The sequence below is a fragment of the Nomascus leucogenys genome, chromosome 14 (genome assembly GCF_006542625.1).
Source record: "Nomascus leucogenys isolate Asia chromosome 14, Asia_NLE_v1, whole genome shotgun sequence".
Taxonomy (NCBI): Eukaryota; Metazoa; Chordata; class Mammalia; order Primates; family Hylobatidae; genus Nomascus; species Nomascus leucogenys.
The window spans coordinates 42303897-42425656 of NC_044394.1; the positions used below are offsets into that span (position 1 = coordinate 42303897).

Here is a 121760-nt window from a genome sequence, read left to right on the forward strand (position 1 = left end):
AGCTCTTCCATGGTGGATGAGGAGAGGAGCCCACTGTCATCAGAAGACCCACACTTCTATCATGTTGTTGCCTGGCTTCCAAGTCTAAAATGGCTGCTTCAGCTCCAGCCATCATTCCCACCGTCCAGCCAACAGGAAGGAGGAAGGGAAGGAGAAGGACATGTGCTATGGTTTGAGTGTTTGTCCCCTTTAAAACTCATGCTGAAACTCATGTTAAAACTTAATCCTCCATGGAACAGTATTAAGAGGTGGGGCCTTTAAGAGGTGATTGAGTCACAAGGGATGGGTTAATGAGTTATCCTGGGAATGAGTTAGTTATCACAAGAGGCCTGTTACAAAAGTTAGTTTGGCTGTTTTTTCTTGTCCTCTCACCCTGTGATGCCCTGTGCTGCCTCGGGACTCTACATAGAGTCCAAACGAGCAAGAAGGCCCTCACCAGATGCAGCCCCTTGACCTTGGATCTTTCAGCCTCCAGAACTGTAAGAAATAAATTTGTTTTCTTTACAAATTACCCAGTTTCAGATATTCCACTACAGCAACAGAGAATAGATGCCAGCTCCCTTTACACATCTCCTTACACCCCATTGGTCATAAGTTAGTCACATGGTCACAAATGACTGCAAAGAGTGCTGGGATATGTAGTTTTATTATGAACAGCCCTGTACGATGGGAGGATGGAGGAGTGGATGTGGAGATTTCTGGAAATCTCTGTTCTAACTTCCCTCTGCCTGGCTTCTGTATGCCTAAGGGATGGGATGTTTCTTTTGATTCCAGATCCTTACCTACCCCTTCAATAGCCTGGCCTATGGTTCCATTGCTATTGATGGTTTCATCAAACCCATTATTCATGCATTCTTTCCTTCACTCCTCTACCTACTGATTTGTTCACTAGTTCATTCATTTAGTCTCAGAAATTCTCTTCCTATGTCTTTTATGATACCGGGCATGTGGTCAACATTCCAGACATGGAGAGAATGGCACAGACTCTGCACTCAAGTTAATCAGAAGCTAGCAGGGAAAACAGCCAAGGAAATGTACCATTTTAGCACCATGGCCTAGGCACTATGAGAATGTGCAGAAGTCATGTAAACACTGTGGCCCTCATCCATCTGGGGCTGTGTGCAAGGTTTGCAGGGGAAAGTGACACCCCATCTGAGTCTTGGTCAAACAAACTGGCTGGGAGCAGAAAGGAAAAGGCATTCCAGCCCACAGGACTTTGAAGAACAGTGCTGGCCCTGTCCGTGGTGCTGACCCACAGGCCCAGCCTGGAGCCCAGTTTCGAGCTGAGATCAAGCCAGTCCCTGTTTCTCCCACCAAACTACTCACTCTAGGCTGGCACACAGGAGTGGGCTGGTGGGATGGAAGTGAGGTGATATTTAGCTACACACTTCATTTTCATAACGACCTTCCCATTTCTCCTCGCTTGTCAGTCTGTGACCATTAAATTCCTCATTAGCAAACGAGATTTGGATGAGCCCATTAAGATGAGGGATAGCCTCACAGTGCAGCTGCCTGGGGTGAGCTACAACCCTCCTTCTCCCTCCCTATTAGAAAACAATGCACCTCACATTCTGTGCACGCCTCTCCAGGTCTACTACCTAGTCCACACAGGCCCCTTGGGGTTATTAAGAGGACCAGCTTAAGGGACGGCCAGAGCACAACAGAAAAGCAAACAGCAGGACAGCTGCTAGCTCACACATATACCCAGAGCCACCCAATCAGGGTCTGGGCATTTGCTGCTTCATGTTAAAGCTCAAATTCCCAAATGTGACGTTCAAACCCTTCCCAATCCTCTCTCAGTCCACCTCTCCAGCTTCTTCTCCTATCCTCCCCACCTACCTCTGCATTTTGGCAATGACAGGTGACCTGATGATGCTGGCATGCTGGAAGTGGCTCATACCAGCACCCAGCTCATGAGAGCTGCTTTTTACATATTCAAAAGCTTTGCAAGACAATTGGCAGCTTGAAATCAGCCACGGTGAGAGTATTTACACCACAGGAATCAGCAAATGCCACCAGCTAAGGTTTTCTGGCTTTTTTTTTTTTTGTCAGAAATCTGGATTTTAGGCCAGGCACGGTGGCTCACACCTGCACTTTGGGAGGCCTAGGCAGGTGGACCACTTGGGGTCAGGAGTTCCAGACCAGCCTGGCCAACATGGTGAAACCTATCTCTATTAAAAATACAAAAAATTAGCCAGGCGTGGTGGCAGGTACCCGTAATCCCAGCTACTCAGGAGACCGAGGCAGGAGAATTGCCTGAACCCAGGAGGCAGAGGTTGCTGTGAGCCGAGATCGCGCCACTGCACTCCAGCCTGGGTGACAAGAGTGAGACTCCGTCACAAAAAAAAGAAAAAGAATGAAAGAAATCTGGATTTTAAACATTTGCCAGCACACCCCTGTCTGCAGGCCTCTGAGCGTGTCATGCTCTTGCATAGCCCCCTCGACCTTTAATGCTGTTCCCTCTGCCAGGTTCCACTCCTTCTTCCTGGAATGCCTCCCCAGTCCCTCTTCCCTGCCTGGTGAAGACCCAGGCATTTGTTCAGGCCCCAGGGAGTCATCCAGCTCCGCATTCGGTGTTCCCAGTGAAAGGGTCTTATGCCCTAGGCAGGACTTCTTGTCTTCTCTTCCACCTTAACCAGGACTTCTCATTCACTTTCCATTTTGGGGACCACAGGTGAGCACCACCATGCCTGGGAAGGGAGCTAAAGGAAAAAGCAGAAATACGTGGGAAGGGAAGTTAGGGGGCAGGATAGTTCACAATACCCAGGGGCAGAAAGTACAGCTGGTTTCATTGGGACAAAGAATATGTCCAGCAAGCAGCTGCCCTTTTTATTATTATTATTTATTATTATTATTATTATTATTATTATTATTATTATTATTATTATTTTGAGACGGAGTCTCACTCTGTCGCCCGGGCTGGGTTCAAGCGATTCTCCTGCCTCAGCTTCCCAAGTAGCTGGGATTACAGGCATATACCACCACGCCTGGCTAGTTTTTGTATTTTTAGTAGAGACGGGGTTTCACCTTGTTGGCCAGGCTGGTCTCGAACTCCTGGCCTCAGGTGATCGGCCCACCTCGGCTTCCCAAGTGCTGGGATTACAGGCGTGAGCCACCGTGCCCAGCTACAGCTGCTCTTTTTCTCGGGCCACTGGTCTCTGGATTCTGCATACAACACCCCTTGTGGCTTCCCCCAAATAAATGCCCTTTGCCCCTGGCTTGCATGAAATCTCAGGCCAATCAACCACAAACCAGAGAGTCTCTGAGTCTCAGTCCCAACCCCAGGATTGTCCCAGGATACTCGAATCATCTGAGGCCATCAGGCAGGATGCGGAGCTGGGAAAATGGCCCATCTCCCAGGCTGGAGGGCAAACTCCATCAGGATAGGGAACATGTTTCTTCATCTCTAAGAGAAGATCATCTTCTAGCTAAGAGAAGGTACTCAGTAAATATTTGTAGAATAAATGAGTCATCTCACAGTTTGGGTCCTGCTCCGAGTGACACATGACGCAGCTAGTCCCTGGAGAAGGAGGCAAAGGCTTTGAGGCATTCAATAAGGTAACACTGCACACTCAAGTCACGAGGCTTCCTTGCCCTCCAGTTACTAGCTGTGTGACCTTGGGTGAGTCACTTAACCTCTTTGTGCCTCAGAGACCTCATCTATAAAATGAGGGTTTCAATTTTGCCTAACTTAGAGCCATGACGAGGATTACAGATGATCTTCGTGGAACAGCTGGTGTGGCTCCCGGCGCATAGTAGACACTCGACAGAGCGGAGGCTGTTGTTCCCTGTTCTATGCTGAAACCACAGGACAGGGTCCCTCTCTGCTCTACCAGCAGGCTTCCTCCCCAGGTCTGATGTGACTCCAGCCAGCCACACACACTGACCCTCTGCCAACCCAGCCAGACCTCTGTTCTCAGGGCGTTAAATGCAAGGAGAAGGCCATGTTGACAACCAACTGCAGCCACGCCTCCTCTGCCCTCCCCAGGAGCCTGGGCTGAAGACTTCATCTGCTGTAATTAACAAGCCAACTGCAGCTGTCTTGCTCCATTAATAGCAGATCAGCCTGTCAGGCAAGGGCTGACAGGGAGGTTGTGAACAGAAAGGTAAGAAGGAAGTGGGCTGGGCACGGTGGCTCACGCCTGTAATCCCAAAACTTTGGGAGGCCAAGGCAGGCAGATCACTTGAGGCCAGGAGTTAGAGACCAGCCTGGTCCACATGGTGAAACCCCATCTCTACTAAAAATACAAAAATTAGCCAGGCATGGTGGTGAGCGCCTGTCATCCCAGCTACTCAGGAGGCTGAGGCAGGAGGATGGCTTGAACCTAGAAGGTGGAGGTTGCAGTGAGTTGAGATTGTGCCACTGCACTCCAGCCTGGGTGACAGACCAAGACTCTGTCAAAAAAAGAAAGAAAGAAGGAAGGAAGGAAGGAAGGAAGGAAGGAAGGAAGGAAGGAAAGAAGGAAGGAAGGAAGGAAGGAAGGAAGGAAGGAAGGAAGGAAGGAAGGAAGGAAAGTGAGAGAGAGAGAGAGAAAGAGAGAGAGAGAGAGAGAGAGAGAAAGAAAGAAAGAAAGAAAGAAAGAAAGAAAGAAAGAAAGAAAGAAAGAAAGTGGACAGGACCAGGGACATGATGGAGTGGCATCCAGCCTGCCCTTCCACCTCCACCCCCCTCTTACCCCTTCTCCTCCCTCTACCCCTGAGGCTGACTTTCCAGAAGCCACAGGCTACAGGGAAGGGGAGAGATGACTGAGTGACCGGAACAGCCCAGGCCCACCTCCAAGGTGCTCCTGACAGCAGGTGGGGGTTAGGGACAGAGCCATGGCTTAGAGGCCCAGACTGTGGAGAGTAGCCATGCCCTCTCTAGAAACCCTTCCTCCCCAAGACTCAGCCAGGCAGGAGACTGGTTAGGGGTTAGGGCCACTTCTGCCTCCATCCCTCTTTTTCCAAAGATTTTGCGATTCCTGCGACATGGGAACACACAGCTGCTGGTGAGGAAGAGGTGGCTTCTTAACACTTAGGTCAATGGCAGCCACTTCCTCCCTTTTTAACAAGGAGGTACATCTCCTCCCTATCCCCCAGCATCGAGTCTAGATTCGCACAGATTGTTTTGTTGTTGTTGCTTGCACACACCAGAAAAGAAAACAGAAGAAAGAAGGAACACAGTGACCCAGGCCCCACCTGTGCTGAGGGGCTGCTGGCCTCTGCAGGTGCATTCCTGGTGCGTCTCCTTCCCCCAAATCCCTCCCAGGTCTGGCTGCTCTAAACACGCATGTGCTCACAGGCAGGTACTTGTGGGCTTGTCTCTGATGTATGCAGCACACAGACCCCTCGAGTCCCTGCTTCTAGCCAGGAGCCGTATCTTTAATCTCCTCACCTTGGGAGGCATTGCAGCACTCTGGTAATTGCTTTTGGAAACATGGTCACCAGTTTAATTGGTGGAACTTGTCCTGGGCAGTGCAATACCACCAAGCGACCTCAGGCCTGTTTCTCCAGATGCCTTGGCAGGCACGTGACTGTGCATGCATGCGAGCTCACCTGTGCATTGGAAAGTATGTCTGGACTCAGCTGTGCACTGGAGAGATGTGTCTGGATTCAGCTGTGCACTGGAGAGATGGGTCTGGACTCAGCTGTGCATTGGAGAGGAGTGTCTGGACTCAGCTATGCATTGGAGAGGAGTGTCTGGGCTCATCTGTGTGTTGTGCAGGCTAGCCAGAGTGTGTCTCCAACCTCAGCTAAAGGCATGGCCAAGATTTAGGGGATAAGGGAGTGAAGGGCTCCTGAGAGCTAGTGGGACAGGATGGAAGAGCGCCAGCCCAAGCCCTGGGGGACTTCTCTGCCTTGTGACCAGAAAGGGGAGAGAAGATCTCTCACAAAGCCATCCAGATGCCACCTTTGATGGGCTCCTCGCACTGTGCTGGGGAGGTGGTGGGCTGGATATCTTGCTCCGTGCCCAAGGAGGACTGCCTTGAACCTGTTGGTCTCAGCCAATGAGGTGCCCAGGCAGGACACTGAAAGAAGGAAGGGAAGATTGTGAGCTCGACGCATTCATTCCCCTGAGAGGCGGCCAGGGGCTGAGGGCATTGCTTGGCTGAAAGTCCCAGCCCCGTCAAGCAGACCCCTCCTCACAGCAGCGCTGTCTTGGGTCTGGTGACCCCCTCCCCTCCTCCATGGTAGTAACAGTCCCCGCTGACACTCACTGGAGCTCCACACTCTCCTCTCTGGTGTCCTGCACCTGCCCACGCCTGCACTTGCCCACACCTGCAAACAGACCTTTTATGAAAATTACCCTCAAAGCACACAGTCTGGCTGTGCCTCCGCTTCCTGTTAGGACCTTGAAGGATTCCTCAGGTGGGGGGCGAACAGCATTTGGGGGAAGCAGCCCCTCCTCTCCCGGCTGTTTCTTCTCTGGTTTTCTTCTCTGTTGGGCCCCCGTGGACAGATGAGCCCAGGGTGAGGGCGGCACAAAGTTATCTCGGGGGGACAGGGACAGTTACTCAGCCCTTCTCCCCCTCGAATATTTCCCTCCCGAGCCTCTGCACCAGCTCTCCCATACCCCAAACCAGGCTGGCCAGCCCTGGGCAGGACACAGAGGGGACCCATGATCACTCAGGCCTCCTCAAAAGGGCCACTGGCCCACGGCTGGAAGGAGGGAGCAAAGTAGGAGGTCAGGCGCGTTGGCTCATGCCTGTAATCCCAGCACTTTGAGAGGCTGAGGTGGGCAGATCACCTGAGGTCAGGAGTTCCAGACCAGCCTGGCCAACATGGCAAAACCCCGTCTCTATTAAAAATACAAAATTATCTGGGCATGGTGGCGAGTGCCTGTAATCCCAGCTGATTAGGAGGCTGTGGCAGGAGAACCGCTTGAACCCAGGAGGCAGAGCTTGCAGTGAGCCGAGATCATGCCATTGCACTCTAGACTGGGCAATGAGACTGAAACTCCAGCAAAAAAAAGAAAAGAAAAAAGAAATAAGGGAACAAAGCAGCACCTGGGGGCTCCACTGCAAAATAAGAGGGGCAGAAGGCAAGAGCTTCTGTGGCAGAGGGAAGAGCAGGTGCCCAGCGGGCAGGACGGGCTCATAGACAGGGAGAGCGGGAGGAGCAGACAGGCAGCAGCGGGAGGCAGAGGAGAGGCAGGCAGGGCTGACTGAGCGCAGGCTGCGGGGCTCTCCATGGGGTCCACTCTTGCAGCCCAGGGAGCGGGTCAGGGACACGGCTTCAGCCTTCAGACACCAGAGCTTCCCAGGAGCAGTTACCAGGGAGCAAAGTGCTAAACCCCCCACCTGCGCCCACCCAAAGGACACTCCACCCACACAACCCGGGTAATGAGATCACCTCCATTTCACCCTGTGCCCCCACGCCATGCCCCAGCCCAGCCCACACCCACACCCTCCATCCCAGCACTAACATCAGCAAGGCCAGAGGTCTGCCCCGCCTTCCCCTCTCTCCTGCAGGGGGTCCGAGCCTGGGGGAGAGAAGCCCACCCACTGGGTCACCAGCCTTCCCCTGGGGGACTCTGCCTGGCAGAAGGACCTACAACCCGTCCAGCACTACTGCTAAGACGCTTGTGTCATTCACGCCCGGAACGCTCGTGATTTATGGACTTTAATTTCCCCAGATCCTCAGTGGCTTCCCTCCTTTCCCTCTGGCCTGTCAGGGTGTTTGTCTCCCAGCACCCCCAGCAGCCCTCTCCCTGGTTTTTAATTTGAAGCATCTGTCTGGAGCATCCCGAGGAGGAGACGTCTGCGAGGCTGAATGCATGAAGCAGCTGACAGCTCTGTTGATTTCCTCTCTCCCACCGCATAATGCAAGATATATACAAGCCGATAGGCCAGCCCTCTTTGAAGGGTCTGTGCCCTTTTTTCTCACTCTGATGTCCCCTCACCCTGGCACATGTTGATCTGTAGGAAGGGTGCCTGTCCCTCATGCTGAAAATGCATTCTCCTCTGCCTCAGTGTTATTTTCCTCGCTGTTGGTAGATGAGGCCTCATCTGTCCTTTCTGTGCTAGCAGATTGGACACCCAGGAAGCAGCTCTTGGAGTGAAAGGGGCCAGTAGGGAAAAGCAGGGGAGCTGGGGAGGTGTCATCTGTCAAAACTGACTCTGCCACCCGTGGAGGAGATGGTGCGGGGCTTTCGGGGTGGCCTTCCCCTGCCTCACAGGTCTGGGCAAGGAGGGCTCCTCGCCGCTCCAGCCCACGCTTCCTCCAGGTTACAGGTTTTTTCCTCCAAATCCATTGGCAACCCTTGTATGGGACTCATATTCAATTAACAGCCACAGAGCCGGCTGCTAGGCTAAGCATTTTTCTGTTCTTGGTGCCTTCTGGTTTCTCATAAGCAGGGCAGCTGCAGACAGTTGTGCAGGCTGCACACAACTGGCCGCAGTGGCCTGGATCCTAGCAGGAATTAATACTCAACAGAAACTGAGGCTCAGAGCTCTCAGAAGACTCATTCGAATTCTCCCAGCCAGACACTGAATTTGAATCTAAGACTACCTGCTTCCAGGAAGAGTTTTCCTCCCACCCTATCATACTGCCTCCTCCAGGAAGACCACCTGGATTGATACCACTCAATCTGATGGTTCTTTCATTCTTGTCACCCTGGAACTTATTTGCTACGAGGGTTTGCACGTTCTAGCAGGCTCCTCTGGATGTGTTGGGTTTTCAGGACAAAGCAATATTCTACTCTTCTTTGTGAATCACCATCGATGTTACTCCTGGAGGACTTTCCTGGCCTGTATCACCCCTTCCCCAGCCTGTATCAGACCCCCATGGCCTCCATCTGGTCCCACAATTCCAAACACTTCCTACATCTAGGGCCCAACCGCATCACTGCCTCCCTTACTAGTCTGTGTGTCCCTTGAGATGAGAACAGGGACAGGATCTTATTTCTACATCTTCACCACTTAGGTACCTAGAGACACCTTAAAGACGGGCCCCATGCCTCTCCTCCCTTCTCCCATCCCTCTCCTCCCTTCTCCCATCCCAGCTCCCCACCCCATCCCGAGGCTTCCCACTGGAAAAGGTGTCCCCACCCGCTCTGGGCTGACATCAGCTGCCTTGCCTCCCAGAGTAGGGACGAGGCTCCTGGTAACTAGAGCCGACTGCACCCCGCCTTGCCACCCGCAGAGCCCAGGCAGAGGCAGCACCCAGGGTGGTCCTCCTCAGAGCATCCACAGAAAAGCTTTGAAATCCTAGGCTAGGTGCAAATAAGACAGTAGCCTGAGCCCATGAGTTACCTGGCCATAGGCACAGAACAGAGATATCCATTATGACAAAGAATGTCCTCGTGGTTTTGGCCTTCTAGTCAAGCGGCTCTCAACCACAAGTGGCATTGCCCTGCTTTTCCCCGGGGATATTTGGCAATGTCTAGAGACATTTTCATTTCTCACAATTGTGAGGGTCCAGCATTAACCAGATAAGGGCCTGGGATCCTCACAAGGCTCAGAAGAGCCCCAGCCCCTAAACAGAAAGTGAAAGTGACCCTTCCACAAAGGTCAACCATGTGGGGCGTGAGAACCCCTGTTCCAGTCTGCCTGGCCTTGCTTCGTGGCTTCTAGCTCAGCAGCAGGGAGAATGTTAAACCTGTCTACCTCTCAGGGACTCACAGACTCTTTGGGGGCCGGGGGAGAGTGAGTAACCAGCATCCCTTTAAACTCACCATCTTCGGTTTCCAAAAGAACACCAGTGGGCCAGGTAGAGTGGTGCATGCCTGTAATCCCAGTACTTTGGGAGGCCAAGGCAGGAGGATCGTTTGAGGCCAGGTCTTAGAGACCAGCCTGGGCAACATAGGGGACCCCATTTCTAAAAAAAAGAGTGAAAGAAAAGAAAGAAAGAAGGAAAGAAAGAAAGAAGGAAGGAAGGAAAGAAAGAAAGAAGGAAGGAAAGAAAGAAAGAAAGAAAGAAAGAAAGAAAGAAAGAAAGAAAGAAAGAAAGAAAGAAAGAAAATAAGACCACTTGCCTGTGGTCCCAGCTACTTGGGAGGCTGAGGCAGGAGGATCACTTGGGCCCAAGAGGTCGAGGCTGCAGTGAGCAGCGATTGCACCTCTGCACTCCAGCCTGGGCAAGAGAGCAAGGCTCTGCCTCAAAAAAATAAACAAATAAAGCACCAACTCACCCCCCCACCCCACTCCCCATCCTTTCCCAGGTAAATGAGTTCAGTGCCAGGGACCAGAGTCCCGGGCCTGCTGACAACCTTTAAGGTTTAATAAACAACTCCCTTCCCAGATGGTTTAAAAGCCAGCCCTGCCGGCAGCCAAAGGCAGGGGCCTCTTGGGGGCCTCTTGGAGATTAAATGAGATGGTGGATATGAAAGCACTCCACCAGGTATGAAATCGTATACAAATATTCCCGATAATTTATGTACATGTCTCTCCGCCTGAGCTCCCAGGAGTCGCGCAGAAGGGGCTATTCCGTTTCCAGCCGCGGCCTCAGCGCCCCCGTGCGGCCGCCAGTGGACACAGCACCCAGGGCGGACCTTGCCTGAGAGGTGCGGGTTGGAGCTTTGCGAATTACCCCATCCAAGGTTCGCTGCAACCCTGCGAGGCGGGAGAGAGGCGACAGCACACACACTCCCACCCCCAAAACATACACACACGTGCACGCACACACACACAGAGCTTTAGAAACCAGGAAACCAAGGCTCGGAAGATCACCGCTGGGCAGTGAAGGAGGTGCTGTGGACCCCAAGGATGGGCCCTTCGGTGACGATGACCACAGAGGGCATAAGTGAGGCTGGAAGGGGAACTCCTGAAGGCCCTGGACTCCAGCCCAACTCCCCCTCCAGCCTCTTCTCCCCGACCCCCTGCCCCAGACCCTCCTTACCTCTGCCACACTGAACTTCCCACTCATTCTCAGAAACACCCCGCATTCTCCTGACCCTGGGCTGACGTCAGCTCCCTCCCTCCTTCTGTCTGGAAGTCCTTCTCCTGGCAAGCTGCTGCGCACCCCTCTCGGAGGCAGCACACTGTGTCCCCTCCTCCGTGAAGCCTTCCAGGACTCCCTCAGGAGGAATTAGACCCCTAGCCTCTGGGCATCCTCCACAGCTTGTTATGGGATCCCAGCAGTGATGAGTGTTTGGAGCAGGAACCGCATTCTGCTTATTCCCAAGCCAAGCCCAGTGCCTGCTTTAGAGTAGAAGCTCAGTCGACGTTCACCAAGTGAATGGAATGGATTGAATGGGAGAAAATCCTGGAGGTTGGGAGGTCTTCCCAGCCATGTGCCGTGCCAGCCCTCTGCCCACCTACAAGCTGGGGCATTGGGGTTTTTTTGACCGATCCTGGTCCTCTTTCCAATTGTCCCTGAAAACTGAAGAGAGAACTCTAAATCATTTGGCCTTCAGAGGTGGCCAGAGTGGGGCTGCTGGAGGCAGGAGGGGAGGCCCTGTGCCTTCTGAGGCCCTCTCTGCCCAGAGCCAGCAGAGTGAGGGAAGGGAAGGAGGGAAAAGGGTTGGATTGTGTCGTGTAGCTCCGGACATGCCCTCTGTGCCTCTCCAGCCTCCAGCCATGCTGCAACACACTGCTTGAGACCCTCCCCACCACCTCTTGACAACAGCAATAGCCCTCACCATCCCGCAGCTGCCAGCATTGGACATTCCAGCTTACCAATGGCCAGAGTGACCATAACAGGCAGCCTGGGCCATCCTGCCCTCGAGTCCGGGGCTTTCCTCTCCTGCAGGATCCACCCCGGGCCCTGGAGAGTTTCGTTTCATGTGTATATGGGAGTCACCAGGGAGGCTCATGTCCAGGTCAGCATCCGCTCAAGGTCTCAGGCTGCGGCACTCAGGGCCAGGACTCTGCCCTCCTTGGTCTCTGACAGTCCCCGGCCACTCCAGGACATTTGGGGCTCATCTTCCCATGGAGCAGGGAAGCATGCCCTCTGGGCGCCTTGCCTCACTTTTAGTAGCTGCAGCTTATTTTGCTATTTCTCCCCCTTGGGGAGCTGGAGGTCTTTGGTACTTGAACAAATTTGCCATTGTGTTTTGCTACTACACATCTATGGTCCCTTAAATTATACAACTCAAGAGGGTGAACATCTGTCTCCCTGGGATCGCTGACAAAAGGGTGGTGCAGCTCCTCCTTCTATCCCTGTCCTTGTCCTGTCGGGCCCGCAGGGAGGCGAGAAGCACCATTCATTCATTCAACAAATAGTTTTTGGACCTACTACATGCCAGGCACTGCTTCAGGCACATCAGTGTCTCCTTCTAGCTCTCCCTGAATTCCTCCCTCCATCCACCACCCCTTCATATGATGAGTGATCTCAGATGCCGCATCCAGCCGGATCATCCTGCAATGTTAGCATTGAGCACTTACTGTGCAGATGGGTACTGCACTTCGTGAGTTATAGACAGAATGCTGAGCCCTGTCCTTGCCTTCAAGGAAAAGTGGTAAGGTGGGGCGTAGTGGCTCACACCTGTAATCCTAGCACTTTGGGAGGCCGAGGCAGGAGGATCCCTTGAGCCCAGGAGTTCGAGACCAGCCTGGGCAACCTAGGGAGACCGTGTCTCTAAAAAAGTTTTTAAAAATTAAAAATAAAAAGAGTGGTACGCATGTATGAAAAGTTAAACACCTCCACGCAGCCTACGGAGAAGTGATTGCGAGGAACCACTGCATGAGTGGCAAGCGACATAAGTCAAGGGTGAAGGGTCCTGCCTGAAAAAGGGGAGGCAGGAGCTGAGCTCGGAAGGACCAGTGGCACTTGGCATCAGAGTGGACAGCAGAGCAAATACCTGGAGGGCGGAAAGTGCCCGAAAGTGCCCCTCGGCTTGGCTGAAAGGGTGGTTGCTTATGGAGGAGCAGTGGAGTAGAAAAGACCAGAAAGGCATCGCCTGAGATGGGAAGGGCTGGCAAAGCTGGGCTCTGAGGTATGGGAAAGTCCTTCTCAGGTCAGAGCTGAAGCACTCCTGCTTCTCAGATCAGATCCGACCTTCAGACATCTAAAATTAGGCTTCTGCCAATTAACCTTTCCCACTGTTAGAACCCCAACACATTTACAGTTGCAGAGACATCGTTCAGCTTTTTTAAAAGACTCTTCAGTGCTATTACAGGATTTTGTGATCTCTCTGCAGCAAGGTCTATTGGTTCCTGTATCTCCAGCACCCCCAGGAACGTGCTCAGCCTGAGCTTGTTAACGGAAGGGCAGGAGGGAGGAAGAAAGGAAGGGAAGTTAAATAAGTTCTAAGTAAAGCTCGTGGCAAAGTGCTCTTTCCCTTCAGAAGGGCCACTCTGTAATAATAAGCACAAAGCACAAAGCAGTGTGGTTATTAAATTTGGGGGAAACAAATATGATAAAATATAGACATTTGTAGAGAGGTTGGAAATAAAATAAAAGTGGAAGATAAAAATAAAATTGATAACCACAGGTTGCTCAGAGCCTAACCTAAAGGATGTTATGGGGGAGAAAGGAACGCTGCCCTCCCCGGGCTTCCCAAGCCTCCCCAAGAAGTGGCCGGAGCCTGGGCTGGGGGATCTGCCCAGCAGGGGTTCAAGTCCTGAGTCCACCTCTCCCCTGCGGGGCGGTCGTGAGACCTGGCAAGAGCAGGAGCACTCCCGCTGCTACACTGTCAGCCCTAGGGATGAGACACTTAGCCAGGGGCAGCCCTGCGAGAGCTGTTGGAAGCATTATTATTATTATTATTATTATTATTATTGTTATTGCTAGGGATGGCGCGGGCGGGGGGGGGTCTTACTAGGTTGCCCAGGCTGGTCTCGAACTCCTGGCCTCAAGCGATCCGCCCGCCTCGGCCTCCCCCAGTGCTGGGGTTACAGGCGTGAGCCACCGCGCCCGGCCTTAACTTGCTTTCATTGTACACCCATTCCTAAGGGAATTGGAAGCAGCCGGCAGGAACACTCCCTCTTATGGAAAGAAGAGCCCAGGGCCCTGGTCATGATTCAGGTCCCAAAAAAGAGACCGGAAGAAAACGTGAGGCGCCAGAACAAGAGGTTCTACAAGGTGCACATGAGGGTCCCTGCCATTAAATGAAGAATTTTCTGTGTAGATGCCCGTGCGCAGGTTCAATGAAAGCCGTGGAGAATAAGCGTTAGTTCTTCAAACTGAATCTGAGCTAAAACCTAGCAAAGGCAGGTTGGGGTTTGGGGGTTGCGGGGCAAGACAGGAAGGGGTGGATGGGGAAGAGGCGGGGGTCATAGGAGGAAGGGATGGGGAGGAGCAGGAGGAGGGAGGCGGAGGGAGGGCGGCAGCCAGGATGGTCCATTCCATTCTTGGAGCTGCACTGTTGACTTCGACCACAAAGGGGCAGGGCTGCTGAAATTGGAAGTGCGAACGCCTACATGAGTCTTGACCCTCAGCAGGCACCGTATCCAGTTTCCTCCGTTGGGAGGGTTTAACTGCCCGGAAACGGAAGTCTCGTTCTTTTTCGTCCATTTTCCCGGTTGCCGCTTACTGTGAGTATCTCTAGGGTGATACGAGGGTGAGAACGGTAATCTGGGGCAATCCACGGCCAGGTGAAATTTGGGGACTCCAGGTCCGCGTGGAGGGTGTTGGGGAGGAGAAGGGGAGTGCGATGGGGCCGATATTTCGGGGGAGAGCGGGAAAACGGGGTTCGCTGCCAGCCCCCGCGCCGTGTTAACGCCGAGGACTGTTTCCCGCAGGTCCCGGTCCGCGCCAGCGCCCAGCGCGCCTCGTCGCCATGGTGAGTACGGTCCCTGCCTGATGCCTTCCCGGGGTGGGCTCGTGGGGCCCCGGGGCGAGGGCGAGAGAGCCTCCCAAGGATCTCCGGAGGCCGGGAAGAGCTGGTGGACTGGACCATCGCCGAAAGACGTGTTTCTTTGCTGTCTGTTTACCCACTTCCTTTGTGTTGCAGCCTCGGAAAATTGAAGAAATTAAGGACGTCCTGCTCACAGCCCGACGAAAGGATGCCAAATGTAAGTAGTTGCTCCGAAAGCTCAAGATGAGCGGTGCCTACCCTGGCACCGCTCCGGGAGCATCTTACCTGGAATGTCAGACAGGAGACGAGTTAGGCCGTCTGGGTGTGTGCCTGGCCCTCTGGGAGCAGTGGTTCATCCTATTTCCCATGAGAAAGATTTGTGTGGGGCACGTTGAGGCCCTGGAATTTCTAGGACTATCTTTAGCTAATCGCGAGCATTTCAGGGGCTGCCCTGTGTTGTTTTCTTTTGTATAATACAGAAAATTCTCGGAACGGAGTCTCCACTGCGCGAAAGCCTCCAGACACACGTCCCATAAACACTGAGTTTAGGTTCTCTGCAGTTGTGCAAAATCTTAACATAAAACCCATTTTGTAATAAAGTGCCGGATATTTGCATGTAGTGTATTGAGGACGGCACACTGCAGTATAGTCATTTACCTTGTGATCCTGTGGTCGCTGGCCAGTGTCAGAAGGTATACCTATCTAGCCAAGAAAAATATTTAAAAAAAAATTTTTTTTTTTTTTCCTTGAGACAGTCTGACTCTGTCGCCCAGGCTGGATTGCAGTGGTGCGATCTTGGCTCACTGCAATTACCGCCTCCCAGGTTCAAGCGATCCCCCTGCCTCAGAGTAGCTGGGCGCGCCACCATGCCTGGCTAATTTTTGTGTTTTTGGTAGAGACAGAGTTTCACCATGTTGGCCAGGCTGGTCTCAAACTCCTAACCTCAGATGATCCACCTGTCTCCGCCTCCCAAAATGCTGGGATTACAGGCGTGAGCCACTGTGCCCCGCCAAGATCAAAATTTGAAGCAGGGTTTCTACTGAATGTATATTCGCATTACCATCATTGTAAAGTCACAAAGTTTAAGCTGGACTGTCATAGGTATGTTTCCCAGCTTGTACATACAGGGGAAAGAAGGTGATTAATGAAAAACCTTGAACAGCAGGTTTTCGATGGATAGGTACCAATCTCTGCTGCCCAGTTACTTAAATTTTTACACCAAGCGTGAGAGGTAGTTGTGTTACCCCTTTGTGATACTTGAAGGAGATTTGGGGGCTTGTGTTTGATACAAGCTAGGTCTTGAGTTATGTTGTTACTTTAACCCAGAGTCATCTTTTTTCAGCTGCATGAAGTAGAATCAGGTCACATGTGGAAGTGGGATTGCATGGGACAGGTCTGTTAAGGTGGGCTAAGACACCAGCCATCTCTAATGCTCTGTGCCAGCGATGGTGTCAGACGGTGGTTGGTGTACAGGGAGAGTCTTTCAGTGAGTTGGGGGTAGGCAGAGATGGGGGTCATATTTGTGTCCCCATTACCCAAAACAGGCTGTCACCTTTGAGGTAGTGACCACCTGTGGGAACAAATAGCATCTGGTGGGAATGATGTCTGTCTGCCAGGGTTTTGTGTAAAGAGATGAGGTTATCAGGTCAGTTTTATTTCAGACCATATGGGGTCACTGCCTAGTTCGAAGCCCAACTCTACCAGCAGGTAACTTACCCTTCTCAGCAAGTTAAACATGACACCACCCTTTGATTGTGTTTTAAAAGGGTGGTGGTCCGGGTGTGGTGGCTCATGCCTATAATTCCAGCACTTTGGGAGGCCAAAGCGGGCAGATCGCTTGAACCAGGAGTTCAAGACCAACCTGGGTGACATGGCAAAACCCTGTTTCTACTAAAAATAAAAATATTAGCCGGGCATGGTGGCACACACCTGCAGTCCCAGCTACTCAGGAGGCTGAGGCGGGAGAATCAGTTGAACCGAGGAGGCGGAGGTTGCAGTGAGCTGAGATTGTCTCACTGCACTCCAGCCTGGGTGACAGAGCGAGACTGTCTCAAAAATTGGGAATCTTGATTTTAGATGATGTGGCTTTAAAGGTAGCGGTCACAGTCCCCTGGGGATAGTATAATGTCAGTAGCTGTTTGTTGAAAAAGCTTTTTAAAATTGTTGCATTAATTTTTAATGTGTAATAAGCGTAGCATAAAATTTACCATTTACACTGGGTGTGGTCGTTCCCATCTGTAATTCCAGCACTTTGGGAGACTGAGGCAGATGGATGAGACTAGCCTGGGCATCATAGTGAGACCCTGTCTCTACAAAAGAAAAAAGTTAGCTGGGCATGTGCCCGTGGTCCTAGCTACTCAGGAGGCTGAGGTAGGATTGCTTGAACCCAGGAAATTGAGGCTGTGGTGAGCCATGGTTATGCTCCTGCACTCCAGGCTGGGCAACAAAGCATAATTGTACAGTTCAGTGGCATTCAGTAAATTCACATTGTTGAGCAGCTGCCACCATCACCACCCATCTCCAGAACTTTATCTTCCCAAACTGAAACTCCCTCTGTTAAACACCAGCTCCCCATTCTTCCCCAGCCCCTGGCAACCACCTTCCAATTTGTCCCTTAATGTGACTGCTCTGGTTACCCCATACAAGTGGGTCTGCTATTGCATATTTGACCTTTTGTGACTGGCTTCTCTTCAAACGTCCTCAAGCATGTGTCAGAATTGCCTTTTTATTTTTTCTTTTTTTTGAGAGGGAGTGTCACTCTTGCCCAGGCTGGAGTGCAGTGGTGGAATCTCAGCTCACTGTAAGCTCCGCCTCCCAGGTTCATGCCATTCTCCTGCTTCAGCCTCCTGAGTAGCTGGGATTACAGGCACCTGTCACCATGCCGGGCTAATTTTTTTTTTTTTTTTTTTTTTTTTTTAAGTAAAGACGGGGTTTCACCGAGTGAGCCAGGATGGTCTCTATCTCCTGACCTTATGATCCACCTGCCTTGGCATCCCAAAGTGCTGGGATTACAGGCGTGAGCCACGGTGCCCGGCCCGGAATTTGCTTTTTTCAAACAGGGTCTCACTCCTGCCCAGGCTGGAGTGCAGTGGTGTGATCATGGCTCACTACATCCTTGATCTCCTGGGTGCGAGTGATCCTCCCACCTTAGCTTCCAGAGTCTCTGGGACTACGGGCACGCGCCACCACACCTGGCTAATTTTTGTTTTTTTAGAGACGGGATCTATGTTGGCCAGGCTGGTCTCCAGCTCCTGGCCTCAAGCAATCCTCCCACCTTAGCCTTCCAAAGTGCTGAGGTTACAGGCATGAGCCACCACACCCAGACCAGAGTTTTCCATTGTGTGGGTAGGCCACGGTTTGTTTATTCGTCTATTGATGGACATTGTGTTGCTTTTACATTTCCGCTGTTGTGAATAATGCTCTGAACATGGGTGTGCAAATATTTCTGTGGTTGCTATCTGTTCTTTGGGGTATATACCTAGAAATGGAACTGCTGCACATACGGCAATGTTGAGTAAACTTTTTTTTTTTTTTTTGAGATGGAGTTTCGCTCTTACTGCCCAGGCTGGAGTGCAGTGGCAGAATCTTGGCTCACTGCAAACTCTGCCTCCCATGTTTTCCTGCCTCAGCCTCCTGAGTAGCTGGGATTACAGGTGCCCAGCTAATTTTTGTATTTTTAGGAGAGACGGGGTTTCTCCATGTTGGTCAGGCTGGTCTCGAACTCCTGACCTCAGGTGATCGGCCCACCTCAGCCTCCCAAAGTGCTGGGATTACAGGCATGAGCCACCACGCCCAACTGAATAAACATTTTGAAGAGCTCCATATGTCTTTACAAGTGGTGTTCAGCTTAGTTCAGCTGCTAGGGGCAGTGTTACACTGAAATGGGTTAGTTTGGATGAATATCCAGGTGTCTGGATGTATTAAGAACAAGAGTCCAGGCAGCCTGTGCTTTGGGCAGGCTCTGCGTCACAGTGCTGCCTCTGATGTACCCCATTCCTATAGCAGTTACTGGCAGAAATGGAGTTGCGGAATTGTGAGGACAAGATCATCTTGTGCTGCATCTGCCAGGTTAAGTGCTGTGTGCTGCGTCTGGCCAGGTGCTTGCGTTGAAGCCTTAGAGCCCATGTTTAGCCCTCAGCCACCTGCTTCTTGATTGGCACATCACTGCTATTATAACAAATCCTGGGAGTATCTCTGAGCAGTTTTTAAAGAGTTGGAACAAGGCATTCAATGAGTACATGGAGTGGTAACTACTGGGAAGGGGTTATCTCACAGCAGCCAGATGGCAATGCATTGATACTGCTAGTACATAACCAGAGTGGTGCACAATTCAAACTCCACACAGCTGAATTTGAGGTACATGTTAGCTGTGTCTTATCTGAGCTGTGATCCTGAGATAGAACTTGGCAGCAGGAAAGAACCAAGAAAATGGATTCCACATAAATTCAAGGAAAAGCCTGGGTGCATGTTGTGTGCAGTGGCTGGAGGCATCCTGAAGAACGAGCTCTTACTGGCCCAGAATGTCCTCTCACATGCGGAGACGTGATTTCCGAGAGTGGAATGCTGAAAAGCGCTCAGTCCCAGCAGAGAGCCCTTCTCCTTACTTTATCACTTCTTCCATCCCTTTTAAAAAAGATAATAGGCCAGGCGTGGTGGCTCATGCCTGGAATCCCAGCATTTTTGGATCCTGAGGCCAGCGGATCACGAGGTCCAGAGATCAAGACAATCCTAGCCAACATGGTGAAACCCCATCTCTACTAAAAATACAAAAAATTAGCTGATTGTGGTGGTGCGCGCCTGTAATCCCAGCTACTCCAGGAGGTTTAGGCAGGAGAATCGCTTGAACCTGGGAGGCGGAGGTTGCAGGGAGCCAAGATTGCGCCACTACGCTCCAGCCTGGCAACAGACCGAGACTGTCTCAAAAAAGAAAGTAGAAATAAGAAAGATAATAAGGTTGATAGAGGATATTCCTCAATGTTGTGTTCAGTGTACCCAATAAAAGTCACAAGTTAGAGGAACGGGTAATAGTGTTTTCTGTTTGCGCAGAGGGACGGTACTGGAGGTGGGTGCTGACTATCTCCTGCATGCTGCTTACTGCTTGAGTGTATTTGCACATGGACTGTGTCACATCTGTTTTCTGGAATACAATTTAATTCCTGATTCTGGTCTCCGGTAGCTGTCAAGATCAAGAAAAATAAGGACAATGTGAAGTTTAAAGTTCGATGCAGCAGATACCTTTACACCCTGGTCATCACTGACAAAGAGAAGGCAGAGAAACTGAAGCAGTCCCTGCCCCCTGGTGAGTGAGCCTGAAGTCACTTCAGGGGTGGGTGGGGTTTGGAAGGTTGCTGTGTGTGGCCCTGTTGTATCTTGTTTTGAATCTCTGATTTCAGAGCCCGTTTTATGGTCTAAGAATCTGCTCTTGCTGTTGGGAGTGTGAGGAATAGTTGTGATTCTCAGGCTATATACAGTACCAGAAATCATTTCCTTAGCCAGAAGAGAGGTTAGAGCTCATTTATTTATTTATTTATTTTTTTATTATTATACTTTAGGTTTTAGGGTACATGTGCACAATGTGCAGGTTTGTTACATATGTATCCATGTGCCATGTTGATTTCCTGCACCCATTAACTCGTCATTTACCATTAGGTATATCTCCTAATGCTGTCCCTCCCCCCTCCCCCAACCCCACAACAGTCCCCGGAGTGTGATGTTCCCCTTCCTGTGTCCATGAGTTCTCATTGTTCAATTGGTTAGAGCTCTTTTAATCCTGTTCATGACCCTTCAAGTTTGGTGCTAGTACTGATAGTCCCCATTTTTTACAGGGGAACAGATGGAATATAATAGACCAAGTCTTTTTATCGAATATAATAGACCAAGTCTTTTTATCAAACACTAAATATTTTAACCGAAACTTCGCTGGTGGATCTAATTTCTGAACCTTGTGTGCTCTCTTTAGCTTAAGTACAAAATCTAGACAAGCAGTAGCAACTCAGATGTGTCTTCTGGATGGCTTTTGTCTCTTTCCCTCTAGGTTTGGCAGTGAAGGAACTGAAATGAACCAGACACACTGATTGGAACTGTGTTAAAATACTAAAAATCCTAAGTGTCTTTAGTCTTTGCGGATGGGAAAGGGAAAAATGCTACCTGGTAGTGGCTTCTGATGGGAACAGGACGCGGGTCCTGTTGCTTCCTTCCTGCATCTTTGTTTTTTTGTTTGTTGGGTTTTGTTTTTGGTTTTTTTTTTTTTTTGAGACGGAGTCTTGCTCTGCAGCTCAGCCTGCAGCACAGTGGTGCGATCTCAGCTCACTACCACTTCCATCTGCTGGGTTCAAGTGATTCTCCTGCCTCAGCCTCCCGAGTAGCTGGGATTACAGGCACACGTCACCAAGTCTGGCTAATTTTTGTATTTTTAGTAGAGACAGGGTTTCACTGCCTGCCTCAGCCTCCCATAGTGCTGGAATTACAGGCATGAATCTCCGTGCCCAGCGCATCCCTAATCTTGAGCATGGTCTCAGTGGGCGAATGAGGCCATCTGTTTTCAGCCCGAGTTTGAAAATAAGATGTGGGGAGGCCATGGTGGAAGTAGCACGTGGGGTTAAACATAACTGGCAGATGTGGGAGCGGTGGTGGGGCATGCCATTCAAACAGGTCCCAAAATGGGTGCAACAAGGTATAGCACATCTACCACTCGCTAACTTGACTGACTTGGAGAAAAGACTACACTTTTGCCTGTTTCCTCAGTTGGAAAATAGCCATATTAACACCTCTTTCATTGGCTTGCTGTCAGGGTGCTGGGATTGTGGAGGGGGGCGTGCGTGGGTTGGGGTGGCCACCAGGTGGTGCTGTGCCATAGCGGACAGCACCCCTGGAAATGACCGGCATCATAAAACCTGTCTTGGTGCCCAAGGTAGTGTTTCTTGTTTTTGTAAGCTCTCTACCTTTTAAAAGTGTGGTATACAGTGTGCTTGGTATTGTGTTAGGCGTTTAAACGCGCTCAGGTTGTAAGGTTGAAGTGCCAGTCTTTGAATATTCTGTAAGGATTGTGAGGGTGTGAGGTGGTTGTGAGTCTGGTCGTGGGTCTTGTTTCCTCCGGGAGAGGGTAGGTAACGCCAGCCCTCAGGCCCAGGTGCCGCACCGTGAGCGGCTCTCAGCCTTCCCCGTTCTGTAAACATTTGCAGATTCCCAAGGAAGAGCAGCCTTTACCACGTGGGTTTTCTTTGTTCCCAGCACGTCGTCCGGGGGTTTCATCCCAGCTCCTAGGAGACAGGCCCTGCCGGGGTGTGTCCAGCCTTGTCTAGAGAAGGCCGCCTTTCGTGAAGTGCCTCCCAGCCCTGGCTTGTGACTCAGTCATCTGGGGCACTTAGGCAGTTCACTGTGGTGGCCGGGGCTAACTGGAGATTGCGATTGCAGTGGTCTGGGGCATAGGTGTGTTTCCAAGCTCTCAGGTGGGCCACTGTCTTGCAGGGGCTTCAGCAAGCCCCTAAGGGCTGCATACCAGGTGAATGGGGGGGAGGGGGATGGGCTACAGCTGCTGGTTTGCAGACTGTTCTCCAACTCCCTGCTGAGTCTGAGAGGTCTGTCTGTGTTGTGCTTCAGCTTTTTTTGACACCTCTCTGGGCCAGTAGGCCTCCGGGGAAGCAGCTAGACTGGTCGCTGTCTGGCTGGGTGCAGGTGGGCTGACAGGTTTGGATATTGCGGGCTGCATTCCAGTGGCTGTGGGGATAGCCCTGAGGGACAGCCTTTGCAGTTTGTTTCTTCCAGTACCATGTGCAGGCCTCCAGCTTTCTGGGTCTTCCGTTGCCCCGGGTTCAAAGTCAGTCCTCGGTGACCACCCACTGCCTAGGAGGCAGGCCCTTCCCACTTGGGGGGCCTCTGAGGGCAGGGGCTTTAAAGGCGGCTACCAGAGCCCTTCCTGAAGAGTCCCCTTTCCCCAGCAACTGCAGGGACTGAGTCAGAGACCAAGACCTTTTAAAATGAGATTTTCACCCAAAGAAGTTCCTTCCCCTGCCGCAGTCTCCAAGCTGATCACCTGGCTCCTGCAGTTCTCCGGCTCCCCTTTCCTGTTCTGGAACTTGCTTGCTTCCCCTTCCACTGGCCTTAGTCCCTGATCTCACAGGGTCCTGTTCCTTCTGCACAGAGGCTTCCCCCAGCATCCCCCTCTTTGACTCCCCATCATCCTTCACCTCATGTCACTGTGCCCTCCCCCTACAGCAGGACCTCTGACATTTCGCAAGGCCTGCAGTCTCTGTTTGCAGGATACAAGTCCACCTCACCTCGCCTACTAGGCTGTAGACACCATGCAGGCGGGAACGTGTGTTTTATCCATTACTGTATCCTCTAGAACAGAGAACGTGCTCAAGAAAATTTGTTGAAAGACACCCCAATGAGAGAAGAACGGCTGTTTCCAGCCTCTGGGGCCCTTCAGCTCTGGGCTCCCGCGGGGCCCCAGAACTGTGGGATCACGGCCACGAGGAGAGGCCCCGACGCCAGGACTTCCTCTAATGGACACAGGGCCTTTGAGCACTGGGTGAATGGGGCCCCACTCCCCAGCAGCCATGTGTGTTTGCGAGCATTTTCAGTCGGCCCGCATCCACCCGGTCCCTTCAGCCAGAACCCTAGGAGCCCCGCCCCCATCCTCCCGGGGCTCCTTTCTCACCCGGGTCCCTGCCTCAGTGGCTACGCACCCCTCAGGCTGGCTGCCCAGTGCGGTTTCCACGCCCAATCTGCCGCAACCCCATCACTCCACCCTCACCTACCCCTGACTCCTGCTTGTCCTCCAGCCTGGGCTCCTCCCTCCGCTGGCCAAGTCATGCCAAGCAGTTTGCGGTTACAGGACGGGTGGGGGCCTCTGCATATGTGCAGAGTATGGAGGGCCCAGGGACGCGAGGCTGCCCGATGGGCAACCTCCCCTGCCTTTGCTTTTCCCCAGAGCCCCCTCCTGGCCTGCATTCGGCATCTTCTCGGGTCATCATCGCCCTCTGCGGTGCCTGCGCTCGGGGTGAGGGTTTTTGTCGGCTTTTGTTACATCACCAATGTAACAGTGCCTGGCACGTAGTAGGTGCTCAATAAGTTTGTTGTTGCATGCGCTTCAGTCTCCCCTAATGCTTGTCCCTTCCGGGCGCTCTCATCGCTCTCCTACCTTCTCCGCTACACAGCTCCAAGGTCCCTTCCTCTGGGAAGCTCACCCGTCCCACTTGCCAGGAAGAATCAAGCAAATTTTCTGAGTGAGACACCTTGTCCTCACTCAGGCATCTTGTAGGCGGCTTCAGTGAGTTGTTGGGGCAGATGCGCCAGGAGCTCCCGAGGGCAGGGACGGCGTCTTATTTCTCTTTTTAAGTCCACAGGGCTTGCACAATAGATGCCCGAAAAATGAGAGTGAATTTAGAATGAGTGACCGAGTGGCTGAAGATTGCCTCCTTCCTTTCCCAGTCTGTCGGTTACTTACCCTGTGACAAGCCCTTAGGACGTGCAGTCGCCCCTCTCTGGCCTATGACTGCTGGCTGCCCCCACTGACACCTTATACCCTTGATCTGATCATAAATAAGAAGCAGCCCGGGAACCTCGAGACTGAAGCTGATTTAGAGAATTCTGGGAGCTTTTTTCACTTCCCTCCTCCCATCCGGCCAGGACAGATCCCCGCCCAGGAAGGGGCTATTGACCATAGACTGGGATGGGTAGACTGGGATCGCGGTGGGGCGGGGCAGGCACGGGGGGCCCCCGGCCTGGAGGTGAGCGCAGCTGCCCTTCAGCTTGTGGGTAGCACTCGGGCCGAGCCATGCAGGCAGCGCGCGTGGGCTACATTGCTCCCTGGTGGGTCGTGTGGCTGCACAGTGTCCCGCACCTCGGCCTGTGCCTGCAGCCTGTGAACAGCACCTTCAGCCCCAGCGATGAGAGTTACCAGGAGGTGAGTTCACGCCGCCCCAGACCCCAGCCACGCGCGCCCCTGCACTACCCCCTCTCCCCTCGAGAGCCTGCACTTTCCCACGTGCCTCTCAGACCCCTTCTTTCCCCACGCAGCCCTTTCCCGTCTCCCCTCTCCCCTTCTCCCCTACCCTCCCAGGCCCTTGGCCCACGTCCCCTCCTGTCTGGGAACCTGGGGGCCGGGAAAACTGAAGAGATCAGAGTGAAGCGGTCGTGGGGAAGGGGAGGAAGGGCGCGAGACCGCCTGCGGGATGAGGGGCTGAATGCTGAGCGGACAGGGCGGCGCGGGGTAGGGGTAGGGACAGGGGCATTCGTGTCGGGGTAATCCTGGCGCGCCAGGTGCGGGGATGCTGAGGGGTGCCCCAACGTTTTCGACCATCTGAGATTCCAAGATGGGGCGCTCTCTTTCCGGGGCTGAGTGGCCTAGGAAAGTTTGACAGAAACCGAATAGAGTCTCCCGAGTCGGTCTTCGCAGCACCCCTCCTCTCCAGCCCCGGCCTGCAGGGTGGGAGTCCCAGCTGGAAGGCTGCAGGGCTTGGGGAAGCAGCGTGGGTCACTTCTCCTCCAGCGCAGAGAATCCACAGCTGCTTGGGCTTGTTCCAGGGAAGGAAGGTGGCCTCCGTCAGCCCATCTCACACTGTTGTCCTGAGGACCCCCTTGCATTGACAGTCAGCCTCTCTGTGTCCCCTGGTCCTAGACTCGCCCATTCCTGTTCCCCCACGCCCCTCTCTCCACCCCACCCCTTCTAAGCCCTGAATTTCTGGCCTAGGGCAGTCACTCCCGGCTTCCCCGCCCTTTCCCTACTCTGCTGGCCCTTGTCAGGATTCTGCACCCCACAGACAGGGCCAGGGCTCCCCAGACCTCCCTGCCCAGACAAACAAAGCTGCAGAATCTCCCAGCCCGTCTCAGGTCTGGTAACGCCTGCTCTGGCCCCGGGAGCCCACCTGTATCAGTTCCTTGTGTTGGGTCAAAGATTCTGGGGCCAGTGGCCCAGGATAGGGTCCACTTGTTCAGAGCCAGGCGCCCATCTCAGGACTTTGGCCCCCGGCGGCCTCTCCCTGTGTCAAGTTCTCCAGATATGGGACAGGTAAGGGCAAAGCAGGGCCTCTTGGAGGGAATCCTGATCCAGTGTGAGGTGCCCAAGCGCCAGTGACAGGGAGTCTAATAATAACCCCTGGCGACCCGGCTGCCATCAGGCCCAGGCAGATGGTGCCTGCCCTACCAGAGGGAGGGGAGCATCAGGACCCCTTCCTGGGGTTCAGTGGGCACTCAGGAGCAAGACGGCAGTTGGTGGACACACCCCCTCTCCCCCAGAGCCCAGCCTGTGGGAGTCTGTGTTCCCTGAGAATGTGGCTGCCTGGGCATAGCTCCAGGGAATCTTCCTCCTCCAGAGAATGCATGAAAAGAGGCGGATATGATTTCAGAGACAGCTGTGTGTGTGTGTGTGTGTGTGTGTGTGTGTGTGTGTGTCCCCATCCCAAACCCTGTGCCCCAGATCCCACACCTGGGGTCTCCAGCCATAGTTTTCTCCTCTCCACTGGAGGAAATCTAAACTTTTCACTGCATCAAGAAGACCCCTAGGTGGGGGTAGGGATGGTAAGGGGACTCCTTCACCCTGCTGGCCCCAGAGACAGTTCCTATCTGCCCAACAGCTGTGGCTGCTGGAGCCTGGGCCTGCCCACAGCCCCCTCAGTCCCATGGACAGGTGGCAGTTGAGCCAGATGAACCTACCTCCAGCCTCTGCCCCTCCTCCCAGGATTCCGGCCCTGGCTTACTTTGTGCCGGGCATCAAATGGTTCCAGAGGGTGTCCCTTCCCATCGGCCACTGCTCCTGGGCAGCTGACACCAGCCCTGCCCACCGGCTCCTGGTCCCACTCATCTCTCCCGACCACTCAGATGGCTGAGTAGAAGATGAGCCTGGTGGGCCAGGACCGGAAGTCTGGCTCTGGGTGTTATTTAAGGCGGCTCCTGTTTTGGTAAGTTCCCCTGTTGTGACCACAGGTCTCTCCTGGACGTCTTCCTTCCTCCTGAGCACCAGTCACTAATAGAGTCAGATGGACCGTCGGTCATCCCAGTCTTCAGCAAGCTTGACTGGGGCAAGTGCCATGCCAGGCGTGGGCTGACCATGGTATCAAAGGCAGCAGGTCTTCAGGAGAAATTGCTGGGGATTCTCTGCGGCTGGGCTCTGGGCACAGTGCTGTGGCAGACACCAAGAAGTTTGAGGTGGGGGCTCTGCCCTCCAGTTGGCTGGGGTGGATTCCCAGTTCTTTCCATGTGTGACCACGGGTAGGTGTCTTAACCTCTCTGAGCCTTGGTTCCCTTCATCTGCAAGAATTAGATGAAATATTCCACATATCATGCCTAGTAGGGAGGGTCCCATAGCACATAACAGGAGCCAGTGACACAGATCATTCAATGGAATGGCTGTGAGGCTCAGCATTGTGTCTCAGGACAGTACTCTGTTGGGGGTTGGAGAGGAAGGAGATCTCTTCCACAGACTCTGATTGGGGGAGACTGAACAAAATGCCTGCAGAAAGGGATTCAGCTCATGCCCCACATGGTCAAATGCACAGTGCTGGCTGTGTGGGGGGTGGGGGTGGGTACGTGTGCATCAGACATTAAGCAAGGATGGAAACAGGCAGGTGTTGGCCTAGGGATGTGGGTGGTGCGGGGGATCTCAAAGGCAGGAGGGTTCTTGGAAGTGCAGAGATGGTGAAGAGCAGGTCACCTGGTAAGCTGGGATTTCCTGAGCAAATTCAGTGTTCCAGAACCTTCCTGAGGAAGTAGGGGCTCTCACTTTCTGGGGTCTTTGGGAGCCATGGAAGCCCCCAGTCCTCCTGATAGTTGATCCTCGCCCCTCTCTCCCCAGTGAACTTGAGCCCAAGTCCTCACAAAGGCCACTTGGCCTGTGTCACCAGCCTTGTGGGGAGGCTACCCTCCAGTCAGTAGAGGCATGAGAAGTTAGCACCAAGGCAGGGCTATGGATGAGTGCACGCTGGCCCTGGCAGGCACCCAGCTCTGGGCTGCCAGATGTGGCTGTATGTCTGGAAGCAAATCAGCCTAGACCTGCAGCCTGAGTCTTCTCACCTTTGACAGATGAGGAGGATTGAATTTGGAGACGATTCCTACTCTAAAGAGATGGTAAAAGGACTAGAGAGTTCGTGGATTATGAAGCCTGTGGCCAGTGCCTGGCACACTGGAAACTGCTACAATCGCTGCTTGGGAAGGAGAAGACTGCAGCCAGCCAGGTGTCCATTGGGCAGTGTTGGGGAGAAGGGAATGGGCATCTGGCACTGAATCCAGCAGTGTCTCTCTGAGCAAATGAACGAGGCACTTCGGTGTCCCTGCCTGGGCGTGAGTGCCACCGTCACCATCCAGCCAGCCCCTCAGGGGAGACCAGACACTGATGAGCTCAGTTCTTGAAACATCTTAGTAAGCTCCCAAAGGCTGTGCAAGTGTTAGTTATTGCTACTGTCAACAGGCAGGTGGCCACATGTGTGCTTCCTGTTACAGCTTCCCTTGCCCAGGATCAGCCGACCAGCCGCTCTTTCGGGACGTGTGTTAGGAGGCAGAGGATATGTTGTTAATTTTTTTTGTATTTAGGCATGTATTTCCATGTATTCTCTCATTGGCTGATTCGGTTCATAGATTCGCCAAAGTACAAAGTGGAGGGTACACAGTTGGGGACTGGACCGGAACTGCAGGACTTCCTGCTTCTGACCTGGGGGCAGGTCTGAGGAAGAAGGACCAGGCAGCAAGCCCATCCCAGCCGAGATCTGAGAACAGCTGAGGTTGGGATGAGGAAGCCCCATTCATCCAGTGTGAAATTGAGTCATGGTCATCAGACAGTCATGTTGCGCCTGGGAGAGGGCTTAATCTTTCCCAGTGGGCCTGGGAGGGAGCCTCTCCCTCTAGGTGCTCCTAGTTTCCCTCTCCCAGCCTCCCCCTGAGACTGGCACACCTCTCTCTATGTCTTCTGGGCCCAGGGGCTGTTGTCCCCTCCCCTGTCCAGTGCTAAAGACCCTGGGGTCCCGCTGCCATGGTCGCTGCGGCCCCCAACTTGGGTCCCAGCTTGGCGGTCTCCACTCTGGGTTTTTCACGCCACAGTGACAAATCAGAAATCATTGAAGTCCCTTTGATGACGGGAGAGGCAGAGTCTAAGCACCAGTGTAGGAGCTGGGGGACTGGTGTTGCTGTGGGACAAGGAGGTGGCTGCAGGGCACAGTGGGAGGCGTAGGGAGGTGTGGGAAATTGTCTTGGCAAAGCTCTGTCCATCTGAGCAGGGGGGCCTGGAAGCAGAACTCTTGGCTCCCTCTTCATTCCCCTCCACCTCCATGCACACGGGGACATGAAGTGTTAATTAGGAGCAAGAAAATAATTGCCCATTAGGAGCAGCAGGTGCCACCAAACTGGCCCTGGAAGAGGGTGCTGCTGGTTGGGAGGAGGGGGGGGGGGCTCCTACCTGCTCCTCTTTTCCCTCCTCCTTCCTCCTCCCTTGCCCACCTTCCCTCTTCTTTCCTCTTCCCTTCCTAACTCCTTTTCCCCCTATACCCTCTCACCCTGTCCCAACCACCACCCCCAGTTTTTTCCCAGCACCTAGGTAGGGTTCCCAGGAGGGTTTGGGAAGTAACTCCCTAACAAAAGGCTTCCAAAGGCTGGGCAAGGTGGCTCATGCCTGTAATCCCAGCAGTTTGGGAGGCCAAGGAAGGAGGATCACATGAGCCCAGGAGTTGCAGACCAGCCTGGCCAACATAGTGAGAGCCTGTCTGTATTTTTTTTTTAGAAAAAGGAAATTTAAAAAAAAAAAAAGGCCTCCGAGTTTGGGTTTCCCAGGCCTCGCTTTCACTGGAGCTGGACAGCATTATCAGAAACCTAATTGAGGCCAGCTGCCCAGCTTGGAGAGGCCCCAGGCCACAGAGGCTCAGCAGCTGCCGAAGGGGGAGACCGGGAGGCTGGAGGAGGCTTGAGAGAGTGAAACGGGTGAGTGAAACGGAGGAGCCGGCTGCATCACCCACAGCCTGATCCTTCTCGGACGAGCCTTCCTTGCTGGGTGGGGACATTGGTAGATGCAGGAGCTTTTCCCACTGGGGATAAAATGATAGTGGGACTGTTCAGGAGGCAAACTCAAAGGGTAGCTGGGGGCAGGCTGGATGGTGACTGGGCTCCAGGCTACACAGGAGGGTTATCTGGGGCTCCCTTACATTTTTTTGTTATTAGGAATAACTTGGTTGGGCGTGGTGGCTCACGCCCGTAATCCCAGCACTTTGGGGGGCCAAGGCAGGTGGATCACTTGAGGTCAGGAGTTCGAGACCAGCCTGGTCCTTTTGCACTAAAAGTACAAAAAAATTAGCTGAGCATGGTGGCACATGCCTGTAATCCCAGCTGCTCAGGAGGCTGAGGCAGGAGAATCACTTGAACCTGGGAGGCGGAGGTTATAGTCGGCCGAGACCACGCCACTGCACTCCAGCCTGGTGACAGAGCAAGACTCTGTCTCAAAAAAAAAAGTACAATAGAATCCCTTGAACCTGGGAGGCGGAGGTTACAGTGATTTGAGATTGTACCATTGCACTCCAGCCTGGGCAACAGAGTGAGACACTGTCTCAAAAAAAAAAAAAAAAAAAAAAAAAGGAATAACTTACAGGCAAGAGTGTAATCTTGAGTGCACAGCTCAATGAATTTATACCCTCGAGCACCTGCATGCGTGGTGTGTGTGTGTGTGAGCAAAACCTTCCCAATCAAATTGTATTCCTGACCCCCCAGAAGCCCCCTTCATGCTTTCTTGAAGTCCGCACCCTCCCAAAGGTAGCAATGATTCGACGATTCACATTTCTCTGGCTATTGATGAGTATCTCTGACTTTGAACTTCGTATAAATTAATCCATACTGTCTCTGCCGTTCTGTGTCTGGCTTTCTCCCTCAGCCTGACTTCTGGGAAATTCATCCCAGAAATACCGTCATGTATGGCTGCAGTTTCCTTTTCATGGCTGTGTAGTATTCTGAGACTATAACACGTGTTCTGTATCTTTTCTCTTGTTGGTGGACATTTGTGTCTTTTTGGGTGTAGGCTTTGATGGCTGTGTGAAGCTGCTGTGAACATTTGTGTATCTTCTGAGGGACACAGCTCTCCTTTCTGTAAAGCAGAATTGCTGGGTCATGGCATGCATGTTACACAATGATTTGCAATTTTTTTTGGCTTGGTTTGGGGTTTTTTTTGGGAGGTTGGGTTTTTTTTTTTTAAGGGATGGGATCTCAGTTGCCTAGCCCAGGCTAGACTCAAACTCCTGGGCTCAAGTGATCCTCCCATCCCAGTCTCCCCAGTAGCTGGGATTGCAAGTGCATGCCACCAGGCCTCGCTGGTTTGCAAATGGTTAGGAGGATCCCTGGGCTTTAGCAGAGAGGCCTCAGCGGCTGCCAAGGGGCAGCCAGGACAAAACGTGGCATTTCTATCCACTCCTCACTCAGATGGAGCTCTGTGTTTCAGGGCTCTGCTAAGCAAGTCAGTTTGAAGAAAAAGTTAAGCTACTGGAAAAAGTTTGAGAACTTCTGTTGACACCAATCGAGTGCTGCCCAGACTTCAATGGAATATATGTTGCCTGGGATCATCTCTAGAGGCAGGTCTGATTCACTGGCTCCAGGGCGGAGTTAGAGATTCTGCACCTCTAACAAGCTCCCAGATGTCAGGGCCACAGGTCATGGGGTGGTAAACTTCACTTTGAGGAAAGAGGCTCTCAACTCCCAGCTGTTTTGGCCTCCTCTGCCTTGGCCTGGGCTGCAGGGCCCTCTGGTGAAGGGGCATGGACTGAGGACCAGAAGAAGAGCAGTGACTTTCCACCGTCTCTTTCTACCCCTGGGCTTGCTGGGGTCAGTCCCGGGGATAGGCCGTGCTAATGAGTGGTCCAGGCGGGGAGAGCCCCAGCCCCAGCCCCTGCCACACTGTGAGGTCTTTGGGAGAGGGAGGTGTCCAGATCTACTGGGCCCTGGCTTTCCAGCTGCCACTTTTTTTTTTCTTAGACAGGACCTCCCTCTGTCACCCAGGCTGGAGTGCAGTGGCACAGTCATGGTTCACTGCAGCCTCAACCTCCCAGTCTCAAGCAATCTTCCCACCTCAGCCTCCTGAGTAGCTGAGACTACAGGCACATGCTACTATGCCCAGCTAATTTTTTATTTTTTAATTTTGTAGAGACAGGGTCTCCCTGTATTGCCCAGACTGGTCCTGAACTCCTGGGCTCAAGCAGTCCTCTCACCTTGGCCTCTCAAAGTGCTGGGATATAGGCGTGAGGCACCACACCTGGCAGAAAGCCACATTTTAAGTCAAATCCATCTGTTCCCCTCCCAAGTGAGCCATCTCTCCTGCCTTTTTCTGGTCTGCCCCCACCACTTCAGCTGAGAAGTCAGCCAGCCAAGAGTGACCAGCAGAGCAGTCCATGTCAGAGGCCCGAAGGCCTGCCCGCGTCTCACAGGGCTGGCAGCGTGGCGTCCAGCAGGTGTCTGTCCCCCTGGAAAATGGCCCCAAAGCCCTGGACTGCAGAGCCCGGCCTTGGTTTGTCAGGGCTATCTCTGTGTGTGCCTGCCCCTGCACAAGTCTCGTCTCCCCCTTAGACCACAGGGTCCTGGAGTACCCCCTTCCTGCTGATTGCCACCCCCTGCGTAGGGCTCCCTGAAACAGGCTTTCCCTGGCAGCCCCCCGGGGCACTAGGGATTCAGGACTGGGAACCCCTATCGGGTGCATGGGAAGCAGGGGTGGCTGTCAGCTCAGGAGCCTGACTTAGAGCCAGGTCCAGCCCTGGCTGGCGGCCGCCAATCCCGGTGCCATCTGGTGCCCATCTGGCAAAATCAAGAAATCTGTGAGCAGAGAGTGGCAGCAGGCCACCTGACAGACTGGCTCCCATTGCAGGACCCCAAGGTGCTGGGCAGGCCTCAGGCCCCTCCTGCCCCCTCAGAATTCTGGCTTTGCTGTTGCCTCTGGCACTGGAGGTTCAGCTGTCCCTGTTGGGGTGCAGTGGAAAGTACTCCACAAGTTGCATATCCTGACTGTCCCGCCCCCTCACGCATCCCCCAAGCATGGAGCTGGCTTCTCAATTCTCAGGATGGACCCCAACACCTAGAACAAGCTCTTCACATTCTGCTAGAGGATGATGCCCATACTGGGACAGCGGGGTCCTTGCATGGAAGAGGCAACAGATACACAGGGCTGTCCTTCCAGGCCCTGTCTCAGTGGCCCTCAGCGCCCAAGGCCTCTGGGTACTCTGGTCCTGGACAACGTCCCTCTCCTTGCCTTTTTTCCTCGGCCATGGAGCTCACCACCCACAGCCCTCCCTGCTAACCGGGGATTCCTGCCTTGTCTCCTGAGTGGTTCAGACTCTTCATCAGCAGGGCCTGGCCCATATCTTCATCCAGGGTCTGAACCAGAAACCAGGAACCAGCTCTGGCACCCCTCCCTCACTGACCACCAGGCCCACCACTTGGCCTCATGCCCTGTAAGCTCCATCACTCCCACCCGAGTGCCTCAGCGCCGGGCCCTCTGTTTACAGAGTAGAAACTTGAACCATAGGTGGAGCTTGGAAGGATGCACGAGAGATGCAGCTCAGCCCCAGTCCTATGCGCAGCCCAGGTGGCAGGGCACTTCCAGAGCCCCTTACTGCAGGGATGAAGAGTGACAACAGGCCTCCGCTCTCTTCCAGTCGCTGCTGTTCCTGGGGCTGGTGGCCACTGTCTGCCTGGGCCTGAACCCCATCTTCCTTGTGGCTTACCTGATTTGTGTGTGCTGCTGCCAGCAGGATGATGCAGTGCAGACCAAGCAGCGCCACTCCTGCTGCATCACCTGAACGGCCGTGGTGGCCAGGCTCGTCTGCTGGTGAGTGTGCCTGGACACTGGGCCTGGGGTGTGCGGCTCAGTCTGCAAGGGGCGAGGGACTGTTTGACCATGTTCTCCTGACCGAGCTCTGGCTACCTTGATGGAAAAGCTTGTCCCCAAATGAATGTTGTCCCTTTTTTTTTTTACCAAGCATCAGGAATCAGATGTCTGGGGTGGTGATGGCATCTCCAGAAAGGTCTCCCAAGTGGCCCTCCCCAAACCCTGCCCCAATGTGGGTTTGTCCTGTGCCCAGTAGCCGTGCAGGCAGCATTTCTGCACCGACACTGGGCATCTCCAGTCTGTGTGCCTGGCCCCTGCCAGCTGCTGCCCTGGGTCTGTGAGGTCAGAAGAAAGTTTGATTCCAGCACAAATTAATTCCATCTTCTTGTGAGATCAGTAGCTTTTGGTCCCGTTAGCCTGTTCTTTGCTTTGGATGAGGAAGTGAGAATTTCTTTTATTTATTTATTTTAAAGACGGGGTCTCACCCTGTTACCCAGGCTAGAGTGCAGTGGTGCGATCACAGCTCACTGCAGCCACAAATTCCTAGGCTCAAGCAATCCTCCCACCTCAGCCTCCCAAGTAGCTGGGACTACAGGTGCACACCACCATGCCTGGCTTTTTTTTTTTTTGGTAGAGACAGGGTTTCATCATGTTCCCCAGGCTGATTTCAAACTCCTGAGCTCAAGTGATCCACCTGCCTCAGCCTCCAAAAGTGCTGGGATTACAGGCGTGAGCCACTACACCTGGGCTGAGACTATGTTGCTCAGGCTGGTCTTCAACTTCTGGCCTCAAACATTGCTCCCCCCTCAGCCTCCAGAAGCACTGGGATTACAGGCATGAGCCACCATACTGGGCCTTAAAGTGAGGATTTATAACTCCCGTGCAGGAGTCCATACCCAGCCCACCACACTGCCTGACCACTCCGCCCCAGCCAGCGTCCATATGCATGCTGGCTGTTTTCAGGAGTTGTTGCATTTTTGTTTTTAAATCTATAGAGGCTTTTCCAAAAGCCTCTAATGTCCACGCAGAGACGCTTCTAGGGTGTGTTCACCCCAGAGAGTAGAGTCTCCCACTACCCAGCAGCAGGCTGGCAGCCAGGCAGGTCCCGGTCAGCCTGGGGGTGAGGATGCCTGGGCTCTCATACCCAGGCAGCTCACCTTGCCACTGTGAGTTTCTTCTCTGTTGTAAAATGTTCTTGATCTTGTCCTGCCTGTAGTGTGAGGCTCACCTAAGCCAAAACTCAGGCGAGACGCTAAAGCAGCCTTGTGGGGCGGACAAAGCTCTGAGCACAAGGAAGGGGACCAAGGCTGCTGCAATACATGGCCAGGGCTGAAATAAGAGGCTCAGAGGACAGAGTTCTGGACAGGCCGGGAGGTCACAGTCGAGTGTGGTTCCCAGTAGAGTGGAAGAGCTTTGAGAAGCGACTGTGGTGTTAAAAATCCTCCTGCATGGCCGGGCGCAGTGGCTCATACCTGTAATCCCAGCACATTGGGAGGCCGAGGCGGGTGGATCACCTGAGCTCAGGAGTTCGAGATCACCTTGGGCAATGTAGTGAGACCTCACCTCTACAAAAATGAGCCAGGCATGGTAGTGCATGCTTGTAGTCCCGACTGAGGCAGGAGGAGGATGAGCCCAGTGAGCCATGATTGCTCCACCGCACTCTAGCCTGGGTGATGTGAGACCCTGTCTCTTACACACACACACACACACACACACACACATGACAAACTTGTTTTTTGAAGAATACTTTGGAATGGTAAGAATGGCATGAGGAGTCAATTCTTCCAATATGGAAGAATTATCTGCAGTGTAGGGAAAACTCAAGGTGGAAGGAATGTGCGTGGCAGAATCCATCCCACAACATTCTGGGCATTACTTGTGCCAGGCAATAGGGCACCAGCAGTAAGAAAACAGGCACCAAGTCTGCTTTCATGATCTGTCAGCAGAGGCTGAGAACTGTGCACCAGTTTGTTTTGAATCATTACAACTAAGGAGAGAGGGCCGGGCGTGGTGGCTCATGCCTATAATCCCAGCACTTTGGGAGGCCAAGGTGGGTGGATCACTTGAGGTAAGGAGTTCGAGACCAGCCTGACCAACATGGTGGAAACCCTGTCTCTACTAAAAATACAAAATTAGCTGGGCGTGGTGGTGGGTGCCTGTAACCCCAGCTACTTGGGAGGCTGAGGCAGGAGAATCGCTTGAACCTGGGAGGCGGAGGTTGCAGTGAGCTGAGATTGCACCATTGCATTCCAGCCTGGGTGACAGAGTGAGACTCCGTCTCAAAAAAAGAAAAACCAAAAAACTAAGGAGAGAGCTCTCAAGGAAAGGAGCAGGCATAGAAGTGGATGGCCCACCTGAGTCCAGGCGTTCCTGGGTGACATGGGCACCCAAACCCATAGGATGAAAAGGCATTAACTTGGCAAAGGTGGGGGCAGGGGAGGCGGAGACACCTCCAGGCAGAGGGAAGAGGAACGTGCAAAGGCCGTGAGGCAGGAGTGAGCATGGGGCTAAAGGAAGCCAATGTAGCCGGAGCAGAGGGAGCAGATGAGGGGGTTGGGGGCACTGCTGAGGGTCCGGGTGAGCAGTGAAGGGTAGTGGGATGGGGAAAGTGTCACGGGGTCAGAAGACACAGGGAGCAGATGGGGTCCAAACCATGGAGCAACTCATAGGCTTTGTCAGGGGTCGGGGTCTTTAAGAGCCAGGGGAGCCACTGCAGGTGCTCTGCAGAGAGGTAGGGTGACCGGATAACTTGGGTTGAATGGAAGCAAGGTCAGCGGGAGTATTCGGAACAGCAGGACTTGAATGTGAAGAAGTGGCCACCAGGTGACCGAAGAGCTCAGGGGCCTAATGAGGGCAGTGAGCGACCCTGGGATTAGCAACAGCAGAAGCCACCACCACCTGCAGGCCAGAGGGACACAGGGAGAGGCTGTGTCACCAGGGAAGCTGGAGCCACACAGTCTGCCTATCAGCGGCTGCAGAACAAGGGGAGCAGGGCCCTGGCTGCCTTACCACCACCTCCAGTCTCCTACCAGCACCTCCGTCGGCAGAAGCCAGCTGGCAGGGGGGCCAGAGACATTCAGTGTGAGGGATCAGCCCCCTGTGATGGAGAACAGGGCAGGGGACAGAGGAGGGACAGGTCCAGGCAGAGGGTCGCATAGACGCGAGCAAGAGTAAAACTCAGGCCATCAGGGAGGCCCAGCTGGAGAGCATCAGGCCTACACCTGGGTGTGGACAGTGACCAGAGGGGAGTGCCCAGAGGAAAAGTCAGCTAGGGAGGTTCTGGGAGGAGCTGCTGAAGTTCATCTGCAGGTTTCTGGCTTAAGCCCCCGGATGGGGTGGCGGTGCTATCCTCCAAGGCACGGGACATTGGCAGGGAACCAGAAGAGAAGCAGGCGATCACAGTTTGGTTGTACACAGATGGAGTTTAAGGTGCCTTTGAAACATCCAAGTGGAGTTGGAGTTATAAAGCCAGGGTCATGAGGGTGGCCGGTGTGGAAGTCACACACACGGGTGACCTGCCGTAGGAAGCACAAAGTAAGAAGAGAAGGGGACTGGGGCCAAGCCTGGAGGAAGCACAGTGTTCCACAGCTGGGATGCAAAAGGTGCCTGTGAAGGAGACCAGGAAAGAGTGTCGAGTGTCCCACCAGGAAGGGCCGGGGAATGCCGCAAGGGCACAGGAGTCACGGGGCAGCGTGTTGCAGGAAGAGGAACCAAGCTGACCACTGCATGTGGGAGGGGGTTGGGAAAAGCCCTTGGGTTAAGTGGCAGGGAGGTCATTGGTCACCTTCATTGGAGCTGCGTCCACTGGGACACAGGAGCAACCAGATTGTGAGTTATGGGAAGGGCAGGAAGGAGAGTCGGGACAGCAGCAGGAGAAGGGATGGAGGTAAAGGCTGGGGAACTGAGGTGGGAGGACACATGAGCTCTGCCGATGTGGATTCACCTGAAAGCAGGGGATTGAATCCACAGAAGAAAAGACCAACAAGGGGTTCCTGAAAAAGCAGAAGGGATAGGATATACCTGTTTGTGCTCCTCTATTTTGGGGGGATGGTAGTGATTTTATATTTGGGAAAGAGTAGTGTGAACACACCAGGGGGAAGGCAACACCACCAACTCACTCATTCTCCCTCAAGCAGAACAGTTTTTCCCATGGCCCAGGCGGGACCAATGACCCCAGGAGAGACCAGGAGACCCTCATTAAACAGCCAAGGCGATTTCTTTCTTTCATTCTTTCTTTTTTTGTTTGTTTGGTTTTTTTCGAGACGGAGTCTCACTGTCACCCAGGCTGGAGTGCGGTGGCACAGTCCTGGTTCACTGCAACCTCTGCCTCCCAGGTTCAAAAGATTCTCCTGCCTCAGCCTCCTGAGTAGCTGGGATTACAGGCACTCACCACCACACCCGGCTAATTTTTGTATTTTTAGTAGAGATGGGGTTTCGCCATATTGGCCAGGCTGGTCTCGAATTCTTGACCTCAGGTGATCTGCCTGCCTCAGCCTCCCAAAGTGCTGGGATTACATGCTTGAGCCCCAAGGTGATTTCTGATCCCCAAAGACGAGGCGTAATTTCACAGACCCTCCTGACCCATCGCTGATAAGCCCGCAGGGTCTGAGAGGATGAGAAGGATGGGAAAATGCTGGCTTCATATTGAATCCCCGGAAAACACTAAATCGTGACTCAGAGAGCTAGAAAAGGATGAACACAAGGAGTCAACAAAAGGACTTCTCAGAGCACAATACAATTGGTTCATTTTCTTTTAAATAAAGTACAAGTTGGAGGATCATGGGAAGACAATTCATTTAATGTATGAATATCTCAGCTGAGCACTTGAAGCTACTCACCTCTCTGTGGATACAGTTGCATTTTCTATGGTGGTGCATTTAACTGGGTTCAAAGCTAGTTACACAACTCTGGTTGAATCCAATGAATATTGACTTATGCAGTGGATTTCTAAACTGTACAGTAGGTGTGTGAGAGAGAGACAGAGATACGTAAAGCAGGCAGGAACCTCGTTTTTTTTTTAATGTCTCCTGCCCCCACATCTTGGATGATACAGAAACCTCATTTTAAAAGGCACATTCCCAGACCACACTGATGGAATGGGCCGGGCTGCTTATCTGCACTTAAGAGGCTCCCCAGGTGATTCTGTTCCTGTGGTCCAGGGACCACATCCTAAAAAACACTAAATTAGGAGTCGAGGGCGCCCTGGAAAGAGGTTTCTTTTTCTTTGCTTTTTTTTTTTTTTTTGAGTTGGAGTCTTGCTCTGTCTTCCAGGCTGGAGTGAAATGGTGCAATCTTTGCTCCCTGCAACCTCCTCCTCCTCCTGGGTTCTAGTGATTCTCCTGCCTCAGTCTCCCGAGTAGCTGGGGTTACAGGCACGCGCCACCACGCCCAGCTAATTTTTGCATTTTTAGTAGAGACAGGGTTTCGCCATGTTGGCCAGGCTGGTCTTGAACTCCTCACCTCAGGTGATCTGCCTGCCTCAGCCTCCCAAAGTGCTGGGATTACAGGCATGAGCCACTGCACCCGGCAGGAGGTTTCTATCACAGTCCTCCAGGGGGTTCCGTCCTAGATCCTGTGTTGTTTAAAGAACAACAGAACAAATATAAGTGTGGACGTGTACATTCATCTCCCCCCACCCCAACCCAAATGAGCATTTTGGATGAAAACTCAGGAGGCTGCTTAATCATTCAGATAGTCTCAAGTGGTGCGGGTCAGATGGAATATGATGGATGACAAGAGTCAAGATTTGAAATGATTTGTTCATGCTGGAATGTTGGACTAAAACCAACTAGATGAGATTTCACAGGGATAGATTTAAAGTTCTGCTTTTGGTTAAAACAACACAAAAATCAATACAGCACTATAGGAAGGAGGAGAGACTGGGCTTAACAGCAATTCTTGGGAAGAAATTCAGGGGCTGTTTGTAGACCACAAGATCAGTGGGGGTGGGGGGAACCAGGGCGGGCGCAAGTTCAGGTCAGTGCCCCGGGAAGTGGAGGACCTAAGGCATGAGCCCTGCTGCACTCAGAGCTGATGAACAACCTGGACTTGACTGACTCACTCAGGCCACATTTAAGAGTGACATTGACCAATTAGACTTTCATTTCGAGGACAGTGATGGCGTGGGCAAGGGTCTGGAGACCTTAGTCCCAAGAAGGACACCTGCCCACTTGGAGAGCATGAGGTGAGAGTGTTATGAGGAAGCCAGGTTCAGCTGTCTGATGGGACACTGTGCAGAACTGGAAACTTCTTCCAGGCTGCCCTAGAACACAAACGAAGATCCAGTGTGCGAGTGGCTTAAGGAGGCAGGTGTCAGCTCAGTAGAAGAAGGAACATTCTATAAGTTGGGACTTCGCAGTGGAAGAACAGACTGTGACCTGGGTGGCCTGAGGATGTTGGGGGAAAGGGTGGAGGATGTCGAGGGAGTGCACAATTCCTGGCAGTGTCAAGAGAGACCCAAGTTTGGCAATGGGTGTGTGATCTCAGTGGACCTCAGCGATTCCCGGGCCCACCTGTGTCAGAATCCCCTGGGGGCTGGTAAAAGTGCAGGTAACCTGGGTCCTCCCCAGACCTACTTCGTCAGCATCCCTAGGGCTGGCTACAGTCTCCCACCTTTTGGAGTCACAGGACTAGAGGACAGTATTTTCCTATTGCCCGAATAAAATGTCCTGTAGAGCCAGCCTGCCAGGGACCCTGAACCTTCACCTTCCCCCCCCCCGCCAACCCTACCTGCCAGAATGTGAGATGTCATCCACCTACTCACCGCAGCCCCCAGGAAAGAGTTCCTCAGCTAAAGTCCAAAACCTGCTCTCCACAGATGTTTATAGCAGCTGTATTCAGAATTGCCAGAACTTGGAAGCAACGAAGATGTCTTTAATAGGTGAATGGATAAACTGTGGTCCATCCAGACAATTAAATATTACTCAGCACTGAAAAAAATGAGTTATTCAGCTGGAATAAGTCATGGAGGAATATTTAATCCATATTACTAAGCGAAAGAAGCCAATCTGAAAATGCTCCACACTGTATCATTTCAACTCTATGACATTCTGAAAAAGGCAAAACTAAGGAGAAAGTGAAAAGGTCAAGGGTTAAGGCCAGGTGCAGTGGCTCATGTCTGTAATCCCAGCACTTTGGGAGGCCGAGGCAGGTGGATCACCTGAGGTCAGGAGTTCGAGACCAGCCTGGCCAACATGGCGAAACCCCGTCTCTACTAATAATACAAAAATTAACCAGGCGTGGTGGTGGGCGCCTGTAATCCCAGCTCCTCAGGAGGCTGAGGCAGGAGAAGCACTTAAACCCAGGAGTCGGAGGTTACAGTGAGCTGAGATAGCGCCATTGCACTCCAGCCTGGGCAACAGAGCGAAACTCTGTCTCAAAAAAATAAAATAAAAATAAAGGGGTTAAAGGGGAGGGGGTACTTAATGGGCAGAGCACAGAGGAATTTTAGGGCAGTGAATCTACCCTGTATGATATGGTAATGGTAGACACGTCGTTTTTTCATTTTTTCATTTTTTAAAAATTTTTTGCAGAGATAGGGTCTCACTATGTTGCGCAGGCTGGTCTCCAACTCCTGGGCTCAAGCAATCCATCTGCCTCAGCCGCCCAAAGTGCTGGGATCACAGGCGTGAGCCACCGCACCCAGCCAATGCATGTCATTATCCATATGTCCAAACCTATAGAATGTGCAATGCTGAGAATGAACCCTAGTGGAAGCTGTGGGCTCTGGGTGATGACGATGTGTCTGTCTGGGCTCATGGTTGTAATGGATGTGCCACTCTGGTGCAGGATTTTAGAGTGGAGTAAGAGGCTGTGCGTGTGTGGGGCAGCAGATATATGGGAACTCTCTACATTCCAGTTAATTTTCCTGTGAACCTAAAACTGCTCTAAAAACAAGCTTTTTTTTTTTTTTGGAGACAGAGTCTAGCTCTGTCACCCAGGAGGGAGTGCAGTGGCATGATCTTGCTCACTGCAATCTCCACCTCCTGGGTTCAAGCAATTCTATGCCTCAACCCCCGAGTAGCTGGGATTACAGGCATGAGCCACCGCACCTGGCCCTAAGCTTATTTTTTAATAGAAACAAACATTCTCCTCTGTGTGTCACCTCTAACCTCTGTTTGGGATCTTGCTTATAGTGCTGCAGGGGGTGTTGGTTTCTATGGAAACAGCGAGACCAACGATGGAGCGTACCAGCTGATGTACTCCTTGGACGATGCCAACCACACCTTCTCTGGGATCGATGCTCTGGTAAGTCTCCCGGGCAGCTGGCCGGGTACTGGCACAGCCCACAAGGTCAGTGTGGTCAGAGCAAGGGTCCCCGTCAGATCCCAGCTGGCTCAGCTGCACACGGAGGGGCTGTGTGACGCCCGAGGGCTGGGCCCCCGCCTGCTCTGCAGTTGCCTCTGCTGGGGCAAATGGTCAATTGTGCATCCCAAGCCTGGAGGGGTGGCAGGGATGGGGGTGAGGACCAAAGGAGGCAGCTGTGGGATCAAACCCCATTTTCCAGCAAGCTGAACACTTTCTGATTTGTCAAAGGAGACCTTGAACGTGGAAAATCAGCCCCACTGCATTTTTTATGTTCATTTTAAGTGCTGCATATGGAGTATTGCGGGGTCCAGGAGATGCCAAGAGGAAAAAACTCTCTTCAGAAACAACCGAGGGCTGGGCGTGGTGGCTCACTCCTGTCATCCCAGCACTTTGAGGGAGGCCAAGGCATGTGGAGCTCAGGAGTTTGAGACCAGCCTGGGCAACATGGCAAAACCCCGTCTGTACCAAAAATACAAAAATTAGCCAGTTGTGGTGTGGTTCCAGCTTCTTGGGAGGCTGAGGCAGGGAGATCACTTGAACCTGGGAAGTGGAGGTTGCAGTGAGCCAAGATCACACCACCACAGCCTGGGCAACAGAACGAGACTCCATCTCAAAAATTAAAGAAAAAAAAAAAATTGAAGAGCCCCATGGCGTAGGGTGGTGGAGACCTGCCCCAGCTCCTCGGGGCTCTGGCTTCCAGGTGAGGGCTCACAGTGAAGGATGCGCTGGCCTGGCCAGGGGAGGTGTCAGACTCTTAGGGGAAGGGGAAGGCTACTCTGCCAAGCAGGGCTGGATTTTGTGGCAGAGGCTGCCTGATACACATGAGCCTTTTGCTGGGGCTGCCACCCCTCTGCTGGGGACCTGGCCCAGGGAGGAGCACGACAAGGGTGAACATCTGAGGACTTGGTTCCCTGAAAATTGTCTCTGCCTTTTCTACCCCAGCTGCCTGGAATTGGAGTTTTCCCACATTTTGACCTTGGCCCCCACACACGTCATTCTCACTCTAAGCACCAGACCTTTTCAGCTGCTTATCCGAGCAGCCTCTGCCACAAAATCCAGCCCCAACAGGAGAATTTGGCCATTGCCCCGGCATCCTCCAGAAGAGGATTGGACCCCATTTACCCGCCCTCCTGCTCCCTTAAGCTCCTCTAAGGCTTCAATCCCTCAGTCAACAAGGGGGGTCAGGGGTTTCACCTTAAAGAGACAGCTGTCCTGCTCCTCTGTGACCAAGTCAATTGTGGGAGGAGGCCCTGGCCTCCAGAAGGGCTGAGGGTGGCTACCAGACCAGGGGCCCTGGTCCTTTGCAGAGTTCATTCCGCCGCCCGTGTCCACTGGGACACATCCCTATAGCTGAGCGCTGATTCCCGGTGTGTAGATGCTAGTCTGGAACAGCCTTGCGTGGTGAGCTGGGGTGGCTGGGTTAGAGGAGCTGAGGGACAGCCAGCTCCGGCCTTGGGAGGCAGAGGTGTGGCCTGGCTGGGGAGAACTCTCCCTCTGGGCACCCATCTTTGCCCCAGGCCCTGATGGGGAAGGGCCCCATGGCCACTGCCCTCTAGGCTCTCTCTGCCCCTCCCTGCCATCCTGCTGCCTGCCTCCTCTTCACCCACCAGCACCAGGATTGCTGGAGGAGGAACCTAGCCCCGAGAGGAAAATCCCCTGCCCTGCCCAGGAGGGCACCAGGGCCATGACCTTCACGGGTTTTGAGAAACTCCCAGAACTCCCTTATGGGAAAACATCAAGTCCTAGAAGTCCCTATCCCACAGGATGGCAGCTGCCAGGGAGGGGAGCTGGGAACGAGTCCCCAGGCTGGGGCCTTCCACCCCACCGCCTGATGGTGCTCCAGGGCCAGGTTTGGACATTTCACAGCAGGCCCCACTCTCTGAAATCCCCCATGTTCCCAAAGGGAAGGGTTCTGTATCCCTGGAGATCAGCCCCTTGTCCTCTCTGTTGTTACCGAGAAGTGAGGTCAGGAGTCCCAGGGCTTCACAGTGGTCCAGCCAGCCCATAGCTGCCTCCAGCCTGCAGGTGGCACCTCCCCCTCTGGTGTGAACCCCTAGGGCCCAGGTGTAGCTGCTGCCTCCAGGTGGAAAGGCGGCACCTGGGTCCTTGCTAGGACCTGTGAGGATGGTTTGGGCCTCTGGGTGGACACCAGCACACCAGTCCTCAGGGCTCCAAGGGAGGCAGCAGATCTTAGAAGACTTCCCAGATCCAAGGGGAGAAGTCCAGATATCAGATAAATGACATTAGTGAGATAATGTCAGTGAAAGTGCTGGTAGACTATAAAGTACACTCAGCTGTATGACTGTGATTAGAGTGCTATTAGAGTAATTACTGTAATCACCTTGGGGTCAACGGGAGGCTGGGATCCCAGACGCTGTGGGCGGCAGAGGCAGATGGAGGACTCGTGGGCAGGTCAGGCAGGACCTGGATCTGGGCCTTGCCAGAGGCCAGATCATGCAGCTGAGTGGCCAACAAGAAGCCCTCTAGGGATGCGCACCCACAGAGTGGGGTGGGCCCTGCTCCAAGTCCTTTCCTGGACTGGAAGCCCCACACCTATACGTGTCCAACTAGAGGGACACCTGTGCCTTGGTGGGTAGGGGCGGTGGTTCAGGGATCAGGTGGTCCTGGGAGGGCTGCATGCCCCAGTCTGGGGGAGTAGAGAGGAGTCGTTTCGGGATACCAAAACTTCCTGTACCTGGTAGCCAGCACGGCCCCTCCAGGCTCTCTCATGTGAGCCCGCAGCAGGCTGATGGGCAGCCCTCAGGTGAAGAAACTGAGGCACAGGCTGGCTGCATTGCTGGTCCGAGGTTGAAAATGTATGTTTCAGAGCAGAAGCCAGAACCCAGGCCTCCTGGTCTTAACCCCTTACCTCCACTGACCTGGCCCATCCACCCTTCCAGATAAGCTCACTGAGTGCCGGAGAGTCCTCCCTCCCAGAGGTTTTCATACTTGAGTTTGCATCAGAATCATCTGGAAGGGTTGGTAAACACTGATTACAGAACCCCACCCCCGGAGGTTCTGATTCAGCGGGCCTGGGTCAGGGCTGAGAGCCTTTGCTTTTGTGAGTGAGTTCCCAGGGGTGCATCTTATGCCCCTGGTCCCGGAACCACACTTGAGAACTGCTCTTTCCTCTAGACCATGGTCTCCGCCACTTGTAGCTCCTCCCTAAGTCTGCCCAGCCTGGAAAGCTGACCTGTCCCTCCTGTTCCCAGAACTTCCCATGAGAGAGAGCCTGATTCCATCTCTGGGTCATCCCACCTGTCCCTGGGGGGAGTACTATGTCCCGAACCTTTAAGGGATTGGGGATGGTATAGATAAGTGGGGAGTTGTAAGTAGGTCACTGCTGTCATTCTTATTTTTTAAAATTTTAGGATCTTTTGAGCCTAGGAGTTCAAGAACAGCCTGGGCAGCATAGCGAGACCCCATGTCAAAAAAACAATTTTTTTTAGTTTTGTTTCCTGTGGAAAAATATCGGAAGAAGGAGAAGGCATGACAAATACAAATACTTTCTTCTTCCTTTTTTTTTTTTTTTCCCCCTAAGGAGGAGTTTAAGAAATAGAGAAGTTAAAATGTAGAACTGTGAAGGAGAAAACAAGTGGCCTTACAGAAAAAGTTTACAGATAATTTTTTAACAACACTTTGCTCTGAAGTTTGCTTGATATAGAAATATAGAAATGTCACCTATTACTGGGTTTGTTCAGAATGGCACTATTCTTTGATAATAGTGCCATTTGTATCAATGGTTCCAAAGTGGTTGTACATTTATCTTGTACATGACATATCTTGCATGACATTTAGTTACTGAATGTACTTTTACATGGTTTGGGGTCTTTTCCCCTGTGCTACGGGCTGTCAAATCTGTATAGGGTAGAGTGTCTCCGTACTCTGGTATCTCTTAGTCCTTAACCAGCTTGTAAGAACCAAGCATAAGCCAGAAAACGGAACAAGCCGCTGACACTGAAAAAAAATAAAATGAAACAAAGAGAGCCATTCTCTTCTCTGGAACCAGGAACTCACAGCGTAGCGCAGATGTAAAAGGCCATGCAGCTGATGTGAAGTCCCCATAACACAGAGAACACCGTTGGCCTCCAAGAGTGGAATCTAATCGGCCTTGCTAATCTCACTGTGGGAAGTTTCTGCCTCTTCTTCTGTGTCATTTTTATCTCCCAGACCCGTGGGAGCTGAAGGCTGCAGAGTGTGGATTAGCGGACACTGCCCCACTCCCGGCCCATTGTGCTTCTTGGTTTAGCGTGACAGTTTCAGAACAACAAAGCCCTTTCTCCCCTTGCTGCCAGCAAGGGCATGCTTGGGGCTGCCAAGCTGCACCCCGGGGCTCTGCAGGCACCCTGGGTGTGGGCTGTGGGAAAGCCCCGCTAACCAGTACGAGCCCTGCCTGTGCTCTTCAAAAGCCAGCAAGGGTCGACCACTAGGACCATGAGCAATGGATGGACACGGCCGGGCATGGAGGATCATGCTTGTAATCCCAGCACTTTGGGAGGCCGAGGTGGGTGGATCACTTGAGGCCAGGAGCACGAGAGACCAGCCTGGCCAACGTGGTGAAACTCTGTCTCCACTAAAAATACAAAAATTAAGCCGGGCGCGGTGGCTCACGCTTGTAATCCCAGCACTTTGGGAGGCCGAGGCGGGTGGATCATGAGGTCAGGAGATCGAGACCACGGTGAAACCCCGTCTCTACTAAAAATACAAAAAATTAGCCAGGCGCGGTGGTGGGCGCCTGTAGTCCCAGCTACTCGGGAGGCTGAGACAGGAGAATGGCGTGAACCCGGGAGGTGGAGCTTGCAGTGAGCCGAGTTCACGCCACTGCACTCCAGCCTGGGTGACAGAGCAAGACTCCGTCTCAAAAAAAAAAAAAAAAAAAAAAAAAAGAAAAACAAAAATTAGCCAGGCATGGTGGCGTATGCCTGTAGTCCTAGCTACTTGGGAGGGAGGCTGAGGCAGGAGAATTGCTTGAACCCGGGAGGCAGAGGTTGCAGTGAGCCAAGATTGCACCACTGCACTCCAGCCTGGGTGACACAGAGCGAGTCTCCATCTCAAAAAACAAAACAAAACAAAACAAAAAAGACAAAGAAATGGATGGTCCTCAGGGATGGGGAGGGAGGTCTGGCTTGGCCACCAAGGGTGTTAGAGATATCATCTGGTCATTTGTGAGCTGCCTAATGCCATGCCATTGCCCTGCAGAGGGGACTCGCTACTACCTGTATTGCAGCCAGAGTGGAAGCAGCCCCTTCCAGCAGGTACAGCCCCCCGAGGCCTGCCCTCACCCTGCCCACAGCTGCTCCCCCTTGACCCTAAGCCCCACCACTGACCAGGATGGCGGAGGTGGCAGGGCCTTCGTTGCCTCACCCTGGTTCCCTCCTTAGCTGCTTCTGTGAGGGGGGCGTGCTTTTGGTCATGGGTTCTAGATTGGTGGTTAACATGTATGCAGCTCAGTGGGGGAGCTGGTTCCCATGCAGATGCTATGCAGGAGCTCTCGGGTAGGGCCGAGATTGTGTACTTCTCACAAGCTCCCAGGTGAGGCCAGGGCTGCTGGTCCAAAGACCACATCTGAGCTGCAAGCAGGGAGAAGACTGTGCAGCTCTCAAGAAGCCAGAGGAGTAGGGGGAGACTTCTGCAAGTGGAAGGGCCTGTGCAGCTGCAGCCAGGTGGGAGGGTGGGAGGGGCAGGAGCATAGGCCCCTCTGCCACCGTGGGGCTCCTGGGGGATGGAGCCTCACAGTGGGGCTGTGTTTCTCCTGGCCCAGACCCTGACCACCTTCCAGCGCACGCTCACCACCATGCAGATCTAGGTCGTGGGGCTGCTGCAGTTTGCCGTGCCCCTCTTCTCCACCGCAGAGGTAAGGCAGCTGTGCAGGAAGAGGGGAGCCCCAGATGAACCCTGACAGCCCTTTCCCCTGCCCCGGCCCCAGGGCCAGGCTGTGCACAGCTTGCTGCTGGCTCTACGCTCCTGCCCCCGTGACTCGGCTCCCTCCCTTGGCTCTAGAGGCCCCGAGCACAGCTGCTGTGGTGGTTTTCTCCACCAGCTCTCCTCCACAGCCCCTCAGCCTCTCTCTCTCTCTCTTCCCACTTCAGGAAGACCTACTTGCAATCCAGCTCCTGCTGAACTCCTCAGAGTCCAGCCTTCACCAGCTGACCGCCATGGTGGACTGCCGAGGGCTGCACAAGGTGCATGGGGACCCTGGGGGCATGTGGAGAGTGTGAGGGCACCCAGCAGGCCACACCTTCCAGAGAAAAGCCAGTAAAGGCCTAGGGGAGCGATGGCCTGGGTCCCCTTCAGGCCCAGGAATGGAACTGAAGCCAGATAATGGGAAGGGAGGGGGTGCCTGGCCTCTCTCCAGGGGCTGAGACAGGGAGACTCAGTACAAGGGACCAGGGGTTAGGGATGGGAGGGTTGGATGCGGTTGGCTCTGGGTCACTGGGGGACCCTGAACAATACAAGGGAGGCTCTTCCTCATTGTCCGGACTCCTGGCCATTTCGTCAACACATCTGTCTCCATGGGTTGCAAGTGGCTTTCCCAATCCCATTGCCAGAGTCTTCTTTCCAGGAACTTGGAATATCAGACAGATAATGATGTAGGGAACACATGGGGAGCACGTGAGAGCCCCCACCCCCAAGCAGTGAGCCAGTGTATGGCGACAGCTTTCACATCCCAGATGGATTTAGTGCAGACACTTTGTCATCATCATAGCTGTCAGCTCCATGCTTGGCCCTGTTCTGTGCATTTTATATCCAGTATGTCATTCAGTTCTCACAGTGAAACACGTTATTTCCTAGGAAATTGGCTTACATGTGCATGTGTATGGATAGATGCATAGATATAGCTATGTGTGTGTGCACTTGTGCGGTGTATATGTCTGTGTGTGTGTGGTGTATATCTCTGTGTGCGTGTGTGTGTCTGCGGTTGTGTGGGTGCACATATGTGGTGTGTGTATGTATGTGTATGGTATGTGCATGCTTGTGCGCATGTGTGCTGTGCATGTGTGTATGAGCCTGTATGCGTATCGGGGGTGTGTGTGGTGTGTGCATGTCTGTGATGCGTGTGTGTGCTTGTGGTGTGTGTGTGTTGTGCGCCCGTGTGTGTGCACATGTATGTGGTGTGTGTGGTGCATGTATGCATGTGGGCGGTGCATGTGTGTGGGGGGGTGTGTGTGTGTGTATCTATAAAGTGGCTTACTGAAGAGTCCTGAGTTGGCACATCAGGGGCTTGGGTTTAGATCCTGGTAGTCTGACCTCCGAGCTAAGAACATGGAAGTCACCCATCTCCTCTCTTCTTCCCCTTCTACATCTAATCCCCAGCAAGTCTTGGCAGCTCTCCTCTCAGCTGTACCCTGAATCTATCCATTTCTCTTTCTCTTCATGGCTTCCACCATGATCCCGTCCTGCTCCTCCAGCAGACAGTGGCCTCTTCCTACTTTCTCTTGCCCCCTCACCACCCATGAGCTTTCACACATGCAGCCAGAGCAGTCCTTTTGCAAATTAGGTTGGATCACATCCCTTCCATTCCCACACCCTCCGATGTCTTTCTGACGCCTTTTAAAAGTCCGTACTCCTCTCCTGCATTGCAAGGCCCAGCATGACCCGGCCCCTGCTGGCCTACGTTCTCTCTCTTTCCTGAACAGGCCAAGCCTGTCCCCTTTGCCCCCTCTTCTCAAGGTGTGCTGCTTCTTGCCATCCTGGCCTCGGCTTCAGTGCCCCCGTCTCTGGTTCCCCACCCTGCAACCTCCTCCGCCCTGTTCAGAGCCAGCTTCTCAGTGCCTAGCGCACATAAGTGCTCAGCAAATGTTTCCAGAGTGAACCCAAGAAGCCCCATTGTGTTAGGCTCCAGAGTGCAGACTTTTAATGGTGCTGCAAGGCGCTCGGGATGGGGAGCAGCCAGGAGACCCCAGGTCCAGGCTCGGGGGAAAGGGTCTTCCAGAGGAGAGCTTGGCCCCCAGGCTTTGCCCACACTCCTTCACTAGCTGCATGTCCCTCCTCTTCCTCCAGGACTATCTGGACGCCCTTGCTGGCATCTGCTACGACGGCCTCCAGGGCTTGCTGTACCTTGGCCTTTTCTCCTTCCTGGCCGCCCTCGCCTTCTCCACCATGATCTGTGAGGGGCCAAGGGCCTGGAAGCACTTCACCACCAGGTGGGCTGCCTAGTAAAGAGGAGAGCCTCCCACAGCCTGGGGTTGTCCTGGGAGAGCAGCAGACAGGGGCCTCTGCTCTACGATTTAGCTGATAACCCAGGACTGAGGAGAGCAGCAGAGGGCCTGGGCATTCAGCCCAACAGGCTGGCTGACTTCTATAGAAGCTTCCCCAAGAGTCCACACAGACCCTCCAAAGGAGTTCGGTGGGGCCCAGGGCAGGAGCTGGGGCCCAGGGTGGTGACAGCCCTCAGGCCACAGTCTGGCCTCCCTTCTCCTCTCTTCTCACCAGGACTTTGCGATCTGGAATGAGGAGAGTTCGTGGTGCTGGGAGGGGTGCCCCAGGAATACCAACAAGGATACATGGGGTTACTGTTTTCAGGGAGCCTGCAGTCCCCTTGAGGAGATGGTCAGGGACAGATGGTGTATAGGCACCTTGTCAGTGGATTAGGCAAGAGGACGCAGGGTAGGGAGGACCCACATGTGCACGGTCAGCGTGGTGGGGCACCTGGAAGAGCTGGTCGTGAAGCTGGGAATGGGCCAGAATGATCTGCAGGAGGCAGGCCGGGGGCCGCGTTTTAGAGGAGCCTCAAGGAGACACAGGTGGCCAGAGAGTCCTGGGAGGAAGGGCAGGGAAGCAGGACAGGCCCTGGCTGCCTTGGAGCCTCCTTCACAATTCATAGCCGGCCATCTTCTACCCGTTGTTCTAGAAACAGAGACTAGGACGACATTGATGATGATGACCCCTTTAACCCCCAAGCCTGGCACCTGGTGGCAGGTGACAGCTTCACAGCTTCTGCAGCTACAGCAGTGGCCTGGGCAGTCAGACCAGCCTGCAGCCCCCCGCCCAGACCATCTCCAACGCCCCTGTCTCCGAGTACATGTACGGCCTGCACACACACCCAGGCTGGGTAGCACTGCCCGGACAGCATGTTGGGTGGGGTCCACAGCGCCAGGTGGGAGGAGGAAGGCATCCAAGGCCACCCGTGGTCCCCACTACAGCCACGGGGTGCCTGGAGGAAAGGTTCCCGGGGAGCATCTGGTCACCCCTCCACACCCATATGTGCTGGGGGAAGAACCCACTGATGTCAGCAGCGTCTGCCACAAGCCTGTGGGACAGGGGCCAGGCCCGAGAAGCTGCATTTCTCCAGGCCACGCTGCTCCCAGCCTCCGTTGCCCATCAGCCACTTGTCCCCAGGCTTCCCAAGGTGCTCTTCTCCATATCTGCCCACCGCACCCCCTCCACTCTATCTGTGGTTCAGTTCCATCCCCCACCTCCCATGTGTTCACCCATGGGACCCTCCTGTAGAAATCTACACACACCCCCACTCCCACACCATCCCCTCCTGAGCTCTCCTCTCATTCTCGCAGGAACCAAGCCATGCTGTTTGGTAGGAACCCACGCTATGAGAACGTGCCACTCATTGGGAGAGCCTCCCCTCCGCCTACGGTAATTGGGGCTCTGGCCCTTCCTTGTTGGGGTAATACGTAAGGACCAAACCTCCTGCCAACCCAGTGAATCCTGTCCACAAATGCAGAAAAGAATGAAACTGTTCTGTTATTGAGTATGCACTAAACCAGACCGTCGCGGGTATCCCAGGCAGTCCGCTAAGGAGATTGCAAAGACACAAGAAATCTCACTACTTCCCCTAGCCAGGCAGGAACAAGACACAGCCCGCTGCATACCTGTCATCCAGCAAGAGGACTTGATGGCACCGTTTGTCACAGTAGTCCACCTTAATCCACTTGCTAATTGGGGTGGCCATCCTGGTTAAGTAATTGCCTTTATTTTTGTATTTTTTCGAGATAGAATCTCGCTCTGTTGCCCAGGCTGGGGTGCAGTGGCACAATATCGGCTTACTGCAACCCAGGTTTCAGGCAATTATCCTGCCTCAGCCTCCCAAGTAGGTGGGATTACAGGTGCGTGCCACAACGCCAGGCTAATTTTTGTATTTTTAGTAGTGATGGGGTTTCACCATGTTGGCCAGGCTGGTCTCGAACTTCTGACCTCAGGTGATCCACCCTCCTCGGCCTCCCAAAGTGCTGGGATTACAGGCATGAGCCACTGCACCCAGCCAGCTAATTGCCTTTATCCAGAGGAAAAATAAAACTATTTCCGTGACAATCAGATAGCTACAATTTGGAGCCAGGCCCCTAAGTGAACTGTCACTGAGAAGGAGATGCGGTGCTGTCTTCCTGATGTTTGTACTTTCAAGAGTTGGCTCCCAGACCTGAAGAAACCATCCCTGGATTGTAACACCAGCAAGGGCCATATTCAGCCTTTAAGAAGGTTTGCAGACATCTCAAAAGACAGAAATTATTTACAGTGATAAGTTTTCTAAAGGAAATACTGCAAGAAGAGAGGGGGTCTCTTTCCCTTTTTGCGCCAGAGAAAATTAAGGAAATTTTTTTCTTTTTAGATTTCTGTTTACCTTAATCCTTGGTCTCTCTTGGGCTGGAGGGTGGGTTGGCTGTGGTGGCGGGTCTGGAGGGCCGAACCTGAACACAGCCTTCCTCAATCCATCTCAGCTCCTCATGTCCCTAGGACTGTGCCCGAGTGGGGCCTGTGCCTCTTGACCACCCCACCACCTCCAAGCCAGGGTACCTCAGATGCAGCCTCAGAGGAGTAGCTTAGGGTGGGAGGTTGAGAAGAAAAGACCATGCTGTCTCATCCCAGAGAAGTATCCAAAGGACACAGAAATACTGGCTGAGACAAAGAGAGCTGCAAACAAACAGGGAAGTGACCACCAAGGTTAAAGGACACAGACTCCAGTGCCAAAGGCCTGGGTTCAAATCCCAGCTCATCGCTTATGGCCTCTGTGACTTTGGACAAGCACTTTGCTGCTCTGTGCCTCAGTTTCCCCATCTATAGAATGGGTATGGGAATACTAGCAAATTCCTCCTCGGTGGTGTGTGCATTAGGCAAATTGATTGTTATCAGAGCATACCTGTGAAGCATCCAGTGAGTGCTGTAGGACAGTGAGCTGTTATTTGTGATTTTCTTCCACCCCACCTTCTCCACAGAGCTGTGGCATTTATTAGTTTTATTTTTTTATTTTTTTGAGATGGAGTCTTCTCTGCCCAGGCTGGAGTGCAGTGATGTCATCTCAGCTCACTACAACCTCTACCTCCTGGCTTCAAGTGATTCTCCTACCTCAACCTCCCTACTAGCTGGGATTACAGGCATGCACCACCACACCTGGCTAATTTTTGTATTTTTAGCAGAGACAGGGTTTCACCAGGCTGGTCTTGAACTCCTGACCTCAGGTGATCCACCCATCTTGGCCTCCCAAAGTGCTGGGATTACAGGCGTGAGCCACCATGCCCGGCCAGAGCTGTGGCATTTATAAGAAAGGACAAGGGGAATCAAAGGCCAGAAGTCTGCCACGGGGTGGGCAGAAGGGTCCTGGAGCCAGGCGTCTCCCTTCATTGGGCCGGGCGAGGCATTTCACTGCCCCAATCCAGATAGTTTGGAAGGGGACATCCAACAGGAAAGCAGAAGCACTGGGGCCCGAATACCTGGGACCAGCGTGATAGACCTGGGCCCTGAGGACCCAGGAAGTGCACGCACAGGCACCCAGGGAGTCAGCTTCCCGGTCATGGCGCTTAGTGAAAATCATAGTGTCAGACCCAAGAAAAGAGCAAGTGGGACCCAGTCCCTGTCTTCAGGAAGTTCCAGTCTATAGAAGGGGCACTCAAGAAGGCTGCCTGTAGAAAATGCTACAAGGTTCTTTGGGACCAGAAAGAAGGAGCTGTCTTTGCTGCTGCTCTAGGGGATTCCAGAAGGTTCTATTTAATAGGTGGCATTTGAGCCACAGTGTAGAGCAGGGGCTCACCCAGGGGCAGTTTTCCCCCCTGGGGACATTTGGCAATGTCTGGAGGCATTTTCATTACCACACTTGGAGGCTGGGGATGGGGGCTGGATGCTGTTGACATCTAGTGGGTGGAGCCCCCACCACAAAGCATGGTGCAGCCCCAAATGTCCATAGGTTATGGGGCCTGTCCTCTGCGTGTGGGATATAGCAGCATCCCCGGCCTCTACCTGCTAGCAAGCCTGCTGGAACCAATCACCCTGTCATTCATTCCTGTGCCACCACCTTGGTGCTTTTGCCTGGAGCACTTCACCTGCTGTCCCATCCCGCAGCTTTACAAACACAAGCCCCAGCCTCCTGTTGTTCTTTCTTCCTGGCGTCCTTGGGAGTGGGCTGGTTGAACCTGTATTCAAAGTCAGCACCATTTATTATTTATGTTTATTTTTTTGAGACAGAGTATCACTCTGTCACCTAGGCTGGAGTACAGTGGCGCAATCTCAGCTCACTGCATCCTCCACCTCCTGAATTCAAGCAATTCTCATGCCTCAGCCTCCCAAGTACCTGGGACTATAGGCACGTGCCATCATGCCCGGCTAATCTTTGCATTTTTAGTAGAGACGGGGTTTCACCATGCTGGCCAGGCTGGTCTCAAACTCCTGGCCTCAAGTGATCCACCTGCCTCGGCCTCCCGAAGTGCTGGGGTTACAGGCATGAACCACCATGCCCAGCCTAAAAGCACCTTTTAAATGCCAGCCTAGCTTCTCTCACTAATCAGAAGCCTCCCGGGTTACTTTTTCCAACCACCAGCTGCTGTGGCCCCAGGAATGCAGACTGACTTTAATATTAATCTAAGCACAACGTAATTAGGGGAAATCTGCTGTGAAAAAAGAATGACTCTATGCATTGTGATGCCAAATAAAAATGATTTTCAGATTACCTTCTGTTTGAAAGATCCAGGCCACTCGTCCTGCCATTAGCAGAGATAATCAGCAACTGACCTTATTTCCAAGGCTCAAGGACAGAAAACACTTCCTCTCTAGATTTGAGACCTGCCCAGAAACACTTATTGCTTTGGCCAAGTTGACTGCCCAGTCCCACCTAGCCCAGCCTGCCCTGGGAAGACCCTTCCACCTCCATGCCCGGTAAGGGACCTAGAGAGACATCTAATGATGCTGCAGACCAAGGAACCCCACAGCGTGGAGGGTGTGGGTGTCTGCCCCAGTAAAGACAGCACAGCTGGCTGTGCCCCACCCTCCCCGGGGTGCCTGCTCTAAACACTCCTTAGCACTGAGCAAGTTCGAGAGGTGGATAAACTCCTCCCTCTGCTGAGCGCCCTCTCTGGGACAGTCAGGAGACCTCACTGGGTGGGTGATGTCACACCTGGTGATCGGGATATACAGCCTGTCCCTTGCTGGAAATGTTTCTTCCCCCAGTTCTGCCTTCAAGGAATAATCTCTCCTATCCTTTTAGGCACTGTTTCCTGGACTTGGTGAACAAAATGACCCAGGGCAGTTAAAAATACTGACATTGAGACTTCTCTTCAGACTTACAGAAACAGAATATCTTGGGGAAGGAGCCTGGGAGATTCTAAGTTTAACAAACTTATTATCATTCAAGTTGGGAAATACTGCTTTAAGAAGGAGGGTCTTGGCCAGCACAGTGGCTCATGCCTATAAGTAATCCAGCACTTTGGGAAGCCAAGGTAGATGGATCACTTGAGGCCAGGAGCTCGAGACCAGCCTGGTCAACATGGTGAAACCCCATCTCTACTAAAAATACAAAAGTTAGCTGGGCGTGGTGATGGGCACCTGTAATCGCACCTATTCGAGAGGCTGAGGCAGGAGAATCACTTGAACCCAGGAGGCGGAGGTTGTAGTGAGCTGAGATTGCACCACTGCACTCCAGCATGGGTGACAGAGTGAGATTCTGTCTCAAAGAAAATAAAAAAGAAGAAGGAGGGTCTCATAATTGCATATGCATCAGAATCACCTGAGGGACTCACCCTGTTTCTGATTCAGAAAATCTGAGTTGGAGCCTGGAGATGTGCCTTTTTTGTTTTTTGTTTTTTTTTTTTTTGAGATGGAGTTTAACTCTTGTTGCCCAGGCTGGAGTGCAGTGGCATGATCTCGGCTCACTGCAACCTCCGCTCCCCAGGATCAAGCGATTCTCCTGCCTCAGCCTCCTGAGTAGCTCACAGGCCCCCACTACCACGCCCAGCTGATTTTTTGTATTTTTAGTAGAGATGGGGTTTCACCATGTTGGCCAGGCTGGTCTCAAACTCCTGACCTCAGGTGATCCACCTGCCTCGGTCTCCCAAAGTGCTGGGATTACAGGTGTGAGCCACTGCACCCAGCCGGAGATGTGCATATCTGACATATTCCTAGGTAAAACTGATGCTGCTGCCCTGGAAACCGTGCTTGGAGAACCACTGCTCTGAGGCTGGCTTCTTCAGCCTCAGAGCTATTGATGGGCAGGGTCATTCTCGGTGGGGGGTTCCTGTACATTGTAGAATGTCTAGCAGCGTCCCTGGCCTCTACTTGCTACATGCCAGTGGCACCCCAGTCCCCAGTTGTGACAACCAGAATATCTCCAGACATTGCCTAATGCCCCTGGGAGGCAAAAACACCCCTGGTTGAGACCCACTGGGTCGAAGAGCCTCATGCTCCCTCCTCCCCAACCCCAGCCCAAGTGGAAGCATTCCATTCCCCTGATGTGAATGGCCTGGACCCCTGAAACTTCCCTAGGTCAGGAGAGTGGCAGCTTCTGGAAGCTTGTTAGAAGTGCAGAATCTCAGGTCCTGTGGACAAGATCCCCAGGTGGCCTGTGTGCAGGGTATAGAGTGAAAGGCCCTCTCCACTGCCAAGGACGAGTACCTAAGGTCTGTCAAGCACCTACTCTGTCCTGGGTCACTGCTCCTCCAACTTGAATGCACACTGGAATTGCCTAAAGAGCTCTAAAAACACTGATAGCTCTTTAAAATGCTTAGTTTTATGTTATGTGTGTGATTTTTTTTTTTTTTTTTTAAAGAGACAGGGTCTCGCTCCGTTGCCCAGGGTGAAGTGCAGTGGTGTGATCTTAGCTTGCTGCAACCTCCACCTCTTGGGCTCAAGTACCTTCTCCTCCTGCCTCAGCCTCCCGAGTGGCTGGGACTACAGGTGCATGCCACCATGCCCAGCTAATTTTTTGGTTTTTTTGATAGAGACAGGATTTTGCCATTTTGCCCAGGCTGGTCTCGAACTCCTGGGCTCAAACGATCCTCCTGCCTCTGTCTCCTAAAGTGCTGGGATTACAGGTATGGGTCACCACCGTTATGTGCATTTTGCATCAACAAGAATATACATATTTATATACTGGCGGGTGTGGCCTGGGCATCGGGATGTTTTTAGGCTCCCCAGGTGTTTCTGGCGAGCAGCCCCATTTGAGAGCAGCTGTGTTAAGGCTATTCCTGCTCCATATCATTTCGCCCTTTCAAGAGCTGGGTGCTCTTATGTCCATTTTGCAGGTAGGGAAACTGAGGCTAGAAAAGGCTGGAGAACCTAAGCCAAGGTCACGGGGTAAGATACACAGCTGGGACTTGAACCTACTTCTCTGAGTCTCTGGGCCTCTGCCCCCAGCCTGCTGGCTGCTGACTTCTCCATGCGCTGGTGGACGCTGACGCTGCCCCCAGTGTGAGGGGACAGGCTGGGTGCTGGGGGTGTGTGCTGGGGCAGAGTGGACATTGGTGGACATTGGAGGACAGCTGGTCTGTATGTGCATTTTTTATTTGAGGCTGGGAGCCAGAAGTCCTGATGGATGCGGGGTGGAGGCACAGCCGGGTTTCCCTCATTCCCTAAGACACCCGGCCCAGTTCCACTCTGAGAAGTCCCCGGCACCTTTGCTGGTGCAGTGCTTGGCTGACCCAGCTCTGACCATCCCCTCTCTTCTCTCTTGGCAGTACTTTCCCAGCATGAGAGCCACCTAACTGTCTGTGGCGGATGAGCACCTGAGGCATTACGGGAATGTTTACAGCCTAACAGACTTTCGGAGGTTCCTGCCTCCTTTTTCCGTTTTGGTTTTTAATTAGTGCAAATACAAGCTGCGTTTCTTTAATAGAAACCAAAGGCATCTGGAGCCCGAGAGGCCTCCTGCTGTGGCAGAGGAGCAGCTGGGATCCCCGACCAAAGCCCCAGAGGGGGCAGAAGACTCACCACGCGGGCCAGCCTCTCTCTTCTGCTCCACACCAGAAATGCCCCCAGGTGCTTGGCTGCCTCAGAGGTACCATCCCTGAGCTGGCTGCCTGGCCCTGCTCACCCCTACGCCTCGCTCTTGCCAGGAGGGGAGTGGCAGTGAGGAGGGGGCTAGGTCAGGCGCCACCATCAGAGAGCTGTGTGTTCTCTCTGGTCTCACAACCATGACTCTGCCTCTTGTCAGCCCTGCCAAGAGCCCAGACAACCCCTCTCGGAGTCACCTCTGTCCTCCGTTCCCTGCAAGTAACATGAGAAGGGCTGATCAGGAGACGCTCTTTAAGAAGGTCGCACCCCTGATGACACCAGAACAGCCCAAATCACAGTTCCCAGGGCCAGACAGGCTCTTCCTGGGCCACAGAGGGGCGGCGTCAGGAGAGCTCTGCAGTGGGGGGCTAGTGGCTCCGGGGCTGGGGCATCACAGCCTGGTGAACCCCGGTGGGAACAGAGGTGAAAGGCTGCCGCATTCCACCTGTCTCCCTAACCCTCCATTACCTCACCTCTATTCCAGAATCAGTGCTGCAGATGTGTTAGCTGCAGATAGGCACGGTCTCAGGTATGAACAGACACTTTGAAACGACTTTAGGTCTTTCTTTTCTTCAGTGTTTTAAACACGTTGATTATCCAAAGAATTGAAACTCCTGGCACATCCAGTTTTTACAACAGATTTGCAGCTCATTCCTTACCCTGGTTAGGTCACTACTTTTGCAGATTTTACTGGCACTGATCTGGAGATCTACAGATCTGGAGGAGACAGGGAGGAGTCGATTCTTAAATAAGGATCAGTGAGACATCCTGTCCCAAGCTACTGTTTGGTGGGGATCTGGGTTCATCTCACCCACAGAGAGAGGATCTTTAAGAGGAGAAAAAAGCCAAGAGGAAAAGCCAGAGTTCCCTGTTCTAGGGGACTAGCCAAATGCTGTCCCTTCCCTGTTGTCTCCAAGTAAGTTTGCCAGAAAAGGTTTTAGCAAAGTGGTACAACTGTGTCTTTATGGGAGGATAGGCCTCTGCCCTGCCCCACCCCCACCACCTGTTCCTACCCAGTGTCCTGGGCCCCTGGCCTGCCAGGCCACAGGAGCTTATTGGCCAGGAGGGAATAATGTCCCCCAATACTGCCTGTTGAGGGACTAGAGTTGGGGTCTTTGGTGTTTCCAACCTCCTGCCAACCTGGAGTTCACAACACCAGAGCCCCACGGCCTCGCACACTGAAGCAGGGGAGTGGGGTGACTCGGTGCTTCTGTTTTGGAAGAACCACCTGTCATCAAAACATGGACAAAGGGTGTTCTCAGCTCCCAGCGAAGCCTCCACAACGGAATGGGGCCACAGGGCAGCCGGGACACCCTGTCTCACCTACATTAACCCATGCATACTATATACCATAAACTCACTTTGGTATGTCCGCGTCACATGCAGAGAGGAACTCTGTGACATCAAAGTGTTGCTTCTTAAAGTTTCATTATTGGCAACTAGAGGGTTGTTTTTAATGCATGGAAACAACAGATTCCTTGGGGAGTTCCTGAAGGAACCAGGTGGGCAAACCTTTGCTTATATACGTGCGGCCTCACCTGGAAGAGAAATAAACTACTTGTACTAAAATGTGCGTTCCGTCTCTGACTTCCTCAGCTGCAGGGAATAATGAGGGTATTGAAAGATGGAGCGGTCCCCTCCAGCAGGGTCATGTGGTGGGAGGCTTAGAAGCAGATTCCAGTCACGATTTCCGTGCCAGGACTGAAAGAGGGGCTTGAATGAATGTCATGGGGCTCTCGCGTGGCTTCCAGCTGCTCTTACAGGACCAGGGACAGGACTTATTTCTGCCCTGATCTTTCTCCAGAACTTCCCCTAAAGGTCCCTGTTCTTTTTTTGTTCGTTTTGTTTTGTTTTGTTTTGAGACGGAGTCTCGCTCCGTCACCCAGGCTGGAGTGCAGCAGCGCCATCTCGGCTCACTGCAACCTCCACCTTTGGGGTTCAAGAGATTCTCCTGCCTCAGCCTCCCAAGGAGCTTGGATTACAGGTGCGTGCCACCACACTCAGCTAATTGTTGTATTTTTAGTAGAGGCAGTGTTTCACCATATTGGCCAGGCTGATCTCGAACTCGACCTAGGGTGATCCGCCTGCCTCGGCCTCCCAAAGTGCTGGCATTACAGGCGTGAGCCACCTCACTCGGCCGGTAACTGCATATCAGTACCCAAATGAGATTGGCTTTGGGGGCCTCCATTGTCTCGGAGCTGGAGTGGGACCTGACTTGTAGGGCGGCCCTGCATGAACTAGGAAGGAAGCCTTGGGAATGCACAAGCCGGAGTGTGGTCTGATCACTATGCATGTCATCTCCCTTTCCCATCTCAGCTGCATTAGTCTCTCCGGCAAGGGAAAGGAGTGGGGTGGGGAAGTGGGTTCTGGGCCCCTGTTTTGCCTGCCAGCCTGCAGGCAGGCCCACCTTGACCCTCCTAAACATCCTCTGAACAGCAACCTGACTGCAGACCCAGAACAGCCAGCTTAGCAGGAGGGACAAGCTTAACCTGCTCCTGGAGAGAGACAGCAGCAAACTCCACCAGACCCCTTTTGCCTGGAACAGTGGGTGGAGCTTTCACCACGAGCGTCCCAGGCTGTCATTTGGAGCCCACAACTTACCCACGGGGAGCAGCCAACAGAGTGGTTTTTTCTCCAAAGCTAATTGATCTCCAACGAGCTTTCTCCCCCTCCAAAGCTGTACAGTCTTAAATTTAGGAGCAGCAGAGGTGTTGCCACAGTCTCTTAACTCCCCACACTGCAGATCAGTCAAGAAGCCTGGTGTGTCTGTTGACAGATATACCCATATGGAAAATTTACCTTCCTTTCTTCCCCTTTTCATTCATTTAAAAATGGATTGCCACCAGGCATTCTGGCTCATGTAACTCAGCACTTTGGGGGTCCACGGTGGGGGTCAAAGGCGGGAAGATCTCTTGAACCCAGGAGTTCAAGACCAGCCTGGGCAATATAGTGAGACCCCATCTTTAAAAATAAATACTGCAGGGCGCAGGGGCTCATGCCTGTAATCCCAGCACTTTGGGAGGCTGAGACAGGTGGATCATTTGAGGTCAGGAGGTCGAGACCAGCCTGGCCAACATGGCGAAACCCCCATCGCTACTAAAAATACAAAAATTAGCCAGGTGGTAGTGGTGCACACCTGTAATCCCAGCTACTTGGGAGGCTGAGATAGGAGAATCACTTGAGCCTATGAGGTGGAAGATGCAGTGAGCTGAGATTGTGCCACCACACTCCAGTCTGAGTGACAGTGAGACCCTGTCTTAAAAAATAAATACATAAATAAATAAATAATGGATTGATTGCTTAACACAGCAGCCAATAAACTAGAGCCAGTGAGCCCAGCCGGCCAGCTGCCTTGGAAGGCCTGTGAGTATAAAATAGTTTTTATATTTTTAAATGGTTAACAAAAAAATCACATTTGCAACTATTTTTTGGTTTTTGTTTTTTTTTTCTTCCTCCAAGTCTTTTATTTTTTTGAGTTATTAAAAAAAAAAAAACAACATAAAACACAACCAAAAGAACTGACGAGAGGAAGATAAAGCCTCAGGATCAGCCAGAGACTGAGCAGCATATGGGATGAGGCACAGGTCAGGCCTAGCTGGGTCTGTGGAGCAAGGTGGTGGGAAGTCCTGAGGCCTTTGGGCCTGTGGGGTCCGAGGAAGGAGAGGAGGTCACTTAAAAAAATACATATACTGTACATATCTATACCAGGCTTCCCATGTTGGGGAAGTGGGGTGAGGTCATGGGAGCTGGTCCACTTTCTCCTCGGACCAGACTCCCCACAGGCTCAATGGCTTTGGCCAGCACAGGGACTCTTGCAGCTGGCTGTCGTCTTCTGTGGAGCGAGGGAAGGTAACAGTTTAGTTTCCACCCATGGTGGGCAGAGGTCAGAGGGATGGAGATGGCCACTGCTGGGCTAGGAAATCCCTGTGCCTGGTGCTGGTGCCCGTCATACAGTCTGCTTTGCTGTCTTCTTTCTACCTTTTCCTTCTTTTTCTTCTGGGAAGGTGACTCAGGGTCTTTGCTTGAGGCCTTTTTTTGAGACAGTGACTTGCTCCGTCACCCAGGCTGGAGTGTAGTGGCACAATCTTGGCTCATTGCAACCTCTGCCTCCGAAGTTCAAGCAATTCTCATGCCTCAGCCTCCCAAGTAACTGGGATTACAGGCGTTCACCACTACGTCTGGCTAATTTTTGTATTTTTTTTGTAGAGATGGGGTTTCACCATGTTGCCCCGGCTGGGTCTTGAATTCCTGGACTCAAGCGATCTGCCTCAGCCTCCCAAATGCTCAGATTACAGTCATGAGCCACCATACGCGGGCCATCATCATCTTTTCTGATTACAAAAGAATGTGTGTGGTGCAAACATTTCAAACTGTACAAAAATATGTGAGAAAGTGAAAATCCCCCATAATCAATCAACCCAGAGCAAAATACCAGGACCAGTTTGGTTCATATTCTCCAGGTTTTGTCCTAATGTATGTGCAGAATATAGTCACACTATACATATTGTTCTATGATTGCTTTTTCTACCTCGTGCTTTATCTTGGACATCTTCTTGTCATTCTTTAGAACTTTGCCCCACTTGTGGGCCAGGTACAGTGGCTTATATCTATAATCCCAGCACTTTGGGAAGCTGAGACCAGCCTGGGCAACATAGTGAGACCCCGTCTCTACAAAAAAAAAAATACAATAATTACCGAGGCGTAGTGGTGTGCACCTGTGTGTGGTCCCAGCTACACGGGAGGCTGAGGTGAGAGGATCTACAGTGAGCTGTGATCGTGCCACTGCACTCCGGCCTGGTGACAGCAAGGGCCCTTTCTCAAAAAATAAAAATAAAAGAAGTAAAGCAATGGGCTCATGCCCCTGGACGCCAATGGTTTCCCCACATACCCATCACCCAAAAGCAGCTGGTCTGACAGAACAACAACAAAAATATGTTCCACTTTCAACCACCAATGCAGGAGTACAGAGAAGAGTGGAAACTATGTCAGCACCAGAATCCCATTGAGAAAAAACACTCTGGCTGGGCACGGTGGCTCTCGCCTGTAACTACAGCACTCTGGGAGGCTGAGGCAGGCAGATCACCTGAGGTCAAGAGTTTGAGACCACCCTGGCTAACATGGTGAAACCCCACCTCTACTAAAAATACAAAAATTAGCTGGGCGTGGTGGCAGTGAGAGGTGAAGCCAGCTGGACTTCCTGGGTCGAGTGGGGACTTGGAGAACTTTTCTGTCTTACAAGAGGATTGTAAAATGCACCAATCAGCACTCTGCAGCTAGGATTGTAAAACGTACCAATCAGTGTTCTGTAGCTAGCAAGGGGATTGTAAAATGCACCAATTGGCACGCTGTAAAAATGCACCAGTCAGCACTCTGTAAAACGCACCAATCAGCAGGAATCTAAAAGTAGCGAATCGCAGGGAGGATTGAAAAAAGGGCACTCTGATAGGACAAAAATGGAACATGGGATGGGACAAATAAGGGAATAAAAGCTGGCCACCCCCCAGCCAGCAGTGGCAACTCACTTGGGTCCCCTTCAACACTGTGGAAGCTTTGTTCTTTCTCCCTGCACAATAAATCTTGCTGCTGCTGACTCTTTGGTTCTGTGCCATCTTTAAGTGCCGTAACACTTACCACGAAGGTCCGCCACTGCACTCTAACCTGGGCGACTGAGCAAGACTCCATCTCATAAAAAAGGAGAGAGAAAAAACACTCTTCCCGCCTGCCAACGATTTGTTGATTTGATGGGTGCTTTCTGCAAGCACAATGCAAACACCTTCCTGAGGCTCACGCCCACAAAGCAGCACTCATGTCTGTCTTTGAACAGGTGAATGCAAGTCAGCGCCCATGGCCATGGTAGTGGTACACAAGTGTGTCACCCTGTTTCATAGGAATCTGACAAGAGCTGTTAAGTCCTAGGTGATCAGGTAGACAAATGGGTGCTAGTAACCCATCAAACACCGGGGAGGAGCTAATGGGGAGAAGAGGACTTCATTGCTGATAGGTTTGAAGGGTTTTTGCAACATATGAGGGCAACGTCAGGCAGGCAACTCAAAGTCTGGACTGATGAGGCCTGGATCTGGGAGACAACACATAGATGCCGCCACTAATGCTAAGGAGAGAGTGGAAGAGCCCAGGAAGAGTGGGCAGAATCCAGCATGGGACCCCAACATTTGAGTAGCAGGCTGGGTGCGGTGGCTGAGCCTATAATCCCAGCACTTTGGGAGGCTGAGGCCAACCGGGCCAACATGGTGAAATTCGAGACCAGCTGGGCCAACATGGCAAAACTCCATGTCTACTAAAAAAAAAAAATATAAAACTTAGCCGGACGTGGCGGCACATGCCTGTAGTCTCAGCTACTTGGCAGGCTGAGGCACGAGAATCACTTGAACCCGGGAGGTCGAGGTTGCAGTGAGCCAAGATCACACCACTGCACTTCAGCCTGGGCAACAGAGCCAGACGCCGTCTAAAAAAAAAAAAAAAAAAAAAAAAAAAATTAAGGCGGCTCAGGCAGAAGAAAGAGCTGAGAAAGAATAAAGAAGCAGGAAGGAAACCGGAGAGCTGGCATAGGGGAAGCAATGAGGGGAGGCCTCGCGGAGGGGCACGGGGTGGTCCACACCGACAAACCACCCCAGGTAGAACAAGGGCTAGAGAGCACAAGCGACTGGGCAAAAGGTCTTAGTCTTTGCCTGGCTCTCAAGGGAGAGGTTTCTCCTCCTGTGGGGGAGGGAAAGAAGAACTGACCAGGGAGAAATGTTTGAAGTTTGTGGTTGACAGCCTGGCACAGCCTCTTCCAGGACTCCCTCAAACTCTGGATGCCCTGTGGTGACCCAGAGCCCCACACTCTGACTCCACAGTCTCCCGGGTCTCAGCCACAGTGGGAGGAGAGCAATCTGATTCCACCTCCGCTGCAATTCCTGGCAGTTGCCCCATCCCTCTCCAGCCTTCCCATCTCCACCGTTCCCAGAAGATGTGCTGTGCACTGGGAGCTTTTCAGGCAAAATAGAGGCGCCTTGTCAGAGAAGCAGAAGGTGCTAGCCACCCAGGGCTTACAAGGATGTAGGGTCTTCCCAAAATGCCTTAAAAGAGTTTCTGGCCAAGCACAGTGGCTCATGCCTGTAACCCTAGCACTTTGGGGGACCAAGGAAGGAGAATCACTTGAGCCCAGGAATTTGGGACAAGCCTGGGAAACATGGTGAAACCCTGTCTCTACTAAAGATACAAAAATTAGCTGAGCATGGTGGTATGCACCTGTGGTCCTGGCTACTCAGGAGGCTGAGGTGGGAGGATCGATTGAGCTAGGAGTTCGAGGCTGCAGTGATTGCACCACTGCACTCCAGCCTGAGGGACCGAGTGAGATTGTCTGAAAAAATAAATAAAATATTAAAGAAAAAAAGGAGGTCGGGTCTGGTGGCTCAAGCCTGTAATCCCAGCACTTTGGGAGGCCGAGGCAGGTGAATCACTTGAGGCCAGGAGTTTGAGACCAGCCTGGCCAACATGGTGAAACACCATCTTTACTAAAAATACAAAAATAAGCCGAGCATGATGGCGGGCATCTGTAGTCCCAGCTCTGTAGGAGGCTGAGGCATGAGAATTGCTTGAACCTGGGAAGTGGAGGTTGTAGGAAGCCAAGGTCATACCACTGCACTCCAGCCTAGGGACAGAGAGAGACTTTGTCTCAAAAAAAAAAAAAAAAAAAGTTTCAACTTTCCAAAGCCTCCTTTTCCAGTTGACCCCAGAAATGCACTCAGATATGGCTCCTGCTCTGTTTTCCACTCTCCTATTTTGCTTTCTTGGGACATGGACTATGAATGACTTTTTTTCATTCTGGGGCCCCCTATTTCCCAAGAAAAGCCACACCTGCATGAGTGAAGCGTGTCCCTTGGCAAGAACAGCCGCCTCTGGTTAGTCAAATGGTTAGTCAAATACTGCTCAGGGCTTTAGAAAAAGAGAGGGCAAGAGGCCTTGAGGAGGGCTCAGCAGGACTGACCCTAGGACTACAGTTCTAGAAAGAATACAAGGGAGTTTGGGCATGGTGCCTTATGCCTGTAATCCAGCACTTTGGGAGGCTGAGGCGGGTGGATCACCTGAGGTCAGGAGTTCAAGACCAGCCTGGCCAACATGGCGAAACCCCGTCTCTACTAAAAAATACAAAAATTAGCTGGGCATGGTGGCGCACGCCTGTAATCCCAGCTACTTGGGAGGCTGAGGCAGGAGAATCACTAGAACCAGGGAGGCGGAGGTTGCAGTGAGCCGAGTTCATGCCAGTGCGCTCCAGCCTGGGCAAAAGAGCGAAACTCCGTCTCAAAACAACAACAACAAAAAGAATGCAAGGGAGCCTTGCCCTGGGGTGGCAGAATGGCAGAGAGAGATCTGGTCTGCATTAGCAAAAGTACAACTAGTGTTACTTAACTGCTAGCAACATGAGGGCTTGGTGGGCTTGCCATTGATGTGATGAATTCCATCCTGGGAAGCTTTTACATACCAGGCCCTCCCACAAGCACTGTGACTATGAAGATGAATAGATTGAGGTCTCCACTTTCTAGCACTCACAGTCCTGGAAGGAAGCTGGCGAGGCAGTCAGACGCTTTGGTAAGGGGGTGCCGCAGCAGTGAGCCGGCAGAACGTGCTGCCTGCACCTCACTCCTGCAAACCACGTGCAGCTTGTTTTCAACATTGGTGGGAAGAGCAGATGGTTCCTACCAAATGTTATTGTATTGCACATTATGAGCCAAGCAAAGTTAAGTCTAGAAAAGTGACTAATGAATCTCTCATGCAGGATTCCAAATAATTTATCTAGATACTCTGCCTTCAAGAAGGTAGCACAAGGCTGGGTGTGGTGGCTCATATCTGTAATACCAGCACTTTGGGAGGCCAAGGTGGGTGAATCGCTTGAACTCAGGAGTTTAAGACCAGCCTGAGCAACATGGCAAGACCCTGTCTCTACAAAAAGTACAAAAAAATAGCCAGGTGTGGTGGTGCACACCTGTGGTCCCAGCTACTCGGGGCACTGAGGTGGAAGGATCACTTGAGCTGGGGTGGGGCGGAAGTTGCAGTGGGGTGAGACTGCACCACTGCCCTCTAGCCTGGGTGACAGAGGGAGACCCTGTCTCAAAAAAAAAAAAAAAAAAGAACGGTAAAATGTAGGCTGGGTGCAGTGGCTCACACCTGTAATCCCAGCACTTTTGGAGGCCAAGGCAGGAGGATCGCTCGAGCCTAGGAGTTGGAGACCAGCTTGGGCAACATAGGGATGACACAGGGCAGGTAAGGCCCAAATTGAGGCTTAGCCCAGGAGGGTTCTTGGCTTTGCCCAGGAAAGAATTCAAGGGTGAGCTGGTGGTAGAGGAAAACTGCTTGATTGAGGTGGCAGTGCTACACCTCATGACTGCTCCTGCAGAGCAGGGCTACCCGTAGGCAGTGTGCAGAGACTAGCAGCTCAGAAGCAGTTTTGCAGTCATAGTTATGCCCATTTTTAATTACATGCAAATTAAGAGGTGGATATACAGACATTTCTAGAAAAAGGGTGGTAACTTCCAGGTCATTGGGTCATTGCCATGCAAGGGGTGGATAACTTCCAGGTGTTGCCATGGCAATGGTAAACTGACAGGGCACACTGGTGGGCGTGTCTTATGGAGAGCTGCTTCTGCCTCTTCCGTATTTTAGCTAGCCCTCAGTCTGGTCCGGTGTCTGAGCCCTGCCTCCAGAATCAAGTCCTGCCTCTTACCTGTGGCTACAAAAAATGAAAAAATTAGCCGAGCATGGGTATGTGAGCCTGTGTTCCCAGCTACTTGGGAGGCTGAGGAGGGGGTCTCGCTTGAGCCTGGAGGTTGAGGCTGCAGTGAGCCGTGATTACACCACTGTACCCCAGCCTGGGTGACAGCATGAGACCAAAACACAATGTGAATGAACTTAATACCACTGAACTATACACTGAAAAATGGTTAAGATGGTAAATTTTATGTGTAGTTCACCACACACACACACAAACTGGGACTAAAGGGGGACACAGCAGTGCAATGGGTTGTGGCAATGCCTGGGGATGTCCAGGGCCAGGGGCAGCTCTCAGCAAATAATTTCTGTTGCCAATTATGCTATGATTGGGTGAAGAGCTGAGAGGCACCGCAATTGTTTTCAAACTAGGTCCTTGTGAATACTTCTAATGATATGACTTCATGCCGAGGCGGGCCAGCCAAGGGGTGACTGTTTGGCCAGTGAACACAGCTGCCCTCTGTGGTCCGCGGCCTGCAGCCTTCTGGGTGAGGGTGGGGGTGGGGAGCCTGTACTAAACTGTTGGGTAATATGGTAAAGGTGGCTGCAGTTTCCTTTCAACTTTTCCTATTTCCCCTTCTAACCCACTTTCCCACCCACAAAATAATGTGTCTTCAGAGAGCCCTCGGCTTCCCGGGGCTGGAGGTGGAGTGGAAAGTGTTGCATTATGATTGCAGCCCCAGCCAGCCACTGCCTCATCATGGAGCGGATCGTTTCCTATTCTTGGAGACTTTGGGTCTGATTCACCTCTGACCACACAAAGCCATTTCAGTGGGGCTTTCAGTAGTTCCTCCACCTAGCCCATCAGGACCCTCAGCACCCACCCCTAAGAGTTCTTTGTCCCAAGAAACTGGTGGGAGCCAGAACAGATCAGGAGAGGTTGGTGGCAGCAGTCATTTAGGGGCTTGTCTTTGGTTAGTGTGGCCCTGCAAGGTGCCGTTTCATTGGGAATTTCCTTGTACCTGCCCCACTAAAGGCAGGTGGGTAGTGGTGACAACACATATATGGAGAAGTTGGGAAGTGGCAGAGAAACGTTTGCTTCCTTCCTGTCCTTTCACAGGTCCCAAACCCGCTGAGGGCTTCCCATGGAAGGCTGTCTGGGCCCCTCAGCCTGCCTCTCTTGGGACACCCCACAGAATGGCCCCGGCTGACCTTTGCAAATTCCTCTCTCATTTTTCCCCTGCAGGGACTCTCAACCCCAGCCAGACTGATCCACCAACCATCCTCGCAAAATGCCTTTCTTCCATGATGACTGCCCCTTCCTTCCTTGCTCACGCCATGCCCTCCCCCAATCTGGAACACCCTCCCCTATCCTCTTCCCTGCAACTCATAACCATTTTCCAAGGCCCAGTTCCAACCCCAATCTCACTTCTTGGATGACACACTCCTCTTCTGTCTCAGTCCAAATTTCCAGTGTCAGCGTCTGAACTCGGGATAACCTCATTCCCCGAGCTGCCGCTCATTCAGGCACCAGTAGCTCTGGACAGGGCCTGGACACGCCCCTGTGTTGTCTCTCACTTAATCCTCCCCATTATCTAATAAGCACCGCCACTGTCCTGCCATTTTGCAGATGAGGATAGCTGAGTCTTAAAGGAACTTGCCTGGGGTCATGAGATTAGCAGGTAGCCAATCTGGGATTCAAATTCATTTTTTTCTAGCCCCAAATTCCCTTGTTTTAATTTACATGATCTCAATTGCCTTAACTCCCTGAGAGACATGACTCGTTTCATTCATTCATTCATTCATTCATTCATCCATTCATTCAATGAACACAGTACATTTCGTGCCAACCACCCAGCTAAGCTGTAAAAATCCCCAGCTTTGCCAGGCGCTGTGGCTCACGCCTGTAATCCCAGCACTTTGGGAGGCCAAGGCGGGCGGATCACAAGGTCAGGAGATCGAGACCATCCTGGCTAACACGGAGAAACCCCGTCTCTACTAAAAATACAAAAAAATTAGCCGGGCGTAGTGGCGGGCGCCTGTAGTCCCAGCTACTCGGGAGGCTGAGGCAGGAGAATGGCGTGAACCCGGGAGGCGGAGCTTGCAGTGAGCCGAGATCGCGCCACTGCACTCCAGCCTGGGCGACGGAGAGAGACTCCGTCTCAAAAAAAAAAAAAAAAAAAAAAAAAAAAAATTCCCCAGCTTCTACTCCCAAGGAGTTTCCATTCTGGTGGTGCAGGAAGGTGTCTTTATTACACAAAGCGGAGGAAGGATCGTAGCAGAGGGGAGGGCAGGGCTATAATTCCCACTGAATGGATGCGGAAACTGAAGGAAGGCAGGACAACACAGTCGGCCAAGATGGTAAGCAGAGCCCGCCATCACCACCCAGGGATCAGGGCTTCCCAAGCACTGACTATTCTTCCTTGCATTTTCTGGGTATCTTGCTCGATGCAAATGCATACAAACGTAGGCTTGGATAAGCGCCTTGGCAACGCCCCTACAAATGTTCATGATCATTACTGGTATGTTACCACCTTATTGGTTAATTCTTCTCCTAACTCGTGAGACCTCCAAAAAGAAGAGGGAAGGGCTGCGCTTCCGACGTGGCCGGACAGGAGTCACGTGTTCTGGGGTCCTTCCGCGTCGCCCCGCGCGTCCGGAGCCAGGCCAGGGTTGCCAAGCAACCGGTAAACGCCGCCGTTTGAGGAGCACTGGAGCCGGGACGTGGATTGGGCTCTTCCCCAGAGACCCAGAAGCAGGAGGAGCGGACCCAGGGTAAGGGGCGGGCGCCAGGAGGACGTCGGAGGCTAAAGACTAGAGTGGAGAGTGACAGGCAGAGACTTATAGGGTAATAATCACCAAGAGTGCCAAAAATTTCTCTTGGGGGGTCTTCCTTCTGGGATAGCTCTGCCGGATGGTGGCTGCCAGGACCGGCGCTCCTAGTGCCCTCTGTCCCCTTAGTCCTCGCTGCCCTGGATCCGCCCCAAGTCGCAGGACCCTGCAGCCTCTGTACACCCTGCCTCGTACCCTCCTACCCACTCAGGTCCTGATACATTCCGTGTCCTGGAGTGGACTGGAGACCTCTGAAGGATTTACAGCTGAATGGATGGAAAAAATAAAAACAGCCTTGGGCTAGGGTGATGGGAAAATGGGCCCTTTAAGAGGAGAGCTTTCTGCTCAGGATAGAGGGAAGTAAATTAACAGTATTGCACACCTGCTAGGTGGCAGGTGTTTTAAGTGCTTTCTTTCATTTCTTCCTCAGCCTGGGAGCTGGCGTTCTCTTGTGATCGAGGTCATACAGTTGGCGAGTTCCTCCGGAGCGTGTGCAGTTCCTCCTTCCTGCTCAAGGTCAAGGTTTACCACATTCTCTTGAACCACAGAAGTGCGTCTTCTTCCAGCTTTCAGACCTACGTGTTTTCCTCTCGAATCCTTGGTTTCAAATCCTTTGCTTGTTTGTCATGTTCAGCAGAGGGGGAACAGGGGAGAGAGCTGTAGAGAGAAGCCTGGTAGGCATTGGTATCACAGTCACTAACGCAGCAGGCAACAGGAGTCTTGGGCCCCTTCTGTGTGCCAGGCCCTGGGGACGGGAGTGAATAAAAGACCACAGTCTTTCCGTCAAGGAGACCACAAGGTAGTGGTGAGGGCAGGTAGTCACTGACCCCCATCGCTCTCCAATTCTGGGGACCTCTTCCCAACTCGTCCTGCCCTCAACCTTCACTTTCCTTGGGGGACTCAGCCTGCTTAGTGTTATCCTGGGGGAAAATAAATGGGGACTTTCTAGGGAGGTCTGCCTCTTTTGAGGGTAGAGTGAGTCCCTCAGGACCCCGGAATTCCAGAAGGTGCACAAGCACATAAGAAAGGGAAGGAAAGCCGGGTGCGGTTTTCACGCCTGTAATCCCGGTGCTTTGAGAGGCCCAGGCGGATGGATCACTTGAGGTTAGGAGTTTGAGACCAGCCTGACCAACACGGTGAAACCCCATCTCTACCAAAAATACAAAAATTCTGGCCAGGTGCAGTGGCTCACGCCTGTAGTCCCAGCTACTCAGCAGGTGGAGGCAGGAGAATTGCTTGAACCTGGGAGGTAGAGGTTGCAATGAGCTGAGATCAGGCCACTGCATTCCAGCCTGGGTGACAGAGTGAGACTCCGTCTCAAAAAAAAAAAAAATTAGCCGAGTGTGGTGGCACTCACTGGTAGTCTCAGCTACTCGGGAGACTGAGGCACAAGAATCACTTGAACTTGGGAGGCAGAGGTTGGAGTGAGCCAAGATCACACCACTGCACTCCAGCCTGGGTGACAGAGCAAGACTGTCTCAAACACAACAACCAACAACAAAGAAAGAGGGAAGGAAGCCCTCTCCTGCCAGGTGCCATCCAGGGCCCTCTCCTGCCAGGTGCCATCCAGGGCCCTCTCCTGCCAGGTGCCATCCAGGGCCCACCAGTCGCAGGAACCCAGTAGGGGCTGCCCCAGGGACCAAGAAGAAGAGGAAAGTGTTCTCATCTCCTTATTCCACTAGGGAGTTCAATGCGGAGGGCTGACCTTCCAGCTTGCCTCCTTCCCAGTCTCCCACGCTGACATTCCTTCTCCCCTCACTCCCTTGGCCTCACTCCCAGCTTGGAAAACACACTTTCCCTTAAGCCACTGGAGGTTCTCTCCAGGAATTACTTTCACTGCACAAGACGAGTTTTGTTTTTATAGTCAGTGAAGGTTCCCATCTGACTGCCTCCCCGGGGATGCGGGAGATGCCTGAATCTTTGATGTCTGGACCACAGCATCCCTGATTCTGCGTGTTCCTGTGTTTGAGACTCACAGTGGTGTTCTTCACGCCTCTGGGACTCTAGGTTCCCATGGGGGGAGGATCTACCCCCAAAACTCCCAGAGGGCAGTGACACTGCTCCCGTCCCCGCTCTGTCACCCCATGCAGACACCCCTGCTCAGGCCTTGCTTGGGGAAGCCCACCCTCTAGCACTTGTCTCACAAGAGGTTGGGGGAGACCTCCTGAGACGCCCTCTGCTGACCTTGCTATTCATCTGCATGCCCTGCTAGCTTGTGAGAAGAGCTTGCTCTGGGTCCTTGAATGGGTTGTCTTCCCGCCACCAGGCCAGTCTTTAAATGTCCCCTCTGTCTGCCTCCAGACACAAGACAATGCCTCTGTTCTTGCTTGGGGCTTGGCCTTGGGAAGCACCAAGAAGGAAAGGAAAGCTGTTAAAAATTTGATCTGGGCTAAAGAGGTTATTTCTGTCTTCCTGGAGTTTCCTCATTCTCTTCAGTCTCCTTGTGTCCCCTAGGAGCCAGCTGGCTTGCAGCAATTTCTTTTAAAAGTCAGAGACAGGCAGCCCTAATTGCCTGAGTCCTGCAGCCCGATGTGGGAGGCACAGGTGCTTCACACTGTGTTGGCAAAGGGGAGGATGCCACGGGATTTGCATGCTTTTTCACAAGGCCGTAGCTTTGTCCACGTGGTATAAACACATTGGGGCACCCCGCTACAATCTGGGCTTCTCTTCCCACCCTGTGCCCTCTAAGCCATTGCTTCCACCCAGGAAAGAGAATTTCCAAACTATAAGAAAGAGAATAAAACAAGGCTGGGTACGGTGGCTCATGCCTGTAATCTCAGCACTTTGGGAGGCCGAGGCGGGCGGATCACTTGAGATCAGGAGTTCAAGAACAGCCTGGCCAACATGGTGAAACCCCATCTCTACTAAAAATACAACAATTAGTCGGGAATGGTGGCATGTGCCTGTAATCCCAGCTATGGTAGGCTGAGGCAGGAGAATCGCTTGCACCTGGGAGATGGAGTTTGCAGTGAGCCTGGATCATGCCACTACACTCCAGCATGGGTAACAAAATGAGATTCCGTCTCAAAAAAAAGAAAGAAAAGAAAAGAAAGAATGAATAAGACCTACTATATGATAGGACAACAAGATGACTATAGTCAGTAATAACTTAATTGTACATTTAAAAATAACTAACAGGCCAGGCGTGGTGGCTCATGCCTGTAATCCCAGCACTTTGGGAGGGCGAGGCAGGCGGATCACGAGGTCGGGAGATCGAGACCATCCTAGCTAACACGGTGAAAACCCATCTCTACTAAAAATAAAAAAATTAGCCGGGCGTGGTGGTGGGCGCCTGTAGTCCCAGCTACTCTGGAGGCTGAGGCGGGAGAATGCCATGGGTCCGGGAGGTGGAGCTTGCAGTGAGCTGAGATCACGCCACTGCACTCCAGCCTGGGTGACAGAGCGAGACTCCATCTCAAAATAAATAAATAAAAATAACTAACAAAGGATAAATTCTTGAGGGGATGGATACCCCATTCTCCATGATGTGACTATTAATATCTAGTATTTGATAGCACAACAGGGTGACTATAGTCAAAATAATTTAATTATACATTTAAAAATAACTGAAAGAGTCTAATTGGATTGTTTGTAACACAAAGGATAAATGCTTGAGGGGATGGATGGATACCCCATTTCCCATGATTGTATATTCTATATTGCATGCCTATAGCAAAACATGTCCTGTGCCCCATAAATATATACACCTACTATGTCACCACAAAAATTAAAAATTAAAACTTAAAAAAATAGCAAAAGCTGCTCACAGGCAAACCTGCTCACCTTCACCTAATCTTTTTTCTGAGATGGAGTCTCACTCTGTCATCCTGGCTGGAGTGCAGTGGCACAATCTTGACTCACTGCAACGTCCACCTCCCAGGTTTAAGCAATTCTCCTACCTCAGCCTCCTGAGTAGCTGGGATTACAGGCACGCACCACCATGCCTGGCTAATTTTTTGTATTTTTGGCAGAGATGGGTTTTCACCATGTTGGCCAGGCTGGTCTTGAACTCCTAACCTCAAGTGATCCACCAGCCTCGGCCGCCCAAAGTGCTGGAATTATAGGCATGAGCCAAAATGCCCGGCCTGCTCACCTAATCTCTTGGGCATTGAAAGGCGTTTGGTTGTAAATCTACCAAGGCAAGCTCTCCTTCAGTTTATCTTCCCCACACCAGCACCAGCCACTCATCCACATCTTTTGTCCTAGGGCTCAGTGCAACCCCAGGAGCCTTGCACAGATCCACAATCTGAGCCCCTGGGAACTTGCTATCAGAGGCACAATTTCTGAAAGTCCAGGTGGCTAGCAGATGGATATCTCTGCTAACTCCATGGTGTGACATGGCAGGCACACAGGTCAAAGGGCCAACCATTGAACTCACTGAGCAAGCCCTCAGACCCAGTGGAGTCTAGTGATGTCATGGAGGGGTCAGAAAGGTCAAGGGCAATATGTGGGAATGGCCCAGCCCATTGCATTTTTACAACTTCTAATCAGCATCATTGAGAAACCCTTCCTTGCGTGGCCTGTGAACCCCAACTCTGACGCTGCTGGAGCCCTTTCATTTCACTTCTCAGCATCCTGTGGGTGGGTCAGGTCTTGGAAAGACTAAGTGGCCCTGCCCAGGTCACGCAGCTGGTGACGGCAGGCCCAGAACTTGAAGTCAGGGCCCAGCCCAGCCCGCTTCCCAATTCCCTGCTGTGTCCCATGACCAGTAGCACACGTCAGAGGCTTTTCCGAAGGCCTCCATGTCCCGCCTGTTGGGGAAGCCCCTGGCTTTCTCTCTGGGGTGAACTCTCAGCTCTGTCCTGGTTGGAGGGAAGAGATTTCCAGGGTGGCACCTGGACAGTGGTGGAGGCCAGAGTCTGGCAACCAATGAGCCTTTTGGACAATTGGGTGGGGAGTTGGGTCATTGGATTGGGGAGGAGGGGTTCAAGAAGAGGCCCAGGGGTCTCAAATCTGTGTCCTGTGTGTTTCATGCCCAGCATGGCAGGGAATTTAGTCCAACATCATCACCATCAATATTTCCTCCTGCCCTGTCAATAAACACTGATTCAGTAAAAACTGTATTGTACCAGGTGCGATGGCTCATACCTGTAATCCCAGCACTTTGGGAGGCTGAGGCAGGTGGATCACTTGAGCCCAGAAGTTCAAGACCAGCCTGGGCAAAATGGCAAGACCCCATCTCTACAAAACAATACAAATCTTAGCCAGGCATGGTGCTGCACACCTGCGGTCCCAGCTACTTGGGAGGCTGAGATGGGAGGATCACTTGAGCCCAGGGGTTGAGGCTGCAGTGAGCTGTGAGCGCACTACTGCACTCCAGCCTGCATGACAGAACAAGCCTTTGTCTCAAAAAAAAAAAAAAAAAAAAAAAAAAACTCTAAAAACAAAAGACAAAAACTGTATTGTTTGGTGGGTAAGAGCTTTGGAATCGGGGCAGGCCAGCTGCAGCATGTATTAGCTATAGGACCTTGGGCAAGTCACTGAGGACATCTAAGCATCAAACGCCTTCAAAGAAAGTGGTTATTTTATTTTATTTTTTTGAGACAGAGTCTTGCTCTGTCACCCATGCTGGAGTGCAGTGGTGTGATCTCGGCTCACTGCAACCTTCTCCTCCCGGGTTCAAGCGATTCTCCCACCTCAGACTCCCGAGTAGTTGGGATTACAGGTGTGCGCCACCATGCCCGGCTAATTTTTGTATTTTTGCACAGATGGGGTTTCACCATGTCGACCAGACTGGTCTTGAACTCCTGACCTCAGGTGATCCACCTGGCTTGGCCTCCCAATGTGCTGGGATTACAGTTGTCAGCTACCGCGCCTGGCCAAAATTTTTATTACCCTCCTCAGAGAGCAATTGCAATAACTAAACAGGGTAATGCTTAGCATATAGTCAGCACTCAGGATTTTTTTTAATGCAGATGCAGCTTCTGGACAAATTCCTAGGATCTCCCCACCACCCCTTGCTTCCTGCCCCAACCAGATTGAGAACCTGGAGCTGTCCTGGCGGGACCTGTGGAGATGGGGAAGGGGCCGGTGGGGTCCCTCACCCCACACCCTCCCTCTGCCCCCCAGCAGCCGGCACCATGGAGATTGTGTACGCGTACGTCAAGAAGCGCAGCGAGTTCGGGAAGCAGTGCAATTTCTCAGACCGCCAGGCCGAGCTGAACATCGACATCATGCCCAACCCTGAGCTGGCTGAGCAGTTCGTGGAGCGGAACCCAGTGGACACGGGCATCCAGTGCTCGGTCAGCATGTCGGAACACGAGGTGGGTCCCTGCTCCAAGGGCCCCGGCCTGTGAGGTGTGGCCAGGCAGGGCGGCCACCCAGGGCAGGTGAGTGGTTCTGGGGATCCTTGTCCACCTGAAAGCCAGTTAGAGTGGACCAAATGCAGATGCTGGAAGTGAGGGCAGAGGCTCCCCCTGAGTTCCACACAGTGCCTAGGGTCAGAAGAAGACCCAGCACCAGCCTTCCTCGAGTCAGGGGAGTGCAAATTACAATGTTCCCTCTCCCAAGAGCTCTTGTTTCACCTCGAAGACACTTACCAGAGTTGTTTTGGATATTTGGTGTAGCTGGGAGATATATTTTTTTTAAACAGGGTCTCACTCTGTCGCCCAGGAGTGCAGTGGCACAAACTCGACTCACTGCAACCTTCATTTCCCGAATTCAATAAATCCTCCTACCTCAGCCTCCCTGGTAGCTGGGACTACAGGTGTGCACCACCAAGCCTGTCTGATTTTTGCAATTCTTGTAGAGACCAGGTTTTGCCATGTTGCCCAGGCTGGTCTCAAGCTCCTGGGCCCAGTGGTCCTCCCGCCTTGGCCTCCCAAAGTGCTGGGAATACAGGCATGAGCCACTGTGCCCAGCCTGGGAGAGAGATTCTGAGGGAGCAGAGGTTCATATATACAGGCAACTACCCAGCTTGAAAAAAGGGAAGTGTCCCACAGAAAGTTCCAGCCAGAGGGGCCTCCACGATAAGAGAACTTATCTTGAGGGTCATGGTCATGTGTTCAGAGGCCAGAGAATTCCCTGTCTCTATGAACTAAGTGATTCGCCCTAATTAGGTCAACAACTGCTGAGATAAAATGATAACCAAATCACTTGATTTGGACAAAACACATCCAAGAGTCAGGTGGGTGTGGGTGGTTTCAGTGACTCACAGTTCAAATGAATTAGGTGCTTCTCTCCCAGAACCAACTGCTGTCTCGGGGATGAGAAGGCCTGTGGCCGTGGTGTAGCCAACAAGCAGAATGGCCGCCATGTGGGCCACACCCTGGGGGCCCTCCTGTCATTTCCAGCAGCTCTGCCTTTTCCAGACTTGTTTTGTTTTGTTTTGTTTTAACCTTTCCTATGGTGCTGATCCAGACTTACCTTTCATGAGAGCTGGCTTAAAAATGGGAAGGAGATGGGAGTGACTTCATGAAGATGGGGTTTCCATTCTGGGTGATGCAAGAGTTTTGGAACTAGGTGGGGTTGATGGTTGCACAGCACTGTGTATAATAACGCTGCTGCAGTGTATGCTTTAAAGTGGTTATGTGGTAAATTTTATGTTATGCGTATTTTACCACAATTTTTTAAAAATAGGAAGGGCTGGGTGTGCTGGCTCAAGCCTGTAATCCCAGTACTTTGGGAGACCAAGGTGGGAGGATGCTTGAGGCCACAAGTTTCAGACCAACCTGGGCAACATAGTGAGACTTCATTTCTATACATTTTGTTTTTAATTACCCAGTTGTGGTGGCTCGCACCTGTGGCCCCAGTTCCTTGGGAGGTGGAGGCGGGCGGATTGCTTATGGCCTGGAGTTCACTGCAGCAGTGAGCTGTGATTGCACCACTGCACTCCAGCTTGGGCAACAGAACGAGACCCTGTGTCTAAAAATAAATAACTAAATAAATAATTTTTAAAAAATAAAGTGAAAAGAAGGCAGAGGCGAGAGGATCACTTCAGCTCAGGAGTTTGATACCAGCCTGGGCAACATGGTGAAACACTGTCTCTACAAAAGAAAAACAAAAACAAAAATTAGCCACGTGTGGTGTTACATGCCTGTAGTCCCAGCTACTTGGGAGTCTGAGGCTGGAGTATCCCTTCAGCCTGAGAAGTCAAAGCTGTACTGGCTGGGCGCAGGGGCTCATGCCTATAATCCCAGCACTTCCAGAGGCTGAGGCCAGTGGATCACCTGAGGTCAGGAGTTCAAAACCAGCCTGGCCAACATGGTGAAACCCTGTCTCTACTAAAAATACAAAAATTAGCTGGCCATGATGGCAAGCACCTGTAATCCCAGCTACTGGGGAGCCTGAAGCAGGAGAATCACTTGAATCTGGGAGGCAAAGGTTGCAGTGAGCCGAGATTGCACCATTGCATTCCAGCCTGGGCAACAAGAGCGAAACTCCATTTCAAAAAAAAAAGCTGTAGTGAGTCGAGATCATGCCACTGCACTCCAGCCTGGGCAACAGAGTGAGAGACCCTCTCTTAAAAAAAAAAAAGGAAAGAAGGGAAAGTGGCGAGACCAACGTGTAAAACTGTCCTCCCTGCTACAGAGGACAGGCAAAGCAAATCCAAACTCGGAGTTTTAACATTCAATTTCTGTGACACTGACATTGTCAATGATAGGGTGGCATTGTTAATGATAGAGTGAAGAAAGACTATTCACTTTTTCTTTTTTCTTTTTTTTTTTTTTTGAGACGGAGTCTCGCTGTGTCGCCCAGGCTGGAGTGTAGCAGTGTGATCTCAGCTCACTGCAACCTCTGCCTCCTGGGTTCAAGTGATTCTCCTGCCTCAGCCTCCCGAGTAGCTGGGACTACAGGCGCCCACCACCACGCCCAGCTAACGTTTTGTATTTTTAGTAGAGACGGGGTTTCACTGTGTTAGCCAGGATGGTCTCGATCTCCTGACCTCGTGATCTGCTTGCCTCGGCCTCCCAAAGTGCTGGGATTACAGGCGTGAGCCACTGTGCCTGGCCGATTATTCACCTTTTCTTTGGATTCTCACAGAGCAGATGGACAGGCTTCTCTGGTCCATCAGAATTCAGATAAGGTCAGAACAGGATTTTCATGACCACAGCTACCAGTTGCAAAGCTGCTTAGCTCCACAGGGTTGCGCTGTTGCAGCTACCTGTGTCCACCTGAGCACCAGGAATTTCCTTGCCTGCATCTGAAAAAACTGTGGCTTCGGCCAGGGCGCCTCAGCATCCAGCCCTGGGAGCCCGCGTGGGACCTGGATTGCAGAAGTGGCCGAGGGTTTGGGAGTATACCAGGGTGACGTCTTCCCTACTGCGGCTCTCTGTTTAGGCCAACACAGAGCGGTTTGAGATGGAGACCCGGGGAGTTAACCATGTCGAGGGAGGCTGGCCCAAGGACGTGAACCCCCTGGAGCTGGAGCAGACCATCCGTTTCCGGAAGAAGGTGGAGAAAGATGAGAACTACCTTAACGCCATCATGCAGCTCGGCTCTGTAAGACTTCCTCCCGCCCCGGCTGCGAAAGCCCCATCCATCACTGCAGCTCCCCTAGGGGTGCAGTGCCCCAGCTGTGCCTGGCCATCCCTGTGAGGCTCGTGTGGATGCTGGGGGAAGGGGACCAGCTGCTACCTCAAGGAGCCTTCTGTCTGGGAGCAGGCAGAGGTCCCAATCGCAGGCCAACGGGGAAGGCAGGGAGGTACAAGGGCTGACCGGGCATTAGGAGGAGTCTGACCTTGGGCAAAGGTGACTCCCAAAGAGCCCCACCCAGCAGCCAATAGGGATCATTCATTCATTTGACAAATTTGGACTGAACTTCAAGCCTCTGCCAGGCACAGTAGAGGTTGCAAAATGAATCTCACATAATTGTTCTACATACTTGCCACTGCAAAAAAAAAAATTGTTTTAAGGAAAAAGAAATTTAAAATTTAAATTAAAAGAAAAAGAATCTCTTATACATCCTGTCCCAAAGAGATTGCAGTCCATTGGAGGTCAAATACAAATACATCACCAGATAACATAAAAAGAAAGAAATGCTGAAAGAGAAGGGTGACTTGTCCTTTGATTCCATGAGGAGGGAGGGTCAATCTCCTGCTGACGGGATCAGGGAAGGCTTCCTGGAAGAAGTGGCAGGGCTTGGTTGTCCTTTGGTGGACATTTGCAATAAAGGAGAGCACATTCTGGGTGGAGGAACCAGCTGTCTGCAAGGATAGGAAGAAGGAGATAAGTGCCATATATATATATAGAGAGAGAGAGAGAGAAGAGAGAGAGAGAGAGATAAATAATTTCATTTGGGCTGGGCTTGGTGGCTCACACCTGTAATCCCAGCACTTTGGGAGGCTGAGGCAGGCAGATCACTCGAGCTCAGGAGTTTGAGACCAGCCTGGCCAACTTAGCAAAACCCCATCTCTACTAAAAATACAAAAATTAGCCAGGTGTGGTGGCATATGCCTGTAGTCCCAGCTACTCGGGAGGCTGAGACAGAAGAGTTGCTTGAACCCAAGAGACAGAAGCTGCAGTGAGCCCAGATCACACCCCTGCACTCTAACCTGGGTGGCAGAGCAAGACTGTGTCTCAAAATAATAATAATAATAATTATTATTATTATTTTGTTTGGCTAGCATGGTGTTCTTCAACCTTTTTTTCATATTGTCCCTCATGTTTTTTCTAATGGCCTCCTGCCTCCATAAAATGTTTGTTGTTGTTATTGTTGTTGTTGTTGAGACAGAGTCTCATTCTGTCACCCAGGCTGGAGTGCAATGGCGTGATCTTGGGTCCCTGCAATCTCCCCCTCCTGGGTTCAAGCAATTCTCCTGCCTCAGCCTCCCAAGTAGCTGGGATTACAGGCGCCTGCCACCATGCCGGGCTAATTTTCTTTTGTATTTTTGGTAGAGATGGGGTTTCACCATATTGGTTGGGCTCGTCTCAAACTCCTGGCCTCAAGTGATCCACCCACTTCGGCCTCCCAAAGTGCTGGGATTACAGGCATGAGCCACCGCACCCAGCCCATCAAATGTTAATGCTATAGACATATCGTATATCTGTTAATGCGCTGCATGTGTTTCTATGCTTTGTACATAAAAAGTAATATTATTTTACCCCCAACAACCAATTGAAAATTCCTCCATTGAAAGCACATGGTTAGGTGGATGGGAAAAGGCCCCTGGCTATGTCCTGTCCCTCCCAGACTCCATTGCAGGCCTGGGCAATCTGAAAGGACCTCCCTTTACTGTGAAGAACTTCCAATGTGTACCCCCTAGATCATGGAGCACTGCATCAAGCAGAACAATGCCATTGACATCTACGAGGAGTATTTCAACGACGAGGAGGCCATGGAAGTGACGGAGGAGGCCCCTTCAGCTAAAACCATCAATGTTTTCAGGTAGCGCCATAGCCAGGCAGGTGTCTGGCCACCCTCCGTCACCCTCATGCATGGGCACCTCCAAAGGCAACTCCTTGCCAGTCGCTGCATGCCCTGGGTGCAGCATTCTCTGTGCTCTGATCTTGATAAGTGACGTGGTGATAAGGCGCCCAGCAGAGAAGTGGCCCTGCTCTGGGGGCGGGTCTGGTTGATGGAAAGGGAGTACAGACTCCAGAGAAAGTGAAATTGCCAAGCTGTGTACAGGTGGGATGTGTTCCTGCAGTGCAGAGTAAGTACAAGTACCAAGCGTGAGCAGCTAGCAGCACTGTGGGCAAACAGGCCCCCGCCGCGGCCTGCACTCATGCGAGTATGTCCATGAATAACCCCAGAGGATAGAAGTTTGACACCAGGGATTAATCCCACAGGTGTGTGTGTGTGTGTGTGTGTGTGTGTGTGTGTGTGTGTGTGAAATCACCGCAGGTGTGGATATTTACTGCAGAGGGTGTGTGCCAGCCAAAGACTAGAATGAGCTAAGTCCATCCACAGGGGACTGGTTCTAGCAGTTCTGGCACACTCACACAACGGAATGCCATGCAGCTGGTAAAGCGAGCGGGGCAGTCTGGGCATGGTGGCTCACATCTGTAATCCCAGCACTTTGGGAGGCCAAGGTGGGTGCATCACCTGAGGTCAGGAGTTCGAGACTAGCCTGGCCAACATGGCGAAACCCCGTCTCTACTAAAAATACAAAAATTAACTGGGTGTGGTGGCACATGCCTGTAATCCCAGCTACTCGGGATGCTGAGGCAGGAGAATCACTTGAACCCGGGAGGCGGAGTTGCAGTGAGCCGAGATGGCGCCATTGCACTCCAGCCTGGGCAATGCAGCAAGACTGTGTCTCAAAAAAAAAAAAAAAAAAAGTGCAACTTCTTGTGTGCTGATATGGAGTCATTTCCAGGATTCAGTATGTGAAAACCAAACCAAAACAAAGCTGGTGCAGAACAGTGTGTGCAGAGTGCCACTTTTTGTGGCAGTCCCCAACTTAAACCATTTTTTGACTTTGCAAGGGTGCGAAAGCAATACAAATCCAGTAGAAACCGTACTTCAAGTAGCCATACAACCAATCTGTTTTTCACTCTCAGTACAGTATTCAGAAAATTACATGAGCTGTTCACCTCTTTATTATAAAATAAGCTTTGTGCTAGGTGATTTTGCCCAACTATAGGCTAATATAAGTGTTCTGGGCATGTAGGCTCGACTACCACGTGATGCTGGGTAGGTTAGCTGCATTCAATGCATTTTCAGCTCCTGATTACTTCCAACTTACTATGGGTTTATCAGATGTAGCCAACATCATTAGTCAAGGAGCATCTGCATATGTGCATAAATATATGCATATGTGTATGTGTGTATATATATGTATATGTATGTTTACATGCCTGATGTGAGGAGAATATCTGTGATTTTGGACTTCCGGCATCTGGAACTGTGACAGAATCAATTTCTGTTATTTGAAGTCACCCAGTTTGTGGGACCTCGTTGCAGCAGCCCCAGGAATGGAATACCCCATCCCAGAGCACCTTTGTAGGGTGCACAAAAGAAGCTGATAGGAAGGAAAGCTTGGGAACAGGGATGGGGAGAGGACTGGGGAAGAAGGACTCCTTGGCCTAGAAGTCTGGTGGAACGGGTTGCGGAAAGTGGGTGGAAGTGAGAAAGACCGTGCTCTGTGGCCTCGGTTTTGACCATGAAGAAAAAGCAAGGCCATCCAATCAGATGAGTGGAGATGAGCAGGAGGCTGGAATAGAGCAGGGGAGGTGCTGGGGGAATGTGGAGAGGAAGCCTCTGGACCTGGGGCAGGGGTCAGACCTTGGGTCTGGATGATGCAGGACTAGGGGAGTGAAAGGGGTTTTGGAAATGACTTGCCTCAGATCCCAACTCTGGGGAATTCATTTCACTACCACGACTGACTTGGGGCCTGGGAAGTACCTAGCCCAGTCCCAGCACAGCAAGAAAGGACTCTTTTCTGAGGCAGGGCTGACTCATGGTGTGCAAGCAGGGCCAATGGCTATCAGCAAGGGGTGTGCAGGAGAGGGCATTGGTGGGGCAGAGGCTGCCCTTCCTGTTGCCCTCCAGCCCTGCTGGGCTCTGACCTCGTATATGGACCACCCGAGCAGGGTGATGCATTAGAAATCATCCGAGGGGCTGGGTGTGGTGGCTCATGCCTATAATCTTAGCACTTTGGGAGGCCCAGGTGGGCATATCATCTGAGGTCAGGAGTTTGAGACCAGCCTAGGAAACATGGTGAAACCCTGTCTCTACTAAAAATACAAAAATTAGCTGGGCGTGGTGGCGCGTGCCTGTAATCCCAGCTACTCGGGAGGCTGAGGCAGGAGAATCGTTTGAACCCAGGAGGCAGAAGTTGCAGTGAGCCGAGATTATGCCACTGCCTGGGGGACAGAGCAAGACTCCATCTGACAAAAAAAAAAAAAAAAAAAGGGAGAAATTGGGGAGCCTCACATCCAGCCTTCTGCTCTCTTCCCTCTCATCTGCAGGGACCCCCAGGAAATCAAGAGGGCTGCCACGCACCTTTCCTGGCACCCCGATGGCAACAGGAAGTTGGCAGTGGCATACTCCTGCTTGGATTTTCAGCGGGCACCTGTGGGCATGAGCAGCGATTCATACATCTGGGACCTGGGTGAGAAGCAGCGGGGTCCTGGTGGCCTGGGAGGGCTGAGGGCTGGGACCATCACAAGCGGACGAGTGGGAGGGAGGGGCAGGAGGTCAAGGACACTCACGGGGTTGGTGCCTCAAGGGAAGGGCCCACAGTCGAGGAAGAAGCCACTCTTCTCCTTCCTCCCTTGTCTGATTTTAGGCAGAGCCAAGCAGAGTCAAATCAGAAGCAGGAAACCCCTTCCAATTCCAGATTCTTAGTTCAAGGCATGAAGACCCGACCCCATGGGATCTCAATTCTTAGCTCCTAACAGCATATCAGGCCAGGCGCGGTGGCCCATGCCTGTAATCCCAGCACTTTGGGAGGCCAAGGCAGGCGGATCACCTGAAGTTAGGAGTTCAAGACTAGCCTGGCTAACATGATAAAACCCTGTCTCTACTAAAAATACAAAAATTAGCTTTGCTTGGTGGTGGGTGCCTCTAATCCCAGCTACTTGGGAGACTGAGGCAGGAGAATCGCTTGAACCCAGGAGTCAGAGGTTGCAGTGAGCCAAGATCATGCCACTGCACTCCATCCTGGGCAACAGAGTGAGACTCTATCTCAACAACAACAACAAGAAAGAGTGCCCAGCAGACTGAGAAGGGACTGAAGGGGCGGAGGAATGGAACTTGTGCCTTTGTCCCGTCTGTCCTGACACTTGCCTGTAATTCATGGCCTGCAGGGGCAGCGTGTCCCTTTATTAGCACAAACTATTGTCTACAGAAGGGTTGGCAAGACACAGGCAGGGACAGGGTGGTGGTGGCTTCACACTCTCCAGCTTCCCTTCATTGTCAGCATTATTAAAATAAACATGTAGGTGCCAGGCACAGAGCTAACGCCCAACACTCCAACAGCTCAGTGAGTTCTGGCAGCAGCCCCATGGGGTGGACTCCATCATTATCTGCAGTCCACAGACCTGGTTCAAAGAAACTGGCAGAGAGTTGACTTTATGTAAAAACTTTAGTATCAAAACCTCATTTGACACCAAACCTGGGCACTGGACTAGAAATATAATTATCACACACATATGCACACCCCAATCCTGTTCACCAAAAATAAAAACCATTAGCAAAGCCCCTAGGGTCAATAATGCCAGATTCTGGCCAAGGTGGACAAGGGGGTGCAGCCTGGGGAAAGACTGGAGGGGCTTCCAGGCTTCCCCCTCTGCCACCTTGCCCCTGCCACCCACACGCAGGAGGGGTGAAACTGGTTGATCCTGTCCTTTTCTTTCCGGGCCTGGTGGGATAATTTTTTTTGTGCTTTATAGAAAACCCCAGCAAGCCTGAACTTGCTCTGAAGCCATCGTCTCCACTCATGACCTTGGAGTTCAACCCCAAAGATTCCCACGTGCTTCTGGGTGGCTGCTACAATGGACAAATAGGTAAGGAGGCACCCAGGCTTTTTTTTTTTTTTTTTTCTTTTTTTTTTAGACGGAATTTCACTCGTTGCCCAGGCTGGAGTGCAGTGGCACAATTTCAGCTCACTGCAACCTCCACCTCCTGGGTTCAAGCGATTCTCTTGCCTCAGCTTCCTGAGTCTCTGGGATTACAGGTGCCCACCACCATGCCCAGCTAATTTTTTTATTATTTTTAGTAGAGACGGGGTCTTGCCATGTTGGCCAGGCTGGTCTCGCACTCCTGACCACAGGTAATTCACCCACCTGGGCCTCCCAAAGTGCTGGGATTACAGGTGTGAGCCACTGCGCCTGGCCAGGACCCAGGTTCATAGTCAGAGCCAATCCTGCTGCTGTAGGGCAGAGCCCACATGGCAGCCTGGGCTTGGCCATAGAAGACTAAGTGGGGTGAGGGCCTCCCACAGCTGACCAACTACAGACACGGGTGAGGCAGGTTTGGCTGACACCTCAGCAGTGTCTCCTGTTATTACTGTAAGTCTAAAATTAGCTCAAAATAAACAGTTTTTAAAAACTATAGTTCAAGTAAAATCAGAGAATATTTGACTAGGGGCCGCCATAAAGGGATGATGAGAGCATTGGGGAGCCCCATTTTGGGAGAGGCAGTCTGGGAAACCTGCATGCTAACGGATATGGGTAATACTGGCCTTATAGAAAGAGTTGGGAAGTGTTCCCTTCTGGAAGTTTGTGAATAATTGGTATTAATTCTTTTTTTTTTTTTTTTTTTTTTTTTGAGATGGAGTCTTGCTCTGTCACCCAGGCTGGAGTGCAGTGGTGCAGTCTCAGCTCACTGCAGCCTCCACCTCTCGGATTCAAGTGATTCTCCTGCCTCAGCCTCCTGAGTAACTGGGACTATAGGCTCATGCCACCACGCCTGGCTAATTTTTGTCTTTTTTAAGTAGAGTTAGGGTTTCACCATGTTGGCCAGACGGGTCTCAAATTCCTGACCTCAAGTGATCCTCCCTCCTTAGCCTTCCAAAGTGCTGGGATTACTGGCATGAGCCACCATGCCTGGCCGGTATTAATTCTTGAAATGTTTGGTAGAACTCATCAGTGAAGCCGTCTGGTCCCTTTTCTTTACTGGAAGCTTAAAAGTTACAATTCAGTCCGTTTACTTGTTATAGATCCTCTTCACATTTTCTGTTTCTTCTTTAATTGGTTTTGGTAGTTTCTGTCTTTCTAGGAACTTTTCCATTTCATCAAGTTGTCTAGTCTGTTGACATACAATTGTTCACAGTATTCCCTTATAATCATTTTCTTTTTCTTTTTTTTTTTTTTTTTTTTTTTTTTTTTTTGAGACAGAGTCTTACTCTGTCACCCAGGCTGGAGTGCAGTGGCATGATCTCAGCTCACTGCAACCTCTGCCTCCTGGGTTCAAGCGATTTTCCTGCCTCAGCCTCCTGAGTAGCGGGGATTGCAGGTGCATGCCACCATGCCTAGCTAATTTTTGTATTTTTGGAGAGATGAGGTTTTACCATGTTGGCCAGGCTGATCTCGAACTCCTGGCCTCAAGTGATATGCTCACCTCGGCCTCCCAAAATACTGGGATTACAGGCGTGAGCCACTGCGTCCAGCCTGGATCATGGTTTTTTCCTTTTAATCTATTCTGTCAATCTCTGGTTTTAAGTGGAGAGTTTAATCTATTTACATTAATTTAATTACTGATAAAGTTTACATCTGCCTTTTTTGCTTTTTTTCTATATGTCTTAAATCTTTTTGTTCTTTCTCCATAACTTCCTTCTTTTGTGTCACATATTTTCTAGTGTACCATTTTAATTCCCTTATCATTTTCTTTTTTTTCTTTTCTTTTTTTTTTAGAGACAAGGTCTCACTCTGTCACTCAAGCTGGAGTGCATGCCGTGATCATAGCTCACTGCAGCCTCAAACTCCTGGGCTCAAGCAATCCTCCCACCACAGCCTCCTGAGTAGCTGGGACAACAGGTGCGCATCACCACACCCAGCTACTTTTTTATTTTTTAATTTTTGTAGAGATGGGGTCTTGCTATGTTACCCAGGCTGGTCTTGAACTCCTGGCCTCAAGCAATTCTCCCACCTTGGCCTCCCAAAGTGCTGGGATTTCAGGCATGAGCCACCACACCCAACTTCAGCTCTTGATCTTATTGATGATCCCGTGTATGTGATGAGTCATTTTACTCTTGCTGCTTTCAAGAGACTCTGGCTTCAGCTTTGATTATAATGTTTCTAGGTATGGATATCTTTGAGTTTACCCACTTGGAATTCATTGAGTTTCTTGGATGTGTGGATTTAAAAAAAAAATCAAATATGGAATATTTACAACTATCGTTTATTTAAATATTCTTTCCTACCCTTTCTCTCTCTCCTCTCCTTCTGTGACTTCCATTACGTGTATGTTGGCATGCTTGATGGTGTCCTATAGGTCTTTAGACTCTGTTTTTCTTTGTTCTCTTTTCTTTCTATTCCTCAGACTACATAATCTCAATTGACCCATCTTCACGTTCAATGAGTCTTCTGCCTGCTCAAATATGCCATCCTGCAGCTTCTCTACTATATTTTTATTTTGGTTAATGACTCCAGAATTTCTATTTTGTTCTTTCTTTTAAAAACAATTTCTGTCTTGTTCAGATGTGGTGGCTCGTGCCTGTAATCCTAGCACTTTGGGAGGCTGAGGTAGGTGGATTACCTGAACTCAGGAGTTCAAGACCAGCGTGGGCAACATGGTCAAACCCCGTCTCTACTAAAAAAAAAAAAAAAAAAAAAAAACAAAAAAATCAGCCAGGTGTGGTGGAGTGCGCCTGCAATCTCAGCTACTTGGGAGGCTGAGGCAAGAGAATTACTTGAACCCAGGAGGGAGAGGTTGCAGAAAGCTGAGATTGTGCCACTGCACTCCAGGCTGGGCAACAAAGTGAAACTCTGTCTTCAAAAATAATAATGATAATAATTTTTGTCTATTTGTATTTTTTATTTGGTGAGATATCATCTCATGCTTTTCTTTAGTTCTTTTGATGTGACTTCCTTTAGTTCTTTGAACATGTTTAACATAGCTGATGTGAGGCCTTTGTCTAGTTAGTCCAATATCTGGGCTTCTTGGGGACAATCTCTATTTATTGCTTTTTTATTCCTGTGTTTGGGCCATACATTTGTATTTCTTGGCATGTCTTATAATTTTTTTTATTACAAACTATACTTTTTGTATGATTTAATGTGGCAACTTTGCAGATCAGATTGACATACCTCCCAGAGTTTGTGTTGTTGCTGTTTGTTGTAGTTGTTCTTTGTTTCATTAATGAATTTTCTTAGCTAGTTCTGGAAAGTCTGTATTCTCTGTCACGTGTGACCACTTGTAGTGTCTGCTTAGCTTAGTGATTAGTTAATGATTGAACAAAGGTTTCCTTAATCATTTGTCACCAAAAAATCTCCCCTTCTCTGCTAAGGGACTCTGTGTGCATGTGTGAGCATGTCTTTATATACTCAGCCAGGCAGTTGTCAACTCTGTCTTAGTGTCTGTGCAGAGATGAGGTCAGCCAGAGATAAGAGTTTAGGGCTTTATCGGCTTTCCTGAGCATGACACAGCTCTGGACACACAGCTCTATCCATGCTTGTGACCTTCTAGACTCCCAGGAATATATCAGATCTTTTCAAAGCCCTGTGGACACATCATGCTTCAGCTTTTCCTTTTATTTATTTACTTTTGTTGTTTAAATGTAATAGAGGCTGAGCACAGTGGCTCACATCTGTAATCCTAACACTTTGGGAAGCCGAGGCAGGAGGATCGCCTGAGTTCAGGAGTTTGAAACTAGCCTGGGCAGCATAGTGAGATCTTGCCTCTAAAGAGAGAGAGAGAGAGAGAGCGAGAGGAAGGGGGAAGGAGGGAGGGAGCAAGAGAGAGAGAAAGAAAGAAAATAGGGACGGGGTCTTGCTATGTTGACCAGGTTGGTTGTGAACTCCTGGCCTCAAGCAGTCCTGCCTCAGCCTCCCAAAGTACAGGCGTGAGCCACTGTACCCGGCCCAGCCTTTCCTTTTAAGCTTTTTGGTAGGTCTATTCCTTGCCCCCCCTGTTATCCACTGCCTCAGGAAGCTGCAAAGTTAGTCAGTTGCCTGCAATTACACCCTGATGAAAAGACTTTTCACACCAGGCAAAGGCTGAACCAAGTCAATTACAGCCAACTTTGCAAGAGGAGCCTTATCAGGGAACCACCAGACAGGTCAGATAATGACAATTCTTTGGGCATGAGACTCGAAAGGAGCTCCAGCCTCATTCTGCTCCCTCTTGTGGCGCCAGGCTGCTGTTTTTCATCAGGAGTGCAGAATGTGAATTTTCAAGGCCACCACGGAACTGCAGAGTGTGCGATCTTAACTAGGGCAAGTGAAAATGCCACTGTTTTTACCAAGATTCTGCTGTTTTTCTTGAATAAACATTCTCCCGACTGCCCTAAGCCTCTGGCTAATTTCCAGAGTTCTGAAAAAGTTGATTCTGACCATTTTTGCCAGTTTTCTCACTGCTATTATGGAGAAGAGAATTTTTGGAGGTCCTTACTTCACGAATTTTGCTGATGGCACACCTGGAAAACTGATTTTTGTTTCTTTGAGACGGAGTCTCGCTCTGTCACCCAGGCTGTAGAGCAGTGTCGCGATCTTGGCTCACTGCAAGCTCTGCCTCCCGGGTTCATGCCATTCTCCTGCCTCAGCCTCCCGAGTAGCTGGGACTACAGGTGCCCGCCACCACACCCAGCTAATGTTTTGTATTTTTTTTAGTAGAGACTGGGTTTCACTGTGTTAGCCAGGATGGTCTTGATCTCCTGACCTCGTGATCTGCCTGCCTTGGCCTCCCAAAGTGCTGGGATTACAGGTATGAGCCACCGCGCCCAGATTTTTTTTTTTTTTTTTTTTTTGAGACAGAGTCTTGCTCTGTCACCCAGGCTGGAGTACAGTGGTGCAATCTCAGCTCACTGCCATCTCCGCCTCCTGGGTTCAAGCGATCCTCCTGCCTCAGCCTCCCCAGTGGCTGGTGCATGCCACCATGTGTGGCTTTTTGTATTTTTAATAGAAATGGAGTTTTGCCATGTTGGCCAGGCTGGTCTCAAACTCCTGGCCTGAAGTGATCCACCCACCTTGACCTCCCAAAGTGCTGGGATTACAGGCATGAGCCACCGAGCCCAGCCCAAACTGCTTTTTTTTTAATCTCTAGTGAGATCAGAAGTCACCTGCCTGGACTGGCTCTGAATGTCCCTACCTGCTCTGTTCCCCTAACCCTGGAGTCACCAGACACCCAACCCATGACTACACCCAGGCCGGTCTTGACCCTGGGTGTAAAAAACATTCCCCACTCCTCCCTGCTCTGTATGTTCTTATACTTTTGCTGCTTCTTTGGGAGTGGGAGCCAGGATGGCTGAGAAACTTCTCCTCTGAACTCTCTGTAGTCAGCTGCTTCCTGATGCCCCGATCTCCCTCTCAGACCTGCTGCCTCCTGCCCAGGGAACTTTCAGATTATGGAATAGACCCGGGCTCCCATAAACTTCCCTGCCAAATTATCTGGGTGCCAGAGCTCTAAAAGACTGAAGTGGAGCCACTTTGCCATGATTAATTCAGGAGCCTTGACTCACTCATTCATAACCTCTTTCAGTGGTTTTTCATGCCAGCTCACACCAGCCCAGACTCTGGCACTCCGCTGTTCCAAGAAGGGCCCCTCTAGGGCCATCTGGGACTCAGTGGGACCTACCCTTGAGCACTGCTTTGCCAAAGTAGAACAGGCTTATCTTTTATTTTTATTTTTTGTTTTGTTTTTGAGACAGTCTTGCTTTGTTGCCCAGGCTAGAGTGCAATGGCGTGATCTCGGTTCACTGCAACCTCTGCCTCCCAGGTGTGAGCGATTCTCATGCCTCAGCCTTCTAAGAAGCTGGGATTACAGGTGCCTGCCATCACGCCCAGTTAATCTTTTTGTATTTTTAGTAGAGATGAGGTTTCATCATGTTGGCCAGGCTGGTCTTGAACTCCTCACCTCAAGTGATCCACCCGCCTCAGCCTCCCAAAGTGCTGGGATTACAGGTGTAAGCCACCAGGCCTGGCCTACTTTTATTTTTTGAGACAGGGTCTTGCTCTGTCACCCAGGCTGGAGTGCAGTGGCACGATCATGGCTCACTGCAGCCTAAGTCTCCCAGGCTCAAGCAATTCTCCCACCTCAGCCTCCGGAGTAGCAGGGACTATAGGCATGTGCCACCATGCCCAGCTAGCTTTTAAATTTTTTGTAGAGACAGGGTCTCACTATGTTGCCCAAGCTGCTCTTGGATTCCTGGGCTCAAGCAATCCTTTTGCCTCAGCCTCCTAATGTGCTAGGATTACAAGCATGAGCCACTGTGCTTGGCTGAGCAGGCTTATCTAAGAAAACATATTTCTGGGCCAGCTTAGTTCAGGGCAAATGCCTTGGACTTGGAGAAATACTAAGTCAAAGCTTATGAACTAAGTACTTCTGTTATTTTACAAAACGGCCTTTCCTAGAAACAGCTCTGAGTGACAGGGTGAGCCCTCATTGTGCATTCATGGGAAAATGGAAACTAAATCTAACAGGACAAAGGACAGATAACCTTTCCATCTTTCTTGGCAAAGCACTAATAACAGATCACAGTAAAGGCTAAAGCTCCTCTGTGAGTTTCTTTCCAACAGAGGCAGCAGAGGTACAAAGGATAAGAGGAAATGAGCTAATGCAGCAGAGAGATTCGCCTAAATGGGGCCTTTCCATGTGCTTTTCCCTGCGTTAGGGACTCGGCTCTCCTCTCTCCTGGCTCCCTCCATCCTGAGCTCATCTTCCATCTCAGCTACCTGTCACTTCCTCTAGGAGGCCTTCCCTGACCACCCTCATGTGTTCCCCTGCCACTACACCTGTCCTATCCCCAGAGGCTTGCCCAGGGCCAAGGGTTGGGTAGGGAGTCAATGCCTGGGAGGGCCTCAAGGAACTGAATGAAGCTTGCACTCTGGGAGTCTCTCCACAGAGTCTGTGGGGACTGGTAGGAAACTCAGGCTGATTTGAACCAAGCCCTGTTTCTAGAAAACCACATACCTGCCAAACCGGAAGCAGCAGCCCCCCTCTCTCCCCTGCTCCCTGCCCCAAGGAAGGAATCCTGTGCCCCCCTCCACTCCTTCTTCATCTTCTTCCTCACCAGCCTGCTGGGACACCCGAAAGGGCAGCCTGGTGGCAGAGATATCCACCATTGAATTCAGCCACCGAGACCCTGTGTATGGCACCATCTGGCTGCAGTCGAAGACGGGCACCGAGTGCTTCTCAGCATCCACGGATGGGCAGGTACCCACCAGCCAGACACTGGGGAGGGGAGGGAAGGGAGAGGCAGTAACTGTTCCCTTGTTCTCCATCAGAACCCCTTGGGACATTTCCTTTAACACATTTTATTTTGAGATGGAGTTTCACTCTTGTTGCCTAGGCTGGACTGCAATGGCGCAATCTTGGTTCACTGCAACCTCTGCCTCCCGGGTTCAAGCAATTCTCCTGCCTCAGCCTCCCAAGTAGCTGGGATTACAGGCGCCTGCCACTATGCCTGGCTAATTTTTTATTTTTAGTAGAGATGGTGCTTCACTATGTTGGCCAGGCTGGTCTCGAACTCTGACCTTAAGTGATCCACCCACCTTGGCCTCCCAAAGTGCTGGGATTACAGGCATGAGCCACTGTGCCCAGCCTAACACTTTATTTTTAAGTTGAGTAGTGATAATACATGCCCACGGAACAGAATCTAAAAGTGCAAAAAAGAAAATGCCTTCCTCTCACCTCTGCCTGCACCTCCTCCCCTCCCTTCCTCTCCTATGTCTGCCTTCGGAGCTAGTCTCTGCATATGCAAGGAAACACGCCTCTCTCTTCTTCACTCTTTTTGCACACTTTACACACTATTCTGTACTCGATGTTTTTCATTGTGTGCACCTTGGAGATAGTTTCATATTTCATACACCGCTGCCCCATGCCTATTAATAACTGCATCCTGTGGGTGTACCATAATTTATATGTGGATTCTAATATTTTGTTGCTACCTCCAAAAAAATGTAGCAAAGAGCAACTTTATACACAGATTATTGCACACATGTGGGGATACATCTACAGCAGACATTGCTGGCAGCGGGACTTCTAGGTCAGAGCGCACGTGCATTTTTAACATTGCCGGATATCACTTTATTGCGGGGAGTCTTGGCATCTACAGATTCTTGGCCTTGCACCTGGAGGCTTTGATTCAGTAGGTCGAGGGTGAGGCCTCAGCATCTGGGTTGTATGAAGCTTGCCAGTGACTCTGATGATCAGCCAGGTGTGGGAACTGTGGACAGAACAGCAATCCTCAAAGTGTATTTGGTCCCACGAATTGCCGGGACCTCCATCCTTTGTGGCCCAGTGGCTAACCCCAGGAAGGTGGGGTGAGGGCGGAGAAGGCAAAAGCCAGGGGAAATACAGGGCCTCGAAGTCTCACTGTCTCCCCTCCGCCTGCCAGGTCATGTGGTGGGACATCCGAAAGATGGGCGAGCCCACTGAGGTCATGATCATGGACATCACCAAGAAGGAACAGTTGGAAAATGCCCTGGGGGCCATCTCCCTGGAGTTCGAATCTACTTTGGTGAGTGTCCCTTGCTGTCCCTTCCCCGACTTGCATTGCCAGGGCAGCCAGGGCTAAAGACAGGCCATTGCTAGGATTTCAGGTGCTTGTGGAACCCAGCACCAGCCCAGGGAGGCCAACCTCACTGCAGCCATCCTAGACGTGTGCGGCCTTTACAAAAACTTTCCGGCAGGGGGAAGCAGAGCTTCTCAAAGAAGGACACCATAGTCATCGTGGCACCAAGTCATCTTTTGGCCAGTCGCCCAGCTAAACACAGAGGGCAATCTTTTGACAGAACAATTCCAGAAAAGCCCTGTTTCGTGGTCACGCCCAGGACCAACATCTGGAGGCCTGGACTCCAACCCAGGTCCTGGCCCTGCCTGGCACGGGGTCCCCAGGCTGGTCACCTGTTCTCCTCTGGGGAAAGAAGAGATACTGGAGAGGAAAATGAGGTCAGAGCAGCCTCCTTGGAAAAGCAGAGCACAAGCATGGTCTCGGTGTTCAGCAACTGAGAATGACAAAGAAATATCAAAGTTCAGTTCGGGCAGGGTGGCTCACGCCTGTAATCCCAGCACTTTGGGAGGCCAAGAATTCAAGACCGGTCTGGGTACATAATGAGACCCTCCCCCTGCCCAATCTTTACCAAAAAAAGAAAGAAAGCAAGAGAGGGAGAGAGAGAGAAAAAAAAAGGAAGGAAAAAGGAAGGAAAGAAAGGAAAAGAAAGGAAGAAAAATATAAATATGAGGCCAGGCACGGTGGCTCACACCTGTAATCCCAGCACTTTGGGAGGCTGCGGTGGGAGGATCACTTGAGCCCAGGAGTTCAAGACCAGCCTGGGCAACATAGCAAGACCCTGCCCCTACCTAAGAAAAGAAAAAAAGGGCCGGGCACGGTGGCTCACACCTGTAATCCCAGAACTTTGGGAGGCCAAGGTGGGCAGATCACCTGAGGTTGGGTGTTCGAGACCAGCCTGACCAATATGAATAAACCCAGTCTCTACTACACATACAAAATTAGCCAGGCATGGAGACGCATGCCTGTAATTGCAGCCATTAGGGAGCCTGAGGCAGGAGAATCACTTGAACTCGGGAGGCAGAGGTTGCAGTGAGCCAAGATCGCACCACTGCACTCCAGCCTGGACGACAAGAGTGAAACTCCATCTCAAAAGAACAAAGAAAAGAAAAGAAAAACAGGAAATATCAAAGTTTGAGCATAATGTAAATGTGTTAGAGGAGGGAAGCTTCTAGAAGCAGTAAAGGAAGACTTCCTTGCTAAAGTAAGAAGACAACTTTCCCTTGTTGTTGGCTTTTGGTTTGGGCTGAGTCTTGGTTTATATCTTAGTGCAGCCTAGGCCTGGTTCCCCCTTGGGGGTGTCACTTGTTTGCTTCGGGGTCATGGGCCATCATTCCTAGGGCTTTGGGAGGCTCTGGCCTGGAACATACCTGGGCAATCCTAGCTCAAGGCTGAGAGATGAATGTTGATGGAAGGAGGAGACAATTCAACTGACCCCCTCCCAAGAGGACAACGCACTGGGCATGGAGGTTGGGGTGGCGAGGGCTCAGGAAAACATTTTGTCCCAGAGACGATGCTTTCTAGGTCAAGTGCTAGACATGTGACCACATCACTGCTAGGGCCATCTCCTCCATGCCTGGCCCTTGCAGGGTGCACACTCTGTGCTGGACACTTGTGGCTGCCTGATTTAATAAGCTTGTACAGTCACCTATAACCATCTCATGGAGTAATGTCATTATCCGTACTTGCCAGATACACACGATGAGTCTTCGTGAGATTAGGTTGTGAGTCCTAGTACCTGGTAAAGCTGGGACTCAAACCCAGGGCTCCAACTCTGAGGCCCGGGGTGTCCACCTGCAGCCCACCACGAAGTCTGAGGCCAGAGGCATGATGGGCCACTCAGATCTGGGTGGCCTTTCTCCCTGGCTCACTGACAGGCGGCGTGCAGTCGGCTTGAATACTTTCTTCTCTGGACCTCTCAAGCTTGGTCTTTTCACTTGACACCCACCTTGAAGCTCAGGTTTTTGTTTTGTTTTGTTGACACGTGGTTTTGCTCTGTTGCCCATGCTGGAGTGCAGTTGTGTGATCTCAGCTTACTGCAACATCCACCTCCTGGGCTCAAGCCTCAGCCTCTTGAGTAGCTGGGACCACAGGCACACGCCCATGCCAGGCTAATTTTTTTTTTTTTTTTCGAGACAGAGTCTCACTTTGTTGCCCAGGCTGGTGTGCACTGACATGATCTTGACATGCACTCACTGCAACCCCTGCCTCCCAGGTTCAAGTGATTCTCATGCCTCAGCCACCACACCTGGCCATGTTCTGGGTATTTTCTAGAGATTTTATCTTTATCATTTTAGTAATTTTCTGGTAGAAAAAAACTGCACAATAAAACAATATGTTTTTAAAAAAATAAAAATAAAAAAGCTGGGGGGCCAGGTGCAGTGGCTCAGGTCTGTAATCTCAGCACTTTGGGAAGCTGATGTGTGCAGATCGCTTGAGCTTAGGAGTTTGAGACCACTCTGGACAACAGAGGGAGACTCCATCTCTACAAAAATACAAAAATTAGCCGACCCTGGTGGTGTGTGCTTGTGGTCCTAGTTACGTGGGAGGCTGAGGTGGGAGTATTGCTTCAGCCCAGGAGGTCAAGGATGCAGTGAGCTGAGATCGCACCACTGCACTCCAGCCTGGGCAATGGAGCCAGACTCTGTCTCAATAAATAAATAAATAAACTAGGAATTCTTTTTTGTTTTTTTCTTTTCTTTTTTTTTTTTTTTGAGGTGGGGTCTTGCTCTGTAGGCCAGGCTGGAGTGCAGTGGCATGATCTCGGCTCACTGCAACCTCTGCCTAAGACCTGGGAGTTCTGTAGGGGCAGGTTCACCACCTGCAGAGGACATCTGAGCCCGCTGACAAAGGCCCTCCCCTCAGTGTGCTCCTCCCCTACCTCACTCAGCTGTTCTTTCCATTTGGAATGCTGAGGACACAGCGCCACTGTACGCTCAGGCCCTGCTGGTGGAGGTTGTCCAGTCTAGCCCAGAAGTTAAGACATAGAACAGTAAACACGGAAGGGCATTGCATGATGGAGGGGGTCATGCTCACAGACGCAGAGGGGAGCACTGGACCAGGAGTCAGGAGACCAGCCTTTGTGCATTCAGTCCGCAGTGAAGTGAGTAACTACTGAAGCTCAGTTTGTGGGCGATGGACCCATGTCAGACAAGCTTGCGCCCCTCAAAGAGCTCACCCACCAGCGGTAGGGGGACGAATTACATCACCGACTGCCCGATGGCTTCCTGAGTGCTGGTTGGTCACCTGCTCTGAGTTCTCAGGGACACCAGCCTGGACAATGCTATGACAAATGTCACTGTCATGCCAGGGAAGGCTCTGCCCATCCCATGAGTGATCTGGGTGGGCCACCCTGCGTCCCCTCCCTAGGTCTTCTTTACTCTCTCTGTAAACATTCAGGATCTTTATGGCCAAATGCATTGAGGACACAGTGATGCTCTGCAGAGGGGGCTAGTGATGTGACAACCCTCCAGGACTGGAGGAGCCAGGGAGGGCTTCATTCAGCACAGGCTCCTTGAGTAGCTTCCAAAAAGGTGGGGTCTGAGGAGCCCGGGAAGAGTGGGGACAGCTCTCCAGGAGGGGCCACAGCCCTTGCCGAGGCTTGATCTGAGGGCCTTTCTAGCGCCTGCAGACCCCCAAGCAAGCTTCTGTCCATGCCCACTAATCCTAGAGTTGATGGTTCAGGGAGCCTTCCCCTCGTCACTCTTTCCACAGCCCACCAAGTTCATGGTGGGGACCGAGCAGGGCATTGTCATCTCCTGCAACCGCAAGGCCAAGACGTCAGCTGAGAAGATTGTGTGTACCTTCCCAGGCCATCATGGCCCCATCTATGCCCTCCAGAGAAACCCCTTCCACCCGAAGAACTTCCTGACGGTTGGTGACTGGACAGCCCGCATTTGGTCTGAAGACAGCCGGGAATCGTCCATCATGTGTACCAAGTAAGAGGCGATGCTGGGGACGGGAGGGGATGCAGGGGACAGGAGGGGATGGAGGGAGCCCAGCTGGGCCCCAGAGAGTCCCGAGCCTCCATATGTAAAATGGAGAAAAACCCTTCCACAAACATCCGAGCTCGTGTTAGCAAGTGACTTACTTCAGCCACTCCACAAAGTGATAAGCTTCAAACCACTCAGTTACGAAAAATAATGGCCATGGCTTAATTTTATTTCCTTTTTTTTTTTTTTTTGAGACAGTCTCAATTCCCCAGACTGAGTGCAGTGGCGTGAGCTCGGCTCACTGCAGCCTCCGCCTCCCAGGTTCAAGTGACTCTCCTGTCTCAGCCTCCTGAGTAGCTGGGACTATAAGCACCTGCCACCACGCCCAACTAATTTTTGTATTTTTAGTAGAGATGGGGTTTCGCCACGTTGGCCAGGCTGGTCTTGAACTCCTGACCTCAGGTGATCCGATCCGCCCACCTCGGCTTCCCAAAGCGTTGGGATTACAGGTGTGAGCCACTGCATCTGGCTGGCTTAATTTCCATAATCCTCAAAATACCCCCAGGAGGAGGCAGCATTGCTCTTCTCATCTCATTTTTCATGTTAGGGAACTGGGCTACAGAGAGGCCAAGCCGCTTGCTCCTGCTCTCCCAGCTAGTGAGGAGCCGAGCTGGGGTGTGAACTCAGGAAGCTTGGCTGGGAAATGCGGGTGCCTTGGCATGATTCAGCAATGCGGCATAGCCTGTCTTGCTCAGTGCCCACTCCTCCGAGGGGAGCAAGAGACAGGGAGCTTGAGACAGAGCTATGAGCACAATGGTTAGACCAGAGAAGAGAAGCTTGGACTGTCACATCCCCGTCCGTTCTCCTTAGGGCCCATTTACCTTGTCTAAAAGTGCCCTTTCTCCTCCTCCCCTTCATCTCCTAATTTAGGTAATAAGCCCTGAATGCCAACAACCCCCTTGAGTCATTCACCACCGAGCACTGCCATGTGTATTGTGCATTGCATGTATAAATAAATTCCTTTTTTCTCTTGCTAAAAAAAACATCCTGGGCTTCCTTTCCTGCCCACAGAACCACAGACTCCTGCAATGTCGATGCCACCATCAACCCTAATGAGCATCTTTGGTTCCAGTGCTTCCCACAACTGGTTGCATTAGAATATCTTGGGAGGAGTTTTTGTTTGTTTGTTAAAACGTTTTTGAGATGGAGTCTTACTCTGTCACCCAGGCTGGAGTGCAATGGCGCGATCTCAGCTCACTGCAACCTCTGCCTCCCGAGTTCAAGCGATTCTCCTGCCTCATCCTCCTGAGTAGCTGGGATTACAGGCGCACGCCAGCACACCCGGCTAATTTTTGTATTTTTAGTAGAGATGGAGTTTCACCATGTTGGCCAGGCTGGTCTCAAACTCCTGACCTCAGATGATTCGCCCACCTCAGCCTCCCAAAGTGCTGGAATTACAGGCATGAGCCACTGTGCCTGGCGGAGGAGTGATTTTTTAAAATCCAGATTCTCAGCCCCAACCCTGGGGGTACTAACAGAGAATCTTGGGCTTAGCCCAGGAATGGGCTTGTTAAGGAGCTCCCCGGGGCTTGTGACTCAGCCAGTCCTTGCTTTGGGAGCAGAAACCTGGTTCGATGTCCTCATTCTACAGGGGTGGGAACGCTGGCAGAGAAGGGCAGTGCATTGTTCCAGGCCTCATAGCAAGTAGGGGGTTCCCAGTAGATGTGAAGCCCTTCACAGGCTTTAGGAGCCTTCCCAATGTCTTCAGGCCCTGCAGGCTGCCAGGGCTGTGTGAAAGGAGCAGTGAGGGCAGGGTGTCGAGCACAGCACCCATAGGCCTTTTGCAGGGCTGGTTCCTAGAGGGATTTGGTGGACCTGTGTCCCAGAACCTGGGTCTCCCTTGTCCTCCTCCTGTATGGGTTAAACAAATTTAGCAAATAAGAATATTTGGCACTGGGCCAGGTGTGGTGGGCTCATGCCTGTAATCCCAGCACTTTGGGAGGCTGAGGCGGGATGATCACTTGAGGTCAGGAGTTCAAGACGAGCCTGGCCAATATGGTGAAACCCCGTCTCTAATAAAAATACAAAAAATCAGCTGGGCTTGGTGGCACATGCCTGTAATCCCAGATATTTATGAGGCTGAAACAGGAGAATCACTTGAACCTGGAAATTGGAGGTTGCAGTGAACCGAGATCATGCCACTGCACTCCAGCCTGGATGACAGAGTGAGACTCAGTCTTAAAAAAAAAGAGGGCTGGGCAGGATGGCTCATGCCTGTAATCCCAGCACTTTGGGAGGCCGAGGCAGGTGGATTACCTGAGGTCAGGAGTTCAAGACAGGCCGAGATTGCGCCACTGCACTCCAGCCTGGGCGACAGAGTGAGACTCTGTCTCAAAAAAAAATAATATTTGGCACTTAGTTAAATCTGAAGTTAAAAATATATATATATTTTTTAGTATAAGTATGTCCCATGCAATATTTGGTATATACTTATACTAAAAATTATTCATTGTCCAAAAATCTCCAGATCTTTTTTTTTTTTTGAGATGAAATCTCTTTGTTGCCCAGGCTGGAGTGCAGTGGCACGATCTTGGCTTACTACAACCTTCAGCTCCTGGGTTCAAGCAATTCTCCTGCCTCAGCCTCCTGAGTAGCTGGGATTACAGGCGCCCACCACCACCCCTGGATAATTTTTGTATTTTTAGTAGAGGCAGGGTTCTGCCATGTTGGCCAGGCTGATCTCAAACTCCTGACCTCATGTGATCCACCGTCCTCGGCCTCCCAAAGTCCTGGGATTACAGGCATGAGCCACCATGCCCTGCCCAGATCCTTTCTCTAGTCTTGATCATTTCTCCCACTGTGGTCTGTCAACACACTCCATTTACAAAGGTGACTGGGAAATGTAGTCTCTTCCTTGCCCACCAGGGGCCCAGCTACAACTATATTGCAATGGAGGAAGGGAGAGGAGGTCTGCGTGAAAATCTGAAGGCTCCACTGTGTGTGTGTCTCTTTTTAAAAAATGTTCCATCTTCACTGAATAAGCTCTTGAAAATCCAGATGAAACCAAGTAGGAAGTGACACTCTCCTTATCTCAGTGGTAGCAGCTTTTCTGGGTATGTCCTTCCTCTGACTCCCATCCGTGAGTCCCAGGGCTGGGACCAGGTCCAGCAACACATGCCTGCTGCCTGGAGTTAGCAGCAGAGAAATGCCAGTGGCCAGCCCACGGGAAGGACTGTGCCCAGTGCCCTTTATTTGAGACAGGGTCTCACTCTGTTGCCCAGGCTGGAGTACAGTGGCACAAACATGGCTCACTGCAGCCTCGACCTCCTGGGCTCAAGCGATCCTCCCATCTCAGCCACCAGAGGAGCTGGGGCCACAGGTGCTCACCACCACACCCGGCTAATTTTTTTATTTTTTGTAGAAACAGGGTCTTGCCATGTTGTCCAGGCTGGTCTCAAAATCCTGGCTTCAAGCAATCCTCCTGCCTTGGCCTCCCAAAGTGCTGGGATTACAGGCACATGACCAGCCCAGAGCCCTTTAAAGAACAGCCTGTCAGACACCTGAGGTCAAGAGTTTGAGATCAGCCTGGCCAACATGGTGAAACCCCATCTCTAGTAAAAATATTAGCTGGGTGTGGTGACAGGCACCAGTAATCCTAGTTACTCGGGAGGCTGAGACAGGAGAATTGCTTGAACCCGGGAGGCGGAGGTTGCAGTGAGCCGACATCGTACTACTGCACTCCAGCCTGGGCAACAAAGCAAGACTGTCTCAAATAAAAAAAAAAAAAAAAAAAAAAGCAACCTGTGAGCTGTGGGTGAGTGAGGTCAGCACAGCTAGAAGTCAGACACAAGGAAGAACTTCCTGCCTAGCAAGACTCTGAGAGCCTGGAGCCTAGAAGGGACCAAGCAAGCCGAGCTGTAGCTCAGAAGCCTCTGTCCCTCCAACTATGATGTGGGCTACCTCCTACAGGTACCACATGGCTTACCTCACTGATGCTGCCTGGAGCCCCGTGAGGCCAGCCGTTTTCTTTACCACCAAGATGGACGGAACCCTGGATATCTGGGACTTCATGTTCAAGCAGTGCGATCCCACCCTCCGCCTGAAGGTCACGCGCATGTCCTCCCTGTGCATCCAGGTCCTTAGGGAGCCAGGCCCTGGCGTGGGTGTGAGTGTGGGGTGCTGTGAGCACGTGTGCAGTGTGTGGCCAGGTGTGTTTGGGCCTCTGTGGGGGGGCCATGTGCAGGCTGACTGCAGCGATTGCTTTGGAGTGTGTGCTCCTACAAAGGTTAAGGGGCCTGGGGGACTTGGCACCCTGGTGGCACAACAGAACCACCTGGGGGAAATTCAAAAAGAAACAGAAGCAGGTACCTGGCATCTCCTGCCCACAGGCCGATTCCTTCAGAGCCACTGGGGGTTGGCTGCTGGACCTTCCCCTTCATGTCAGGGTGGCCAGAGCTGAGCCCCACTGGCTGGGGCCATGGAAGGGTGGGGGCGTTGGGGAACCACAGAGTGACTGTGAGGCAGAACTGAAGGGGTGGGACGGGAGATGAGGCAGGGAAGCCAGGGGCCTTGACAGCCAGTCTCCGAGTTTGAACTTCATCTTGTGGGGCAGAGGTATCCCCGAGGATGTTTGAATAGGGCCAAGTGGCTGAGCCTCCCCAGGGGCCAGTTAATCACACACGTAACTTTGCTCCTCTCTCTACCTGGGTCTGCCTGGCCCCTTCAATAGGTGTGTGATGAGGCCCTCTTCTGCCTCCGAGTGCAGGACAATGGGCGTCTCATCGCCTGCGGCTCCCGGCTGGGGACAACCACCCTGCTGGAGGTCTCGCCTGGGCTCTCTACCCTCCAGAGGAATGAGAAGAACATAGCCTCTTCCGTAAGCGCCGGTTGGCTGGGAAGAAACTCTCCAGCATGTCCTGGCCTGGCCCCACAGTAGAGCAGGCTAGTCAGACAAATAGATGGCCTCGCCTTCCAACCCCCAGGACATAGGTGCACATTTTGGGGGAGGCAGTGTGGTGTCCTGACTTGGGCTGCATAAATAGGTATTGGTGTGTCCATTTGCCCTTGCTCAACTGCTGGGTAAGTCACTTCACTCTCCAGGATTCAGTTTTTTACCTGCAAATCAAAGAGGTTTCACTTGGTCAGTTTGTCTAGTTTCAAATAACTTTTTTTTTTTTTTTTTTTGTGGAACCTTTCCAATGAAGGCTTAGTATTTTATCGTATTATATTGTATTTTAATTTAATTATTTTTATTTATTTATTTATTTTTGAGACAAAGTCACACTCTGTTGCCCAGGCTGGAGTACAATGGCAAGATCTAGGCTCACTGCAATCTCTGCTTCCCAGGTTCAAGTGATTCTCCTGCCTCAGCCTCCGGAGTACCTGGGATTACAGGTGCACACCACCATGCCCAGCTAATTTTTGTATTTTTAATAGAGACGGGATCTCACCATATTGGCCAGGCTGGTCTTGAACTCTTGGCCTTAAGATGATCTGCCCACCCTGGCCTCTAAAGGTGCTAGGATTATAGGCGTGAGCCACCATGCCCAGCCTGATTATTTTATTTATTTTTATCAATTTATTTTATTTTATTTCATTTGGAGACAGGGTCTTGCTTTGTTGCCCAGGCTGGAGTGCAGTGGCACAATCATGGCCCACTGCAGCCTCCACCTCCCAGGCTGAATCAGTCCTCCCACCTCAGCCTCCTGAGTTGCTGGGACCACAGGCATGCACCACCATGCCTGGCTCATTTTTTAATTTTTTGTAGAGACAGGGTCTCCTTATGTTGCCCAGGCTGTTCTCAAACTCCAGGGCTCAAGCAATCCTCCCACCTCAGCCTCCCGAACTGCTGGGATTATAGGTGTGAGCCACCACGCCCAGCCTGAAGACTTAGTAGAATGCCAACAGAGAAGCCAGATGGAAGGGGACTTGAAGAGGGGGACTGAGATCTATTCCTACATCCTTTCCCCAGTGGACAGCCCTGCAGGCAACCCCCCAGAACCATGGGGAACACTGTGGAATTGAAAACCCCTAGTGCTAGGACAGGGTTTGGTGGCTCATGCCTGTAATCCCAGCACTTTGGGAGGCCGCGGCTGGCAGATCACCTGAGGTCAGGAGTTTCAGACCAGCCTGACCAACATGGAGAAACCCTGTCTCTACTAAAAATAGAAAATTAGCCAGGCATGGTGGCACATGCCTGTAATCCCAGCTCCTCAAGAGGCTGAGGCAGGAGAATTGCTTGAACCTGGGAGGCAGAGTTTGCAGTGAGCCAAGATCGTGCCATTACACTCCAGCCTGGGCAACAAGAGTGAAACTGTCTCAAAAACAAAACAAAAAAGGAAAACCCCTAGTGCTGAGGCCTGGCGAGCCTCCTGGCTCTGCCCGAGACTGGGATCTCACCATTGAGCTGGTCCTTGTTGGGCCAAAGCTGCCATATTTCATAGCTCCAAAGGGTGCTCTTCTGTCTGTGGTCCTGGAACTCCACGCTTCTTGGCATTGAGTAACTCAGTGTCCCTGCTGCAGCCTTCCAACCCCAATATTCAGCCCTCCTTCCTTGACACCAGCCCTGGGTACGGACCCCTACAGTACAGGGACTGTATGGAGAGCAAGGAGAGCTCAGCAGAAGCCCCACCTGGACCCTGCACTGGAGTCACTTGCCATCCTGCCCTCTCCCCACTGGGCTCTCTCTGTCCCTGTGTGCCCAGATGTTTGAGCGTGAGACCCGGCGAGAGAAGATCCTGGAGGCCAGGCACCGGGAGATGCGGCTGAAGGAGAAGGGCAAGGCAGAGGGCAGAGACAAGGAGCAGACAAGTGAGGAGCTGGCTGTAGACCTGGAGGCGCTGGTCAGCAAGGCCGAGGAGGAGTTCTTCGACATCATCTTCGCAGAGCTGAAGAAGAAGGAGGCAGACGCCATAAAGCTGAAGCCCGTGCCTGTAGGGGCCTGGACAGGGGTTGGGTGGATTGGGGACTGGGCGGGACACATGGCACTTGGGTTCTGCTTCTGCTTGCTGACTTCCTGGGTGACCTCGAGCAAGTAGCCTTACCTGCTAGACCTTAATTTATTCACCTGGCAAGTGGGAAGAATTATTCCCTTCCTTCCAAAGAATCCTAAGTCTCCAAACAGACTTCAGGCTCCTTACAGGCAGGAACCATACTCCATGTCTCCTTGTATCCTCCCCTCCCCCCAGAAAAGGCACATCTTGAACATGCATGTTGAGTGACTGAAAGAGGGAACATGTGTGTTGAGTGACTGAACAAGGGTCCTAGAGGTAAGTGAGCTGTCAGAGAGGAATGGGTCTTGAGACCCCTGGACGGAAGGGCTGTGACATTCGCGGTGTGCACGTCATGCTGGCTTACCCAGGTTTGGTGTGAGGAGTATGACCTGTGGTCAGCTCATCTGCCCATGGCCCCAGCTCTAAAGCACTTTCTAGCTGTATCACCTGAGCTGGTCACTTCACTTCTGGCTTCCTTCATTTCCATCTGGAAAATGAGGAGATGTTGCTATAAAGATGGTGTCTGGTCACCTTCCAGGCCCTCTTTTGTACCAGCGGAGAGAGGAAGAAAAGACATTGTCTGTCTGGGTCACCTCCTTTAGGCCCCACAGATAAGATGCCAAGATATGAAAGAGCCAAAGAGCAGCATGGAAGGGAAAAGAAACGGCGGGTATATGCCAGGATTTACCCTTGTAGGCAAGACTGGCTGCAGACTTGGGGAATGAGGGCACTGCAAAATGAAAATGTGAGGGCCCTTGTTTAAAAAGTATTAAGAATTTTAAAACGGTGACAATAGAGCATTAAACCAAGTGTGGGCCCTGCTGAGACAGGGTCCAGTGTATCTGCACAGAGCTCCCACGCATGATGCCTGCTTGAAAAAGAGCTGTATGGCAAGTTCTTTGTCCCTGATAGAGTGGACAGAGGGAAGGATGGTGCATGAGCACACAGGGAAGATAACTGGTTCCATCTTGTGACTTCTTCCCTCTTCTGCCCCCCTCCCCCTGGGTCTAAAGCTGTGATTTCCACAGATGCATTTCGCATTTGAGAGTGCTTGGTTATGAGATGTTTTCTTCTCACATTGGGTAATACAGGTGGGACAGAGAGCTCCCTCCACTTCTGGTGGAGGCAAAACTAGAATCCTGGATTCTGATGCCTAGTCCAGGGCTCCTCCCACTCACCACTCCTGGCCTATCCAGCCCTGCAGAAGGCAAAGATGACACTGGCCACCTTTTACAATGCAATGGTGGCTGGCAGGCACCATGCTTTGTGACATATGTCCCAAAACGTGCTCCTCACCATGGCTTGAACATTCTACATGAAGAAGTTGAGCCTTGGAAGGGGTTCAGGTTCACAGAACTTGGCCCCTTCCTCCTCCTGCCTGCCACACTTACTGTCTCTCTCTCAGTCTGCCGTTGGCCCAAAACGCTGGTGGTCACAAAGTACCGCGTGGTACTGAAGCCGTTTTACATAGGCTGGGTCTTTATGCCCACTATTTCTAATCCTGGCCACAGCCTGCAAGGTGTCCTGTCCTCTCTATGGGTGAGGGAGCCAAGGAGACTCAGGAGGAGCTAGCCCGAGGCCTCCCAGTCTGCATGTGGCAGAAGCCAAGCGTGTACCCAAGTCTGCCAGATGCCCCCAGCTCTGCCCACCTTCGGCACCGTCTGGGCCCTCACCAGCCACAGAGCTGGCTGGCACCATGGGTTCCAGGGTGCTCAGCGACCCAGGCTTCAGCCATTTGGCTGCTTTGGGCCTCGTGGGGTTCACATCCCAGGGAAGTGGGGAAGGCCTGCCCCCTACCAACACCAACACTTCTGTGCTGTCTTCCCCTGCAGCAGCAACCAAGTCCAGAGGAAGACCAGGCGGTGGAGGAGGAAGAGGAAGCAGCAGGGGAAGAAGGGGATGAAGAAGTGGAAGAAGACTTAGCCTAGAAGTCAGCCTTCGACTGCGGCGCTGTCCCGGTGTGCCTTCCTTTCCCACCTCTTGGTATTGCCCTGCTCTCACAAGTGGGGGGCTCAACTCCCCCTTAAAGCAGCACTGGATGATGGGTGGGGAGCATCGGGCCCTGACTTCTCACCCCCTGCAAATCACTAGCCCCCACTGACTCACTGGGCACTGAGTCCTGAGCCACCTCTTGGAGGGAGGGAAGGGGCAGGGCTTGTCCCGGAGCTGGCTGCCCCATTGTCTCAGCCACCCTGAGCCCACCCCAAGGCCGAGGCCACCTTAGTCCTAGCCCTGGATGTTTCCTGGGATTCAGCTTCTCACAGGCTCCCCAGCAATCATTTTTGTTTGTAATCTTGCAGACCCTCAACCAGACTTGCATGGCCAGGGCGGGGCCTCTCCTCCATGATCGACCCTCCTCGTCCACCTACAAATCAGGAACAGAAAGTCTGTCCACTTTGAAAATACCTTTCCAGGCAGCTCCCTGACCATTTGGACACATTGCCACGACAGGAGCCTCCAAGTATGTGGGAGGGGACGGGCGGGACGAGCTTGGCTGTTCTGCTGCACCTGAACGCTTTCTGTTATCCTAATTTTTGTAAAATTAAATGAATCATAACAATGCCACGAGTTAGTACATGTGATGCATCCTGCACCCAGAGCCTGTCACGTAATCTCGTGTAGTTCATTCACGACATCCCTGAAACTGTGTGCTCCTATCATCTTTATACTACACAGGAGGTTCCAGGAGCGGTACAGGAACGTGCCCATGTCTCAGAACTCGTGACAGGGCAAAGCAGGGACGGGAGCCCAGGCAGCTCATTCCTGACCCTGCATGGTCATCAACTGTGGGCCAGATGCTGCGCAGGCCTCTCGGGGACTCCAGGGTGGGAAGTGGGCTGCCCTGAGGGTGCCCTGAAACCACAGCTCAACAGAGCAGTCAGCGACCATTACCAGAGACATCGGGAGGTTGAGAGGGCACCTCAGTGCCAACCTTGCATGAGGAACAATGCCCTGACCATCATCATCCTGTGGATGGCAGGTGACCTTTGCAGGGACCCAAAGAGCCCTTGAAAAATACCTGCGTTGGTCAGGTGTCGTGGCTCACGCCTGTAATCTGAGCACTTTAGGAGGCCAAGACAGGAGGATTACTTGAGCCCAGGAGTCAAGGAGGATCACTTGAGACCAACTTGGACAGCACAGTGAGACCCCCATCTCTAATTTAGAAAAAGAAAGAAAAATGCCCATGTTAAGAATCTCCTTGGCTGGGTGCAGTGGCTCACACCTGTAATCCCAGTACTTTGGGAGGCCAAGGTGGGAGGATCGCTTAAGCCCAGGAGTTTGAGACCAGCGTGGGCAACATGGGGAAATCCCATCTCTATAAAAAATACAAAAATTAGCCTGGTGTGGTGGCACACCCCTGTAATTCCAGCTACTCAGGAGGCTGAGGTGGGAAGACCACTTGACCCAGGAGCTCGAGACTACTGTGAGCCACAATCGCACCACTGCCCTCCAGCCTGGGCAACAGAGCAAGGCCCTGTCTTGAAAATAAAATAAAATGGCCAGGCTTGGTGGCTCATGCCTGTAATCCCAGCATTTTGGGGGGCTGAGGCAGGTGGATCACCTGAGGTCAGGAGTTCAAGACTAGCCTGGCCAAAATGGTGAAACCCCGTCTCTACTAAAAATACAAAAAACTTAGCCAGGCTTAACGGTGCACACCTGTAGTCCCAGCTACCCGGGAGGCTGAGGCAGGAGGATTGCTTGAACCTGGGAGGCAGAGGCTGCAGTGAGCCGAGATCATGCCATTGCACTCCAGCCTGGGTGATAAGAGTGAAACTCCATCTCAAAAATAAATAAATAAAATAATCTCTTTGAGGAGGGACCCAGGGCCAGCTGCCCCCCGTACTCAAAGAGAGAAATGGAACTGTCTACTGTGGTTAACCTTGATAAAAACAGTAATCTCAGGTTATGCGGAGTGCTTGATCTTCACAAGTGCCCCAGGAGTGATCTCACATTTCAATCCCCACGTTATGGATGTGGCAGGCGAGACAGAGAGAGGGAGTAACTTGCTGAGTCCAATGGGAGTGGGTGGCAGAGCTGGGACTTCAGCCCAGAGTCACAGCCCTACAGCTTACGCCATGCACACTGCACTCCCAGGACCTGGGTAAGAGGAGTGGGCTGGGCCATTCCAGCATCAGACAGAGGGGGCCATGAGGCAGGCCCCCTCACTGAGCAGGGGCACATGGAGCCTCAGTGCCGTCCTCAGGAACACCCTGCCTAGAGCAGTGATTCTCTACTGGGGAAGACTTTGCCCCCAATAGGACATCTGTCAATGTCTGGGGACAATTGGTGAGGGGAGTGCTTCTGGCATTGAGTGGGTAGAGACAGGGACCCTGCTCAGCATCCTGCACACAGGACAGCCCCCTACGTTTTGGACAGTGGAGTCATGGTAGAGAGGCCCAATTTAGAGAAAAATCTACCCAAATGGAGTGTCCCAAGAGAAAGTACGGGCTCTGCACACACTAACCTGAGCACACTGAAGACCCCTGTGAGAGGCTGGCACCATGAGCTCGAAGGCAGGAGGACCTTCTTTCGCTGAACTGGAATTTTGACCTTTGGCTTGTGCCTGCAAAAGGAGGCTGCCTGCTGGAGTCAGCAGGTCCCTCATGGGTGCAGAGAACGCCACTGGGCAGGCACAGCATTTGAAGAGGCATTTGAGGAGTGGCCGTGGAAAAGGAGAGGAGAGCCCCGCAGATGGCACCTGGCAAAGGGCAACACGAGCTCAGTGGGTGCGGTGCCAATGCTGCCAACCCATATGATGACCTTCACTGACCTCTCATGCTGGCCTCACCAGGAATCTGTTGTTTAGTCCCTTCCTAAGGGGAGGCAAACCAAACCACGAGGCATCACTGGGACACCAGAGGTGGCTGGAAAAACCCACCCTGTGGGTGTGGACTGTGCACTGGGACCACGCTGGAGCCAGTTTGGGAAGTGCGGAAGCAGCGGCCGGACTCAAGTGTCCACAGCACAGTGACGTCCCTCCTGTCCATGCCAGCCGGAAAAGGGGGTGCTTCCTTGGTCCCTTATGCTCAGCTGACTTAATAAATGCACTGCTTAACCAAAGATGCTTCCACTGTGACCACAACAGCCCAGTGGCTCTTGGGAGAATCACTGTCCCCGTTCCCCACCATGTGGCTGCTGGGGACTGTAGGCCCCAGGGCAGAACTCTGAGGAGGGACCCCCTGCCCTTTATAAGTAACAAAATTAATTGTTCCCCAGGTCCCAGAGGCCCCTGAGATGTTACTGATGCCCAAGTAGGAGGCAAAGGTGACTGCTGGCCTGACGCAGTGGCTCACACATGTAATCTCCGCATTTTGGAAGGCCAAGGCAGGAGGATCACTTGAGTCCAGGAGTTCAAGACCAGCCTGGGCAAACTAAGGAGACCTCATCTTTATTTTATATATATATATATATATATATTTTTTTTTTTTGAGACAGTGTTTCCCTCCTGTTGCCCAGGCTGGAGTGCAATGGCACGATCTCAGCTCACTGCAACCTCTGCCTCCCGGGTTCAAGTGATTCTCCTGCCTCAGCCTCTCAAGTAGCTGGGACTACAGGTGCCCGCCACCATGCCTGGCTAATTTTGTATTATTAGTAGAGATGGGGTTTCACCATGTTGGCCAGGCTGGTCTCAAACTCCTGACCTCAAGTGATCCACCCACCTAGGCCTCCCAAAGTGCTGGGATTACAGGCGTGAGACGTCATGCTCAGCCTATTAAAAACTTTTTTTAAGTGACTACTGACGGCCTACCAGGGTCAGCATCCAGAGACCCCCAGCCAGCCTCTCTGTGTGCTGACGTCCTGGGAACGCCTGCAGCACTGGTGGGAAGTGTAGATAGAGGCAGTGTTTTCATGGCATTTCCAGGCAGGGAAGTCTGAACCCAGCTCGGGCGCTTGCCGTCTGGGTAACCTTGTCTACACTCAGCCCTGTGCCAGGCACTTGCCACGAGCGGAGAATAAACCAGATGCAGATGCAGGCCCCACCTCCCAGAGCCTGTACACCAGTGGGAGGCAGGGAAAGCTGATAGATAGGCAGATACCTACAGAACGACAGTTGTGCAAAGTGCATGTTAAGGAAGAGTACAGGGTGCCGTGAGAGGGATAACAGGAAGAACTAACCTAGCCTCTAGAGAAGGAGGAGCTGGCCAGGAGGCCTCCGTGAGAAAGGGACAATGCAGCTGAGACCTTAAGAACAAGCATGAGGCAGAGATGTGTGTACACATGCGAGTGCATCTGTGTGCATGTGTGATGATGTGCACACCTGTGTGGAGGGGCACCCCAGGCAGGGCAGCTGCACACACAATTCCAGGAGGAGGAAAGAAGCCGGTGCTGCTCTGTTTGATCAACAGGGAGTCATCAGTGTGGCTGGAGTGTGTAAGGGCTAGGAACCAGCCAGGGACAGCAAGAGTCTGCTGGGGCAGGGCTTGATGTCAAGGATTTTGACCTTGCTCCAAAGATCACTGAGAAGCCGCGGTGTGGCTTGATGAAGCATTTGTCGGTGGAGGGAGGCCTGGAGGGAGGCACCTGGAGGCCAGTTGGGAGCACATTGTGGTGTCAGGCAAAAGAGACGGCAGCCTGGAGTGGGGCGATGGCCATGTAATTACTTACCTCTCTGCACCTCTGCTATCTACCTTCAGGAACTGTTTGGGCGAGTAAATGAAATAACACGTAAGCCACTGGGTTCAAAATAAGTGCTCAATAAACGCCTATCACCTCCCTCACTTAGAAGCATCTGACGACCACCTAGGACAGGCCTCATGGCTGGTGGCAAGTTCTAGTTTAGAACGAGGAGCTACTAGAATGACATGTGAATTTGTTTCTTGGGGTCCTTTCAGCATCTGCACCCCAAATTTGGAAAAGGATGCTGGGGCTTAAGAGAAAAGTCCTCAATCCATGCTTTGTTTTCCCAATAACTCTCTTTTATTTCACCTCCCGTGTCGTAGCTCCAGGAGTCAAGCCTGTGAGTAGCCATGTCCAGAACACGAGGAGGTGGGACTTTGCCCAGGTTGCCCTAGAGCTCTAGAGGGACAACGGGCTTTAGAAAGGGCTTATCAAAACCAGTGGCTTCCAACTGCAGGTGGGTTTGGGGGGAGATGGAGAATGTCATATATCTCTGATTGAAAATATCAGGCCGGGCACAGTGGCTGACACCTGTAACCCTAACGCTTTGGGAAGCCGAGGTGGGCGGATCACCTGAGGTCAGGAGTTCCAGACCAACCTGGCCAAAATGGTGAACCCCTGTCTGTACTAAAAATACAAAAATTAGTTGGCCGTGATGGCACATGCCTTTAATCCCAGATACTCGAGAGGCTGAGGCAGGAGAATTGCTTGAACCCACAAGGCAGAGGTTGCAGTGAGCCGAGATCACACCATTGTACTCCAGCCTGGGTGACAGAGCAAGACTCTGTCTCAAAAAAAAAAAAAAAAAAAAAAAAAGAAAGAAAAGAAAAGAAAAAAAAAAAGAAAATATCATTGCTACTTGGAGATGGTCACCGATGCCATCTACACTTGCTTTGGCAGCAACAGCCTTCTTATTAAGCAAGAGAAGTTTTGCCCATTGGAGGGCTCACTTCAGGCAAGTCAATGAAGATTTCAATGAGCTCACAAAAGCCTGAGCCCAGGTAGGTTTTTTGTAACCTTTAATATATGCGGTTTGACCATGAGCAGGATTTCCTCAACATCCCTGAGCCTTAGGACCCTCATAGGTAAATAAAAGATTCTAGTGAAGATTAACCACGACAACACAGATTCAGCACCTAAAGTGGCTACCGGCAGAGTGCAGGTGCATACTAAACCTTAGTTTCCTGGGCTGAGGTGAAGCTGAAGCTGTAAGTCCCCCTTTCTCTTTCTTTCTTCTTTCTTTCTCTTTCTTTCTTTCTCTCTTTCTTTCTTTTCTTTCTTTCTTTTTCTTTTTTTCTTTTTCTTTCTTCCTTTTTTTTTTTTTTTTTTTGACACACTCGCTCTGTTGCCAGGCTGGAGTGCAGTGGCACGATCATAATTCACTTGCAGCCTCAACCTCCTGAGCTCAAGTGATCCTCCCACCTCAGCCTCCTGAGTAGCTGGGACTAGAGGTGTGCTCCATCATGCCTGGCTTCCTTATTTATTTATTTATTTATTTATTTATTTATTTATTTATTTATAGAGACAGCAGGGTGGTGGGAACAGGGGCGGTCTCCCTATGTTGCCCAGGCTAGTCTCCAACTCTGAGCTCAAGAGATCTTTCTGCCTCGGCCTCCCAAAGTGTTGGGATTATAAGCATGAGCCATCACATCTGGCCTAAATTCCTTTTCTGATGAGATGTCAGCTGTTTCCAAGGATCTTAAATGTCTGCATGTGGGTCTAAATCAAATGCTACCGCTGTGTGTGGGCAGGTTTGCTCGAGTAGATTTTCTCACTCATTCATTGACTAAACTCTCACTAGACACTGTACTGGAAATACGAAGTTAAGAGCCAGCTTGGCCGGAGGTGGGTGGCTCACGTCTGTAATCCCAGCAGTTTGGGAGACCGAGGCGGGCAGATCACTTGAGGCCAGGAGTTTGAGACCAACCTGGCCAACACAGTGAAACCCTGTCCCTACTAAAAATAGAAAAAATTAGCCGGGCGTGGTGGCACATGCCCGTAATCCCAGCTACTCGGGAGGCTGGGACATGAGAATCACTTGAACCCAGGAGGCAGAGGTGGTAGTGGGCCGGGACAGTGCCACTGCACTCCAGCCTGAGTGGACAGAGCTAGCCCCTCAGCTGAGACAAATGGACAGATGGTTCCGATCTCTAGTGGTGACTGCTGTTACAGAGAAGTACATAGAAAAAAGGACCTGGGCCGACTGCTGTGGCTCATGCCTGTAATCCCAACACTTTGGGAGGCTGAGGCGGGTGGATCTCCTGAGGCCAGGAGTTTGAGACCAGCCTGGCCAACATGACGAAACCCCATCTCTATTAAAAATACAAAAATTAGCCAGTGTGGTGGCGCCTTCCTGTAATCTCAGCTCCTCCAGTGGCAGAGGCTTAATAAGATTGCTTGAACCCGGGAGGCAGAGGTTACAGTGAGCTGAGATCACGCCACTGCACTCCAGCCTGAGTGACAAAGCAAGACAGAGGAGAGAGGGGGAGAGAGAGAGAGAGACCTAATCCAGTGGGATGCAGGCTGGCACCCCTGTATTTGTCAGGACTCTCGGTCACATGTTTCAGAAACCCATTCTAGCTAAAGCCAAGAAAGAATATTTATTGGCTCAAGAAACTTGGAACACCAGGGCTAACAGCTTCAGGTGTGGCTGGATCCAGCAACTCAGATGTTGTCATTTGGTATCTCTCTGCACAGCTTCTTTCTTTGCCTCAGTTTTATGCACTTCTGCTTTAGTGAAGCTGCTTTCATTGGATAAGGGGAGGGATAAGATATGACCCCACCACCCCCTCCCCCTGATTTCAGTCATCTCAACCAGTAATCCCAAAGGCAGGAGAGAGCTCCTCCCTCCCAGCATAATAAAATTCCAGGGAAAGTCTCTGACTGGCCTAATGTGGATCATAGCCCATCCCCTTGGACCAATCACTGTGACCACAGCCAAGCCTGGGTTGCATGCCTTCTGCCATGGCTGGGAGTGGAACAGGATGCTGTGATGGGCTCTACCAGAATGACATGGACTAGAGAAGAGGCAGTTCCCCCAAGGAAAGGGGAGGTGACACATAAGATAAGCTTGGAAGAAGGAGTTAGCCAGATAGATAAGTGGAAATGGACCTCCAGGACAGAGCGGCAAGAACAAAGCCCAGGGAGGAGAGAAGGGCTGCTCATGCAGAGGACTGCACGTGGTTGAGCACGGCCAGAGCAAGGGTGGTAGGAGGAATGAGCCAAGAAGAAGCACGGAAGGCTGCAACTACAGGCTAAAGGGCCGACCCCAAACAGAAGGCCATAGGGCACCATGGCAGGATTTCAAGTAAGGTCACAACACCCATCTGTCCTAGAGCAGTGAGGGAATGGAGCCAAACTGGAGGCAAAGAGACCAGGGCAAGAGACCAGGCAGTGTACGTGGTCACCCAGATGAGAAACTGTGAAGTCCCAGGCTGCAGGCAGCAGTGATGGGAGTGGAGAGGAGGGACAGGAATGGGTTCCAGGGCAGGACCAGGATGCAGAGCGCATGGACTAAGCATACACCAACTGCCTGGGTCTCTGCGCATGCAGGGCTTACTTTGATTCAGGCTCTGTAAGGGCATAATGAGAGTTCTGTGGACCAGGAGAGGAGGGGTCTGATATGGAGGATGAAGAGAAATTTGACAGAAGTAAGCTGGAAAGGGTGTACCCGGTTGGAGGACTGGCATGAGCAAAGGCCCCAGTGTAGGACCTGGCTCTAGTATACATTTGGGAATAAGCGAGCGGTGAAGGTGAGTGGAAGGCTGAGCCCAGAGAGCAGAATGAGTTTAAACGAAGCCGGGCAGGAGGCTGAAACGGTGGCTGTGGAGAGTAAAGTGTCTGCCTTTACTTCTGTGTTAGAGAACACTGGAGGTCTCTGCCTGTCAGATCTCTCCCCTTTCAAAGGTCTCTGCCTGTCAGATCACTTCCCCTTTCAAAAATGGGGCTGGGGCGGGGCACGGTGGCTCATACCTGTAATCCCAGCACTCTGGGAGGCTGAGGCGGGTGGATCACCTGAGGTCAGGAGTTCGAGACCATCTTGGCCAACATGGTGAAACCTCGTGTCTACTAAAAATACAAAAATTGGTCAGGTGCTGTGGTGGGCGCCTGTAATCCCAGCTATTCAGGAGGCTGAGGCAGGAGAATTCCTTGAATCCGGGAGGTGGAGATTACAGTGCACCAAGATTGTGTCATTGCACTCCAGCCTGAGCGACAGAGCCAGACTCCATCTCAAAAAAACAAACAACAACAACAACAACAAAAACGGTGGGGCCAGGGCATAGCAAGAGGCCATGACATGGTCCAGGTGAGAAGGGGTAAAAACTGGCGCCCGGGAAATGGCAAGAGACGATGAAGAGAAGAAACATTTGCAGAAGTAGAATCTGCAGGAGTTGAATGTAGAAGATGAGAAAAAAGATGCAGTAAAAAATGCCTTTAAGGTATGGGTATAAAGGGGATGGTGGGCCGGGCGCAGTGGCTCACGCCTATAATCCCAGCACTTTGGGAGGCCGAGGTTGGTGGATCACGAAGTCAGGAGATCGAGAGCATCCTGGCTAACATTGTGAAACCCCGTCTCTACCAAAAATACAAAAAATTAGCCAGGCATGGTGGCGGGCACCTGTAGTCCCAGTTACTCGGGAGGCTGAGGCAGGAGAATGGCGTGAACCTGGGAGGCAGAGCTTGCAGTGAGCCAGGATCACACCACTGAGCTCCTGCCTGGGTGAAAGTGCAAGACTCCATCTCAAAATAAGTAAATAAATAAAATAAAATAAAGGGGATGGTGGTTTAATTGACGAAACCCAAAAGTCAAGCAGAGGACATTGTTTGAGAATGTAGCTGACTTTGTGATGAGTGTTCATGTAAGATGGGTGGGGACTTGTTACTTAGGAGCTTCTTATTTATTTATGTATTTATTTAATTTATTTATTCTTGAGATGGAGTCTCACTCTGATGCCCAGACTGGAGTGCAATGGCACGATCTCAGCTCATTGCAACCTCTGTCACCCGGGCTCAAGCGATTCTTCTGCCTCGGCCTCCCGAGTAGGTGGGATTACAGGTGCCTGCCACCATGCCTCGCTAATTTTTGTATTTTTAGTAGAGACGGGGTTTCACCATGTTGATGAGGCTGGTCTTGAACTCCTGACCTCAAGTGATCTGCCTGCCTTGGCCTCCCAAACTGCTGGGATTACACGCATAAGCCACTGTGCCCAGCCAAGAAGCTTCTTATTTTTTACCCATCAATCACTATAGGCCCTGCGCAGTGGCTCACACTTGTAATCCCAGCACTTTGGGAGGCCGAGGCAGGAGGATCGCTTGAGCTCAGGAGTTTGAGACCCCGCCTCTACAACAATTGAAAAAAAAAAATGAGCCAGGCGTGATGGCATGCACCTGTTGTCCTAGCTACTCCCAAGGCTGAGTTAGGAGAATCGCTTGAGCCCAGGAGGTTGAGGCTACAGTGAGCCATGATTGCCACCACTGCACTCCAGCCTGGGCCACAGAGTGAGACCCTGTCTTGAGGGGTGGGGAGGCAGAAGAAAAAAAAGAGAAAGAGAGAAAGACCTTGTCTCAAAAAACAACAACAACAACAACAACAAAACACCCCACAAAAACAAAAACAACTATGGGGCATTCTGGGTGGGACTGATGCATGTGGAGGAACAGAAAAGAAAAAGAAAAATAGCGATCGCCCAGTTGACCAGGAGCCTGTTTGATTGATCCAAATAGATTCTTTTCAGGAACCTAAAATGCAAGCACAACACACCCCTAAAACTTACCTGATTCTCTTTTGAGAGGCTGAGGTGGAAGGAGTGCTTGAGTCCAGGAGTTCGAAACTAGCCTGGACAGCACAGTGAGATCCCCATCTCTACAAAATATAAAAAGTTAGCCAGGCGTGGTGGTGCGCACCTGTAGTTTCAACTACTTGTGAGGCTGAGGCAGGAGGATCACTTGATCCTGAGGGATCGAGGCTGCAGTGAGCCATCCATGATAGTGCCATTGTGCCTCTGCACTCCAGCCTGGGTGACAGAGTGAAACCCTGTCGTAAACAAAAACAAAAACAAAAACAAAAAACCCGGCCCGATTCTTGTCACAGTATGCCCATTTGCAAACTGTCCAGCCTGAGGGGCAGCCTAGGCCAAGGAACAGGACAAAATCTGGGATCCCCTGCAGGAGAGTTTGGTTTCCACCAAGCTTTACTTGGTTTATCTATTTATTAAACCCAAGGCTGACGGCTGCTTCTTGCTGCTGTTTATTAATAACCATTCCCAACACAGGCTCCTCAGGGGCAGCCGGGGAAGCCAGTCCCAGGGCATAGGCTGGCATCACACTCTGCCTCCGAGGGACCCCAGGCAGTCTGAGGCAGCCCTGGGGACATGAGTGCTTCCTTTTCCAGCCCCTTCCCTGGAAAGTGAACACCATCATGGCTTCCTCTCCCAGTCTTGGGGCTGCCGGGCTCAGCTTTCTCATCCAGAAACGTCAGGGGCAGGGAGGGCTTGACCTAAATGCCCCCAGAAGGAAGGTGGGGGTTTCCCAGTTAACCAGAGGCTGCCCCAGCCCTGGTGAGGTCAGGAGTTTAAAGGGATTTGGGGATCACCAGTAGGAAGACAAGGGCCCCTGGTGTCAGGATGGGGCCTGGAGTGCCTGGTTCTCGGGCTGCAACACAGATGACGTCCAAGTCCGGACTCGAAGTATTTCAGAGAAGTGCTAGATGCAGCTACGATGGCCCCACAGAGCCCTGGGGCCTGGGACAGATGGGGATGTGAGAGTGGGGGCTGTGGAGGGGAAGGTGGAATTCCTGATCATCAGTGGTGCCTGGGCCAGAGCAACAAGGGAGATGACTCAGTAACCTCGAGGCCACCACTAGGCTGTGGGTGGGTGTCTCTCTCAGCAAGCCCCTTCCTCATCCCCTAATTTTTGAGATCTGGGGAAGGGCCCTCATCACCAGAAGGTGGGCAGTAAGGTAACTGGAGGATAATGTTGCTCGCAGAGTCCCCTACCTCTCAAGGGTGGGCTTGCTTCTCTAAAGAGGAGCCTCGGCTCCAGCCCCCAAGCAAGCCCTGGGCTCTAGGACATCCTCTCTGGCTTTTTAGAATGTGTCTCTTTGACAATCATTGGCCTTGGCATGTATTGTGTGCCCCCAGGGGCAGGGATGAAGGGTCCTCCCCTCCCGCCAGTGGAATTTGGCTGAAGATGCCAATAAAGATGACCTGTCAGGCAGTGTAGGTCCCTCTGAAAGTGCCTTTTTTTGGTTTGGTTTTGTTTTTCTTTTTTTGGGACGGAGTTTCACTTTCTCACCCAGGCTGGAGTGAAGTGGTGAGATCTCAGCTCACTGCCCCCCAAGTTCAGGCAATTCTCCTGCTTCAGCCTCCCGAGTAGCTGGGATAACAGGCATGCACCACCACATCCAGCTAATTTTTGTATTTTTAGTAGAGATGGAGTTTCGCCGTGTTGGCCAGGCTGGTCTCGAACTCCTGACCTCAGGATCCGCCCACCTCGGCCTCCTAAAGTGCTGGGATTACAGGCATGAGACACCACGCCAGGCCTGAAGGAGTCTTCACTCGGCCAGAGGGCCGTTCATTCTACCCTCACACCCAGCAGCTGTTTCCCTTTGATCAGCAGAAGACACGCTCCCCACTCCTGTTCTTTAGGGAGATCCACGCATAGGATGAGACCCATTTTGCACTGGCTGGAGGACAGGCAGATGTGGGGGCTCTAGGTGACACTCTCCTCAGCGTGGGAATGTGGTCACAGGCTGTTGGGATGATGGGGGACATCCCCTGCTCCATGCCACCTACCAGGCCTCATCCCAGTGCCGTGCCTGCACCTGCCCCTGCAGCACATCGTTCATGGAAATACAGAGAGGCTGCTCCAGTGCCAGGGCCCCAGGTTCAAGCCCAGGGGAGCTGCGAGTGTTTTATTTGGGTGTGAGGCTGAGGCAGGCCGAAGGAGCAGACAGCTGTCTTCCCTGGGGCTCTCCCGGAGGCCAGGGCTCCTGGGGAGACTCATCGACTCAGACACAGTCCAACACTCTGTGGACCTGCTGCCCTCTGACCTGGGCAGAGTTTTCCTTAGGGCAAAGGAGGCCTGAGAGGGCTGAATGCTAGAGAAGCCAGGGGCTTGCCTGGGGTCTCTCTGAGGCCCAGCATGGTCCTCTCCCTCTAATTCCAGGGGCTTGGTTTTCCCTCCCAGGTGGCGCTTCGGGTCTGGCCCATCAGCGTGGCAGAGCTGGAGGAAGGAGATACCCTCATCGCCCATAAAGTGGATGAGCAGGTATGCAGGGCTCTGCAGCAGGAGCTGTAGGGCAGAGGTCTGCTCAGATGGCTCAGCTCACCTGGTGAGGGCAGAAAGGGCCCCTGTGGCTTGCAGCACCATCCTTCCTCTACTCACTGAACTCTTGGCTGTGCTGTTGATGACACCACCAAGGAAGCTGGGGGCTCTTCTTCCAGGAAGTCTTCCGTGATTGATCCAAGGACAACTGGGAGCTTCCCTAGCCTGGGTGGGCCCTGATCCTTTACCTTTCATATGCTCATTGCTTGACTTTCCCACCCTAATATGCCTGCTACCCACAGAGCACATATATATACAGTCGAGAGCTAAAGCTCGCCTCTAGGGTGTACGTGTGGCAAAATACTTGGCTCTCTGCAATCTTGGTCCTCGTGTCACCAGGATGAGGAAGGCAGGGCACACGAGGCAATAAGTGTTTATCAAGTACCAGCAGCATGCTGGGTACTGTGCTAGAAACTGGGAAACTGTGGTGAACAGAAAAGGCCCTGTCCTCTCTCCATTACCTTAAGTCTAGTGTGGAGAGATGAGGCATTCATCAAAGAATTGCATCGCAAACAAACATGAGTTTGCAGCTAACAAGAGCTGCAAAGACATGCTTAGTGGCATGAGAGTAGGTAAGATGGGAATAAGACCTAAACCTGGAGGTCAGGGAGAGCTTCCTTAAAAAACTGTGCTTGACACTTTGGGAGGCCGAGGAGGCTGGATCACGAGGTCAAGAGATCAAGACCATCCTGGCCAACATGGTGAAACCCAGTCTCTACTAAAAATACAAAAAATTAGCTGGGCGTGGTGGCACGTGCCTGTAGTCCCAGCTACTCAGGAAGCTGAGGCAGGATAATCGCTTAAACCCAGGAGGTGGAGGTTGCAGCGAGCCAAGATCACACCATTGTACTCCAGCCTGGGTGACAGAGAGGGACTCTGTCTCAAAAAAAAAAAAAAAAAAAAAGAGAGAGAGAAACAGAGAAAAAAAACAGCAACTGTGCTTGAGCTGAAAACATAAGGGTTGAAGAAGAGGTCATTAGTAGCGTGCATGAGGGGAGAAATGTTGACCTGAGGGGCTTGCATGTGCAAAGGGCCTGTGGTGAGAGGGACTGGGATGCAACTGGGTAGCTGAGAAAAGGCCAGTGTGGCTCAAGCAGGAGAGAAAGGGGCAAGAGGTGTGAATGGGCTGGGCCAAACCACATACTCTGTAGACCATGGCCAGGATGTTTGTTTGCGTAGGCAGTTGAGGACTCGCGCTGGGATGTGCACAGGCACAGTGGTGGGGGAAACGGGTGGGCTTGGTGCCCAGCTAGGAGCATCGTGGTGGTAGGATGTGCTAAGGGCTCAGAGAAGTTGGGTGGCACTGTACAATGCAGAGAAAGGCACACGTGAGCACCTGAAGGGCCTGGGCTC

General features: G+C 51.9%; 3 protein-coding genes across 3 annotated transcripts; all 3 read left to right on the forward strand.

Moving 5' to 3' along the window:
- The first annotated feature begins 13835 nt into the window (after positions 1-13835).
- Positions 13836-20795, forward strand: LOC100598322. The gene is made up of 6 exons (XM_030827368.1): positions 13836-13944; positions 14304-14396; positions 14604-14644; positions 14816-14876; positions 19836-19958; positions 20694-20795. The coding sequence occupies exons 1-6, from the start codon at positions 13851-13853 to the stop codon at positions 20717-20719; spliced, it is 438 nt and encodes a 145-aa protein (XP_030683228.1). The 5' UTR covers positions 13836-13850; the 3' UTR covers positions 20720-20795.
- Positions 20796-22887: 2092 nt separating this feature from the next.
- On the forward strand, positions 22888-59384 carry LOC100602718 (protein tweety homolog 2). Its single transcript, XM_030827080.1, is given in 12 exon segments — positions 22888-24566; positions 33265-33437; positions 41573-41709; positions 45915-46124; positions 46944-46999; positions 47506-47598; positions 47834-47926; positions 49746-49888; positions 50596-50663; positions 50666-50768; positions 51257-51335; positions 57632-59384. Coding segments are annotated over 12 exon segments (1413 nt in total). The 5' UTR covers positions 22888-24437; the 3' UTR covers positions 57761-59384.
- Positions 59385-76564: 17180 nt separating this feature from the next.
- DNAI2 (dynein axonemal intermediate chain 2) lies at positions 76565-108029 on the forward strand. The gene is made up of 14 exons (XM_030827436.1): positions 76565-76747; positions 79764-79925; positions 81689-81810; positions 84339-84481; positions 85764-85877; positions 93044-93183; positions 94367-94489; positions 98255-98478; positions 102442-102577; positions 103202-103348; positions 105177-105404; positions 106003-106134; positions 107297-107422; positions 107765-108029. The coding sequence occupies exons 1-13, from the start codon at positions 76565-76567 to the stop codon at positions 107390-107392; spliced, it is 1950 nt and encodes a 649-aa protein (XP_030683296.1). The 3' UTR covers positions 107393-107422; positions 107765-108029.
- Positions 108030-121760: the final 13731 nt, after the last annotated feature.

Coding starts and splice junctions, on each gene's coding strand:
- DNAI2 (XM_030827436.1), top strand. CDS start 76,565: ATGGAGATTGTGTACGCGTACGTCAAGAAGCGCAGCGAGTTCGGGAAG. Junction 94,490..98,254: donor TGGAGTTCGAATCTACTTTG/GTGAGTGTCCCT, acceptor CTCTTTCCACAG/CCCACCAAGTTCATGGTGGG. Junction 103,349..105,176: donor AGAAGAACATAGCCTCTTCC/GTAAGCGCCGGT, acceptor CTGTGTGCCCAG/ATGTTTGAGCGTGAGACCCG.
- LOC100598322 (XM_030827368.1), top strand. CDS start 13,851: ATGGAAAGAAGAGCCCAGGGCCCTGGTCATGATTCAGGTCCCAAAAAA. Junction 13,945..14,303: donor AGAACAAGAGGTTCTACAAG/GTGCACATGAGG, acceptor GACCCTCAGCAG/GCACCGTATCCAGTTTCCTC. Junction 14,645..14,815: donor CAGCGCGCCTCGTCGCCATG/GTGAGTACGGTC, acceptor TTTGTGTTGCAG/CCTCGGAAAATTGAAGAAAT.